Raw genomic sequence first — 116,897 nt, forward strand, 5'->3', positions numbered from 1 at the left:
AGTTTGTCAGGCCGCCATTAGAAGCAGCTGTGCAAAAACACAGAGCTATTGTGTCAGATTTGTTGCGATGTGATTACATAACCTGTCTGTTAAAACGATCACTCTGGCAGTTAATATTGTCACAGCTGGTTTAAATAGGCCATAATTCATAACTCCCAGCATACTGTAGCTGCGCCGACGACGAACGCTGAGCAGCGACGTCACTCCGCATGAATCTGTTCGTACATCATTCGTCACTGCGTGCGTGTGTTCAGGTGAGGGTGGAGCGGTTTCGGCGTGGGGTCGAGTGTTTCTCTCTCTGGGGTACAATATCACAGCGTGATGAAAGGAAAGAGAAAGGCAGTCACTCCTACTAAGTCAACATCCTGTCTAATTAGTCTGTGCAACTCTTGGCCGCTGCTAATCAGCCCTGAAATCATTTGAATGACAATTCAACCTTCGTTTTTCGTCTATAACTCACTGTGTTTCTTTGGTGGTGCAAGGAATTTAGGGAGTAGTTTTTGTAAGTGTTTTAAGGAATTGTTGAATGATTACTGAACAAGGCGTTTTTTTCATCAGTTCTTTCAACAATTTCAGTTGGACGATTTTAGAAGAAAACTCAGTGATTCAAACGTAAACAATGTAATTTGATCACAGCTAGGCAACATCACAATATAATGTTATTTCACTTGATTGAATCGAATCAGTTAATCTGTTTTGGATTTGGTTGGTGAATCAGACTTCGCAAGTTCATGTGACCGTGTTTCTTCCATTTTTTTTTCTTCTTTGGCTTCCTGTACAAGCTGTATTTTGCTATTATGTAAATGACTTCCTAAATGAAACGCTAAAGTTTTATATCATGTGTTAATATATAATAATGTCACACATAATGGCAGTACTTTATCGACCTGATTGCAATAGAACACAATCATTGCGCTTATTTAATTATCCAAACTGATTGCACTGTATTTTATGAAAATATCATTTTTGTTAACTGTTTTAATTTATTTTAAAACCTTTTTTTTTTAATCAAATATTTAAATTCCTTGTTTTTACTGTTGTGATTTATTTTTTTTATGATTATTTTAATTACTTTTATATATAAAGCACTTTGAATTACAGTACCTTTGAATTGTATGAAATGTACTATAGAAATTAACCTTGCGCCTTTGCCTTGCCTTAATTCTCACTACTTCTGTTAATTAGTGTCTGTGGCCAAAGGTAAAATAAACAAATAAATAAATAATAAATATGTAGTCTGAATAACTTTTAGTCAAATGTTTTCATTACTGAAACCTATATAAAATTAGATGCAATTTATCTGTTGCAATAAATGCACTAAATCTGGTGCACTTTGAAAGCAAAATTAAGAGTGACTTTTTCAGTGACCAAACTGAACATTGACTTGAACCTGGAATTTAGTCAACTTTAACTTTTTTTTATTGTCTCGGTCCACATCACATTCACACTTGTCAAAAATTCTGAATGCTTTTATTTTGAACTATTATTAATATTGTCCCTATTTCATAAAAAATATATTGTATATTTTTCTGTTCTTTTATACTTTTATAATTAACTGTTGCTTTGCCAAAGCAATGACACAAAGCACAACATAAGAGATTGTTTATAGAAAATAATAATAATAATAATAATAATAATAATAATAAGAGTTTTTCTTAATTCTGAGTATATATCTAGCAATTCTGAGTTCACATGGCAACATTCAAGGTATTTTCTTGCAAATGGATTTTGAATAATGGGGTAATTCCACAAAATCAGTGCCTTTTCCAGTTGGAAAAATTAAAAAATAAAATCAGTTTAATCAATATATGTTAAATATATCCATGAAGTCAATACACCTTAAAATCAAGAATGCCATCTTAGGCTATTTATTATTTTATGACTATTTTTCTACCTTTTTTCTACCATGTTTTGGTGTTTTTGTCAACCCTGTTACCGACACAGGCGTTGCTAGATACTATAGTTTAATAAGAGCTTAAATGACACTAAATGATACAGGCGTTAGCTCAATCATATACTGAGGGTGACCTTTAAAATAATTGAATTTTACGCAATCTTAAAAAAAAAGGGTCAAACCTAATCAAAGTCATCCCTGTCACCCACATGTCAAAACCTACAGAAAAGTAAAAAATAAATAAATAAATAAAAAAGTACACTTTGAAAGGATTTTACTTGTTGATTATATTAATGTATTATTATTATTATTATTATTATTATTATTATTAATGTATTCTATAATGTAACCTCTTAGAAGTGATGTCGCTGGACTGTACATTATTTTACTAGGGTTTTTTGATGAGGGTAACAGGGCTGATATGAAATCAGGGGACAGCAATTAAATGATTTTAATTTTTAGAAATAATTCATATTTATACCAAAATGAGACTGTATTTAGAACAATATGCAAATGTGATTTTAGATCATTTTGTCTTCATTTTCAAATTAAAAGTCCTGCTGAAAAAGAAAAATGATAGTGATGGACAGGCCAAAAACCTTACCCTTATTAGCATAAATTCTATTTAAATTATTTAAAATAATATTTGATTGACTTTTTCATGTAATATTGATGACAGCATACATAGCATTGTTATGTTTTTAAACTGCACATGTATGTTCACATGATATTAAATCACAATCAATGTTTTGATTGGACTATGTTTTGATTATTTCTTGGAGACACAAAAGGCACGAATTTGGTGGAATGACCCATATTTTGTTGCTTTATTTTCACAAAACTTATTAAAGCAGACACTTGCATTTAATATTCTTTCAAATGTATATTAAATCATTTTTGTAAATTTCATTTGATGCAGTCACCATTTATATATAGCCACTTCTGCTGAATGCGCTGCTCGCATTGGTGTCTATTTAGGGACACCCCTCCCTAAACGTGTTCGGTAACACACACACAGGAGCCCAGATGATAAATGTGGTCCGTGTGGCCAGCGGAGCTGAAACTACAGTCACACGACGTTGACGTCATGCGCTGTCCCTTTGCACTGGTTCTGTGAGCGTCTGCTGCCGGTCATGTGTTCACGGGTGCGAAGGGTCAGAGGTCAGGCGGAGGCCGGCCGGCTGCAGGATCGCGGTCAGTGGGCCAGTAAAGCGGAGTTTCTGCTGGCTGTTGCTGGACAGATTATCGGTCTGGGTAACGTGTGGCGATTCCCGTATCTGTGTTACAAGAACGGAGGAGGTGAGAGACGATCAGCGCTCTGGTCATGCCTTCTGTCACTAGCTTAGAATATTTATGCCATGCTTGATTATCATACAGAAAATGTACACTTTATATTTTGTATGGCGTAAGCTTTACTATACTTTTTAAGTACATTTTGTAGAGTAAAAGTCCCACAAAATGGTTTTAATTTAAATGTAACTCTTTTTTATCCATTCTCATCAAAATGAATAATGACACCATTGTCTTCTGTAGAGTTGCTTTACACTTAATGTCTTTGATAATTGATGAATTGTGCAACAGCTGTTATTTTCCTGTTATTTAATCTGTATTGCATAAAGTGCTATGGAAATGCACGATTCAGCTTGCTCCTGCGCGGTTGTGTGTTTTGTTCATGACATCCCATAATCCTCCTGTTTTTATCTCTGTGTGTTGGGACAGGTGTGTTCTTTGTGCCATACATGTTATTCCTGGTGGTGTGCGGCGTTCCTCTCTTCCTGCTGGAGACGGCTCTGGGTCAGTTCACCAGTCTGGGAGGAGTCGGCGCCTGGATGAAAATCTGCCCGCTGTTTGCAGGTATGAAGTGTTCAAAGTATTTGTGCATCCAGAAATGAGCATCCTCTCATCATCTCATCACCCTTAAGATGGTCTAAACCTGTTTGACTTCTGTTTATTCTTGGAAAATGTCAAGCTACAAACAGTAGTGATGAAGTCCATATACCTCGTTGCACTGCATTCCAAGACTTCTATGATATTTTAATTTTAGTTAGTTAAAATGTTTTTGTAATTTTGTTCTGTGTTTTTGTCTTTTTTTTTTTTTGAATATGTATAGTTCAGTATGTATTATTATTATTAATTGTTTTTTAGTTTTAGTTAATTTAATACTTCAAGTTAAACTACTTCAAAAGAGAAAAGTTGCTTTGGCAACTAGCTGAAATATAATAAACTTAAGGTTTTTTATTATTTCTTGGATTAATTTTTGTTTATATTTTAGTGTTATTTTAGATTTTTTACTGATATTTTGAATTAGTTTTATTTTTTTATTTACTTGTAATTGTAGTAAATGTTTTGTATTTTGTTGTGTGTTTTGGCAGCTAGCTGAATACATATATATATATATATATATATATATATCATTTATTTATTTTTAATTTTTTAGTTAAACTTTAGTTTATTTCAAGGAACAATTTTATAACCCTGTTGTGTATATATATATATATATATATATAATTTTTTTTAGTTAAAGTTTATTTTATTTCACGGAACCATTTTTTTTATGGTTTTAGTATTATAACCCTGTTGTTAAAAACAGTTTATTTATTTATTTTATAAATATACTGTTGTGTTATTTTTTACTTTTTATTGATATTTTGGATTTGTTTTATTTTTTATATTTTCTCTTTTCATTTTAATTGTACTTCATTTTTTGTATTTTGTTGTGTGTTTTGGCAAAAGTCTGAAATTAAAAAATATTTATTTTAGTTAATTTTAGTAAAAAATGTTTTAGTTTTAGAACCCTCTTGTTAGAAACAGACCCAAAATCTTTCAAAATCATTTTCAAACTTTATCACATGACACATTTCTGTGGTCACATCACTACATAAATCTGGGGCACATTCAAGCTCAAACCGGTGCACAACGTTTTGCTACGGATTCCGGGTTGAACGACATGTTTTCTGGAAACGGTGTGCAACGGGGTTTGAAATACGTTTTCTGTTGCTTGGTGGGTGTCTCAAAAATGTCAGCCCAATCAGCAGCAACATGTATATAAACCACGCGGTATTAAAGAGACAGCTTGCACAGTGGGTCCAAGTAAATATAATTAACATCAAAATAAATTCACAAGAGCAAGGATATTGTTTGCACATGTGTATTTATATTAAAGGCAAAATAACTGATATAATAAGAGCACAAATATAGATCTGGAACTTATTTAAGTCTGTCTAAATATCCTGTAGTAATTGCAATGTTTTCTGTTCCATATCCTTTTCTTAGGATGGTGTGCTAGACACTGATTAATGTAACATAAAAATACTGTACATATTTATATATTTTGTTATTGTATTGTGGACACTTTCATAAACTTTTCTATACTCCTCTGATTATATAATGGCAAATATTACAATATCATAGCACAACAGTGATCAGAAATAATGATAAGCCTAATACTCACAATAAAAATAATAAGGTCATATAGATCATAACACAGTCTCGGAGGGAAGAAGTGGATTATCCTTCACCTGAAATGTTTGTTTTTTCATCCTGAAATGCGAGGCAAATGTTGGATCACAATAATTAGGAACCACAGTTTCCACAAATCCCTTCACTCGATTGGGATGGACAGTGAGGGCAGTGACTGGAACATTGGCGTATTTTGCTGTATTAAACACAGATTTATACCGATTTCATCAGGCTCTGAACATTCTTCAAAAGAACACAAAGAATGGCCTTCTCAGCTGCCATAGTTGCAACGCTTGAGTCATCAGAACAGGGTGTTCAACGTTTTGCATCGTTATGTCGGGGATGAACGCAGCCCTGTTACACGGGCCCAAAATCTGTCTGCGTGTGTTAGTGTGTTTGTTTTGATTTTAATTGTGAATGCATCTTTCGATTTTAAATTTGTGCATTAAAGATTTAGATTTATCTTTTATTTGTTTATTTTTGATGTGCTCGTTCTGTTATTTCAGGCCTGGGTTTCGCCAGTCAGATGATGATCTTACACAGCTGTGTGTATTATATCGTTATTCTGGCCTGGGCTCTTTTCTACCTGTGCAGCAGCTTCCAGACGCGGCTTCCCTGGTCGCACTGCAACAACACCTGGAACACAGGTGAGAAACACACGTCCCGTACACACACACAGTACATCGCCGTCCCGCCGCGTCCCTGCAGATCGAGGCCGTTCCTCCAGTGTGTCAACGCGCTCACATCATCCATGTGCTCATGCGAGTGCAGCGGGCCAAGATTTAGGCCAAATTTTGGCCCAGTTCGTTTCCATTATCCAAACATCTTGACAGTCAGGACTGAACTCCAGAGATGTGCTCATTCCCCACCCATAGAGCTCATCACACAGCACAGAGCACGTCCGCACGCAAAAACTCTTCCAGCACTTTCTAGAGCGTGAAATGCGCCTTTTGCGGCTTTTAATCTACGTCTGTTCATTTTTTAAACAACCTATTAAGTATATTTTAAAAGTCATTTTTTAGAGTAAAGGATGGAATACAGATAAACACAAAACACTAAATATTTTATATTTAGGTTACGTACAGCTTATAAACATATAGAAACTTACAGAAACCCATAGTAGAGAAAAAAAACACATTTTACATAAAAATATAAACACATGACATCTAAATCACAATTACTAATATTAATAGAAATTTACAATAATGTATAATTTATTACTAAAATAATAATTATTAAATGCATTAAAAATAATAATAATAATAATGAATTGAAAAGGCACTCGTTCAGCCTTTTCTAGATCTCAAAATGTGAAATCTGTGGCTCGTAGTCCACATCTGTGAACTTTTTAAAGTACTTTTTGAGTATATTTTAAAAGTTACTGTGTATAGTAAAACATGGGATATATAAACATCACAAAACACAAAATATTTATATTTTTTATCATCTATTGGAATGCATCCATAACAGAGAAAAAGGTGGAAAAATAAAAACAAATCTAATCAGAATAATTCATAGTCTTGAAAATAAATAAATTAGTTAATAAAATAATAATTGTGAACTGAGTTTGTTTAACATATGCTTTTAAAGGTGCTTTAATATTTATTTATTTATTTGTTTGTTTGTTTGTTTGTTTATTTATTTATTTATTTACTCATGAATTGTCACTATTAACTGACATATTTAATTAAAATTTCACCTGTCTCTGTCACAGTGTTTTGTTTTGTTTTTGTTTTTGTTTTTTTGCCTGTCAGTCATTGAGTTTGTTGGCATCAGATTGGCTAAGATGTTTTTAAGGGCGGGGTTTTGTAAGGACTTATTCCACACATTTTTTTCCATATTACAATGCAAATTTAAGCCAAATTTGAGTCATTAACTTCTTTAAAATTGATAGCATGCATCTAGATTTACATGCATTCATTCAGCATTTTTTTTTCCAAAATGACTTCAAGAGCATCCAAGGTATGAACACTGAGAAAGATGAGTACAGATCCGGTCATGGGTAAAATATTGTAAATATGTTGTGTTGTGTCTCCTCTAGACTCCTGCGTGGGGTTTGATGGACACAACATGAGCGATCTCTCTGAAAACGCTACGTCCCCGGTCATTGAGTTTTGGGAGTGAGTGTCTGGTATGAACGCGCAGCAGTGATTTGAAGGGTCTGCTGGTGTGTTTGTGAGTGTTTGTCTCTCTCCAGGCGTGAGGTGTTGGATCTGTCTGCTAGTGTGGATCGTCTGGGCTCGGTGAACTGGCGTCTGGCCCTGTGTCTGCTGCTCGTGTGGATCGTCTGCTATTTCTGTGTCTGGAAAGGAGTCAAATCCACCGGCAAGGTAAACGGAGTGAGCGCTGCCAGTGTTTTTATACCATAACATAAGAGAAGATCCTCCTTTATACCCCTTATGACAGAGTGTAATAAATCTGAAGCTTTTTTTAATGGAATGAGGTGTTTCAACTCATCTGGGAGGGAATATAAACTTTAAAACTTTTGTAAACTTTGTAATTTTGTTTTCTTTTAAACAAAAGTATTTAACAAACTAAATTAAATAAATATATTTATAAATCACTAAATGTGTCAAGCAATGTTGCAAAAAAAATATTAAAATGTACTGAAATGTAAGCAAGCAAGCATAAATAAATAAATCATTAAATGCATCATGGAGAGTCACAATTGAAACATAAAGTGCATTAAAATTGAATGAATAAATAAATGCATCACAAAATGTTGCAATGAAAACAAAAGTGCACTGAAATTCAATCATGCAAAAGTTAAAAAAAAATACATCATGGAATGTTGCAATAAACACTGAAATATAATCATGCAAATATGCATAAATAAATACATAAATATACAAAAACACTCATTAAATACATCAAGAAATGTTGAAAAGGTGTGAAATACATTCACTTAGATTTGCATGTAAAATAAGTGTGACGATATTTGTTTCAAAGGCATATAATATGACATATTTCAGCTAAAGTAGCATTTTCATTTTTACTCACATTTCAGTTATGCTTATATTTACTGATTGCAACCTGTCATTATACACACACACACACACACACACACACATATATATATATATATATATTCATAAGATTTTATATTTCCAAATAATAAAGAAATGCATTCACACCTTATTTATGTTCATTTTATTTAGCACATTTCGTTGTTCATTTATTTATATCAGCATTCCAAGTATTTAGTAGTTTTAGTATATATATTTATTGATTTAATAAAGTTTGTTAAATCCCTCCATACTTGTTTTTAGTGAAAATAGCTGTGATTGCTGGCATGGCATTAATTTACAAGCAAACAATCACACTTCATTTTAATATGAATTTATTTATGAGTTAAATCTTATCAAACTGTGCATTTTCTGAAGTGTGCATCTAACTTTGTACATTTGTCAAATGTTCAGTTCATTGAGTTCTAGTGCTTCATGCTGTGTTGTGTTTTGTAGGTTGTGTATGTCACAGCCACCTTCCCGTACGTGATGCTGCTGGTGTTGTTGATTCGTGGCGTTTCTCTCCCCGGTGCTGTGGACGGGATCATTTATTACCTGAAACCCGACCACACGCGGCTGATGGACCCACAGGTACCGCAGCGTCACATGATCACCTGTAAACACACGTGACCGTTACTGTACATCTGAACAAACATGTGCAACATGCATTCATCTCCACTAACACTTCTGAGCTTAAAAATGCATGTTGCATTTGAATTGTCATTAAATCATTTGTGATGCTCTGCTTTGTTCAGTTTTTAGTCTGTAGAGGAAGAATTGGAGGGAAGTTCTTTAAACGGTGATTAAAGTTTATTTTTGAGGCTGCTTGTAAAAAGCCAGATATAAAGTTTATAGTGAAATCTGTACCAATATGCTCAGCATGAAGTCCAGGCTGTGTGTTTGTCTCTCCGTGTCTGTCAGGTATGGATGGACGCTGGGACTCAGATCTTCTTCTCATATGGCATTTGTCTGGGAAGTCTTACGGCTCTCGGCAGCTACAACAAATTCAACAACGACTGTTACAAGTGTGTATTTCCTCACACCAGCATGAAAATGATGACTCTATTCACTTATCGAATTCATGTTCCTGGACTTACTGAGAACGGTTAATTATGTACGATTATATTTTTAACTGTAAATTTCATTTCATGTGCTTTTGTCATTTTTGAATTTTTTATATATTCCAAATTGTTTTTGCTTAAAATGTTCGTTTTTCATCTAATATTTAGACTATATTCCATTCTATTGAAGCTATTTCATTTTTTAATAGGTTTAGATCTTGTGTATGTTATTTCCTTCACGTCAGCTGCGTGTGATCAGTAATCAACATGCATGGGTTTGTGTTTCAGGGATTGTTTCAGACTTTGTCTCCTCAACAGCAGCACCAGTTTCATCGCAGGTTTTGCCATTTTCTCTGTGCTCGGCTTCATGGCACAGGAGCAGGGTGTGGATATCGCAGACGTGGCGCAGTCTGGTAAGAAATGAGATTGTGTAGCTTCTGACAGAAATCAGAAATCCCTGTTCACAACCATCTACATCCCAGCTAACAAAAATATTAAAAAAAAAAAAACATTACATTTAAACATTTCTCTAAATGTCAAGTTTTCTAAAAATGTTTTTCTTGGTTATGTGAACATTAGAGGAACATTCCATTGTATAATTTTGTAAACATGTTACTTTTAAATGTTCTCTGAACATTCAGAAACAAGTTACATTTTTAAAAAAGTTTGATGACTGTTAAACTGAAATGTTTCCAAAAAGAGTTGCATAAAATAATAAATAACTTTGAATGAACACTTTTGAATTAATGTTACTGGAAGAACATTTGTTCATAGTGTTGAGAGAACCTTGACAGAACATTGAGAGAACATTCCCTGTTAGCTGGGATCCCACTTTTCCATTTAACTCTTTTTGTGAATATATCTGTATGTATATATATGTCCTGATTTCGCTGAGTTAGATGTGTTTCCTGGGTCAACATATTTTGTTGACCCTGGAATGACATTTCAATCCAAAAATTTAAACTTGACCACATCCCTACACCTAAAGCTAACCTTACCCATGAGTAATCCCTAAAATCAGAGGAAATGATAGATGAATGACACTGATGTACAAGCACCAAACACTGATTGTAAGCCTAAACTTCACAAAAACTATAAACTGTTTTTTCAAATCTGATTGGTTGATCACAATGTTGTTCCAGGGTCAACAAAGATGTTGGTCCAGGAACATGTTGTACTTGGTAAAATCAGGTTATGCCACTGTCCTGCTGCGTGTGTCATTCAGGTCCTGGTCTGGCATTCATAGCGTATCCGCGGGCCGTGTCCATGATGCCTCTGCCGCAGCTGTGGTCCGTGTGTTTCTTCCTCATGATCCTGATGTTGGGTTTGGACACTCAGGTGTGTCGTGACTTTCATCTGTGTTTGCTGTGAGTTCAGCGCTGCTGATCGCTCTTTTTGTGTGTTCAGTTCGTCAGTCTGGAGGCGCTGATGATGTCCGTGTCCGATCTGTATCCCGCACTCATCCGTAGACGTCACCGGCGTGAGATTCTGCTCCTGCTCGTCTGCTCCGTCTGCTTCCTGATCGGACTTGTGATGGTGACACCGGTGAGATTCAATCAATCATTCAAATCCCCTAATATAATTAGGACCCGTCCCCCCCCCCACCCCCTCTAATTTTTGTAAAGAAATTAATACTTTTATTCAGCAAGGACACGTTAAATTGATCAAAAGTGACAGTACAGACATTTACAATGTTACAAAATGTTTCTATTTTAAATAAATGCTGTTCTTTTAAAGTTTATATTCATCTGTGAGTCCTGAAAAATAAAATGTATGACAGTTTCCACAAAAATGATTTCTGAAGGATCATGTGACACTGAAGACTGGGGTAATGATGCTGAAAATTCAGATTTGATCACAGAAATAAATTACAGTTTAACATGGATTCACATATAAAACAGCTATTTGAAATTGTAAAAATATTTCACAATTTTTACTATATGTTTGATCAAATAAATGCAGCTCTGGTGAGCAGAAGAGAATTCTTTCAGAAACTTGACCTTTCAGCAGATAGAGGTCTTTTTATTCCTCAGTGAGATCAGTCTGTCAGCTGATGATGAAGATGTGTGTATCACTGTCTTCCTCTGTGTGTGTGTGTGTTGTGTGTTCAGGGAGGCCTGTACGTGTTTCAGATCTATGATCATTTCTCCTGCAGTGGAGCCAGTCTGCTGCTGCTGTCCGTCTGTCAGTCTGTGGCCATCGGATGGATCTATGGTACAAACAAACACACACACTGGAATTATCATTATGTGTTTATTCCTTAGGCATAATGTTTTTTCTACTTTCCAAACTGTATTTTCTGTCCCATACCCTAACCCTACACCTAAATCTAACCCTCACGAGAAACTACAGTTATTTTTAGATTCTCAAAACATTTCATTCTATATGATTCATGAGCTTGTTTCCTCATGAGGACCAAAAATGTCCCCACAAAGTCAGAATTTACTGGTATTACTATACTTGTGGGGACATTTGGTCCTCATAATGCAGTGAATACCAGTACACACACACACACTTATTAATATCATATCAGTATCAGTAGCTGCTTTAAATAGTTCTCTGACAATCTGATACATCACTGAACTGAAGGGGCAGCATGTACACATACAGTAAAAGTCCAGGTCACATTCACAGTAATGACAATAAGATTTTTTGCCTTGTTATAATGATAGTTTGCAGGGGGAAAAAGTTGTGTAAATATATATATATATATATATAATCCCCAAAATCATAAAATATATATGCTGCTCAAAAGTTTGGGATCAGTAAGACTTGTAATATTTTGTAAAGTCTTTTATGATCATCAAGGCTGCAGTAATAAAAACAGTAATATTGCAAAATGTTATTACAATATAATCTAATGGTTTTTATTTTAATATAGTTTTAAATATAATTTATTCCTGTGATGCAAAGCTGAATTTTCATCAGCTGTTACTCCAGTCTTAAGTGTCACGTGATCCTTCAGAAATCATTCTAATATACTGATTTATTGTCAATGTTGAAAACACTTGTGCTGCTTAATATTTTCTTGGAACCTGTGATTCTTTTTTTCAGGATTCTTTGACCAATAAAAGAATAAAGAACAGCATTTATTCAGAATAGAAAGGTTTTTTAATATACACTACTGTTCAAAAGTTTGGGGTCAGTTTTATTCTTTCTTTTTTTTTAAAGAAATTAATACTTTTATTCACCAAGGATGTGTTAAATTAATAAAAAGTGATAGCATAGATTTACATTGTTAAAAAAGATTCATATTTTGAATAAATGCTGGTTTTTTAACCTTTTATTGATCAAAGAATCCTGAAAAAAAGAATCGCAGGTTCCAAAAAAATATTTGTCAGCGCAACTGTTTCCAACATTGATAATTCTAATAATAAGTCAGCATATCAGAATGATTTCTGAAGGATCATGTGACACTTAAGACTGGAGTAACAGCTGATGAAAATTCAGCTTTGCATCACAGGAATAAATTATATTTTAAAATATTTTAAAATGCAACCCATTATTTTCTATTGTAATAACATTGTTTTTTTTTTCTTTAACAAATAAATGGAGTCTTGATGTGCATAAGATTTCTTTTGCAAAAAATTGTTTTTTGTATTGATTTTGGGGTGAAAGAGGACATGGACATGTTTTGATTCTCTTTGATTATCCTGATAGCTGACGATCTGTTGTTGTGCTGTTCCCAGGTGCGGATCGTTTCAGTAACGACATTAAGGCCATGATCGGTTACCAGCCGCTCTGCAGCTTCAGGCTGTGCTGGCGTTACCTGACGCCCGTCATGTGCATTGTGGGTCACTCGATCTGGACGCTGATAGCAGACGCTGATTGACCGTCAGCATCCTCTCATCCATCTCTGTGTGTGTTCAGGGCACGTTCGGCTTCTCGCTCATCTTCTGGTCTCCGCTGACCCTCGCCAACGGCGTGACGGCCCCCGGATGGGCCACGGCGATGGGCTGGACGCTGACGCTGTCCTCCGTGTCCCTCCTGCCGCTCTGGGCCATCTACAGCCTCGTGAACACGCCGGGAACCCTTCAACAGGTGAAGAACACCACTTTGCCAAGTTTAGTGATATAAACCTTTCCAGACAGATTTACCATCAGCTTTAAGGTTGTTCAGTGATGAAGGCATGTTAAATTGCCAAAATAATATATATATGGGTCACTGACATGTAAGGATTTTCAACGGGCCAATTTTAAAATACAAAAAATAATAATATCTCTTGTAACTGTTCAAACATTAAAAATGTTGTGTACACATAAATTCATATAAAAAATAAAAATGAAGAATTTTAGTGTTTTTAATCTCTATGAATTGGCTATAGCCTTAAAAAATATAATGCGACCATGATTTATATTAAAATTAATTCATTTCATTAACATGATTAAACATTTTTTAGATGTTCTCAGTAATTAAAGTGTTTAGAAACAAAGTATTGCATTTATTTTGAGTGTTTGTAAACAATTATCTCATATTTTTGTTTTATAATTTCAGAGTTGCCTTCTTAAATGTATTTAGCAGACTTATTTTTTCCTGTAAATTGCAGAAAACTGATGAAATGTTTTTAAAAAATACCATTCAGTTAAGTATGCTGTTGCAGTGATTCATATTTTAACCACAGAAATGAGATATATTGTTTTTATTTTAATACAGTTATTCTTATTGGTCGCACCACATGAGGAGTGGTCGCTCCAAATGACACAAAGGCCTTATATCATTAAAAATCTATTTAAAGATAGACATGTGAGAAGTGCAGCACATTGCATAACCTGTAGGCATTTCTTCAGCCCCAGTTATTTCTGAATTTTGCCCAATCTTGGCTGCTCAACTGACCCTTCGCCAGGAGTTTGATTAACAGGCGATCTGACCAATCATAATGCCAGATAACCTTCTGATGTTCATTCATGTTTATTTCATGCTATAACTAGATTTAGAGTAGCAGGAGGTTGCTGTTTGAGGTTCTGAGATCAAAGCATGAACATCTTTTTTACAGTAGATAATGGAGTTTGTGCTTGACTACAGGGTCAGAATTAACGTCTTGAATGTGGCGAGCATTTATTTTGCCTTGCTTGGCTGTGGAATCTGGTATAATAGATTAAAATAGTTATTAATAAATAAATAAACAATAAATTACTAATAAATGCATAATTACCTAACTAAAATTATATGCTCTAAATTAATTTTTTGTATTTTTTCTCGTATTGTACAAAGATTAAACAAACTGTCTGAAATGACCCAAATTGCATAAAAATCTATTCCAAATGATACTAAAATAAAGTTTTTCATTTATATAAACCATCAATTGAATATAAAAACACAAAAAAACTACCAATCTGGGTCATTTATCTATAATAGAAAACACTCTGCAGTGGTCGCACCACATGATATTTCAAATTCAGTCAAAATTTACAAACACAGAATTGGCCACCTAAACAAAATAAGCTAGCTTCCCACAAAAGGTCACTATGAAATTTATATTAAAAATAAATACTTGTAAAAATAACTTAATATTCATTGTGTTTTTTGAGGTCACACCACATGATATCCAAATGTGGAAACTACATACCAGCCGTTAAAAAGGTTATTTTTTTCCAAACATGAAAGTGAGTTCAATGGGTCATTGGCAAACTGCTATTTGATGCAAAGTCCGATCTTTGATTTCTTATGATTTCAACATAAAAGTCCCAAAATGGTAGTTTCTTGACGGTCGCACCACATGATATTTCATAAAATGAAAATCATTGGACAAGGTTTGTTTGTAAATTATGATGGAAATATAAATACAAATGCATTGCAATTTTATGCAGGGGAAATGCCAAATAGTACAGAAAATTAATCTGAATGAATTTAGGTTAATTTTAAAGACATTTCCAAAACAACAGTTATGGTCAGATGGTCGCACCACATGATATTTTGACAAAAAATGAGAGGTGCTTCATGTATTTGGCATCTTTTCAATGCATTTAAACCAATTTTTAACTGAATAAATGCAATCGGACAGAAAATTTAGGCGTCACATCGTTGACCTATATATCTATATCTATATATATATGTATATAACTTTATATTGTGCCTAATGCAACTGTAATTCATTTCCTCATAAAAGGGCTGATGTAGAACATTTAATCACAGATCCAAGCAGTTTTAACATCCTGAGTCAGAGTAGCTCTCTAGTGCTGTAAGCCGTGCTTCATTGTTAAGCGAGTGACTGTTGTTTATGTAAGTGGCAAATAAAATCCCTCACGCAGACAGAGAGTCTCGAGCGTCTGCCTAATAACCCTCCTAACGTCTCGCTCCTGAATAACAAGCCATTCATGTGTTCCCGTGTCCAGCGTCTCCGTCTGCTGTGCCGCCCCGTGCGGGACTCGCCGCCGACAGACGAGCACCTTTCTGCTGCTACGCGTTTGACCTTTGACCTCAGAACAAAGAAGCCCAAAGAGGCAATTAAGGACGTGGTGTAACTGAGTGAAACCGAACAGATCTGATCTAAGCGTCCTGCGTTCACTCAGATACGAGACTGTAGTGTAACGTTGAAGACTCGAAGGTAAAAGAAACTCTTTGTTTAATAACAGCAATTAAAGCTTCTCAGTACACTCAGTTATCAGTGCACTTAACTGTTCATTTTCAGTGCAAATGAACCAGATGAACACTTTTTCTTGACTCAAGAAAACATTTTTAAACAAACATGGATGTTTTTCGAATCAAAAAATGTAATTGTTTTGTTATGCACGTTAAGCAGTACGCTAGTTTTCCCTTCTGAACACGCTCAGGGTTAGGTAAGTTCTCCCGGAAACTTTGTTTGTTTATCCAGTGCAGTGCATTCTGCTGTGCGTTTGTTTGTTTTGTGTTTTGCATCACATATTACTGATGCTGGAAACTCGTCGCGCCTGGTCATGATGCGCTAGTCAGAGTTAGTCAGCTCAGGATGTAATTGTGAAACATCAGGTCTTTACTGGCACGATGAGTCTTCGGAATGTTTCTAATACTGTAATGGGATGTGTGAAAATAGAGCAATGTTTCTCAAAGAATCTGATTAATGTGATCAAATTAATCGTATTGTGTCATTATTTTTGTGCTAATTAAGCACATTTTCCTCCAAAAATAAGAATGCAAAACATTTTCTGTATACTTTTTACTGAAATCCATTCACTTTGTTTTTTGAAAATGCACTTTTTTATTTTATTTTATTTTATTTTATTTTATTTTTATTTATTGGTATTTCACATCATTTTTTGGTGACTTACTTTGTTGTTGTTTTTTTTTTGTTGTTGTTGTTTTCAATTAGCTTTGTTCTTCCCCTAATTCTAATAGTTTTTTACTAATTCTCATTGTTATAAATTGTGATTCTCATTAAATTCTCACGATAATGACAAAAAAATACAATTACATCAATATAAATCAACATGAATAAATACTACCATAATATGTAAATACATGACTATTTAAATTGAACACCATTATATTTTATTTTTATTTTTTAATGTTTATTTTTTATTCTTATTTTTTATTTATTTATTTATTTATTTTATATTTTATTTATTTATTTATTTGGTAATTAGCTTTCTTTTCCTAATTCTAATTGGGTTTTTTGTTTGTTTGTTTGTTTGTTTGTTTTTTCTTTTTTTTGTTATAAATTATGATTCTCATAAAATTCTCATGACAATAAATAAATATAAATCAATAAAACAAATACTATCATAATATGTAAATACATGACTATTTAAATTAAACACTCTTTTATTTTTTTTTTTCATTTCATTTTATTTCTTTTTTATTTTTTATCTTTATTTATTAATTAGTTTATATATGTATTTATTTATTTTTAATCTTGGTGGAAATGTTGAATTTTCATGAAATGCACCATGCAAAAAGTCTTAATGCTTCTAAAAACAGTCTTAATTTTCTTGAACCAAATAAACTTTTTTTTCTCCTGTGATTTTGTCTTAAAATATGACCCCGAAGTTTTCTTGACAGGCGTTGAAAAACTGGAGACTAAATTTTTTAATATAATTCACATGTTGCTGAAGTAGGTACAACATGTTAAAGTGTTTGTGTATTATTTATGTATTATTATCAGCATTGTGTGATGTTTATGCATTTTATGGATATGGAACCAATAAAGTAAATAATGTTTATTAGTTTATTATTTATTATTATTAGCATTTTTTAAGTTGATGTATTTTATGCCTATGGAGCTAATAAAGTAAATCATATTTTTCATAATCTGTCACAAAGTCATTAAAATACTGCAATAAAACTCTATAATATTTCCTGTATTTTTAGTTTTCCATGAGTCCTCCGTGTCTGCAGTGAACAGATGACAGAATCAGATGAACTGAAAACAGACGCCAGATATCAACAGATATTGGGTTTCAGTGAGCTTGATTATTGGTTCTTATTGGTACTGTCAATAATCATTTGTCTTTTAAACTGGTACAAAAGGACTCATTTGAAAATATATATGAAATATACCTTAAACCTCATCAGTATTCTATTATGAATGAGGCATGCTGGGACAGAACATAACAGATGGGCTGCACAATGATAACTAGAAGTGCCTCTTAGCACTCCTGTTTTATAAATGGATTCATTTAGTGCTGTTGGCTCTCTGTGTGTGTGTGTGTGTGTGTGTGTGTGTGTGTTCGCACAGACGCTCAATATGTGCGCCGTCTATGCACGTGTCCACGCACGCGTGTCCATATGCACGTTTCGATAGTGTGTGCTCTATATTTAGAGTGCATTGGATGGCCTGTGTGTGTGTGTGTGTGTGTGTATGTGGTTGTGTGAGTGTTACTGTGTTCAGTGCATGAAGATTATATCTGATGCTGTAATGTGTTTGATACAGTAGAGCAGCAGAGCATCTCCTGCACGTTGGACTGTCAGTGCCAAAGTGTGAAAGCATGTGTGTTTGTACAGGCCATTTATACAAATGGCATCATTTTTATATGATGACACATAGCACTTTAGGCCTATTAAGTGTTAAAAAATGAATGCAGAATTTTTACTGAAATGTTGAATGAAAATGTATTTAAAAAAAAAAAAAACTCAGTTTGGTGATGCTGGCCTTCATTCACAGTAGTTAGTAAAAGGATGCTATTGAACAAATATTTAAAATATAATGACTTTGTTGTTCTTATATTCATTTGGAGATTACATTTTTAATATTAGGTGCAATTAGTCGTGAATACAGAAAAATGTTAAGTTTGTAAAATAATTGACAGCATATATTTATATACCTTTATTTTTGAGTCTGAGGTCATTTATAAAAATGTGATACTTTTTATGTGATAATATTTCATAAAATAAAATTTTAAAAAAATTAATTAATAAATTAACTAAAAGCACAGAAAACGACCAAAAGCCCCAGCAGCAGTTTCAACATAACAATAAAACATGTTTCAAATGTTTTAAATTGTAATCATTTTATACAATATTACTGTTCTTACAGACTAAATAACATGTAGTAAATTAAATGTGGTATTATTTAAAAAAAAAAAAAAAAAAAAAGTAATAATATTTATGTTTTTATATATATTTCTGTTTCAAATAAATGCTGTTCTTTTAAACTTTCTATTCATATAAATAAATCAAATAAAAGCACGGTTTCCACCAAAATAGTAGGCAGTTTCAGCAAAAGAAGAAATGTTTCAAATATAGTATTTTAAACTGTAATAATCTTTTTACAATGTAACTGTTCTTACCAACCAAATAACTCGTAGGAAATTAAATGTAGTCATTTTTTTAAGTGATAATATTTCTGTTTCTATATATATTTCTTTTTCAAATAAATGCTGTTCCTTTGAACTTTCTATTCATAAAAATAAATAAATTAAATTAAATTAAAGCACAGTTTCCACCAAAAGCACCAGCAGCAGTTTCAACATAATAATAAAAAAAGTTTCAAATATTTTAAATTGTAATCATTTTTTTTTAATGTTACTGTTCTAACAATTATAAATACATTAAATTAAATGTAGTCAGTTTTTTTAAAAAGTGTTAAAATGCATTTGAAGATTTCAGTTTTACACACATGCATGTATACATTTAGGAAAAATGTTGTTAAATACACAGTGCACACACATTATGTAAACCAAAACGTTTATTTTGGATGCCATTAATTGAGAAGAATTGTTTGACAGCACTGTTAATAATACAATTTTAATTTCACAAACACAGTTATGACAAACTCTTGCAGCTAGTAACTTCAGTAAGATTCACTTTTATACCATTAGTCGCTATTTTAGAGAGCACTTCTGCTGTTTGGCTGATTTATTTTGTAGACGCACTAAAGAAAGATATCTGGACATGTCCTTAACCTTTGTAAACAACTCAGCCTGCTTTGACAGGAAAGCCTATGAGTAAATCATCCTGCTCCCTTTAGTCTCTCACATTTGTTGGCAGGTCAAAACTCGAGCTGAAGGTGAGCCGAGGGTTACAGCAATACCTCCAAAGAGCACAAAACACACACGCCGGCCCACGCCGCACTTTCTCACATCGCTCTGACCTGAGCAAACATCCGCCGACCCCACGGGACTCGGGATCACAACATTTCTCACAAACCGCTGACAGATAGGTGAGAGCCGAGAGGTGCCTCTTCACGGCCCGATCGTAGCCAAAGTGTTTCGACCGCAGGAAAAACAACGAGCCTGATTGCAAAGTGTCTGACATTAATTCCAGAGCAGCTTGGGAAATCAACATGAGTCTCTTTACTGGTGTTCCTGCACTTACTGTGGGTGATTCAGCAATGACATCAGAAAGAAAAACATGTTTGTTTTCAGGTTCTTTCAAGTCATTTCGGAGGTGAAAGTTAATACATTTGATGAAATATTATTTATGCATTTAGATGCTTTTATCCAGATTGAAAGTAACAAAAGCAGAACAAAAATCTGAAAAACAAACATGTTTTCTTTAAAATCATGACACTAATGAATAATTCACGCTAAGAGCAGAATCTTAAGAGATCAAACGGAGGTGATTTCTGATTGCTGATAATTATATACATAAAAATAAATAAATAAATAAATAGTACTTTAAATAGTACTTTGTTTTTATTTTGTTTGTTTGTTTTGCCAATCGTTATAAATTATGATGCTCATGAAATTCTGATGACAATAACAAAAAATACGATTAAATCAATATAAATCAATACTATCATAATATGTAAATACATGACTATTTAAATTAAACCCCAATTTATTTTATTTTATTTTTTGTTTTTATTTCATTTTTAATTTTATTTATTAATTTGTTTATTTATTTAGTTTTAATTTTGAAAAAAAGTCTTAATGCTTCAAAATAAAAAGTATTGATTTTCTTTAACCAAATAAATATTTTTTTTCCTTTGATTTTGTGTTGAAATATGACCCAGTATTTTTCTTTACAGGCATTAAGAAACGATTTATTATTTTATATAATTTATTTATTAGTTGCTGAAGTAGGTACAATGTGTTAAAGTGTTTGCATATTATTTATTTATTATTATCAGCTTATCAGCATTTTTAAGGACTGATTGCTGATAATTATATACATTAAAAAAAATTGTACTTTAAATAGTGCTTTGCTTTTTTTTATTTGTTTGTTTTTTGCTAATTCTCGTTATAAATGATTCTCATGAAATTCTCATGACAATGACAAAAATACAATTAAATCAATATAAATCAATATAAACAAATACTATCATAATATGTAAATACATGACTTTAAATTGAACACCAGTTTATTTTATTTTATTTTATTTATTTATTTTTTTTTTTTATTAATTCATTCATTTAGTTTTAATTTTGATGGAAATGTTTAATTGTCATGCAAAAAGTCTTAATGCTTCTAAAAAAATACAAATAAACATTTTTTTCTCCTTTATTTTTGTGTTGAAATATGAGCCAATATTTTTCTTGACAGGCATTGAGAAACTGAAGGCTAAATTATTTTATATAATTTATTTATTTGTTGCTGAAGTAGGTACAACAGGTTAGTTGCTGATAATTATATACATAAAAAATAAAATAAAATAAATCAAAATAAATATTAATTTAAATAAATAACTTTAAGTGTTAAATAATTTTCTAATTTTGTTGAAGTAGAAAAACAATAGTATAAGCAATAGTATTTTTTTTTGTAAAAACATACTCTAATAATATTTCATTAACGTTGAAAAATCATTACATTTATATTAACGTTATAATCATTCCAAAACTGTGGGGTTTTGAGCTCATAATGAGGAGGTGACCGTGAGGAGGTGGGCTTCACCGTCACTATATGAACGGACGTGTGATGGTACACAGTGTTCTCCTCTCAACTCCCACACACTCCTATAGAAATGCAGCAGAACGCTGTATGTAAAGGAACAGGGTGTCAAACACGTGCTCTTCTGCTCACCAAGTCTGCATTAATTTGATCAAAAATACAGTAAAAATTGTGAAATATTATTACATTTTTAAAAAAGCTGTTTTCAATGTGAATACACTACAAAATGTAATTTATTTCTGTGATCAAATCTGAATTTTCAGAATCGTTACGGCATAACATTTGCTGCTCAAGAAACATTTCTGATTATTATCAATGTTGAAATATTTTTGTATCAATGATACATTTTATTTTTCAGGATTGAAAAGAACAGCATTTATTTGAAATAAAAAATCTTTTGTAACATCTTAAATGCTTTTACTGATACTTTTGATCAATTTAATGCATCCTTGATGAATAAAAGTATTAACTTCATACATTGGCCAAAAATGTTACTATTTTTAATCACATAAATGCAGTCTTGGCAAGCAGAAGAGACTTCTCTGAGGAGACTTCTTTGGAATGGCATGATGGTGAGTAAATGACAGAATAGTAATTTCTGATTAATTTTGACTGAACTCTGTCTTCAGCTGCTAGTACTTTGTGTACTATTGCCTGCAGACAAGTAGTGTGTTTGAGCAGATCCACATACAGTATGTGAGGAGAGAAAGACTCTGTATATTCCCTGTAGACTGTGTGTCTGCTGGTTGTGACAGCTCCTCTGGGAAACACTAAGAAGTGACTCAGCCTCAGTAAACAAACACTGGGCAGGAGATCCATGAAGTGTCATTTCTTATATGAGAAGCAGAATGCAATTTGGCTCCGCGTGCGATATTTGAATAGCGATTCATATTACACAACACCCAAATCCAGCGACTGACAGCGCTGGCACAAAACCACCAGAGCGCCTCAAGATGTAATAAATATTCCCTTAATGCCACAAAATACTGAATATCTGTCAGACACGCGAGCGTGAGCGTACATGCCGACGCTTTTGTCCCAGTCGCTGACACTGGAGCTGCTATTCTGGATGCGGCATGAATTATCCATCACCTCAAAGCTCAGGTCATCATACGTGAGTTTGGAAAAGAAGAAAGTGCCTTATTTAATAATTAAAAAAATGTTACTTAACAACAGCAAGCTACAGCTTTGAAAGCTTCGATGTCTGTCATTTACTCGCCTTTATGTAAACAGATTTGCTTCTTAGACGTCAAATCAGTGTTATTTTAGTATCACTGAGATAACTTTATACATATGTGTGTGTATATATTTATTTTTTATTTTTTTTATCACTTATGATTTTAACTTTAGTTCATTTTTTAGTTTTTAGCAATTTTTAGTCATTATATTTATGATTATTTTTATATAAGTAATATGTATTTTTTATGTTTTTATTTTTGTATTTTCCTTTTCAGTAAAATGAATTTTTTTTGGTCTTTAATAATTTAGTTTTAGTTTCATGTGTGCTGTGTAATTATTATGTGTATGTAAATACAAACACGTTCATGTATATATTTAACAAATATTTACAAGTATATGTATTTATTAGAATTTTTATTTAATTTATATTATAATATACTATATATTTTTTCTCTTAAATATATATACATTAATATATATATACATATTACACACAGTACACAGACATATATTAGGCAAAGTCAAACTTTTATTTTGTACGCGATTAATCGTTTGACAGCCCTAGTTTTTTTATATTTTATTTAAAGTAACAAAATGTATTTAATGGTTTTAATTTTAGTGTTTTAGATACCTGCTTCAAATATTTACGTTTTCATTTTTACAGTCTTCATATTTCACATTCACCTACGTGATAAAGCGCAGCATGAACATTCTGCTAAACATCTATTTTTGTGTTCCACCAAAGAACAAATGTTCTGCAGGTTAGTAACGACACGCGGGAGAGTAAATGATGACAGAATGATCATTTCTGGCTGAACTGTCCCTTTAAGCCAGTGTTGTCTGAATTGCAGTTGTTGTTGTTGTTGTGCTGATGACATCATAACACAGTGCTGGAATGAGGCTGACAGCAGAATGAACCCTCACTAGTGTGCACAATGCTCGGTGTTCTGCGTCAGTGGTGTCATTGCCTGCGGCGGCTGATGCACTATTGAACAGGGTTTCCCAGTAGCGGATTCCCTGCATGATGTCACGTTTCTCTTCGCTCTCTATCTCTCATGTTCTGTCGAGAGTCACTCAGTGCTGTATATACAAATGATAACAAATTAACCCTTTGGATGTGTTTTTCTGATGTCATCAGACCCATTAGACAAACAATATTGAGGATTTTCCCATCATCTGTAATAAATAGCATCAGAAGTGCGTTATGCAATAGAGGATTCTGTTTGAGATCAATGGACAGAAGCATCAGAGACTAATGTTAATCTAATGTTATTTGATGTCACTGGCATCAAAACAGATGTGATTTAATGACTTGAAAACATCAAATCGATGACATCTCTTAATGTTGTCTGTGAAAAATGTCTAAGTATTACATACTGTATAATAAAAAAGTGAATGGAGATGGATCTGTTAAGCTCTGGAAAACACAACAAATATACAATTTAAGTAGGTAAAAGTAGTGCACTTCCACGTTTCATGCACAACATTTTATTATCAGTAAGATCAGTATGATGTTTCCGAGTCATTAAATCAGTTTCCTTGTGTAAGATTTGACAACAATGACATCAATTGCCTTTTTTTTAATTTTAGTAAATAATGACTTCAGTCTGTGTCTGTTTCCCACACAAAGCGTCATATAACTTCAGAAGAACTGAAATGTAATGCATGAGTCATATGCACTACTGTTATGTTTTAAACAGTTCCAAGTTTATAAGCTCTTGTAAGATTAAGAAAAGTCATCAATATTGCTTATGAGAGCAAACAGAACACGTGGATGGAGAAACACAGTCTTTCCTTGACTGTGCATTGATTCCGGCACATAAACGCACATTTATAACACATGCAGCTATGTATGCATGCAGTGTTGTTCATGCTACATGGTGCGTTTTCTATAAACTGTGTCTAAAACCTGTTGGCATTAGTAGATTTGAAGATGATTTATGAGCATTTCAAATGCACAGCACTTGTTTCACTGTGTTTGTGAGGACATTTTCAAGCATTTGGCCACTAACAAGTACAGATGAACCTGTACAGTGAACACAAACACAGAGAGAGAGAGAGAGAGAGAGAGAGAGAGAGAGAGAGTTGGGAAAGAATGAGAGGAGGAGGTCTGGAGTGGAGAGCGAGCGCAAAGGGGCAGGACTCTCTCTCTTTTCTCTTTCTCTCTCTCACTCTTTCTCTCTCTGGTGCTTTTAAGAGGAAACTTTGTGTTTTGTTCTTCAAGTTCACTTTAGTTCTCGTTGCTCTCTCATGCTGCCTTCATGTGTTTATTTCCGTGACGCGTGAGATGCGCACCGGGACTCATGCATCAGTCCGGCTCGAGTTCCTCACGCAAGTCGTTTTAAAGCTGTGTTTCGGATCGTAATGTTTCCAAAAGTTTCCTGCACCGGATTGAACTACATGGAATAATGTGGCGGATTGTTTTGTTGTGTTGCGCTCTGGAGGGTTCCGTTGCGTTCAGCGCGTTCCGGCCACCTGCGAACGCGTCTCTGCTCGCACCTGCCCGCGGCGTCGTGCGCACCGTGGATCGGATTTATCACGGGGGAGGAAAAGCCGGTTACCTTCTGTACATGGACGAGCAGCGCTTTCAGCTGGATATGGAGCGGGACGAGTCGATACTGTCTCATCACTTGGGTTTGAACGCGGACGCGTCGCCGCCGCGTCGGGAATGCGTTTACCGCGGCACCGTCAATTCAAACGCGGAGTCTCTTGCGGTTTTCAATCTGTGCGGCGGCGGACTTGACGGCTTTTTCGCGCTGGATCACGCACGGTACACCATCACGCCGCTCATCCGGGCGAAGGGGCACGAGAATGACGCGCACATCGTCGAGGACGCCGACGCGACGCGCGCTCTCCACTACTACACGCGCGACAGCTTCAGTTTCGAAGCGATGCAGGAGAGGCACAGCTGCGGCACGCGCGACCGCAAAACGCGCAGGGATAAAAAGCGGAAGCGCGACGAGGATGCTCGCAGATGGTGGACGAAGTTTGAGAAGCCCGACGCGCTGACGCGACGCAAGCGCTCCGTGTCTCGCGCTCGGCACGTGGAGCTGCTGCTGGTCGCCGATGCGTCCATGACGAAGAAGTACGGCAAGGACCTGCACCACTACCTGTTGACGCTCGCGTCCATCGCGTCCAAACTCTACGGCCACGCCAGCATCGAGAACCCCATCCGCCTGTCGGTGGTTAAAGTCGCGATTCTGTCCGAGAACGAGAAGGGGATCGAAGTGACCAAAAACGCCGCCGCGACGCTCAAGAGCTTCTGCAAGTGGCAGAATCAGCAGAACCCGCTGGATGACGATCATCAGCATCACCACGACGCGGCGATCCTCTTCACCAGGCAGGTAAAAACAAAAACATTCGCGTCGCGCGCAACAGCCTTGCTCAACTTTGTTTACATTGTGAGTGATGGAGGCGCGTTGCGCGCAGGTACATACGCGGCTCGTACGTTTTCATTACAGCGTTTGATTTCATTCCCAAAGCATCACCGTGTGTTTCCTTCACTGTGCCATTATGTTTTGAACTGAGTGACCTTACAAAAGTAGGCTACTGTGGTACACTGGTGGAACACCATGGTTTAACACGGTGCTTCAGTGGCATTGCTATGGTTGTTTTAGTTTCGACCAGCAGCTCTCAACCTTTTCGACCCTAAACCATCCATTGTCCAACACATTCAAAGACCAAGATATTCTTTTAGGATAAATATTAAAAATATATATATTAGCATTATATATTATTACTGTTGTTGTTGTTGTTGTTTTTGCCTTTGTTAATTTTATTATAATTAAATAATTAGCATTTTTAGATTTTAAGTTTGAATTATTTTTAATATAAAAACTTAGTATTTAGTATAAATTGCTTAATAAATTGTTTAATTATTATTTTTTTTATAAATAAACATATTTTGTTTAGCATCAGGAATATCATATCAAATATTTAAAAAAAATGAAAAGTATTTTAAGTTTTTAATATGCTATAATTATTTCATTAATGTATTTATTTTTTGTTTGTTTTTGTTTTAACCAGCAGTTCTCAACCTTTTTGACCCTAAACCATCCATTGTCCAACACATATTCAAAGACCAAGATATTTCTTTGGGAATATCTTGGGAATACCAGAAATATCATATCAGTATAAAAATTATTATTATTGTTGTTGTTGTTGTTGTTGTTGTTGTTTTTGCTATTTTTTAATATAATTAAATAATTAGCATTTTTTAGAATTTAAATTTGAATAGTTTTTTATATAAAAATGTAGAATTTAGTATAAATTGCATTTCTAGTATTATAATTTTTTTTTTTTTTTAAGTTTTAATTATTTTTAAAATACATTTATTTAATATATATATTATTTTTAATATTAAAATGATTTTTTATAATTTTCATTGGTTCCATTATTTTAATACCATTAAATATTTTTGTGTTTTGGGCATTTTAATTATGTTTAAATTATTTTAATATAATTAAATATTTTTGTATTTTTAGCATTTTAATTAAGTCTGACTACCTCTTTTGGCCCCGCCCACCTGATTTAGACATGATGATGCTACCATACAGTAGTACTACCATGGTATTTTGGGAAATGCCTTGTAGTACCATATAAATGCTGTGGTACATGAACTTGATTAGCGTGGTATGTTTCACTACCATAGCTTTACTATCAAACCTCAGTGTGTGTGTGTGTGTGTGTGACCAGGTCAGCTGGATCTGATCATGTGTCGACTACTGTGGGAACGTCAGTCTCTCCCCTTCCCGTTCCACAGTGAACTGTAAAATGATTTCCTTTGTTGCTGTTTTTCTAGGCAGGCGTCTTCGGTGTCCCCCTCCCAGTCCCCTGACTAGTGTGTGTCTTCATACAGTGTGTGTCTCTGCACATTCCTCACACGGGACGCTCTCGAGATCTGAGTGCCATGAACCGCAGCAGAGAGCTGTGAGGAAAATCCACACATGAAACCCGTCCCGGGCTGGAGACCACACTGGTTTCGCCCCTCGCAGATCCCACAGTAAAGCGTGGGCTCCGTGCCTCTCGCTCAACCGCCGCGCTTGTGGTTTGGAGCTTGTCGAGCTTCCAGACGAGGCTTGTGGTGCATGTAAGTCATGCGAGGTCTTGTTCACTGGAGCACTTAAAGTGCCAAAATCCTGCGCTTCCTCAGTAACTTTGCCTTGTTTTCTAGCTTAAAACTTAACATCCTTAAAACAAGATCAGTTTGCATGGGAAGGAAGATTTCAGATATCTTTAGTTAATGCATTCAATATCGTGAACCAGAGCTGTTGTTAACTATTAATTTAATTAAATTTAACGAACCTCATTCTAAAGTGTTACCGTGATGTCTACATGCATAGTTTTAAAGGAACAGCTGACACAAAAATAAGCCAAGATATGTGTCATTCCATCACTGTCTCACCAACAGGTCCTCTGCAGTGAATGGGTGCCGTCAGAATGAGAGTCCAAACAGCTGATAAAAACATCACAATAATCCACACCACTCCAGTCCATCAGTTCACATCTTGAGAAGACAAAAGCAAAAACAAATCAATCATTAAGACGTTTTTAGCTCAAATGCAGTGAGTCTGTAATCCATAATAACGCTTCCTCCAGTGAAAAAGTGATCTGGTCTGAATCAGGAGAGAAATGTGCACAGATCAAGCACCGTTTACAAGCCAAAACAGCTCTAAACGAATATGTAAGAGACAACAGGCGATGGACTTTTTCACTGGAGAAAGTGTTATTATGGATTATAAACTGCTTTTATCAGCTCATTCTGACGGCACCCGTTCGCTGCAGAGGATCCGTTGGTGAGACAGTGATGGAATGACACATTTTTCCACATCTTTTCCAATGAAGAAACACCATCATTTTTGGGTGAACTATTCCTCTAACTATGTAACTAATTCCTCTAGCAGACCGGCATTCGTTCCCTGGTGCCCTCGGCTGGCATCTGTAAGTGCCGCTGACGCCGTTTCCCTCTCATAAGAGCTGCCACACCAGATTCCACAGAGATGTAGCTTCTGTTGGCAGCGTCTGACGGACAATCGGTGCCAGCGGCGTCTTTCCTCTGGCAGTGTGGAGTCAGACACACCTGGTGGCGTACACTGTGTGTGTGAGTGTGTGTGTGTTTGTGTGTTTAAGAGTGTGTGGTTGTGAAGTACACCATGTCAACAAGCCATGATGGGCAGCAGAAGCCCACAGACACCCACTGAGAGCTCTGAACCGCCGCCAAAGCCAAACACAAAGAAATGAAATAAGCAAAGCATCATTTCCTCTCTGCTGCTGCTGCACAGTTTCCCAAAGCCTCCTCTGCCTCATGACTAACGCTCATTTGTTGTTTATATTTAATTTCCAAAATTGAGAATCTGTTATCATTTACTCATCCTCATTTGATGCGACTTTCATTCGTCTGTGGAATGCAAAAGAAGAAGTTTAGCAGAATGTTCATGCTGCTCTCTACTAAACAATGAAAATGTTGACTAGGACACTTACTGCATCAAAAAGGGAAAATGAGCATCACGAAGCAGTTCATGCTGCTTGTGCATTAGTGTTCTGGAGCCGTACGCTGCTCTTTAAGATGAAATGGACTGAAATTTAAGTCAACTTATTTTCAAACGCTGATAAATGGTGCATTCAAGACACATGACAGGTAACAAATTCAGGTTATAAAAACATTGTGGAAACTTGGCATGTGCACTTGGCAGATGCTTTTCTCCAAAACAACTTACATTTCATTCAAGTATGCATCGAATCAGTTCATGCATTTCCTGGGAAATGAACAGCCTCATTGGAAATACATGCATCTTGTACATTTTTGCAAAAAACATACCTAAACACAATTCACTGCAGTTTCCAGCTGAAATGAACACTTGAACACAGCTTTTATTCCTTTTCACACAAATTATGGTTACAGGTGCACATTACCATTAATGTAGATTTATTTTCACACGGTTCCTTGCTCAAATCCATGAGCTCACAACACTTTTACCATATGCATGATGTGTAAATGAATACATTTTAATGTGTGCATCAAAAAAACAGCTCCGTCTGTACAGCTTTCTGGCGTAAACGTGCTTGGTAGCGCACCCGGTGCAGCATTGCACTTGCAAACTAAAATTGCATGATTGCAAATGTGTTTTTATCTCACATTTGTTTTTGTTAACAATATCGATTAGTTTTACAGTTGTTGGTACATTATGTCCAACTTTTAGTGCTATTTCATTTCTGAGTTTCTGATCAAATTTTGTCAGATTCGTGTTTTTAAATTTCAGATCAAACTGAAAGTGCTTTTAGCACCATATGCTAGACATTTCACATTAAAAGCATCACGAAACATGCAAGAAGCAATATAATATTGTTTTACCCAGTTATTTTAGTATTGATGCACTATAGATTTTTACAATATTTTTTATTGTCATTTATGTTTAAGGTTGAGTAATTTTTGTTGTTTATTGTCATTTTTCATATATTTAATTTTTTTTTTAGTTTTTATTTTATGTATTTACTTTAGTATGTCAGCTTGAACTAAACAAAAAAGAGAAATGCTGCCTGGGCAACTAGCTGAAATAAAATCAGTATTGTTCTATTTTATTTTATTCAGTTAATTATTAAACATTCAGTTGGTGTGTGGGTGAGTAAATGTTGACAGAATGATCTTTTTTTCAAGACCGCACATGTTAATATGTGTCTTTTTCTGACTGAATATGAATCGATCTGACCTGTGCCGCTGTAATGTTGTGTTCTTCATCCGGCCCTGAAGCACAGTTATGCTAAAAGCCTTTTAGTCAAATACTGTATAGATTCATCAATACTGTCAGGACGTCCGAGGACATGAAAAATGACTCCAAAACACTGACAGAGCACTCAGTATTACTAGCAGTTGGAAGATCAGTTGTTATATTATGTGAATTGTTAATAATCATAAAGTCATGCAGCTTCAGTGTTTTTTAGATAACCATAATAATAGTGCAATTTACATAGTTAACTAAAACTAAAACTGCAAAAAAAAATCAATTACTTGAAATCAAGTAAATGTTAACTAAAATAGACTTATTTTATTTCAGCTTGTTAAAAGAGCAACATTTTTTCGTTTAGTTTAACTTAAAACTAAAATAAAATTAATAAAAACATTTAAACAATATATACGTTAAAACAACAAAAACTAGTACAAATGACAAACATGAAAACATTAGCATGAAAGCTTTTAATAACATTTTTATTATTTTGTTTTTACATTTAGTCATTTTTTAATTTAATTGTAAATGTCTATATAAATGTCTAGAAATAAATAAAACTCAACTACTTGAAATCAAATAAATGATAACTGATATAAAATAAAATATAAAAAATCTAGGCTTGTTTTATTTCAGCTAGTTAAAACGGCAACATTTCTCATTTTCATTTAGAACTTAAAACTAAAACTGAAATAAAATTAATAAAAACTATTAAAACATTAAAACTATATTCGTTAAAACAACAAAAACTAGTACAAATGGCAAAAACACAATAAAACTTTTACATATTAAATTAAAATGTACATGAAAGCTTTTAATAACATTTTTTTTTACATTTTGTCATTTTTATTTAATTGTAAATGTCTATAAATATCTAAAAATAAATAAATATAAAAACTAAAATGAAAGCTAAATAAAATATTTGTAAAAAAATCGAATAAAATGACAAAAGTACATTTTTTTATAATATCAAAATAAAATTTAATTCAAAATTAACAAAAACTTTAAAAATATTGCAATGATACTAAAATCACAGTAAATATAAATAACATTTTGCCACCCAAATAAGGGAAAATTAAGAGTTTAAAAAGCTTAAATGTCTTTATTATTATATTATATTATATTAAATAATGAATTATATAATTACTATTAGCAAATCATAAGGGGTTATTTTATTATGATTCCAAATAAAATAATGTATTAGGCTTACACTGCAAGTGACATGAACAAAACAGAATGCAATCAACGTTCACAATTATTTGTATGACAAAATTCATAATAATGACAAGCCTAGACACAAGTACTAGATACAAGTCATGTAATCCATAACTATTTGGTCACATGCATGACGTGTGCAACCTTTGTAAGGTCTGAGAAATGAAGAGGGTTTATAAACTCCGGCTGTAGAAGATTGTCGGTCGCTCACGCGTGTGGATGCAGATCACAGAACAAGAGGCACATTGAGCTCATGACTTTGGGTGAATGTGTGATTATGAGCATCAGATCAGAAGCGACGGACGCATGACTGCACTGATGCTGCAGGACACAATGACGCGTGTGTCTGAACACAGACCACATCAACACTTCAGCATGAGTGGATTGTCTGAGTTACGTCACAGATGTGTGTTTCTCATGTACAGTCTTCAGAAAAGTTTGGGGTCTGTAAAAGCCTCTTCCTCTCACCAAGGCTGCATTTATTTGTTTAAAAATACAGTAAAATTGTGAAATATTATTAGAATTTAAAATAGATGCTTTCTCTGTGAATATCTGTTTAAATGTAATTTATTTCTGTGATGCGCAGCTGAATTTTCAGCATCATTACTCCAGTCTTCAGTGTCACATGATCCTTCAGAAATCATTCTAATATGCTGATTTGTGTCACGGATCGAGCCATCCCATCAGCTTATAATCCTCCAATCAACTAACCGTCTGGTCTCATTTAGCACTTACGTGCAAGACTTACCCGACTCCCTGTAGCCTGCTAGCACATCGTGATTGTCATAATCACCGTCTTCCTCGTCAGCTGGTCTTTGCCTTCTGCCCCCATTCTTCCTAAAGTACAAGGACTGTTTACTACGAGATAAGTTTCCTTTATGATCAACCTTTTTTTTGTTATCTGTTTACCTGTGAATTTCGAGGGTGTTTCCCTGAATAAAGTCCTGTGAACATTCATCCTGTTTCCTGTGCTTCAGTGGTGTGTGACAGAAGACCAGACTATAATACAAATTGATGGATCCCGAATCTCCATCACCAGCTCCGTCACTCCTTCCTCCAGTCACCACTCCCTCACCTGATCCACCTGCCGGTCCCATGGCCTTACCAGCGCCTGTTCAGTGGCGCGGCGGAGAATTGCAGCGGCTTTCTCCTACAATGCACATTGTTGTTTGAGGTGCAGCCTCAGCGTTTCACCACTGATAGAGCCAAAATAGCGGTTATTATTTCACTGCTCTCCTATTCCCTGCCGTTTCCAGTTTTTTCTTTGTGGCCAAGAAAGACGGAGGCTTGAGGCCTTGTATTGATTACAGAACCCTGAACAAGCAGACAGTACTGTACAAATATCCCCTTCCTCTGGTACCAGCGGCACTTGAGATGTTGAGAGGTGCTTCTCATTTTCATCAAGTTGGACCTGCATAGTGCATACAACCTCATACGGATACGGAGGGGGGAAGAATCAAAGACCGCCTTCATCACACCATCAGGGCACTATGAATACCTGATCATGCCGTACGGGCTAGCCAACTCCCCCTTCGTATTTCAGGCCTTCATGAACGAGGTGTTCCGGGAGTACCTACATCGTTTCGTGATCATTTACGTTGACGACATCCTGATTTACTCCCGGAACGAGGCAGACCATCATCTCCACGTTACGCAGGTCCTCCAGAAACACTTGTACCTCAAACTGGAAAAGTGTGAATTTCACCGCTCCTCTATTCAATTCCTGGGCTACATCATTGAGACCAAGGGTATACAAATGGACCAGAATAAGGTGGATGCAGTCCGTCACTGGCTCATCCCTACCTCCATCAAGGAACTTCAACGATTCCTTGGCTTCGCCAATTTCTATCGCCGCTTTGTTGCAAAATTTAGCACCTTGGCAGCTCCCCACACCTCCCTTCAGCGAAAAACGCCCAAATCTCTGTCATGGTCTCCAGCAGCATCAGAGGCCTTCGACCAACTTAAACTGGCATTCACCACTGCTTCCACCTTGGTCCATCCCAACCCAGATTTACTTTTCATCATAGAGTTTGACGCCTCCACTGCGGGTGTGGGAGCAGTGTTATCGCAGCGGCAGGGGGTTCCACCAAAACTCCATCCATGTGTCTTCTTCTCCAAGCAGTTGTCCCCGGCGGAGCAGAACTACAATATTGGCAATCGAGAACTTCTAGCCATCAAACTAGCATTAGACGTATGGTGTCATTGGCTGGAGGGAGCCGACCACCCATTCAAAGTTACCACAAACCATCACAACCTAGAATACCTCAGAGAAGCCAAGCGCCTAAATCCATGCCAAGCCAGGTGGGCGTTATTCTTCACCCAATTTCACTTTACTGTAACTTATCGTCCAGGAACCAAGAATCAAAGGGCCGATGCACTTTCCCGTATCCATACCCCTGACAACGCCACCGATCTACCGGAACCCATTCTCCCTCCAGCCATCATCGTCAGTCCTATCCAGTGGGTTCTAGATGATCAAATCGCCCAGGCTATTTTAACTGAACCTGCTCCACCGGGGGTCCCTGAAGGACTAACCTATGTCCCATCGGGTCTACGTCTACCCCTCGTGGACTCTTCCCAAGGATCAGGACATCCAGGCAGCCAACAAACCCTCTCGCTCATCCGTAACCATTATTGGTGGCCTGGTATTAATTCCTGGCACCTGCCTCTGCCTAATTAAGAGATGCTTATAATACCACAATCACAAGCACCTATCCGTCTGGTCTCGTCTATCACTTACGTGCAAGACTTACTGTAGACTCCCTGTAGCCTGCTGGCGCATCGTGATCGTCATAATCACCGTCTTCCTCGTCAGCTGGTCTTTGCCTTCTGCCCCCATTCTTCCTAAAGTACAAGGACTGTTTACTATGAGATAAGTTTCCTTTATCATCAACCTTCATTTCGTTATCTGCTTACCTGTGAATTTCGAGGGTGTTTCCCTGAATAAAGTCCTGTGAACATTCATCCTGTTTTCTGTGCTTCAGTGGTATGTGACCATTTGCTGCTCAACAAACTTTTCTGATTATTATCAATGTTGAAAACAGTTGTGCTGCAGAATATTTTGGTCGAAACTGTCATGCATTTTATTTTTCAAGATTCACAGATTAAAAGAAAGTTCAAAAGAACAGCATTTATTTGAAATAGAAATCATTTAAGGTATCATTTCATTTAAAAATAATATTGTTTTAATATTTCAATATTCAAAACCTTATTTTTAGAACATTAAACTCATAGTATTATTTATGCAATTGTAACTGCAGTGTAATATTCCTAAATATTTTTTGTTTACATATTCTATTATCATTATAGGTGAAAACTGTTACATATTTACAGTAAAACAACAAAAACTAGTACAAATGACAAAAACACAACTAAATTTTTACAACTTAAATTAAAATTTACATGAACGCTTTTAATAACATTTTTATTATTTTGTTTTTACATTTTTATTTAATTTTAAATGTCTATATAAATATCTAAAAATAAAAATTGTTAAAAATAAAATAAAATTACGAAAATACATTTTTTTTACATATAAAAATAAAATCAAATTCAAAAGATTAACAAAAACGTTATGAATATTGCAATGATACTAAAATCACAGTAAATTTAAATCACATTTTGCCATCCAAATAAGGGAAATTTAGAGAAGCTTAAAGAACTTTTATATTATATTATATTATATTATATTATATTATATTATATTATATTATATTATATTATATTATATTATATTATATTATTTATGCAATTGTAACTGCAGTGTAAATATTCCTAAATATTCCTTGTTTACATATTCTATTATCATTATAGGTAAAAGTTTTTACATATTTTTACTACTTAAAATAGCTGTTTTCTATGTGAATATCTGATAAAATGTGATTTGTTTCTGTGATGCGCAGCTGAATTTTCAGCATCATTACTCCAGTCTTCAGTGTCATATGATCCTTCAGAAATCATTCTAATATGCTGATCTGCTGCTCAACAAACATTTTTGATTATTATCAGTGTTGAAAACAGTTGTGCTGCACAATATTTTTGTGGAAACTGTCATGCATTTTATTTTTCAGGATTCACAGATTAAAAGAAATTTCAAAAGAACAGTATTTATTTAAACTTTTTTTTTTTTTTTTCAAACTTAAGCAAGTAAGAAATGTTTATGTCTGGTGAATGTTCTCAGTTCACCTGCCCTTTTGAGTCTGTATGTTATGTACACACAGAGGGTTTCTGAATGCGTTCAGACAGAGTAAATACCGTAGTGTTTGTTCAGGAGTATGAGAGAGAGTTCAGCTGTGATTTTATAGGACAAACATTTGTGCATGTTGTGATCATGCGTGTGTCTCCTGCAGTGATTTCTAGCGTATGTGCTGGTGTGTTTTGTAGCGTTCTCTCGCCGCTCCGCCGCCGTCGGTCTGTCTGGGGCATTTCACACGTCCGGCGGTTCAGCCGCTATACGTTGACAGTTCGCTGAAAACTCTGAGATGTTCTGGACGCTCTGAATCCATCCGTCTGCGCTCCCGCTGTCCCAAATCCTTACCATCCGTGCCAACGTTGGGTAGCAACAGCCTGCGATCGGATCCGGCCTCTGCCGAGAAACTCAGTAGGACGAAAAATTTGTTTTTGACACATGAGGAACTGATATGTTGAATATATTGAATACTGTTTTGGTTGAAACTAAATATATTTTCAATTTTAAAAATGCATTTCAGTGAGCTTCACTGTTTACAGCAATAGGTTTAGCATGTATTTAAAGTATACTCTGGCCAGAAAAGTGTGTTTTTTTTCTTCTCATTCTAAGATGCCTGATTTTGTAGATCCAAACAGGCCAGACGTGACGTGACTGAAGGTCTTCACTCAGATCAGCGCTGATGTTCCTCTCCTCACTGATGGCCGTCTGAGAACAGACCTCAGATCAGCAGGCCGAGGCCGTACGTTTGGCCCTGAAACGCCCTGCAAATCAGAAGCAGGTGACAGAAACTCGCGGCGCTGTAGAATCAAATATCAGAGTGCTCTGCTCCTCCCGCTCGTCTTCCTGTCTGTCTGCGCCCACATGTTTGCTCAGAACGCTTGCCAAGCGCGAGAGGCGATGGGATATCGGCGTTCCCGTGTGTTTGTCTGCGTCTGCGTGTGAGGTGATGTTCTGGACTGACCCATCAGAGTCCAGCACCTTCATCTGTCTGGATTGATTATTAGTGCTGAAAGAACTTTATTTTCCTGTAAATGCGTCGAAACTGCCTTAAAACAACACATGTGTACCTGAAATGATAATCAAACAGTTTTGAAAAAGTTTAGGACTGAAACATGGTTCCAGTTATTTTGGTGTTATTAATATACTATTATAGTTTTAGTTAATATTTGGATTTTATTTTTATATTTTCTGTTTAACTTTAATTTTAGTAAAGTTTTAGTAATTTTATGTTTTTGTTTTTTTTTTTTTTTTTTTGGTGATTTATATATATATATATATATATATTTTTTTTTTTTTTTTTTTTTTTTTTCTAAAATGTCTATTTTAGCTATATCAAAACTGAAATAAATTAAATTAAACCTACATAAAAATAGTATATTCATAATGTTTTATTTAGTTGTCAGCAGAGAGTTTTTGGCATGTATTTACAAAACAAGAGTATTTTTCATGAGAATTTTCATGATTTTTATTTATTTTTTATTTTATTTTATTTTGGAGTGGAGTGGAGTGGAGTGCATGCATGCATCTCTCCGTTTGAGCTGTTGTTGTAATTTTCCCTCAGTATTTCCCTCATTTTCTGGCTCTTCCTTTGGCCGACGTTTTTCCCTGCTATCCTCAGGCAGGAATTCCTCATATTATCTGTCTGTATCAAGTTGCTCTGTTCACTTCTGTGAACACTCAGAACACAGCAGAAGAGTATCCTGCTTTTTAAAGGATCTGAAGAAAACCTGAATGGTGTTTTTTTGTGCAAAAATCTCCTAGCATGATGGCGGTGGGTTTTGCACATGCAAACACTCACATTTACTACAGCAGAGCATGTGTACAACAGGGCAGAAGCTGTAGGAGCGATCGGTCAGTGATTTGTGAAGTGAGGCTGTAGATGCGTGAGCTCAGTCGCTCCGCTGAGGTCATGAGCTAAACTGTTTACTGTGCTGCTTTTCTAAATGCGAGCGTGTGAAGAGCCGCTTTCAGTCCAGCCGTTTCCATCCCCTCGCACGGAACCGGCAAACATCAACCCGTCTGACTGCGTTTGTGTGTCTGTCTGTGAGGATCATTAGTCAATCACGTCTGAAAACAAATTCAGGACGTGCAGTGAAGGTCTGTGCTGCTGCTGATGCTGGTGATGCTGCTCTTGCATCAAACACTGCTAATTAGTCATGAAGTAGTTAAATTACAGTCAAACTACTCACTGAAAGAGTTTCAGACAGATTCACAGCTTATTGACAGCTTTACATTTTCACTGGTTTTATTGTTTTTAAATACAAGTTTGATAAAGTGAGCACCTGTGCTGGTTGTGCAAACTAAAATGTATTACAATTGAAATAAAGCTGAAATAAAAGAAAATATCATTATTAGATGGAAAACAATGTGTGCCTTTGCAACTAAAATAAGTTGAAGTAAAATGTGACCCTGGACCACAAAACCAGTCTTAAATAGCACGGGTATATTTGTAGCAGTAGCTAAAAATACGTTGTATATTATTTTATGCCAAAAATCATTAGGATATTTAGTAAAGATCATGTTCCATGAAGATATTTTGTAAATTCCCTACTGTAAATATATCAAAACTTCATTTTGATTAGTGATATGCATTGCTAAGAACTTCATTTGGACAACTTTAAAGGTGATTTTCTCAATATTTAGATTTTTTTGCACCCTCAGTTTCCAGATTTTCAAATAGTTTTAACTCAGTCAAATATTGTCCTATTCTAACAAACCATACAGCAATGGAAAGCTTATTTATTCAGCTTGATGTCGCTGATGTAAAATTTAAAATGATGCATTAATCTCAAATTTCAAAGTTGACCCTTCTGAATGGTTTTGTTGTCCAGGGTCACAAATAAGTTACTAAAATTACTAAAACCAAAATAAAAATAAAGTGAAAGCTAAATAAAAAATATTGTATTAAAAATAATAATAATAATAAAAATGCACACAAATTCTAAATCTTAAAAAATAAAATGTGCAAATATGTTAATTTAGTATTAAATTACATTTTTCCTATGTGAAGTTATAATTTTTAACTTCATCTTAAATTTATTTTATTTCTGTTAGCTGCCAGGGCAACATTTCTAGTTTTTATTTAAGGTTTTTTTGTATTATTATTATTATTTTTTGTTTATATTTCATTTTATTCAGCCTCATTTTAATTCCTGAAAATTATTTTTAGTAGCTTTAGTCAACAATTACTGTATCAACCTGATGATTAGCTGCATGAAATAAAATTAATAACTTCTGAATGTTATTATAAATATTAAATATTTAGTAAGTTTTCATCACGATTAGTCGCATCCAAAATAAAAGTTTTTGTTTACCTATTATATGTGTGCATACTGTATATATTTATTATGTATATATAAATGCACACATGCATGTATATATTTAAGAAAAATATGTTTATATATTAAATATATTTTATATAATATTAATTATATCAATAAATATATATACATGTAAATACAGGTGAATATTTTCAAAATATATATTTTATGTGTGTGTGTGTGTTTGTACATACATAATAAACATACAGAGTACACACACATATAATAGGTAAACTAAAATGTTTTATTTTGGATGCAACTAATCATTGCACAGCACTAAAAATATTATAAATATTAACTAGTAATATTTAAAAAATAAATCAATAAAAATTGCAAAAAAAAATATATATATATATATATATATATATATATATAAACTGATTTAAAATCTGAATGAAAAACTAAACAATACTAAGATAACAGTATTTGTTGTTGTTGTGTGCAGGATCTGTGCGGTCATCACTCGTGTGATACTCTCGGTATGGCTGACGTGGGAACTGTGTGTTCGCCGGAGCGGAGCTGTGCCATCATCGAAGACGACGGGCTGCACGCCGCCTTCACCGTAGCACATGAGATCGGTACATGCATGCACACACACACCCACAAACACATGTATGTGCTTTCACACGTCACCTGTATGTGACATTGCTTCCTGTGTGTGTCTCAGGGCATCTGTTGGGTCTGTCCCACGACGACTCCAAGTTCTGCGAGGAGAGATTCGGCTCCACCGAAGACAAGCGGCTGATGTCGTCCATCCTGACCTCCATCGACGCGTCCAAACCCTGGAGCCGCTGCACATCCGCCACCATCACTGACTTCTTCGATGACGGAAACGGTGAGAAACAATCATGTTTGGACATAAACTCAACCAGAGTTTCTTTTCAGGTCACTGCAGCTCAAATGACTGCATCTGATGTTGCATTCTCAGAAATTGTGCAACATTTCTATATGGTTATAGGGCAAATATTAATCTGATATGATCACATCTGAGATGGAAGCCCGTTTCCGCCACTGAATAAATTTTTTTTAAAAAGGTTATTGCGACTTATCTCACACTTCTGACTTTTTTTCTCAGAATTGTGAGATATAAACTCGCAACTGCAAGAAAAAAAGTCTTTATTTCTTGCAATTTTGAGTTCATATCCCGCAAATGTGACTTTACAACTCGCAAGTGTGCGTTTCTATCTCACAGTTCTGAGAAAAAAGTCAGAAGTGCGAGATAAAAAGTCGCAATTACCTTTTTTATTTTTTATTCAGTGGCGGAAACGGGCTTCCATACTTTTTGATGTTTATGCTGAAATTATGTGGAAATTATGGCACATTAAATTCGTAAAATGGGTCACAATTTAAATACTATTATAGTTTGTATTAATATTTTAAATGATTATTATTAATTAATATTAAAAAAAATTGTAATATTTTTAAAATGATTTTAAAAATCTAAATAGTTTTAATTTATTTTCATTTTAATTATAGTTGCATTAAGTTTTAGTTTCTATTACATATATTTATTATAGTTACATTAATATTTTGAATTTTTTTTATTTTATTTTTGTTTGCGTTTGTAATATTTTGTTAATATTTTATTTTATTTTTGTTATTTGCAATTCTTTAGGGCATAGCTTATGGGGATCCAAATTTTTAATTTTTTAATTTAATTTTTTAATAAGATTTTATTTTATTATATTTTACATTTTTGTCATTTTTATTTGTTTATTTGTTTTATTTATTTATGATAGCCCTTTTCAAGGGGCTCCCAATTAAAATGTGTTTTATTTTACTATCACAGGTAATGTGGTGTTTGGTTGATTATTGTCTCAGCTTATTCGTCTAATTAGGTAAACAAAAGCAAAACATAGGAGGTGTTTTGTCACAGCACATTACAACTTTTTGCAGTTGTAAGTCACGTGTTAGGAAAAACAGTTTATTGACTACACTGTAAAAAACAAAAAACAATTTATTGAGTCAGCTTAAAATAATTTGTTCCCCTGCTGCCTTAAAATTTTAAGTTCAGTCAACTTAAATGTTACGCTGTACTAAGTAACAACTTAGATATTTGTGTTTGTTAAACTTAACTTACAATTTTTGAACAGTTCCATACCTATATAACGAAATCCACATTTTGCACACATTTTCTCCCCGATCGTGCCGTCATATTGCTGTTGTGTGTGTAGCCGAGTGTCTGCTGGACGTTCCTCATCTGCCTCTCTTGGGACCGGAGGAGCTGCCGGGTCAGAAATACGACGCCGTCCAGCAGTGCCGTCTGGCCTTCGGGCCCGAGTACACCGTTTGTCCCGGGATGGACGTGTGCTCGCGTCTGTGGTGCGCCGTCATCAGGAAGGGACAGATGGTGTGTCTGACCAAGAAACTGCCGGCTGTGGAAGGAACTCCGTGCGGGAAGGGCCGGATCTGTCTGCAGGGGAAATGTGTGGACAAAACTCGAAAGAGACACTACTCGGTAAGAGCAGAGATTCAGCTGAACAAATGACGTGTTTGTCTTCATAATCTTTCATCGAAATGCCTCTTTTTGGCTGACATCTAGTCCCGCACTGCAGATTCTTCCAGTGAATAATCTGTTTCATTCTGAATCAGGTCACATTATGTTACTAAAACAGATTGCAAATTTCAGTTGTAGTTTTGTTTCGGTTCATAATTTAGCACTTGCAAATTTTATATAATCAATTTAATATTTTTATTTCAGTTTTGGTCATTTTGTTGTGTGCTTTTGTTGTTTATTTATTTATTTAATGTTTTTAAATAGTTTTAATTTATTTTTGTTTCAGTTTTAGTTTTGTTTCAGTTCATAATTTTGGCACTTGCAAACTGCATTTTGTGTTGACTAGTTTCTCCATGCAGGTTTATCTTGGTCAGTGTTTATATTGAGCTGGTCCAGTGTTCATTTAGCATTATTAATTGAGTATGTTAAAATAAAAGCCAGCTCAAAATGATTAATAAATTCAGTTTTTTATTTTATATTAATATTTTGAATTTATTAATATTTTTGCACAATTTTATAATCATTTTTTATTTTCATTTTAATTTATTTTTAGTCATTTTTTTTACATTTCTATTTTGCATTCAAGTTTTTCATCTAACATTCTAGTAGATGTGGTTTAATTATGTGTAGGTTTAGTTAACGATAGCAAACCTGGGCTGGCCATAGTCATCCTGCTAACCAGGTAAACTTCATTGCATGAGACTAGTCATCCAGCCTGATGTTTCTGAGGAAGCTGGTTAACCAAGAACATTTGTAAGGACATTCCTGTCGTGTCTTTAAAGAACTCTCATGTGTTTGTCCATCTGAGCCGCACCCATGTTCATCACGCATCTGGTTTGCAGTGTTTCTCTGGGCTTCATGTGATCGATCTCTCTCACCGCCGTACCCTTTACATAATAAACATCACATCTCTTCTTTCAGACGAGTTTCTCCAGCGCTTCACCTCCTGCTCTGAGGAGCGTGTCAACGGCTCTTTAACGTCTCTCGTCATCTTCTCCAACACTCCTGCGCTCCTTCAAACACATCCATCAATCTCTCTCTCCGCTGCTTTCTCTCTCACTTCATCATATTCATTGCTCTTCAGCATTTCAGCACAACCATCATCAGATGTTCAGAATAACATCTATATAGTGTTCACTAGTGCTTTGGGGTCAGTATGATTTTTAATATTTTAGAAAGAAGTCTCTTCTGCTCATCAAAGCTGCAGCTGCAGTAAAAATTGTGAAATATTTTTAGAATTTAAAACAGCTGTTTTCTATGTGAATATCTGTTAAACTCTGATTTATTTCTATGATGCGCAGCTGAATTTTCAGCATCATTGCTTCAGTCTGCAGTGTCACATGATCCTTCAGAAAACATTCTCATATGCTGATTTCTGATTATTAGCAATGTTAAAAACAGTTGTGCTGCACAATGTTTTTCTGGAAACTGTGACGCATTTTATTTTTCAGGATTTAGGATTTTAAATGGCAATCTTTTGTAACATTATAAATGTAATACATTTTTAATGGATTAAAGTAATAATTTCTTCAAAAAAATGCCAACATTCCTATTTAATTAAGAAAACATTATTACTGAAAGTTCTGTGAACAATGAAAAAGTCCAGTTTTTTAAATGTTTTAAAAATGTTAAATGAACGTTTCATTGTATCATTTTGCAAACATCACAAGAATGTTACTTTTGAATGTTCTCTGAAGGTTCTGAAACAAGTTGATACATTTAAAATTTAAAAATTGTTACATCAACATCCAGCTGACATTTTAAGAACAAACGTTCCATAAGCAATGTGTAAATTAAAGAACATTATTAAAGACCAGATCATTCTGAATGAACGTTCTATTAACGTTACTGTTCATAAGGTTCCTGTCAGCAGCTCAGAGCATCAGATGTGAATGTAAATGAGAGCGTCTCTCCTAACACTCTTATTCTTGTGTGTCTCGCTGTTCTGACTTAACTAGATTAGTATCAAACACATATAACCAGCAGGAATTTCCCATCCTCTCGTCTGGCCGGGTATTTTTGTCCACGTCTCAGAGGTCATTAAGTGTTTTAGAGACTATGAAGAATGTAGCTCTTGTCTGAGCGTCTCTTCGTACTTGTGTGTTTGTTTGTCACGGTTTGTGTTCCTCTCTCTCTTACACACACACCCTTCCTCTCGCTGAATGTCCAGCGTTCAGGCCCCGCACTCATTTTTGGCTCCGAGCTTGTTTATTGCGGGCCGGTGAATGGACGGGCACACGCCTTCACATAAAACGCTCGTTTCTTTCCACGGTTCGGGCCATTCATGTCAGTGAATTCTTCCGCCGTGAGTCAGTGTGTGTTTTTTGCTCTTCATTAATCGATGTCTGATCCGATCTCCGTTTACTCGCAGACGTCGAATCACGGCAGCTGGAGCTCCTGGGGTCCGTGGGGTTCGTGTTCTCGCACGTGTGGTGGCGGGGTCCAGTTTGCACATCGTCTCTGTAACAACCCTCCTCCCCGAAACAACGGCCGCTACTGCACCGGGAAGAGAGCCGTCTACCGCTCCTGCAACGTCACCCCGTGCCCTTCAGCCGGTGAGTGTGTCATGCATGCACACAGAAGAAAACACATGCAAATTCAACAAATTCTGAGGCAGCATCATATAGATCCCTCAAATATAGGTTTTTCCAGGAAAGTAATGAGAGTTACCAAATCAATGGGCGTAGCTAAAACAGTAGGGTGTTTTTGACCATCATCATTTTCATTGCGTGGTTTAGAAACACCCAGCAGTTTAAAAACACCCACAAAGTCAGAAACACCCTGTTTTGCTCTACAGAGACCTCAATCTCCCATCCCTTGCAGACAAAGCAATCCCAGAAAATCTATTCAGTTTACCCTCTCGATTATCGTGAGCTCATAAAAACACCATTTATAAAAATTCCCTCCTGAAACCAGCTCAGTTCATATTTTTAAGTAGCTACTGTGGTAATAACAGAAGTGAACATTAGCTCAGTTTGTGAGTTGAATACACTTATTCTCATTTGTCCTGTGTGTGTTAGGTAAGAGTTTCCGTCAGGAGCAGTGCGAGCTGCGTAACGGGCCTCAGACGGATCCTAAAGGAGTAAAGACCTTCGTGGAATGGGTGCCGAAGTTTGCCGGCGTGCTTCCCAAAGACATGTGCAAACTCACCTGCAGGGCCAAAGGGACGGGATACTATGTCGTGTTCTCACAGCGGGTGAGTGAGTGAGTCACGGGCAACACATGCTTCATATCTGATAACACTCACAAATGGACTGTGGTGGTGAACATACTGAATGACGTGCATCCTTTGGACATGAAATTATAGAAATGCCACACTACTGTTTGAAGTGGCATGTAAACATACATAGGTTTCACATGGTGCTTCAAACCCAGCTAACAGGAAACATTCGCAGAACGTTCTGGCAAGGTTCTCTAAAAGTTATGAACAAACATTTGAAAACACTTTAGAATAGGGAACGTCCAGCAACTTTTCCCTCATTAAATTCCTAATTTGCTGCTTATTAATAGTTAGTAAGGTAGTTGTTAAGTTTAGGTATTGGGTAGGATTAGGGATGTAGAATAATCTCATGTGGAATAAGACATTAATATGTGCTTAATTAGTACTAATAAATAGATAATATTCTAGTAATATGCATGCTCTTAAGCAGCTAGTTAAGAAATTGTAAAATAAAGTGGTACCAAACATTCTTCCATTGACATTAATAGAAGTTATCTGGTTTTTAATAATATTCTCAAAACATTAGCACAGTGGAATGCTTTTTTAAACATTTGTGTGATGTTTTTTAAATGTTACTTGTTTTAGAACATTCAGAGAACATTCAAAAGTAACAAATAATGTTTGCAAAATGTTACAATGGAACATTCCGTTAACTTTTGAATTAACTTTTCAAACATTTTTAAAACATTTTTAAAAAACTGGATGTTTTGAACATTCACAAACAACGTTTTCACAACTTAATGGGAATGTTAGCAAAAATCCTCAGAACATATTTTATTATGTTATGAACAAATGTTCATCCAGTAACATTAAGAAAAACTTCATTCAGCACAAAAAAACATTATTTATATATTGTTCCTAATGTTAGTTCGTAATTCCTTAAACACTCCTATAATCAAGAAAAAAAAACTTTTAAAACGTTTAAAAAACAGATGTTTAGAGAACATTCAGAAATGTGACCCTGGACCACAAAACCAGTCTTAAGCATCACGGGAATATTTGTTGCAATAGTCAAAAATACATTGTATGGGTCAAAATGATCAATTTTTCTTTTATGCCAAAAATCATTAGGATATTAAGTAAAGATCTTGTTCCATTAAGATATTTTGTAAATTTCCTACCATAAATATATCAAAACTTTATTTTTGATTAGTAATATGCATTGCTAAAAGCTTAATTTGGACAAATTGTCACAATATTGTCCTATATTGCCAAATATTGTCCTATCCTAACAAACCTGACAAAGCTTATGTATTCAGCTTTAAATGATGCATAAATCTCAATTTTAAAAAACTGACCCTTATTTATGTTTTTTTAGTCCAGGGTCACAACTATCATTTTGTTAACTTAATGGGAACGTTTGCAAAACATTTCATCAATATCATCTCCAAAATTACATTGTATTACCATGGCATTTTGGTGCTTTTTGTTAGTCATAAATGTATCAAACTTTGAGTATTTGTGGCATTTCTTTAGTAGCGATAGATGAGCACCACACAGCAGATGACGTTTGGTTTGTGTGCTGTTCCTGCAGGTGGTTGATGGGACGGAGTGCCGGCCGTACAGCAGTTCTGTGTGTGTGAAGGGGAAGTGCGTTCGAACCGGCTGCGACGGGATCATCGGCTCTAAACTTCAATATGACAAGTGCGGCATCTGCGGCGGCGACGGAAACAGCTGCATCAGAGTGGCTGGAAACTTCACCAAGAAGAGGTTAGAAAACACACACACAAATGGAGACATTCCACTTGAATTGTTTTAAACCAATCCCTAATGAACGAGGACGTCATCAGAAAGAGGTTTTGTAAGGTTTATATCACTTCTGGGCACAAATATCTCCTCAAAGTATGGTGAAGATGTACATAAACACACACGCTCTCTCAGACACGAAAAATCTGAGACATGCAAAATTGGATACTTAATGTGATTTACGGGAGCAGGAAATGTTCCTGGTATGACATCCTTTGTTTCCCCTGGGAGAACATTGAAGGAAAACATAAAAGAAAAGAAAAATCACTAATCAAATCTGTTGTACAGCTCGATTGTTTCTTAAACAAAGCAAGAAGATTCAATGGAGAGCAAATGGAAACTTTTGCTGAAGTCTCTCCTGCTTCTCACAAGTGTCTAGAGTTTCAGATCTCAGAAATGTCTCAAACTGTGCTCAGATTTGCACTCAAAAGTCAGAGATTTCAATATCCAGTGATCTGAGCTGCTTCACACTCGTTTTTATCACTCCAGACTCTTGCTGGAAGAACTAGTGTCTCATTTGTCTGTTTTTATTTATTTTGAGGAACTGTAGGAATTTTAGGTGAAACATCTGAGACAAATTTGAAACTGTATTGAAACACAACAAAGTTTTTTTGTTTGTTTGGGGCTTTTTTTTACAATTTATATTTATTAGGATTTTATTATTTGCAAACAAGCCATGAAATAAATGTACATTTTGTATTCTCAAACTATACAAATGAAACAAACAATATGGGCAAAGACACACAACACAAAGGCAAATTTGTTAAAAATAATATATATATTTTCTTTTTTTCTTCTTTTTTGCCTAGTAGAAATAGCTAAGCATTCTTAAATCAAAATGCAGAAAATGCAAAATGACTTAAGATGTTCAGTGGCACATATCATCCCTTGTTTTAATTATAAACTTAATTTTGATTATTTTTATTGGAAAACTTTTCTGAAAAATGTTGTGAAATGTTTTGTTCTATCAAAATTATGTGAAAAAAAATCCCATTGGCAAATATTTTTTTCTCAAGCATATACTCACTTGATTTTATTGAAAGTAAGACTAATATCTTGTCATTTTGCTTTTCTAGTAAATGCATCTTAATTTTAAGAATATCTAAATATTGTATTGAAAAAGACAAATTCAAAATAAGACAAAAATACTAATGTCATGTGATGTTGTCTTTGTGTTCTCCAGTAAGGGCTACACAGATGTGGTGAAGGTTCCCGAGGGCTCTACTAGTGATCGCAATCATGTCATATTGTGACAAGGAGCTTTAGCTTTAGCCTTGAATGTGGTGACATTCAGCCACGCCCCTTTGACAAAGCCACGCCCCTCGTCCAAATAAAACACACCCCTTAAGTTCACACTGACAATGATTTAAACCATTGCTGTAGTGTCTGAGGCTCTGGCCTTGAATGTGGCAGCATTTGGCCACACCTCTTTGACAAAGCCACGCCCATGGCCCAAATGACACACCCCTTGACTTCAAACTGGCAGTCATTTAAACCATTGCTGTTGTGTTTGACATTAAGATTACCATTGATAAAATGTAATGTTCCATTAACATTTACATGTCATGTGATGTTGTCTCTGTGTTCTCCAGTAAGGGCTACACAGATGTGGTGAAGGTTCCCGAGGGCTCGACGCACCTGAAAGTCCGACAGTACAAAGCCAAAGGCCAGTCGCGCTACACTGCGTATCTGGCGCTGCGGCGGCCCGGAGGAGAATACCTGCTCAACGGAAAGTTCATGATCTCCACGTCCGAGACTATTATCCCACTCAACGGCTCCGTTCTCAACTACACCGGCTGGAGTCAGCGGGACGAGGCCCTTCACAGCTTGGGCCCCGGGGCCATTCAGGAAAGCCTGGTGGTGCAAATTCTGGCCACGGACGCTAAGAAACCACTAGACATCCGCTACAGCTTCTTCATGCCGCGCAAATTGCCGCTTCCGCCGCGAACGATCGCCACGGCTTCGGGAACGGCCGCGGCACTGTCGTCGGCGGAGATTGTGACGTTTACGACCGAGGTTCCTGTGACGACGGATCCTCCGACGACGACGCCCGCGGGGCCACGTTGGGTGACGGGATCGTGGATGACGTGCTCCAGAACTTGCGATACGGGTTGGCAGAGTCGCACGGTGCAATGCAAGGACCTTCAAGGGAAGCTGTCCAAGAGCTGCGCGCTCAACACCCGGCCGTCTGCCTTCAAACACTGCCTGATTAAAAAATGTTGAGGACCCCTCGATCAGAAAAACTTTCTGACTGAGCTTCGTGGAGCACGTAGACTGAACCGTTGCAGTTGCATTCCGATCACTGTGGAATTCTGCTAGTGTTCGCATTCGTGTTGCGTTGTGACTCGGACAAGGAGCTTTGGCTTTAGCCTTGAATGTAGTGATGTTAAGCTACGCCCCTTTGGCAAAGCCACACCCTTTCATCCAAATGACATGCCTCTTGAGTTCACACTGGCAGTGATTTAAACCATTGATGTAGTGTTTGAGGCTCTGGCCTCGAATGAGCCAGCTTTCAGCCACGCCCTTTACCCAAACGACACGCCCCTTGACTTCACACTGGCAGTGACTTAAACCATTGCGATTGTGTTTGATATTAAGATTACCATTGATAAAATGGAATGTTCCATTAATGTTTACATAACCCAGAAAAAAAACATTTTAAAAACAGAAAACATTTAGAAATAATGTTTTCATAACTTAATAGAAACATTAGCATTTATCATGTCCAAAAACTAAAAAAGACAAACTTCCTAAATGAACTTTGTGGAGCATGTAGACTGAACCGTTGCAGTTGCATTTATGTAAATACCGTTCCAATCACTGTGGGATTCTACTAGTGATCGCAATCATGTCATATTGTGACAAGGAGCTTTAGCTCTAGCCTTGAATGTGGTGACGTTCAGCCACACCCCTTTGACAAAGCCACGCCCCTCTTCCAAATAAAACACGCCCCTTAAGTTCACACTGACAGTGATTTAAACTGTTGCTGTAGTGTCTGAGGCTCTGGCCTTGAATGTGGCAGCATTTGGCCACACCGTTTTGGCAAAGCCACGCCCATGGCCCAAACGACACGCCCCTTGACTTCACACTGGCAGTCATTTAAACTATTGCTGTTGTGTTTGACTTTAAGATTACCATTGAAAAATTGAATGTTCCATTAACGTTTACATAACCAAGAAAAAACATTTTAAAAACAGAGAGCATTCAGAAATAATGTTCTCATAACTTATTGGAAACGTTAGCATTCATCATGTCCAAAAACTAAAAAAAGTGTTGAGGACCCCTCAGTCAGACAGACTTTCTGACAACTTCGTGGAGCATGTGAAACGTTGCAGTTGCGTTTATATAAATGCCGTTCCAATCCGTGTGGAATTCTACTAGTGTTTGCAATCGTGTCGTGTTGTGGCAAGGAGCTTTAGCTTTAGCCTTGAATGTGGTGACATTCAGCCACGCCTATTTGACAAAGCCACACCCCTTAATCCAAATGACACGCCCCTTGAGTTCACACTGACAGTGATTTAAAGCATTGCTGTAGTGTTTGAAGCTCTAGCCTTGAATATGGCAACATTCAACCACGCCCCTTGAGTCTGCACTGGCAGTGGTTTAATCATCGCTGTAGCTTTTGATGTTAAAATGCGTTCACATTTACCACTTATAAAATGGAATGTTCCCAGAATCCTGCTAGTGTTCACAATTGTGTTGTGAATCAAGACAAGGAGCTTCGGCTCTGGCCTCAAATGCGGCAGCTTTCAGCCGTGCCCTTTTAACAAAGCCACACCCACTCATCTAAAGCCCCTTAAGTTCACACTGGCAGTGTTTTAAAACATTGCTGTTGTGTTTGATGACTGTTGCTCTGCAAAACCAAGATGTTCCAACAGGAATTAGTACAACTGTGTTAAAAACCTCCCCACGCTTTTTTTAAGAATTCGCTGCCTTTACCAATAGAAAACTGCTTGGTTCAAAAGTGACTTCTGGGTGAGCAGCACTTTATACATCTCTACTTAGTTGACAGTAGACAATGGACCTTTTTGGTTCACAAAATTAATGTGTTGCCGTTCCAACTTGACTGCAGGGCTGCACAATATATATCGTAATTTAAGTTAGTTTCAATGTGTGGTTGCGTAAAAGTGCAGTAATTCTGATGAAATATAAAAAGCAATATCTCAGATGAAAACATTTGTGATTTTGGAGCAAAATAATCATTATTATCAGATTATACAACTATATCAGTCTGCATTTCGTTGGTCGTCGCTGCATTATGTCCATTATAGTGTCATAGCTTATTTGAATAAAGCTGGACCAAGTTAAAGTCAAATGATCAACTAAGAAGTGACTTTGCAAATCGCTGCCAGTGTGAACGTACCATTAAGGGTCTGATACATTTCCAACATCATCCATAAGCTTCGACTGCATGAACAGAAAGGTCAGTGCAGAGTGAATCTCATAAGACTAAGACAAACTGGGAATATGACTGACCGCCGGTCCGTTCCTGAGCTCATTTTCAGGGTTTGAGCTGACGTTGACGTGTTTGTTCCTCTGCGCTCCATGTTTATGTCCGTTCGAGTCTGAAAGTCCCACAATGAACTGATCTTCCTTTCTTTGTTACAGAAAAACTAAACAGGGCTCTGATTTGTAAATTGTGTGTATGTCATTTTCTGTGTTCGAGGCTCGAACGACACTGTGTGCCCTCGATACTCGCAATAACGCCAGCCGATCGCTCACTTACTCACAGTCGCGCCGTTTACATGTTCATGGGAATGTTTCGGGTTCAAAACAAACACAAACCTTGTTTACAGTAAAACACTATAATGGACGTCTATGAGGCAATGATTACACAGGGTTAAAGCAGAAATGTGAAACATGTATGTTTATTAAAGCCTGTATACTAGTTGCTATGTACAGAAATGTGTGTTATTTGAACTGTAAGCCCAGCTGACACAAAACGTTCTTAGAACGTTCTGGAAAAGTTCTTTTATGAACAAATGTTCCTCCAGTAACGTTAATAGAACGTTTGTTTAAAGTTATATGGTCTTCTCAAAACATTAGCACAAAAAACATTATTTGCAAAGCATTCATGGAATTTTTAAAGAATGTTTTTCAGTTGGACATTCATCTAACCTTTTTGAAATGTTACGTTTAAAAGCATTCAAAAGTAACATTCCTATAATGTTTGCAAAATTTTAAAACGGAATGTTTTCTTAACATTCATATAACCGAGAAAAGGAAGAAAATATAGTTTTCTTAACCTTTACGGGAACATTAGCACAGCGTTCTTAGAACATATTTCTGTTCGCTGGGAGATTCTGTTCTTGACAGATGAACTTTTGGTTATGTGCTTCTGATGTAAGTGATTTTTACATGTTCATATAATGTTGCACAGACAAGGTGACACGTTTAACATGTTTTTTTGTTAAAGTCTTGCTCAAAACAATGTTTGTTTGTTTTTTGTTTTTTTGTTTGACATTTATTCTGATATGATTCTTGCCCCATGGACTTCCATTGTAAGTTACTGAAAACACAATCTTTGAAACTGGGGGAAGAGCTGAAATTATTTTCTGTGTTAACGAATGGCTTGACTTGTATTGAGACTGGAACATTCCTTTGAATCATTTTTCACCTCAGTTCAACCTCACAACTTCATTTTTCAGACCGTGAAACACTGAAGCTGAAGGAAATAATGACACGGAGTGTGTTTTCATGCTTCATAGCTGACATATGCAAATGCTCATGCAAATTAGCGCCACTTCTCAGATATGTGATGTGTGTTCAGATTGTTCAGTAACATACGTGTGATTCATGTACGTGTGATTTTATGAGCAGCAGAAATCAGTTTAAAGTCAACATGATTCAGCTCTATTTACTTTCATTCACATTCCTGCTCTTATTCTATAAAATATCATTTTTCATAATTATTTGACATCGTTTGACTCCATTGCAATTGACCGTCTCATCAATTTATAAATAAAATAACATTTAAAATTGATCAAATTAAATGCAAAAGTCTTGCACTATGTTTTTTCTCTCATTATATATCAAGTTTTATTTGGAAATGCATCACATTACAGAAGTGCAATGGGTTGCAAATGCATATCATGTTGACTTTAAACCTGCTGCAGTTGTTTAATTTGTGAAGGTTGATTTATTTCACACAGATCCAGTAACTGAATGAACTCATGTGATTCAGTGTTTGGTACCTGAATTTTTTCCAAGATTTCGTCTGTTTACTCCATGTATGCAGTACTGTTTTACCGTCTCAATGGGAAATGGCCGTTTCACTGAAAATACACAGCACTGATTTTTATAATTTATTGTTTGTACAACTGGTATGTGAAAAAAAGAAAACACAGGATGAATTTATTTATTGTTATGCTCATTTTATCTCATAAGTACTATTTAACTAGGAATATGAGTGAGCAGAATAGTTCCTTTTGAAGAAAATTGTTTTTTAGCCATCTTCATGAATATATGTGTATATAAAACAAAGTGCTATATTTAAAATTTTGTTTTATTGATTCATTTGTTGCTTCACTGCAGATGTTTATCTAGTTTTTAACTAGTTTCTCAAGTGGAACCAATAAATGGGCCATTTGACTTCATTAAAGTAAATGAGGGCAGAGGATGATATTTCTATCCTGACAGTCCCGAAAGCCACTTCTTCTACTGAACCTCTATTAAACACGACACTAACTAAAACACAGCACTTCAGTAAGCATTGCTTCATCTTAAATTAAATATGAATGAGCAGTCTTGCTGTAAGACTACAAGCTAAACTAGAAGACTGCTAGAACTGAGTTTAAATTTGTCACATCTTTTATTCCAGTTAAGATTTCTCAGTTATAATTTCAGCATGGACACCAACCACCAAAAATGAATGAACATTTCCACTATTATTCCCAGGAAATAAACATGCAGTTCATTTAACACACGCTGACCCATATGGGGTAAGTTGTCACACAGGAACATGTGGTTTATTGACACTGATTTGAGAAAAAAAAAGATCTAAACACGCAGACCATTATTACATCACATGATTTATGAAACAGCAAAAGAGCAGCTTTAAATCAGATTACAGGTCAATAAAACAGATGAAAATGAATGCAATCTGTTCATTAAGGTGAAATACCAAGTATTTATCAAACTGCACAGATGATTGTAAGTATAACTTGTTCAAGACTATAAACTTTCTTTAACATGCTGAGACTAGTGTTCAAAAGAGACCATAGGTCTTTAATTCAAAATCTGAAAGCTCAATATAAATTCAAACGTTCGTTGCTCCACATTCATTTTAAACCTCTAGGCCGGACGAACTAGTGGGTCTATGGGCTCATGTGGGTCTGTGTTTATTTCTCCTAATGATTTTTGTGAGAAGCATCTGACAAAAACATGATACTTGTCATGAAACATAACATTAAATCTTTTGAGCTATGAAAGAACAGCTTCTAAACAACAACATTTTCCTCTGAAAAATAGTGTCATTCCTGAGTATGTCCTGAAGAGTGTTTCTCAGCTAACCAGGGTTGCCAGGTGTTCACAACAAAACCCGGCCAATTGCTACTCAAAACTAGCCCAAAACTAGCCCGATCCCATTTCGAGAGAGACCCTCCGTTAAAAATAGCTTTTGTCGGGTAAAATACACGTTCTTTGGTGGGGTTCCCCTGGTAAAATTCTTCTACCCACGGTCATGAAAAACAACCTGCAGCAACAGCATTAAAGTAGCCCAATTCCGTGGAGAAATCATGGACTTGGCAACACTGCAGCTAACAAAGATCGTTCTCAGAACGTTCCGGAAAGGTTCTTTTTAACCGATGAACAAACGTTCTTCCAGAAACATTAACAGAACGTTCATTCAAAGTTATCTGATTTATTTATCCGTTTTATTTTAATGTTTTTAATGGTCATTTAGCAAATTCAATCATGCATTTGTGACTTAATGACCTTCCCATACGTCGCCTATATGCTGTTAATATACAGCAGACTTCCTGAAGTATTCTTTGTAGTGTTGAAACACTTGTTATAAGTGTACACTAGGTTTTGCTGCAGACAGACTCATTTGAACAGACCAGCTGAGATTATATATGATCCTGGAGCGCCACCTGCTGTCTGACCTGCTTCAACTAAATGAGGAAAAGTGCAAATAATATTAAATCCGCATAAAACTAAACATGAATTGATTGTACCATTTACATTCCAATACATATATATAATTTTTTTTAAATTGTAATAAAGTTATTATGGCCGATTGACGTAAACGTGTCATTATACTTTCTTCTTAAACTATTTATTGTACTCTTGTGTATACTTGTATAATTAGAGAATTTCATTATGTGATATAATTTAAGACACTGTAGAGAGAATTTGTACTTTTAAAATTAATTTTCAAAAAGTCCATGTCCATATTATGCGGTTTGATTTAAAAGGCAAACGTGAATGAATGAATTGTTGAGTTCTGCTTCCATCTAGTGGTTTTGTGTTGAACTTCTAAAAACGCTTTTAAACACCCAGCAGGTTCCTAAATGCAGTTAAGGTGGACTGTCAACTCTCTGAGTTTGGGGATTGACTGAAAACTATTCATCAGTTTATAACAAGTTGCATACGCTTGCAGAAATGAACGTATTGATTCATGTATGTCACTTTTGAACCAGTTGTTTTCTGTCAAAGGCAGAGATTTTGCATTGTTAAGCAAAAAGTCTGAAGCGTCTGCTCCAGAACAGTCAAATCTAACTTTCCATGATATAATCCTCATTTTTAATAAGTCCTCACGCCATATCCATTATTTCCCTGTAACTCAGAACACTTTGGGTCTGTTCTCGGACGGTATGCACGTTCTCTTTGAAGGTCACTGACCGACTAAATTAAATTTGGCTCATTAAACACGCGAGACAAACTATTTCCTCCGACACTAAGCGATAATCCGCTCATAATTAACTTTTGATGTAGTTTGAGGGCACACGTGAAGCGTTCGGGAGCCGGTTTTGAGGAGCGCTCCACCTTAACAGCACCGCGGCTCGGCTTTCCACTCAATCCGAACCGCCTGCGCTTCTTTCCCGCAGCCGAAGCTCCAGTCAGCTGCTTGCCATCTCTTGTGAGGAGACTCGTGTCTCCCGATGTCCTCAGTAACCTTGTGTTAAACTGGCACATTAGTGCACTTAATCTTAGTTTATGAATGTACTTCATATGCTACATAAATCACGTGAATGCAAAATGCACATATAGACTGATAATGAGAGTAAATGACTAATATGGGAGTCAGAAGAGAAGTTTTGGGCCGTAAGTGTTTCGCTCTGATGATTGATGATTGTGGCTCTGCTCCAGCGCTCTGTTGCGTACTAGATTTGGCTGCAGTAGATCAAAGGGGCTTCAGGAAAGGGGTGGTCCTGCATTGGAGCATATATAGAGAGCCGGGATTCTCGCTTCTAAGACAGAAGGAGAGCTGAAACTCGAGGAGACAGTGAGAGAAACTCTCCAAGACCACTTCTGATGGTTTTTGAGACTCTTCTTGTGATTTTCAACTTTTAAGTGTTGCTAGAGACGGCGAGCGTTCTATTTATTTCATCCCAAGACCATTTGAAGCTCTGGATTGGTACCTGTTGCGGTTTTTTGGTTTTGTTTCTGTGATATTTGGTTCGGCCAGCTTTTGGAGTCAATTCTCAAAGAACTGAAACTTTGTAAGGAATTGCATTGGGTCCGGCGTTATTTTGTCATTTTGCTCTTGAGAACCCAACAGGAATATAATGTCTCTTTTGCGCGTCATACTGGGTTTCACTGCAGCCCTGTGCGTAAACGCGGCGCAGAGCGCGTGGCAGGAGAGCACCGTGGGGCCGGTCCGGCTCGAGTCGTACGACACCGAACCGTCCCATACAGCAGAAGCACGGGAAAAGGAATCCGAGAAACGCATCTATCGCTTGGACGTCTTTGGAAGTCAGATGGTGTTGGTGCTGGAACCGGACCAGACCTTTTTAGCGCCTGGGTTTGTGTTCCAGATGGTCGGGAAACCCGAGTCCGAGGAGTTTGACAGCACGGGAGAGGCGCGGTGCTTCTTCTCGGGAACCGTGAACGGAGAAGAACTTTCCGCTGCGGCGATCAATCTGTGCAATGGACTGCGGGGCGGCTTCTATGTCGGCGGAGAAGAGTATTTCATTCAGCCCGCAAACGCCAGCGGAGTGGCTTCAGATGGAGACACCCATATCATTCGCAGACGCAAACGGGGGTTCTTGGATGAGGACAACGGTCCGAAGTGTGGGGTGAACGAGGAGGAGGAACGGGTCACCGAAAAAACATATGCAGCCAAATCTGACACAGAACCCTTCCCATCTGAGTCTAAAGGTAAATATTGTAGAATATAACTTTATAATTATCGATCTTGCACTTAGGAAAGTTTAGCTGTACTTCATTATTATTGGGAGTGTGTGAGTTTTTTTCCGGTAGGAATATTTCGCGCACGCCTCCGGTAACCCGAATAAACTCGGTGACTCCGCGTCATTCAGTGCGCGCTGGCGCATGAGGAGCTAATTAAGCAGGTTAGAGAGTTCTGCGTCTGCCTTAACGCATTAAACACCAAGTCGCGTAATTTATTTGGGAAATGCATCAAAGGCAAACAGCACATGTGTTCTGCCGGCCCGTTTAAACTCATCTTAAAAAATAAACCTCTTCTCTAGAGCGCAGATGAGCCGTCTCCAAAAGCGAGGCGAGGGTTAACTTAAAGAGGGCAGAAATCTCTCTACATACGCAAGAGGAGGGAAGGGGACGTAGAGTTGACGGTTGGGGGAGTGGGAGGCGGGAGAAAATGGGCTGGAGAGACGTGGAAGTTCTCCTCCTGGTACCGCATGTTGCGCAGATCAGCACCGGAGGACTGTAGATGGCTTGTATTTCCGCCAACGTTTCTCCTGAAAGTGCGCAGGTTTTGGAGAAGTTATTGGCAGGGCGGAGCAGAAGCTTAGTCGAATGGAAAAGTAAGCAAGCTCAGCACTAACTCTCAATAGCTTTCTGTCTTTTCATGCACAAATCTTTTTTCAGTTCTAAGACACCCTTACATCTTAATTTACAAGTTCCAACCAAAGTTGCATTTACATTTAATAGCTCTGAGGCATCTATGTAGACTTACAAAAGTTTAAAATACAGCCTTATACGAAAACCTAAATATTGATGACGTCATCTTGCACTCACAGGCATATACAAATATATGTCCAATGAAATGCTCTCTAGAATGACAAAGTCCCTCCCCCTAATATCACCTGACCATTAGCAAGTAGGAAATTATGGTTAAATAAAATGGTGATCAATGTGGAAAAGTCTGGTAAATATTGAATCTGATTTACATTTCAATCTTTTTCCGATATAACTAATTTCTTTAATTATCTTCTCATTCTCCAGCACACCACAGATCTCGGCGCTTCGTGTCCACTCCTCGCTATCTGGAGATCATGATTGTGGCGGACCAGTCGATGGTGGAGTTTCACGGTGCTGGGCTCAAACCTTATCTGCTGACTATCATGTCGGTGGCATCTCGTCTTTACCGACACCCTACCATTCGCAATTCAATCACCTTGGCAGTTGTGAAGCTACTTGTCGTGTACGACGAAGAACACGGCCCCCAGGTGTCCACCAATGCGGCACTTACGCTCAGGAACTTCTGCCAGTGGCAAAGACAGCACAACCCAGCAAATGACCGGCACGCAGAGCACTACGACACCGCAGTACTGTTCACCAGACAGGTAAGTTTATCACTCCTGGTTTCATCTGAGTTAATAATTATGTAGCACGACTCATATTTATGAACGCTGTTCCTTTCAGGATCTTTGTGGAGCTCATTCCTGTGACACTCTGGGGATGGCAGATGTTGGCACCGTGTGTGATCCTGATCGAAGTTGCTCCATTATTGAAGATGACGGTCTGCAGGCAGCCTTCACAGTCGCACATGAGCTCGGTAGGCTCATCCCCATGTTCCTATGTAAAAATTGAAAAGTAGGCAGGTGTAGGTCAAGTCATTAACTGTGCTTCTCATGTAGGTCACGTGTTCAACATGCCCCATGATGATGCCAAACAATGTGCCAGTCTTAATGGCGACCAGTGGAGCGCCCACATGATGGCCTCGACCTTGTCAAATCTAAACCAGCTACAGCCCTGGTCTTATTGCAGTGCTATAATGGTCACTACCTTCCTGGACAATGGCCATGGTCAGTGTTTGCTGGACAAGCCTCAGAAGCCTCAGCAGTTACCCCAGGCTCTGCCAGGTTCAGTGTACGATGCCGACAGACAGTGCCGTCTCACATTTGGAGAGGAGTCCCAGCACTGTCCTGACCAGACCACTACCTGTGCCGCCCTTTGGTGCATGGTCACATCTGCAAATGGCTTGCTCGTTTGCCAAACCAAGAACTTTCCATGGGCCGATGGAACGCCTTGCGGGTCTGACAGCTACTGTATGGCAGGCCAATGTTTGAGCAGATCCGAGGCTGCCAAATATCAGGTAAGCACCATTTGGTGTGCCTTTTGTTGTCAAACGGAATTGATGTCATTCTGATTTGTGATTGACCATGGTTCTGTCCTGTCGTCTTTAAGACTCCAGTCAATGGCGGATGGGGAACCTGGGGACCTTGGGGAGATTGCTCACGTACCTGCGGAGGAGGTGTGCAGTACTCGATCAGGGAGTGTGACAATCCCCTACCCAAAAATGGAGGCAAATACTGCGAGGGCAAGAGAATTCAGTATCGCTCCTGCAACATCGAGACCTGCCCAGATAGCAATGGTAAGGCACGGTCCTATTACTGTTTTTGCAACCACTGCAACAAGATGCAAACCGCTTGATTTACAACTGTATTTGTTTCCGCAGGTTTGACATTCCGTGAGGAGCAGTGTTTGGCCCACAATGATATCTCCTCTCAGATGTCATTTGGCTCAGGAGAAGGTGTCGAGTGGGTGCCGAAGTATGCTGGGGTGTCTCCCAAGGACCGCTGCAAGTTGGTGTGCCGAGCGAAGGGAACTGGCTACTTCTTCATTCTGAAGCCAAAGGTGAGTGTCCCAATTAGCCTGACCCACCAAGGGTTGTAAAATCTAACAGTGATTTAGTGGATGCGAATGTAAGTGTTTAATCTGAGGTTCCTTCCAATGCTTTCAGGTGGCTGATGGAACACCATGTACCCCAGATTCCACCTCAGTCTGCGTGCAGGGACAGTGTGTAAAAGCTGGTTGTGATAGGGTCATTGGCTCCAGTAAACGTTTTGACAAATGTGGCATCTGTGGAGGAGATGGATCGACTTGCAAGAAAGTTTCTGGATCAATGGAACGTGCTAGGTAAGTCCAAAATCAGCACCAAAGATTTCACCAACAAGTTAAGAGTTTCCTTCTCAGATTTCAGTTTATTCTGACCTTTGCTTGTTTCTGAACTTTAGAGCGGGCTACCAAGATGTGGTGACGATTCCAGCTGGTGCTACGCACCTAGACGTTAAGCAACGCTCTCTTGGAGGCCGCCGCCAAGACAACAGCTACCTAGCCGTCCGCCGGCAAGATGGCACGTACCTGCTGAACGGCGACTATAAGCTGACCACTTTAGAGACTGACATCTCTCTGAAAGGTGCACTGCTGCGATACAGCGGTTCCTCTGCCACACTAGAGCGCCTGCGAAGCTTTGCTCCCTTACCTGAGCCTCTCACCATCCAGGTGCTGTCAGTCGGTGATTCTCCCCGACCTCGCGTAAAATACAGCTACTTTGCGCCACGCCCCAGTGGGTCAAAACGGCTGTCCATTAACGTCATTAGGGAAGCGGGAGATGCCGAATGGGTCTTGCGTGAGTGGGGACCCTGTTCGAAGACATGCGGCGATGGTTTCCAGAATCGGGATGTCGTCTGTCTTAATGCTTATGGCCACCAATCACAAGACTGTCCTGAAGAGCTGCGCCCTGTGTCGTCACAACCCTGTGCTCTGCAGGCTTGCCCATCCTGGTTGCTCGAGGACTGGTCCGCTTGTTCCAAAACATGTGGCAGAGGCTTCCGCAAGCGCCAACTGCGCTGCATCGGACACGATGGCCGCATTTTGCCTAACGAGAGCTGTAACGCAAAAGATAGGCCACGACCTCTCCTAGATTTGTGCAACCTGACTCCCTGTTGAAACTGAACTCTGAGGCTCAGCCTCGAACAGCTGTAAACGTGCACATCTGGTGCTGACCAACGCAGGTTTTTGGATTCAAAGGGCCTCTTATGACCGAGACTGCAACCAAGCTTCCTTCAGTGTTTCAAATCCCACCCATCCCACACTGGGTACGGGGCACAAAGCTAGCACACTGTGCACCTGTCTTGACAGCTGTGATGGAGGATGAGAATACAGACACCTCTGCTGCTTCAGATAGTGATGTCATGCATGTTAGATTTTGAGTGTGCATGAGTGTGTATGATGATAGGATGATTCCTGAAAGAGTGCATGAAACAGCTATGCATTTGTGTCGTCTGTCTGAGCTGGACTAGACAGACAGGATTAGAGAGCATATAGGAACATATAGGAACTATTGCCAGGGTCAAGAGCAGTACTGAAAAAGAAGAGTTCATTAACAGTGGTGTTACATATAACGCCCTCTAGTGGTTCTCCATTTCAAAATTGCAAACTCTGGCTCAGAGCACATATTTAACATATGCATTTTTCTTGCCAAAATCAACGCCATATCTCACCTCAGCTAGGCACACATGCTGCTAACCAAACACCACAACAGGTATTATGCATTTCGTCATAACTAAGTTTAACAGTGCACATTAGCTTACAGTTTAGCTTTCTAGGTTGATGTTTTCACCATTTTTCAAAGCCATACCCGATCAAGAGGGATCACATTTTTAACGGGGAGGGAGACCAAAGAGCATACATTCTATACCTGAGGAGAGACTGTGTTTGTGCGTGTTTATGTATGTGTGGGTTGGTTCTGTGTGATTGTGTGGAGATTTGGTGAGGGACTTCTCTCCTACTACTACTTCATAAGTAATCCTCTCCTACCTTCTGAGAAGGTATCTTTGTAATGAGGTATTTCTTTTTGTACAGAATATCCAAACGTTATTTATTTTTGTACAGCCCATTTAATATAATCTTGTTGCTTTTTTATAATTATTGTATTTCTATTTGTTATTATTATTGAAATAACTGAAGGATGTAGATTATATTAGAGTATTTATACATTATCAATGATCTTAGGTTTATGAATAAAGTATCACATTGATTTGTGGACCAACATCGTTGAAATTGTGTCTTATTTTGGGTGTGGCTGCTGACATTGAAGCACTGTAGTCTAAATCCTAGTCCGAGGACGCCTAGGGGTTCATGGAGGTACTACATTATATTTTCTCTAAACATAAAATGGCATTTTAATGTGGTTAATCTGGAATGAAAGGAGCAACATCAACATCTAAAGTCTGAACACTAACGCACATTGTTTGTAAATAAATGTATACATGAAGTACGCAACCACATGCATACAAGAAACTCAAAAGAGCATCAACATGACTAGATTTAGTCATGACAATTATCAAGACAAAGCTGCTGAGTCTATCTGCTCATATTATGAATCAGACAAAGACAGCCCACCAGGCTAAATTAAATCAATTAAATTAAATGAATTCAATAATATTAATTAGCACTCTCAATAGCAGTTCAAAGAAAGCCTGTATGACCAGCATATTCAGCAGCACAGGTGATAATCACATCACTGGTTATAACCAGGAAGTCTTTTGTTATATAACAAGCTTTAATAATTTAAGAGGACAATGAGGTTTAGTCATTATGTTGCAAGGGTGGTTCAAGTGGAAAGGCATTCAACCCAGGCCAGTCCGTCTGCTAAATAATACATGCAACCAACCGCTCAGCAAAATAACAAGTGACTTTGCACACCATGATAGAAAGGCCTTTTTACAGAAAACCTATTTTGTTTACTTTCCCTTACACGTTCATATACAACTAACACAGAATCGAACAGAAAACCTTTTTTCAGAACGCTGGCTAACGTTAATTAATATTAATAGAGTGTTTGTTCTAAGCCTGGAACATTCATGGAACGTTTGCTCTAAAATGTTTTAGTTGGATGGTCATCTAACATTTTTAAATGTTACAACTTGTTTCAGAATGTTCAAAAAACTTTCAAAAGTAACATTCCCATAATGTTTGAAATGATCAAATGAAACCGTGCTGAAAAATCCAGCATAAACCAGCATGGATTTCAAGCTGATCCAAACTGGTTTATGACAGTTAGTGCTGGTATAGTGCTGATCCAGGCTGGTATAGTGCTGGTCTAGGCTGGTTTATGGTATAGTGCTGGTACAGTGCTGGTCTAGGCTGGTTTATGCTGGTATAGTGCTGGTCCAGACTGGTTTATGCTGGTATAGTGCTGGTAAAGTGCTGGTCTAGACTGGTTTATGCTGGTACAGTGCTGGTCTAGGCTGGTTTATGCTGGTATAGTGCTGGTCTAGGCTGGTTTATGGTATAGTGCTGGTCTAGGCTGGTTTATGGTATAGTGCTGGTACAGTGCTGGTCTAGGCTGGTTTATGCTGGTATAGTGCTGGTCCAGACTGGTTTATGCTGGTATAGTGCTGGTAAAGTGCTGGTCTAGACTGGTTTATGCTGGTACAGTGCTGGTCTAGGCTGGTTTATGATGGTATAGTGCTGGTCTAGGCTGGTTTATGCTGGTATAGTGCTGGTCCAGACTGGTTTATGCTGGTATAGTGCTGGTACAGTGTTGGTCTAGGCTGGTTTATACTGGTATAGTGCTGGTCCAGACTGGTTTATGCTGGTATAGTGCTGGTACAGTGTTGGTCTAGGCTGGTTTATGCAGGTATAGTGCTGGTCTAGTCTGGTTTATGCTGGTATATTGCTGGTACAGTGTTGGTGCTGGTCCAGGCTGGTTTATGCTGGTATAGTGCTGGTCTAGTCTGGTTTGTGCTGGTATATTGCTGGTCTACGCTGGTATAGTGCTGGTCCAGGCTGGTTTATGCTAGTAGTGCTGGTCTATCTGGTGTTGAGTGTCAGTAGGCCAGTTGTCTGTATGCAATTGGAACTGGATTACTTCCATTTCTGCTGTAGTTGCTGTATTTTTTAGCAGGGAATGTTCCAATAATGTACGCATAAGTAAGAAAAAAATTTTAAAGCTCAGAGAATATTCAGAAATGTTTTCTTGAGTTAGAAATGCATTCTTAGAATATTTTTGTTAGCTGGGTCCATATTATTTTTCAACTACTCAAATGCATTAGCTATGACTTATTAGGGGACACAGCTAGTAAACAAGATATAAAGGCGATCATTTAAGAAAAAAGTTTTTTTTTTTTATGGTGCCCCAATTCTAAATATGTGCTTGCATCCTACTGAGATGATGAAGTTAAAATGAACAGCTGGGCCCATAATCCTATGAATTACAGTCTGAAGCACGTGTTTTGAGATGCTCTTGTTTACTCTTCGTGTTGAGCTCAGGTCAGGGATGTTGCACACAGAGCAGATTCGTGAAAACACGATTGAAGAGAGATCTAAATATAGACTTCAGGGACACTAGCGAGAAGATGAGGCCGCAATTTGCAGCTATTGAAAAGGCCGAACCGTGTTCCCAGAATGATCGTGCAGCTCTTGTGTTGTTCCTGAGGTAACCGGACACATTCACGCTCGTGTGATGAGGAGTCGTGACGGCGGAGGCGGGCGGCGACGTTCGGCCGTTCGTTCAGTCTCCTCACAGTCGCATCCAGACCGACTCCCTGCGTGCGCGGCTGGGCGAAGTTCCTGGGGGAGGGGATCGAGGCGAAGAAAAGAAAATAGCGCAAGGAAGAAGTTAAAGACAAAGAGGAAGGAGTCAAAGGAGAAGTCCTGACTGAGAGACTCGTGGAACACGTGGAGCGTTATGGACAGAAAAGAGTTCGTTTATTTTAAAGCTTAAGACTCAGAAGGCTTGACAGTCAGAACAACACAGACAAGAGTTCGTGATTGGATTTAAGGCATGGCAGAATTAAGGATGAACCGTGGAAAGATTAAATAGCATGTAAACGTTGTTCAGACGCGCTTTTCCAAGGTTTTCGCCAAAAATGTACAGGAACATTATGAAAAATCCGACGACGGCGAGTTCACAGAAGAGTTGGAAGTTCGTGCGGGACTCGCTGCTGCTTTGCTTCTTTGCCGGTAATGTAGTTTTATATTTGAGAACTAGGAAGTAGATCAATGAAAACATTTGATTTATTGTTTATTTGAAGTGCAGACAAAGAAAAGTCACTTCGATGTTACCCAGTTACTCAGAAATGTGAGGTCGTAAATTAACTTTACATGCTACAGTTAAAAACCAGAGCCAGAAGCTTTGCCTCAACTTTTTGCGCTATGATGAGAAAACTTGTCTTTATAATGCTCATTTTACTGCTGTGTTTAAAGCTACCATGGTAATGCCTCAGGTTACAAATGTAAGTTACATAAACATGTTGAGGGAACATTATTTGGAAAATATTATAAAACGTAGTTGTCTAGTTTTCTTGTCATTAGACTGCTATTTAAAGGCTACAAAAAAGTACAAAACATCATAAGGATGTTTTGAGAATGTTGTTACGTTTTCTCTCAAAATTGAGAACACTGAAATAAACTTTGCTTTGTCATAAACATTGCTTTTTTTAAAAAAAAAAAAAATAAATAAATAAATAAATAAAAAAAAAAAGGTTGGTAACATTTATATAACATTAGTGAAAGTTGTGAAATTCCTTGTTAAATGGGAACTTACAAACAAAGAAAAGTTACTTATGAGTTACTTTGTAATGTACTTAACAGCCTACAGTTTAAGATTATTTTACTTACACGTTGACTAATAGTTTCTCTGTTGTCTGCGTATGAGATAGTCAACTAATTTTTCTTAACTTTTTGATTCAAGCAAAAGCTTGTCCTTAAAATGCTCATTTTCCTACCACATTCAGTGCTACCATGGTAATGCCATGGTGTTCTTTGAAATACATTGCAGTACTAAGTAAACATCATGGTGTATGAACACTGTATTCATTTAGTATCATAGTATGACCATCTGTTTCATCACACAGCACTGTTCTGGAGTTTTATGATTAAACTGTCCATACAAACACATTTGGGGAAGTGTGTGTGTGTGGTAACATTTAAAGCACCAGTGCTTCTAAAGCGTCTTTGTCCCAAAAGTGTTGACCGACAGGACCCAGAGGTAAAGTGAGGGCCTCTAGGGGACCACCCAGTCTGCAGGGCCCCACATTTGCTCTGGGAAGCCAGATGCAAACAGACGCCACTCAAATTGAAGCCAAATTTTGGTGCTTCAGAAGACATAATTACACCAATTATACTGTGATGACTGTGGGCAGGACAAGATAGCACTGTAATTGTGTACCAACCATTCTTCAGCATGAGCTGTTAGTGGCAGTTGTATTTAGAGCTCTTTTTCAAGTATGTTACGGCATCAAAACACAAGTTTAAAAGATAAGAAGGCATGGACCCAGAGCTAAACAGATGGACTTGTGTTGAGCAGTAGCTGTGCTGTATACACCCTCTACCAGTAATGCTAATCGTGAAATGTGTCATAAAGCACTCTTAATCACAGATCAATAGCGTTTGATGCCAGCGTGAATCCAGCAGGCGTGTTGGGTGCATTAAAGAGCTCTGAGCAAGAAGCAACACATGAGCGCTGATGATTCTTTCTGCAGGATCAGACTCGTCTGTCAGCGGCAGGAATGATGGGAACAGACGAGCTCAGCTCTCCAACACAACATTGCATACAGAGACAGGGAGATTTTCATCATTCCGATTGATCAGTTTCATCTTAATGCACAATAATGTTATGCAAGTGTCTTTTGTCTTCAAGCCTGAACAGCTGACACAGTCAGAAGATCAAATTCCTTATTTGTGTGTCTTGTTTTCTACTAAAATTTTTAAAATATTTTATACATTATTTTTAATTCAAAGTTAAGGCTTTGGAGCATGGTGGAAGAAATCTTGTTCGTATTTTCATTTTATGAAGGTATTTGAAAACATTGTGTGCATTTTTGTGATGTGGTGTGTTGAAATAATGCGATTCATCTGTCATAAGACAGATGTTGAATTTCTTTCAGTTTACTAGGCAAGGCAAGTTTATTCATTCACGATGGTTAAAGAGTTTTACATAAAAAGGATTTTAAATAATAACATATAATACAGAAATAAACTCAACAAAAAAAAATCTAAATATGTCATTACAAACAAATAAAAATAGAATTCCTATTACTGTCAATCTGTTTAAATTCACACTTGTGAATCAAATACAGACTTGTTCTTTAATTCTGAACAGTTATTATTTTTCACAAAAAGTAACACCATAAAACTGTGTTACTAGAAATAAAACAAATACATTAACTAATATAAAACAACTAGTTGCCAAAGCAACATTTCTCATTTTTGTTTATTTAAATCTGAAGCACTGAAATAGCTTAATTAAATTAAAAAAAGAAAACTTAAAAAATAACATAGATATGTTTAAAAATTAAAATAACAAAAACACAACATAACTACTAAAACTACTTTAACTAAACTTATATTGAAAATGGAAAATATAAAAATGAAGTATGAAATAATAAAAATTAAATTAAGAAAATATAAAAATTAATAACACAGATTGTAATTTTTCCATAACCCTAATGCACATCGCTAAATTGTGATAATGTGAATTATATCATGATGCCAGTGATCCTGTAAATCAGTTCACATTGAGCATTGAACTTTTTTTTTTTAATTGTGTACATTTTAATAATTACTAATTGTAATTAAAATTGTGTGCGTGTGTTTTGTAGGCCATGGAGAGGCTCAGTGCGACAGCTGTATTGAGTACTGCTGCGATGGGGTTCCTCCGTTTTGCTGCTCTTATTATGCATATGTGGGAGATGTGCTCTCGTAAGTACACACACATTGTGTTTCTATGTTTTATGGGCTCATTCCGTAGACCTGTTGGTTTTTCTACTGTCCAAGCTGTATTTTCTATACCCTAACCCTACACCTAAACCTAAACCTACCCCTCACACAAAACTACAGGCATTTGCTGAATTTCAAAAAACACTGTTTTGTAAGTTTTTGAGCCATTTGGTTTATGAGTACACAGGAAGTGTAAACCTCACAAACCATGTTCATGTTGTAATACCCATGTCATAATATAACCATGTACGCAGAACACACACACACACTCACACATACACAGCACATGTTTAACACCAGCATTGAGTTGACCTCTGACCTCCCCTCACACACAGCTGCTTTTCCGCTTCAATCTGAAATCCAACCCACATCCCGTAATCAGCCCTCGTATCCAATTACATCAAAGAATTCTGAAGCTATTCTGCATAAATCAAAACACATTTGTATTGATAACAGTAGAGTGTTCACATCCTCAAAGCAGATGATTTGACAAATAAAACCTCTTTAATATCTTTGTTGTTTCTTCTAGAAGCTCTCAGATAACAGGGAACGTTCTCAGAACGTTGCAGCAAGGTTCTCTCAAAGTTATGAACAGTAACGTTAACAGAACATTTGTGAGCCTGGACCACAAAACCAGATTTTTCTTAATTTGCTCTTCCACAAATTACGGACTTAAAAATCACAATGGAAAGACTTTAATAAAGTTAATTAAATCAATAAAGTACTGGCATAAATGCTGCATGCACTGCAAAACAGAAATATCTTTGTCTTATTCTCCATTTAACATCCTTAAATCATGATACATTTATGGAAAATGCAAAATGAACATGAAGTCTGTTTTTGTTCGTTTGTTTTTTGAGAAATGTATCAAAATGAAGTGTTTATGCTTAAAACAAGAACAAATATCTGTCAATGAGGAATGAAAATGTGTTTACCATTTGAATTATGTTGATATTTCCAACTCCGTTTGCTAATATTTGTTCTTGTTTTAATCAAACTCACTTCATTTTGATCAGTTTTCAGAAAACAAGACTTTGTATCTTCTGTCACTTTGTTTCTAAAGTAAATGCACCTTGATTTGAGAATCTTTAGCCATTTTGACAGGAAAACAACAAAGATACTAATAAAGAACAGTACTTTTTAACAGTATTTAACTGTTTTTGTTGTTGTCTTAAGTAGCATGAAAATATTTGTAGCAATAGCCAACAATATATTGTATGGGTCCAATGATCAATATTTCTTTTACAGCAAAAATTAGGATCATGTTCCATGAAGATATTTTGTACATTTCTGACTGTAAATATATTAAAACTTAATTTTTTTATAAGAACATACTTTTGGACAACTTAAAAGGTGATTTTCTCAATATTTAGGTATTTTTTTGCACCCTCAGATTCCAGATTTTCAAATAGTTGTATCTCAGTCAAATATTGTCCTATCCTAACAAACCATGCATCAATGAAAAGCTTATTTATTCAGCTTTCAGATGTTGTATAAATCCCAATTTCGAAATATTGACCCTTGTGACTGGTTTTGTGGTCCAGGGTCACATTTGTTCAAAATTGTCTCATCTTTAATGATGTTCTTGAAACATTAACACAGAAACTTTATTTACACATCATTCATGGAATGTTTGTTCTGAAATGTTTTCGTTAGACATCTGTGTGACATTTTTGAAATGTTACTTCTTGTTTCAGAATGTTTAGAGAAAGTATTCAAAAGTAACATTCCCATAATGTTTCCGAAATGATACGGCGGGGTGTTCCCCTAACATTGGAATAGCTTTTTTAAAACATTCCGAAATAACGTTCTTCAAACATATTTTTGTTAGCTGGGCTTTTTGCGGTTTCTTAGACATTTCTCCTCATGTGAGCATCTCAGATCCTTTGTTTGAATGTAAACAAACCTCAAGGCATCAATCTGAACTCGCGTCTCTCTCTCGCACATTCATCCAAACTTGAAATGACAATTGAAAAGCAACACATTTGGTCTTTTGTGCCACAACAAAGACGTGTTTAGTCAGGTGCCTGTTCGCATTAAGAGACGGATCACCGTTGACTCACAAATGGATGGGATTCATCCAGAGACAAATGAATATGAGCATGGGTGGTCCGACGCCACAAAAACACAACGAAAGCAAATATTGAGTTTACCCTGCCATGAAACAGGTAGTTAGTGTTTGCTAAACTGAGCATCGCTAATACAAGTGCAGCGTATGGTAGTGTCATTTTCGTGTCAGTTTTCGCTGACGGCCGGTTTTGTTTGTCCAGGGGCACGGCCATCTCAGGGATCGTGTTTGGCGTGGTGTTTCTGATGGGCGCGGTGGCTGCCATCTTTCTGTGCATCTGTATGTGTGTGAAGAACGGGCGCGGGGCGAGAGTGGGCGTCTTCCGCTCGTCATATATCAACACCGTGACTCAGGGTTACCCAGGTAACACAACAACACACAGAAGCCTTCACGCTGACTAACTATAACCAGTATGGAAGACTAGCACACAAGGGAACTTTTGAGTAGATTCAGTCATCTTAACTTTTTTTTTGCATTTTATTTTAACTGCACTGACACTATCAGGTGAGAATAAAAACTGATGACACTTACTTTGCACCACTGAAACTGTTATTGAACTGAATTAAATCAACATTGAACTGAATTTTACCATTTAATACTGTGAAGTGGCTTTGAATCCATGTTTATTTTATAAAGCACTTTTTAACTTTTCACTATTTGCTTTCAAAATTTGCTGCTTAAACAGTTTATTTTGTTCATTTTTAAATCAATTCTCCAGCATTTTATGAACTGTTTTTATTTAATTTAAATTATTGACATGCATTTCATTAAAACAAGGTTTCTGCAGGTCTTAATTTGCCCTTCCACAAATTAAGGCCTTAAAAATCACAATGGAACGACTTTAAGTTCATTAAATTAATAAAGTAATGGCATAAATGTTGCATGCACTGCAAAACAGGACTATCTTCATCAGTATTTTTGTCTTATTTTCCATTCTTAAATCATGATACATCTATGAAAAATGCAAAATGAACATACACGTCTGTTTTTGTTTGTCTTTTTGAGAAATGTATGAAAATGAAGTGTTTATGCTTAAAACAAGAACAAATATCTGTCATTGAGAAATGAGAATGTGTTTCCCATTTAAATTATGTTGATTTTTCCGACTCCATTTGCTAATATGTGTTCTTTTTTTAATCAAACTCACTTCATTTTGATCAGTTTTTCAGAAAACGAGGCTTTGTATCTTCTGTCATTTTGTTTCTAAAGTAAATGCATCTTGATTTGAGAATCTTTAGCCATTTTGACTGGAAAACACAACAAAGATACTAATAAAGAACAGTACTTTTTAACAGTATTTAACTTTTTGTTGTTGTTGTTGTTGTTGAAAAAGCAATGAAGTGTTGCTGATATAAGATATTTACATTTAGAGACTATATATTATTGTTTTCCCTTCAATTTATTCCTTAAATGCTCTTTACTTGGTCTTAAAAAGTCTAAAATCTAAAATCTTAGAAACCTTGAAACAACCACTTGACAGAATTGACAATTACAAACCAACATTAAAACTAAACTTAAAAGCTGTGACATTTTGCATCAAGTGTGTATCGCTTTTTATAGGAACTTGCATATATATTGATGCCAAATGTACATATTTTGAACATTTAAATGTGCAAAAAAATGCACCTACTCTTATATGCCTGATAATACTATAAATCAGGGTTGTAGTTATATCTAAGAAATTTTAGCATATGCTGAACTAAGGAAGAAAATAATAAAAATGAGATAATACGGGTTATGTGGTTACTAAACATCTTGTGTTCAGTTAAACAGACATAATGAACGTGTTAAGCAATGATTACAGCTTGTGAGTGTAATGATTATAATATAAGGTAATATTTGACAGTTGATCCAAATATAAATAAAGCCTATAAATCTCTCCTGCTTGTTGCTCCTGTAAATGCAGCATTCATTTACAGTTCTATCTCATTCTTCTCAGGTCCTCCACCTCCTTACAGCTATGATTATGAGATGTATCCTCCTGATCTGCGGCCGCCTCCATACACACCGACTCCACCCAGAGCGGCAAACTACTCTCCACCGCCGCCCTATCCAGGCTACAGCCGCAAATGAGCCTCGTCACGTGTGTTATCCTGAGAGGACGCACAAAATAATGCACACAATAATAAAACCCTGCACAACCAGCGCTCTGTCAACGAAGCAGGGATTTCCACTGGAGCAGCCGAAAAACAATTCCTACATGAGGATTTTTATTTATGACGGATATTTATGGTCTCACAAATCTAATGAACGCTAATAAACATTATTAGGCAACGTGAGACCGGGACAGGCCTAAAAACTCATGTGAGGTCAAAAATGTGTACATGTGGTTGTAATGCGGTTTGTTGAAAATCAGTGTTATTTCTTTAATTGTCAAATGAAAATACAGTGAAATTAACTGTTAATATGGGAGTAAACTTCCTATGTGTTGTACAGAGTAACATTATATTCTTATACCTACTGTGTGTCTGAGTGTCTTGATTAATTAATTTTTATCAACAGAGGAAATAATATGATAAATGTATTTATTCATAGAAGTTTGAAAGAGCAAGTTGTGTTTGTAGTTGGCTGCTGTTATGAAAACATACTAGGTGTAGTTAACTATTCTTCGAAAGCAAAACAATAGTGCATTTTATGTCTGTTTTTACCTTTCATAATAAAACTGAAGGCTGCATACTTGTTTTTTCCAGTGGTGCATAAATGCAAACACAGTTTGTTAGCAAAATCTTTTGTTTTTTGAGGTCAGATATCCAAGAAACTAAATTAAAATAGAAATGATTATACTTAGAAATGTGGAATATTGCTCTGTCAATTTAAATGCTACAGAACGTACTGAACTAGACTAATATTACACATTTATAATAATGTTTTTATGGTCGTCCACACGGTGGCAGCAAATAACAGAAATGGACATAATTAAATTCTCCAGCTTGAACATAATCTAGAATCCATGACATTTAATGATTTAATTTTTATGGATGTGAAACAAAATACATGCATTATAAGAACAATAAGTCATTTTATAGTAATATGGTAAAAATAAACTGATTATATTTTTAAAATTAAAATAATAAAACATTAAAATAAAGTTAAAAAAAACAGTAAAATATGTTTGCTATTACTTATAAAATGTTTGTTACCTGAAAAGTTGAAATAAATAATAATAACAACCTGGGATAAATATCAATCATTTTATGTAAGCCTAATAAAAACGAATAAATCTACAAATCCATATAAAGTAAATCATAAAATATATTTAAATGAAAAGAAAAATAACTAAAAATAAGGTAATCTTTGATTTTATTTTCATTTTAATTCCCAGTATTTTGAGTGTGAGGCAGCATTCCCTGCTCCCCCTCCCGTACATTCATTCGCTCGTTGTCCGGTCAGGTGACGCGCTGTTCTGACTCGCCATCGCAGGCGCATCGCATTCTTCACAGAGCCGACGAGATCCACACACCGACATTTTACACCGAACGGATATTTACCCGATACAGAACATCGCTGGTCACTGGAAGCACACAGAAGAGGCGCAGAATGGGGTGTCGAGAGCTTTTCATATTACTGATAGCCGCGACATCGACGCTCGCTGTTGAGGTAAGAAATCGACAAAAGCGACGCCGAACGCTAATCAAAGAGGATGAAGCAACTAGTCGATTCAATGTAATAATCATCGCGACGAATGATACATTAGAACGGCCGCACTGCTATTGAGCCGCGATGGAACGATACAGTGTATCTCTCCTGTACAGTGTTTCGATACAATGTATCTTTCTGTCATTCGCGTCGTTTCCAGAGCAGAACAAGCTTTAATATTTAATCACGGTGTATTTGTAGTTGTATAATGTTATGTAAGGTATGTTTGTGTAAATTCCTCGCGAACATTAGTGGGAATAATCGTTACATAGGCGTTCTGCGGAACGTTCCGCGCCGTCGGGCGCTTTATATGAGGATATTTTATATCCGACACACAGGATGAACAGACACAGTGTAACAAATCCACGAATTACTATTAATAAACAAACTGTCAGTCTAAAGGGGACATAGTGAACGTCACAGCGTTTAAACCCTCAGTGCGGCGCTCGAACATAATGTGACATTGGCTGATTCAGTGATTCACATCTTTAAATTCTGTTGTTTCATAGAGATTCTATTTTGAAGTAGGTCCAGCTAGTCAATGGAGGAATGTATTGAGTGGCCTGTTGGGTTGGGATCAAACAACAGGGTTCAAACACGATCCTCTAGGAATCAAACGAGATCCTACTGGATCATGTAAAACCGGAAAATAGGAGTTTTATTCTGCAGGATCCCATTGGGATTGATTCCAAATTATGATTCACTCTTCCCTGGGGTTTTCATCGAGTAAATCAGCCGTGTTGTAGTTACTGGGTGTGTGTGGAGAAGATGATTTTTCTGACGTGGGAATGCGTTTGATCTTTCCTCAGCCATTGTTAGGCCAAATATCTTTAATATGTGACTCATTCAAATGAATCATTGCGCTAATCTCACTAATTGCGTTCTGTTCCGTTCCATTGAGAGGAACGCGTTGTGTGTGAACGCCCCCCAAGATGGCGGCTGGACTCAACTGGAGCTACACTGTGTTTCGAGGAACACGCTATTTTTAAACGCTAACAATCTGTTTAAGTTTATTCTTTACTGTAATTGTCTGTGGGTTGGTCTAAGCCTGTAATTTTCCACACCGCAGTCAGTGTGTGTCTCCACTGTATTCTCGCCGTTCCCAGACTTTTAAAGGATTGGGTGCTGTATTTTTGGGTAGGGGTTGCATATACTATGGTATTTTTGGATGAGCGTTGGTGTACCAATTCGATACCATGCACTGATGTATCAAATACCATGGTATTACCCTCAGATTCCATCACTGACAGCGTAATGAGAGAATGAAGCTCTCAGTCTGATGTAAACAACATTGGCCTGAAGCACATGCAGAGTCATTCTTGAGGCCGTAATGGGATGTTGCTCTTTACTGTGTTACAGACTGAAGATATTGATTGGCTGTTAGTAACCGTGTTTAATTGCTTTCACATTTGGTGGATTGTGGTTTTTTGGTCTTGCCACCAAAAGGTCTGTAGAAATGGACGTTTGACGTTCATGGACAAATGTTAAAGCAGAAAGACTCGAGGCTGTTTCAGCTGTTTTCTGGAAAAGCACTGGAACCAGGACTGGGTGATAGAGCTAAAAATGGCGTGTTATGTGTTCTTCTGCCTTTTGAAGATTTAATCTGCTTCCTAATGTTTATGTATTTTTCTGAAATGGCTGAAAGCTGAATTTTAACCAGAGGCAGCATCATTTCAACCAGTAATTCCAGAGATTAATTGCAAGAGGTAAAATAAACTATCATGGCCTGCTTTCACTTTTTCAATAAATGAATCTAAAGAATTTTTATAATACTTTTTAAAAAAAATACTTTTCATTTCTATCATTTCATTTTTATTCACATGCACCAATAAACAGCACTAGATTTCACTAACCCACCAGAGTGTTGTTATACATCATCCGCAACTGAAAAATGTGAGCTCATTTGATTATAAAAGCAATAAAACTTCTTAAAATGAACTCATGACTTGAGAAAGCACTGATTTCACAGATACATAATAAATCAGATGCAAAAAAATTAAAATTCAGAATCAAAATATTGAGAAAATCGCGTTTAAAGTTCTCAGCAATGCATATTACTAATCAAAAATTAAGTTTTGATATATTTATGGAAGGAAATTTACAAAATGTCTTCATGGAACATGATCTTTACTTAATATCCTGATGATTTTTGGCATTAAAATAAAATTGGTAATTTTGACCCATACAATGTATTGTTGGCTATTGTTACAAATATACTCGTGCTACTTAAGTCTGGTTTTTGAGCTCCAGGGTCACATATTAACTTGGAGATTTATATGAACATTTTTGAGTAATGGGTTATATGTTGTTTTTGGCAAATCTAATGGCCAAATAAAAAGTGCTTTGTGATATTGACATTGTTTTTTGACGGTGTATTGTTAGCAGTGAATATTTAGATATGGCTTTATGTAATATCAGCTGCTGCTGAGTTGTGTTTGTTTTCATCTGTACCTTGCATAAACGTCATATTGCGCGTTGACTGTTGTTTGTGCTCCAATTAGCCATTGTCGTCGGCTTGTATTGAGAACTCTAGGTCTGTAAAGGTCACATTAGCCGCACTGGTATGGCAGGCATTGAGAGGCGCGCTTTGAGACGAGCCGCGGGTTTGAGCTCTGAATGAGAGGCTTTGTTGGCTGTAACATGCGTGTCAGCAGGTGAGCGATGCTCGCGGCCAACACAACAGCTTTCTGTATAATCAGGATGAGTTTGTGCAAAACCTCCCTGTAGAGCTGGCCCATAAATAGCCAATGTTCTAGAGCAAATTTCAGGAATTGTTCAAAATTAAGCTGGAGGAATTTCATGTGTTTTATTCATCTGACCAGTGAAGATGCGGTTAGGCTAACAGTCGTTCACAGTCTTGTGTGCGTTGAGTATGTGTCCTTAAAGTTGAGATTTCAGGGAATCAGTTCTGTTCTTAAACTCTGATTTAAATTATTCAAAATTTTCATTTGTATTATCAATCAAAAATGTTTACGAAATCTCTCCATGACTTTCCTTTTATATATTAAGACAAAATATAAGTACATAAACATTTCTGTTTATGGGTGAATATAATTAAAAACAAATAAATATGATTTATCATCAACAATTAATTTGTGTCATCATTCAGAAATGGCTACTAGCATTATTATCGTTAACTAAAACTAGAACTAAAATTAAAAAAAAAAATTATAAATGAGCTAAATAATAAAAAACCATTGTCTTTATTTGAAATAAAATAAAATGTAGAATATAAATATATTCAGGTATTTGCCAAGACAGCATTTCGAATTTAATTTATCTTAACCTGATGTACTAAAATAACTACAACTAAAGCGGATATAAAAACTATATGGACATATATATAAAAAAAACTACTAAAATGACAAAAACACAATAAAATTACCAAATCTTTAAGTAATATTAAATTGAAAACAGAATATTTCAAAGAATAACACATATTTTAAAATGTGTTAGTAAAATTTATGTTGTTAAATATTGCTTTTTATTGGTGCATATAAATAAAAATGAATATATGGTTCATCATCAGCAATTCATTTCATTATGATTCAGAAATGCTCATAAAAGTCTTAATTAAAATCTTTTAATAAAAACGTTTGGGTAAATATTGCTATTGGTGCTTATAAATGTATAAAGTACAAAGAAGTATAAATGTTATTCGTTGTTTAGTGAAAACTTTTTATTGTTATTTTCATGTATTAAATGCTTTTTTAAGAGCAAATATGTAAACAATATGTCATGTATTTACTTTGACCCGTTTCATTTTAATGCATAAACCGCAATAATAGTCGTTTCAGTGACAGGATTTTTACTGTATTTTAATGCATTAAATGCCATGTCATATTTTTTGCAGTAATGACGAATCGGTTGATTTGTTGAATCTGTGATTATTAGTGCAGCCCTTACAGAACCTCCACTGTTAGTCGTACGGGGCCGATGGCAAAATCCACAGGAAGTGCACGTGTCGCCATGGTAACGGAGAGTCTTTGTAATGAGAGCGCTGTGAATTACGCATCCATATTACATGACAGATGTTTGTAGTTATTAGATTTGACCTCTGACCTTCGCAGTCCCGCATGAACACCGCAGCCTCGTCCCAGAGGAAGAGTAACGACGCCGTAACCTTCACACCTGTGTGCTGTGAGCGGACAGGTCGTTTCCTGCACCCACTGCCTCATGGGAAACCAGACTGTGATATTTGAAACAGGCGTTTACTGTGAAGCACCTTTAGAATGATTTGTGTTATGAAAAGCGCTACAGAATTCCTTATACTGATTTATTACGTATCTGGGAAATCAGTGCTTTCCCAAGTCATGAGTTCATGTTAAGGTGTTTTATTGCATTTATAATCAAATGAGCTCACATTTTTTTCACTTGTGGATAATATTTAACAATACTCTGGTGTGTTAGTGAAATCTAGTGCTGCTGCTTATTGGTGCATGTGAATAAAAATGAATGAATTTGATGTGTTATCCCTAAAAACGCTTACAAAAATCTCATGTAGGGTTATTATAGTTCACTAAGACTAAAATGAAACCATTAAAAAATCACTTTTTACTTTAAATAAATAAAATCAAAAACACTTTCTTTACTTGAAATAAAATCCTTTTTTAAGAAAATGCAATATTTCTCATTTTAATTTAGTTTAACTGGATGCACTAAAATAAATAAATTAAATAAAAATTAATAAAATTATATAAACATATTTAAAAACAAACTACTAAAATTGACAAAAAAAACAACAACAGAATTATCAAAACTTTAAATAACTTTAAATGAAAACACAAAATATAAAAGTAATTTTAAAATGGTTCAAAATATTAACATTAACTAATAATAGCATAATCTCCCTATAGCATTTTTCTTACTTTAAAACATGTAAAATATACGTAAATAAATATTGTTTATTAGTGCATATAAATAGAAATGATAAAATTTGATTCATGATTCATTGTGTTATTACTCAGAAATATTAATGCTAGTCCTGATGTGCAATATAAAATCTTTTAAAAACATTTGCTGGTAAATATTGCTATTGGTGCTTATAAATGTTTAAATTGCAAAAATTAATCATTTCTAAATGAATTAATTTTTTTCAACTATATAGCTGTGTTTTCATGCAATAATGTTTTAATTTGCAGTACTTTAAACAGGCATTTTGTAGAAAGCAGCTTTGAAATGATTTGTTTTGTGAAAAGTGCTACAAATAAACGTGGAACAGCTGTGGGTACTGTCATCCTAAAATTGCTTATGCTGATTTATTATACTATCTGTCAAATGAATGCTTCTCGTTCAGCTTTTACAAGCAAATGAACTCACAGTTTTTGCCTGGTTTATGATATATACAGTAACAACGCACCGGTGGGCTTTTCGCTGTTAAATGGAGATTTATCCTTCAAACAGTGCTGTTGAGTTGTAATGCATCAGATGCAGTAATTGTAGCTGGAGGACTGCAGATGTGTCGTGGTCTCGTGGGTTTCTCCTCTCGGCCGTTCTATATTTAGCGTTTCTCTGGAGAGAGAGAAAGAGCGAGAGCGAGCGAGCCGCGCCCCGTCTCTGCTCTCCTTCCTCAGCGTTTCCAGCCTTCCTCTCATTCTGCTGTGAGGATTCATCACACAGTCCATCTGCAGCTGATTTGGAAATAGAGATGATGTTGATACAGTAGCGTGAGAATCACAAAGTAGACGTCATCAGGTTTAGTAGGTCAGGACGCGTGTGAAACAACCTGCGTTCGGGTTTTGTGTCTGAATCTATTCAGCTTAAAAACACAAATGCATTTCAAGCACTGAGAAAAACGGGTGTAGGATTTAGTACGTTTGTACTGTCTGAAACTGTATTCCCAGCACTTCTCATATTTTTGTGTCATATGATAAATCGCTTGTTCTAATCTTCATATGGATGAAGGCGTCTGCTAAATTAATAAATGTAATAAAAATGTGCAGTCAGAAATTGCTTTTAAATTTCACAACAAAAAATTACAAAGAAATGCTGTGCAACACTGAATTAAATGTAACATTTTAAAATTAAAAACTGAAATAGTATTTTGTTTAATTTACTTCAGCAGTCTTTCCAAAAGTTCCTTGTAATTTTTTTTCGCATTTTTACCTGGAAACAATGTTCACTCAGAAATTGCAAGTACATTTTACAGATAAAAATTATTTTTAAACAAATCTTCATATGGATGAATAAATTAATGTAATGAAAATGTGCTTTGGAGCAATTTCAGTCAGAAATTGCTTTTACATTTCACAAAAAATGACAAAGAAATGCTGTGTAACACTGAATTAAATGTAACATTTTGAATTAAAATTAAAAACTACAAATTATTTAAAATTAAAAACTGAAATATTAATTTCTAGTTAAATTTACTCTAACAATCTTTCCAAAAATTCCTTGTAATTTTTTTTTATTTTTTACTTGGAAACAGTTTTCACTCAAAAAATTGCTGGTAAATTTTACATATTTATAAAATTACAAAGGAATGGCAAGTAGCACTGTATTAAATGTTGAATTTTGAAGTAGAAAAACTGAAATTAGTATTATCTTGTAAACATACTTTTAAATAATCTTGAAAAAATTGCTTTTGTTTTTTTAGTCTTTTTTACTTGTAAGCGATTTAAACCTTTTTTTACTAGTAATTTTAGTAGTAAATTTTAAAAAATATTTAGAAAGAAACAGTAACTGAACTGAACATGAGATTAAACAAGAATAGTATTTTCTTCAATAATATTTTGACAAAGTTCCTGTTTTTTTTGTTTTGTTTTGTTTTGTTTTCAAACTTGGGAGCAATTTTCACTCAGAAATATTAAATTTAGTAAATGCTAAAATGCTAGTAAATTTACAGATTAACATTAAAGTTTGATGAAGAAAGACTGATAGTATTTTCTTCAATAATTGCATTCAATACTTGTTTTTTCACATTGTGAACAAAATGTAAAATTGATTTAATAACAACCTTTTATAAAACAGTAGTCATTTTGTACTAAAACATGTGAGGAATACAGTCTTTCTTCAGTAATGTGGCACATGGGCGGCTCTTTCTGTTTCCTGCGCCTGTTTACTCCCAAAGCGGACGTCCACTGTTTGTGCTACATTACAGGCACAAGGTTGTGTGTTTCCGTATGTGTGTGTGTGTGTGTGTGTGTGTGTGTGTGTGCTCTCTCAGATTCATCTGGCTGGTGTTTGTAGTAATACGTCTGTCTGCCGCTGACCTACATTTGCAGCGAGAGCCGGAGCAATTGAAGGATTGTGGTATTGTCTCTCAGCGTTATTAAAATTGTGTTTTACTGCGGTATAAAACCACCAGCCATCATTTTACAGTATATATTTGGCCAGAAGATCGTCTCATTTGATGAAAGCATGTAAAAAACACAAGTGGGTCACTGATGTTGATGGTTTATGTGAATGTGGAGTCAGACGTGGATATGATCTCTGAGTTTTACTGTCGCCGCTTCATCCATCAGTCTCGGATCTCATCTACTGTATTATCCATGGATATGTGATATATCAGAGACAGGATCACGACTGAATAATGTAATCATGCACTCAATGATTTGTGTTGATCGGATTAGGCAGTTATTGGATAGCAGAAACCAGATTACTGAAATAACAAACAGTTATTCATCATTTTTACTGCACACTATCATATTTTGATGTCTGATTTCACTTAGGAGTATAAAATATAGCTTATATCACATCAAATTTAAGGTGCATGCAATTTTGGATTATTATTTAAATATGAGAAAACAGAATATATATATATAATTATATGAATGCTATATGTTTTTGAGTGAATATTGGGTATTAGTTCAATCTAAATAAGGTCTCAGTTGTGTCAGTGTTATATGAGCGTGGATGTGATGTGAGAGACTTAATGAAAGACTTTCTCCCAGAGGACACTGGGGTTAATGGGCGTGAGGCTGACCGTCGCCATGGCAGCAGAGCGAGGCAGGGGGGTGTCGTGGCAACAGTCTCTGTGGGAACAGACGTCTTCATCACAGCGCTCTCTCTCTGTGTGTGTGTGTGTGTGTGTGTGTGTGTGTGTGTGTGTGCACGCACAATAGTAACATTACACAATTTAATTTAAATGATACAAACAACACACTTGCACTGGAAGTGTCTGAAACCAGATGCGGTGCATATTTGTAACTGCGTGTGTTTCATGAACGAGCCACATTATATCTTACTTTGTTTTAGTAAAACAGCACATATGTGACCCTGGAGCACAAAACCAGTCTTAAGTGTCACGGGTATATTTGCAGCAATAGCCAAAAATACATTGTACTGGTCAAAATTTTAGATTTTTCTTTTATGCCAAAAATCATTAGGATATTAAGATTATGTTCCATTAAGATATTTTGTAATTTTTCCCACCGTAAATGTATCAAAACGTAATTTTTGATTAGTACTATGCATTGCTAAGAACTTCATTTGGACAACTTTAAAGGTGTTTTTGTCAATATTTTGATTATTTTGCAGATGCCAGATTTTCGAATAGTTGTATCTCGGCCAAATATGGTCCTATCATAGCAAACCATACATCAGTGGAAAGCTTATTTATTTTAAAAAAATGACCCTTATGACTAGTTTTGTGGTCCAGGGTCACATATGAGTTTTTACACCAGTGTAAACAATGTAATTCACTGCTGTCGTGCAGTTTTATATAGACGAAGCATTGATAGATTGATAATTTACACACGTGTTTCTCTGTCTGTAACTCTTCCACACCTGGATGAACATGAAATGCACCCGTCAGAAACACATCTGCCTCATAATTCACAAGAAGAGCAGAAGAATTTATATGTTGAGAAAACTACACTCTTAAAAATAAGGGTGCGTTAAAAGGTTCTTCACAGCAATGCCATAGAGGAACCATTTTTCAGTCAAAGGTTGTTTAAAGAACCATCTCTTTCTTACCTTTTTATAATCTGAAGAACCTTCTTTCACCACAAAGAACATTCTGTGAAACAGAAAGGTTCTTCAGATGTTAAAGGTTCTTTATGGAACCATTTAGACAAAAAAGGTTCTTTCTATGGCATTGTGAAACACCTTTATTTTTAAGAGTAGGATCATTTGTAGGATCATTATTTGCTTTTCAGATGTTGTTTTCATTCATATTAAACACATTTTCTCATTATTAATTTGTAAAAAAGAATTTTTTTTATATTTATATTTTGTGGTAGTGATAGTTGTAATTTAAATGATGCTTTAAGCTATGCTGATTTTCATGAATCATTGATTGAGATTTACAGGCTGCAGGGCTGCTGTAATATTAAATACTACACAAAAATACTCTTAATGATGTACAGACGTGCTGCATTTCAAAATTGACAATTACAGCAAAAAACAATGTTAAAATATATTACAGTATTATAATTAGGGCCCTATGAAATCTGTTTTATTTTTTCCCAAATTCCATTTTTTCTGTTTTAATTTTTCTCAACTCCTTTTTAATGGTAAATTAAATTTTATATTAAAATCATGAAACTTATTTCACATCAATTTAATAAATGTTTTATTTTTTCTCACCGATTTATTATTGTCGAATTCTGTGTTTTAGCATGTCTAATTATTACTTAATACTTAATTTATTTAAATTTATTCTTAAAATAGCCTTATGAAAGTTGTTTTACCCTCAGAAATTCTGTGTTGTGTATTTAAAATGTTCTGGTTATCAAATGAAGGCATAAAACATTAATTTCATTTATCTTTTAATTATTGAAAATTAAGCAAACTTTTTTTTTTGGCAAACAAAGGGCAATTTACTATTAAAATTAAAACATGGAAGAAATGTTGTGTGATTATACCCTAAAAAATAATGTTTGTTTCATTTGAGTAATAGTAGTAGTATATATCTGACACAATGTCTTCAAGTTAAACCAGACTTTTATTTTGACGGGTTGCCGTGTTTACCTTTACATTTCTGTGTGTATATGATATAACGCTAGTTTTTCTAAAATGGAACGGTCAAATGCTGAAATCACCGTGAGCGTCACGCGCTTCAGTGTGTGTGGTAAACAAAAAAACAGACGCTGGTCTGCTCCATTCATTAAAACAGAGACACGCAGAACATGCAGGATTCACATTTAAATGGTATTTTTGCTGCATAATATTTACAGATACTAGTCCATATTGCAGTTTGATTTAAGTGTAATGACCTCCTGACATTCCGTGTTATTCAGTAAATTCCATTTTTATGACTGAATTCCGTGACTCTGTCCATGTTTTCCGCATCGCGGAAATCATAGGGCCCTAGTACTGTAATATTACATATATTACCATATTAAAAAAAGTCACAATGTGAAAAAAAATTAAATAGATGCCATTATCTTTGTGCAAAATATGATTTATTCATTTCTCTTTCTTGATGTTGGTGCTAATGTGACATGTTTTGGTGAGATTGAGCGTCTCATCTTGACACCTTGTTAGCTGGCGATACGCGGTGATCTCCATATCCCCGTCCTCAGGCGTGTGTGTGAGTGTGTGTCTGTCCCTGGGGTGTCGTTCTGGGCTGATCAAGGGCTCACACACACACACACACACACACACGGGCCCTGGGCTGCTCTGATAACACTCTCCCAATCACAGCGCTGTATTCGCATGTAAATGTGATGAGAGCTCAGCAGATGGACACACATTCATCTGACCGTCACACACGGGTCACACGGGACAGAACCGAGCCTGACTGACCAATCGCACGGCTCCACTGAGGGTCAATATGATGTCACAGTGCTGTATAAGTGGACAGTGAGTGACAGTTTAGCTGATTTGGTCATTTATACACTAGTTTCGAGTCTGAATGATTAGGATAATTATATTAGATTGAGTGTGTATTCTGGACTCATCGTTGCATATTGTATATAATGTTACTGTGATCTTAGATTTTCAGTTCAGTGTGTGATTGAGTGTGGAAGTGCATTGGTCTGGTTTGGTTATTTATACTAGATTTCTAGTGACTTAGTAGTTAATGTTCAGTCTCATAATTCAACACAGTTACTCACATTTTAAAGTCATTGAATCAGATATTTGTTCAGTGGTTGATTTTTAACAAGTTGCACTTGAGAAAATGGTTTTCTTCAGATGTTGCTTATTCTTGGATCAAAAGGCATGTTGACATTTTTACGTCAGCTATTGTAAATTATGTTTATTATGCGTCAGTGCTCACAGCTCCGTGGAGAAATCAAGACGAACCCAAACCAGGGTTATTATACTTCACTAAATATAAAACCATGAGCAATTTTTCATTACTTCAAGAAAAAATAAATGTTAGCTGAAATAAAATAAAATATTTAAAAACTTTAATAAATAAAATAACAAATATAGCCTTTAAAAAGATTTTAAAAATTGATACAAACAACAAAATTACTAAAACTTTAACTAAAATTAAAATGACAAAAATTATAAAATAAAAACTGAAAATATACAAATAAAAACAAATTCAAAAATATGAATAAAAAATATAATAGCATTGCAATGATATTAAAATAATAGTCTGTAGCTGTAAGAAGAATGTGGATGCCCCACATTCACTCAGATCATTTGAGTTCATCTTGAGATCTCTGACTTTGATATCTTGGCAAATTTAAACGCCATTTGAGACGCTGTTGGGATTTGAAACTCGATTAAAGATTTTAAGGTTTAGCTGTTCTCATTTACCAGGGTAGACTCTGTTCTCTACGGTAAATGATCAAAGCACACATTAACCTTTAATGAGAAGCTCAGACGGTGTATTATTAACTAAAACAAATGACCTATTTCTAACACGCATTCCAGTTCTAAAGCTCTGAGTTCAGAACGGTTATTTATAGATAACGCAATGATTTTGAAAACTTTTTTTTATTTTGAAAGCTTTGTTTTTCGAGGTCAGATGTCAGAGGTCATGCTGATGGGTATCTGATGGTTTATGGTCAGCAGGTGTGATCAGACAGCAGGAGGTCATGTGACTCAAATCCTTTGATCTCTCACTAAGCCCCGCCCACCTTAGTTACTCTTGTCCAAACTGATTGAAACATGTCAGAAATGATTCATTAATCCAGTATTCAGCAGACAGTGATTTTCGTGTTTGCGGCTTGTGGATGAGTGATTGTGCTCTGGTAAAAACCTGACCGATTAAATATGAGTGAATCTCCTCCACCCATCTGCAGCACACCTGCTTCAGGAATGTCTGATGCTGATGTTGTCTCTGGTGGGCGTGGCCTCAGCAGGATGATTGACGCTCGACTGCAGGCGGCACCGAGATCGCGTTAACTCCGACCAGCGGCTTTATGGGAGTTTATCCCGTATCCCCGGCTGACCCTGTGAGCCCACACATGTCCGCATGTCAGGACGACATGTGCTGGCGTGTGAAGAAACGCCTGCAGTCGGAAGGATTTGACTGTGTGTGTGAGTGTGTGTGGGTGTGGGGACAAATTTATACCCAGAAGTGAGATAAACCTAACAAAACCTTCTTTAACCCCCTTTTTGTGATGCCACCATAAATATGAAGTAAATATATGTTTTTAATTCTAAAAATGCGGAATGTTTTCTGTTATGGTTGTGTGAATTAGGGTTAGGTTGTAGTATTTAGTTGTGTATAAATGTAATTGAAGTATATGGATTGTCTTCATGTCGATACCCAGCTAACAGGGAATGTTCTCACGTATTTCACTAATATTTTTTAAAAGTTGTATAAATGTTAGGACAAAACATTTCAAAGTAATGTTTATGGAACATTCTTATAATATTTATTTTTTATCAAATATATATTGAGAGAAAACATTATTGGATCAACATTTTCAATATTTGTTTGTGATAAACATTCTAATAAAGGTTTTTGTAACCTTTAAATGACATTCTAATCACAACAAGAAAACTGGACATTTTGATGTTCTTGGAATATTAAAAATGAATGTTCAAATAACATTTGATCTGGGGTGAAATTAACAGTAGAATGTTGTAAGAAACATTTTGTAACATTTAACATTCTAATCTTGACATTGCAACATTTTAGAAACATTTCAAAACAATGTTTATGTTTTTATAACCTACATTTGTTACCTTTGCATAGTAAACATGCATTAATTATCCTGTAATTAACTCATTTTATTTTGTTGTGAATTTCGGGGTAAATATTTTGTCAAATAAGTGTTGATTTAACAGAAGCAAACACATTTCTTTCATTAACAGTAATTATGCACCAATGACATAGAAATGTCAGTAATCTATAAATGACAGACTTCTGTTTAATTGGTTAATTAATCACTGTTGTCAGCCAATTTAATTCTCTGTAAATGACCAGTTTAATTAATTTAATTCATCCGCCTGACTGATGTAATATTTCATGTTTTGTAATAGCTACAGACCCCTCATTTTTATTTCACTTATTTGATTTTTGTATTTTTAAATGTAAGTGATTTCAGTGGTTCTCAACCTTTTTGACTCCTTAATTATTGAAAACAACATTCAAAGGCCTCCGCGTAGGTTGAGATGTTTCTGGCTTTTTTTGGACTTTTTTATTTATAGAAACTAGCGATTGTCAATATATTAAATTAATAAAATAAAATATATAATAAAATATATATTTTTTTAATTTATTGCAATTAAAATAATCCTGTTATTTCAGAAAATGTATAGACTGATTGTTTTTATAGTTCAAAAATCTCACAAGTGGCAATTTTTACAAGAAAAACACGTATTAATTTTAGACATTTCCATGACTTTTTAAGAGTTTATTCATATTCGTGACATTTCCAGGTCACGCTTCCTGATTTCCTCATATATCCCGGTTTTCCAAGACTGTAGGAACCTTGCTTCTTAAATAAAATAGCAGATATGTTTGTCCTTGACATTTTTTGGGTTATCTTATCTTAAAAAGGAAGGCTTAAACAGAGCATATTTTGTTCAACATTCAGCTCTGATATTTCTCAGATGAGCTGTTGATGAGTGTTTCATATGTGTGATTCTCATCCAGGCCTGTTTGTGCTTGGACAGATTTTGATTTCACTCCGTTAAACCTATAAAACATAAATTGTGAATTATTTGCTTTTGTGTATTTATAAATAAATACACTGTTAAGTATTTCTCAAGTACATTTATTTATGATTGCTGGAGAAGTTCCTTAGTGAGTCTTTCGATCATTTTCAGTTTTTAAAAGAGAATCATTGTAATAAAGTCCACTTTATTACCATTAATGATAATTCACAGTCCTCATGATGTTAAGAGCAAATGTTTTATTTGATGTTGATGCAGTAATTGAGTGTTTTTGTGGGGAATGCATGTGCAAGTAAGACAAAAGAGTTGGAAAATTATGCACGCTTATAATGTGATGATATGCAGTTTGCTTTTTTTTTTTTTAAATGTTTATTTTTGTGCAGGAACGTTGATTAAAGTAAAGGGTGTTTTGACTGCTTGGTTTCCCGTATGTTTCTCTGTTCACATCACAGTCTGATCACAAACAGGACATTGTGTTTTTTGCCAACACGTTGAGTCTGCTAATAAGATTAGCGAACACAAACCCTTAGCAGGTCTTCCTCTTTCTGGCTGTCTCTCCGTCTCTCTCCCCTCCCGCACGTCTTTGTCCTTCTCAACACAATGCGCTCATTCAGCGGCGTTTCTCAGCCTCACGCCGAGCTCAAAACAGACTCAAACTCCCTCAGACGGGCGTCACAAATTACCCAGCGCTTGTGTGTCTGAAAAGCTTCGCAAACAAGAGCCATTATTACGATCGGTGGGCGTCGGGCTGGAGATGGAGACGGGGAACTTCACCGTTCCTACTCAGTATTTCTGTCTGGTTTTCCAGGATAAATATCTAAATATTCTTAAACAAAGATACGTTTATTTTAGAAGCAAAACGACTTTAGATATTAAAGTAAAAATGATCAAAACTAAGTTTATACTTAAAACGAGAAAAGTATCCGACTGTGGGATTGGGGACTATTCTAAAGTCAGAATTGCGAGATATAAACTCGTAATTACGAGAAATAAGTGGAACATAAACTCTCAATTGTAAGAAAATAGTCAGAATTGGACTTCAGAACTCACAGTTGCAGTTCTGAGATAAAAAGTCGCAATCACTTTGTTTTATTTTTAATTCCGTGTCAGAAACGGGCTTTCATAACACATTTTGGGACATTTTCATTACATTTCCCCATTTTTTTTGTCCAATCATGTGTCATTCAGGCAAATCTGTGTGAAAGTTGAACAGTACTAGTGTAATCAGTGTTAGTTAGATGGATTTCCCCACTTATGAGTAATCAGTTGGTGAAGTGTTTATTTACTCGGTTGTGAAGCAGCGTTTGCTTAGTGAAGTCCTGAGAGCTGACGAAGGGTGAACACGCAGTGCTATAAACACTGATAAAGGACAGTTTAGTTGAGGTGGTCAGGGTTTAACCTGTTTAGTCTTGTGTTCTGGCACTATATCAGGCCACTCCTGGTGTTTTGGCTTCATCCTAATCCGACATCTAAACTAAATGTGTCCTTCACCGCTGATGGGAGCAAACTTTCCATCACTTGTTCTTTCCACCCACACACACACTGTCAGAAAAAAAGGTACAGTTCTGTTGCTGGGCGGTGAAAAGGTACAAATATGTACTTTCAAAGTACTAAAATGTACCTTCATGGTACAAATAGTTATATTTAGGGGTAGGTAAAGTACAAAAATCTACCTTTTCACTTTTGTACCTTGGAGTACCACCCCAGCGACAGAAATGTAACTTTTTTTCCTGAGAGTGCAAATTACATTTTTTTTCCCCCCCAATTTTTATCTCAATGGGACCTTCCTTGTAAAATAATATGTAAAAATATATAATATAAAATAAATTGCATTATTACATTAAAATTCTAGGCAATTTTATTAAAATTAAAAATATGTATTTTTTTTATTTCAAAAGATTTAATAACTGCATATTTTTAATGGTTCAATAATGAATTTATTAGATTTTTTCCAATTGTTTGTAATTATAGGATACATTTACATTTAGGGTTCAAAATTATTGTTAACTCACAAATGGCAATTTCTGTTTACGAAAAATAAATTAATTTAGAGCTTTTAGATTGAGAGATTTTAGACATTTTCGTTACTTTTTTAAAGACTTTATTCATTTTCATGATTTTTCCAGGTCTACAAATCACATGAAATTGTCCTCATACATTTAGGATTTTAAAACCCTGATTTTTAAATAAAAATTTTCGTATTTTTCACCTTCAGTTTCAGCTCTATATTCAGGTTGCAGTCATATTCTGAATATGATGTTTACATGCACACAAGCATGGGAATATTCCTGTTTACAGTCTGCCAGCGCTCATTTTCTTTTTCGCTACTATTTACAGGGAGATTCTTCTTAGTTTTATTACTACAGTATCACTAAACACCAGCACAAAATGCAAAGGTTCATGCAATCCTTAATAACAATAACAATTGTTCATTTCAGTTTCTTTTAATAATTCCATTCCCTCCTGAGTTTCGTGCACATTTGTCCTTTCAGTGGATTTTCTGAATGCGGCTACTTTCGATTAAACCAGGTATATTCTAGGTTAGGTTGTAAATATGATTACTGAAGTATGTTTTATAAGAAAATACTATTTTAGTCTTTCTACTTCACAATCTCATATTTAATTCAATGTGTTAAACTGACTAGTTTTTCTGTGTGAGAAAATAGCAGCAATTTTTTTTTTTTATTGTACTAACATTGAAATTTTGATGTGCATGTAAACACTCGCTGCATTTTTGAAGACTATTCATTCAGTAGCATGTGAATTCAACATAAAAGCATTTAAATGTAATGACGTATTTTAGAGTAAAGCAAGGATTCAAATAGGACAAAAATGAAGAGCTCATGCTGACATCTGTGGTTTTTGTTCTGTCGCAGGTGCCGTCGGACTCCGGTACCGGACTGCTGGCCGAGCCGCAGGTCGCCATGTTCTGCGGGAAACTCAACATGCACATCAACGTTCAGACAGGAAAATGGGAATCCGATCCGTCCGGAACCAAGAGCTGCATCGGGACGAAAGAGGGAATCCTGCAGTACTGCCAGGAGGTAAAGACAGCATTCCTGTTCCATTCCTTTATTGATGACTGCAGTACAAGGCCAAAGACAATGTGTAAAAGATCATATATGAGCCGCCCATCATAAGAGACACTTTGACCCAGAGTTTATGAACTGAAGCGCTATAGAGACGCTCTTTGCTCTTCAGTGATATAGTTATTCAGAAATCACTGAGAAAATGGGTTACAGAGATTAGATTATTTAGTCAATCTTGGAGGAAAAAACAAACTGAGCAAACAAACTCAGTCAGACCGAGCAAAAATATATTTATAAATAAAAATATGTTTTTATATGATGAAATTCTGCTGCAGTAAAAATGATGAAATATTATTACAATTTCAAACAGCTGTTTTCTATGTAAATATCTGTTCAAATAAAATTTATTTCTGAGATCAAAGCTGAATTTTCAGCATCATTCCTCCAGTCTTCAGCATCACATGATCCTTCAGAAATCATTCTAATATGCTGATTTGCTGCTCAACAAACATTTATGATTATTAGTAATGTTGAAAACAGTTGTGCTGCGCAATGTTTTTGAGGAAACCATCATGCATTTTATTTTTCAGGATTCACAGATGAATAGAAAAATATTAATTGAAATAAAAATCTTTTGTAACGAACTTATCAAAAATACGCAATTTTTATATGACAAAATTCTGCTGCTTGTAATGTAAATCTTTATAACAGCAGAGCAGATGCTGACATTAAATGATGTAAATATCAGTGGTCGCTCTATATCTCCGATAATATGTCTTAGTAGATGAGATTGAGTTGATCCAGGCATATAATGCAATCCAATGATGATTGAGAGATGAACAAATAAACGTTCCTCCAAAGATGCTTTGCAGGCTTTGCGGAGTGTGATGATGTTGTGTGTGTTTTGTCCAGGTGTATCCAGAGCTTCAGATTACAAACGTGGTTGAGGCCAATCAGCCCGTCAGTATCTGGGACTGGTGTAAGAAGGGCCGTAAGCAGTGCCGCAGTCACATGCACATTGTGGTGCCGTATCGCTGCCTGGGTGCGTGAGTCTCTGAATTTGCTCTGTTTCGTTTCTTCACCTCCTGTTCTCACCTCTGTGCTCATCATGTGCCGCTTGTCTCTGTATCAGTCGGTGAGTTTGTGAGCGACGCTCTGCTGGTTCCTGATAAGTGTAAGTTCCTGCACCAGGAGCGCATGGACATGTGTGAGAGTCACCTGCACTGGCACACCGTCGCCAAAGAGGTCAGAAACCACACAAGAAAAATACAGTAAAAAATATGATATTATTCTAATTTAAAACAGCTGTTTTCCCTGTGAATATCTGTTAAACTGTAATTTATTTCTGTGATGCGCAGCTGAATTTTCAGCATCATTACTCCAGTCTTCAGTGTCACATGATCCTTCAGAAATCATTCTAATATGCTGATTTGCTGCTCAACAGATATTTCTGATTATTAGCAATGTTGAAAACAGATGTGCTGCACAATATTTTTGTGGAAACTGTCACTCATTTTATTTTTCAGGATTCACAGATGAATAGAAAGTTAAAACAAACAGCATTTATTTGAAATAGAAATATTTTTTAACATTATAAATGTCTTTACTGTCACTTTTGGTCAGTTGAATGCATCCTTGATTAATAAAAGTATTCATTTATTTTAAACAATAAAATTACCCCTAACATTTGATCAGCCAACAGTTGGATGTTGTTGCATGAGAATTTGCTTAATAAAAATTGGGTCAAATCTGTTCATTGGCATGAAAATAATGCTTGAATACTCCTAAAATTGCCATTCATTCATTTTATTTCATTATTAATTTAGTTTGAATGAATATAGTTGATTTAATATGCACTAGTCATGTTTCAAGTTTAAGTTTAGTTACAGCTAAAACTCAAACCATAAAAATACTTTAGAATATTTGAAAAATGTAAACTTATTTTATTTCAGCTAGCTGAAAAGGCAACATTTCTCATTTTTATTATAATTAATTAAAATTAATAAAATATAAAGACATTTAGAAGCAACAAATTGTAATAAAATGACAAAAAAAATTACTAAATAGTAATAAATAAAAATGTATAAATATATAGACATATTTAAAAGCAACAAATTCTAACAAAAAACAAAACACTTTAATGAACATGAAAGCAGAAAAAATCTAAATAAAATCTGCATCAAAATATTTGCAAAAACTGAAATACATCTCACTGATACTAAAATAACATGAATATGTTTTCAGGAAATCTGTAAATATTCCATTTTATATTTACAAACTTGTACATACTCATACGTGCATTTCCGTGCATACACAAATGAATATAAAAGCTCACAATCTGAACATTTTGTTTAGAGTGTAAGACTCTGCTGGGGTTTTGAATCATTATATTGATTTATTTCGAGTGGTTCGTGTTGTCGTTCTGGTGTTTGGTATTGAAGTTCTCCAGTCAGTAAACGTTTCCGTCCAATCACACGCTCTCGTCTCTCCACAGTCCTGCGGCGACCGCAGCATGAATCTCCATGACTACGGGATGCTGTTGCCGTGCGGTATCGACCGTTTCCGCGGCGTCGAGTTCGTTTGCTGCCCTGCGGAAGCGGAGAAGGAGTCGGACAGCGCTGCCGCGGACGAGGACGATTCAGACGTGTGGTGGGGAGGAGCCGAGAACGACTACAGCGAGAACAGGTGCGCTTTTGTGTGTCGTGACCCTTGGACTTTGACCTCTGGATGATTCCGTTGGCTGAAAGATCTTTTTTTGGTGCCTGATTAGAAATCCTAAAATATAGTGATCATATGTAAGTGTATCATCTGTGTAGATCATAGAGGGGTCATCACTGAACCCAGCACTCATCACAGCCGTGATTATAGGCAGAAAATAAGACATTCTGGCAAACTGAGATCACAAAGCCATGTTAATGTATGTGATATTGTTGATGAGTACAAAGCAGGGATATTATAGTTAAACTAAAATTAAAACAAAAACACATTTTTGTTACATGAAATTAAATAAGTAAAATAATATAAAAATCATTTTAATTTAGTTTAGGTTGGTGTGCTAAAATTACTAAAACTAAACCTGAAATGAAAATTAATAAAAATGATGTTATATATGAATAAATAACAAAAGTACAAAAGTGATTTTATGTCCATAGAAAAGCACATTAAATGTAAGTAAAATGTCTACTTTTATGTTTTTATAGAATAAAATGTCAAAATTTGGTTGAAATAATGTTTAACAATGCAACACAATATTTATTTACTATTTGACTTGTACATATTAAAATATATTAAAGAATGTGGCAATTTAAAAAAACAAAAAAAGAAGTAAAATTACAATTAATTAGTATTTATGGTGGAAGTAATTTGTCTTTTAATATGTCATAAATTGTTTTGGGTTTTTTTGTAAATATGCCTGACAAGATTGTTACACTGAATGACATTTTAGTGGGTGTCTTCTGTAAATTATGGAAAAATGTATGATATTTATTTTTTGCTCAGAAAAACAAAAACAAAAATGCTATTAAATTAAAAAACAATTTAACAATTTAAAGCAGTATTACACTTATTGTTATTATGCTTAAACCCTTTTTTTGTCTTTGACCCATGAATAAAAATGTCAAAAACTCAAAAATTAAATTGGAAACAGAAAATATAAAAAACAAATTAAATTAAATTAAATTAAATTAAAAATAATAAAATAACACTGGTAAAAAGTACTATATTTCAAAATAAATAAATATAAATAAATAAATAAAAACACTAATTGATTTTAAAGTATACATCACATATATCACATGATATAGACAACTCTACAGAATAATTATTAAAAAAAACAGATGTAATCAGAATCACATCAGACCTTCATAGAATTAATACTGTACTAAAAAGAGTATTAATCCTTGAATGATGCTCAGTTGTTTTATTATTGTTTGTTTTTAATTTGGTACATTTTTTATAATTTATTTTTTATATTATTAATAATTCAGTGATAATAAAAAAATAATAAATGTGTATAATAATAATTGCATTAATAGTACTAATAATAATTGAATAATACTTGTATTATTGTTATACTTTTATTTTCAATATCTAGATAAACTAGAATGAAACTAAGCTTCTTTTTTTTTTTGGCACTTATGGTTGGACACTGTGAACAATGACCAATCTGTGTTTGATTTGAATTGGATTTAGGTCTAGATTAGGTTTTTGTTACTTTAAAAGGGTCATTGCAAGTGATGTTATGTTGAAGGCTTATGAAGACGCTTTGTGTGATTGTGATTTCCTGGTTCTTGTTTTCCTCCAGCATGACGCGAGACGCAGGATCCGAACCGGCCGTGGTGGAGGATGACGAGGATCCGGACGAGGAAGAGGAGGTTCTGGACAACGACCAGGACGGAGACGGAGACGGAGACGAGGATGAGAAGGAAGAGGAGGACGACGAGACGGCGGACGAGCGCCAGAGCACCAGCGTCGCCATGACGACCACCACAACAACCACGACGGAGTCAGTGGAGGAGGTGGTGCGAGGTGAGCGACAGCCAATCACGTCGAGCGTTCGCTCATCATCAGACGCGGCTCTTCATGCGCGCGTGTGTGTGTGTGTGTGTGTTCTGTCAGAGGTGTGTTTTGCGAGCGCAGAGACGGGCCCCTGCAGGGCCATGTTGTCCCGCTGGTATTTTGTGCGTGAGGAGGGCCGCTGCGCTCCCTTCATCTACGGCGGCTGCGGAGGAAACCGCAATAACTTTGAGTCGGAGGAGTACTGTCTGTCTGTCTGCAGCAGCGTCTGTAAGTCACCGACCGAACGACCGACCGACCGCGTGAGACACTAACACTGATCAACCTTCACTCGCCCTCACGACCGACAGAAAATGACTCTCCTCAGTGAAACACAAACAGCAGCATTTAGCAGGATTTAATGTTCATATAATCACAGCAGACCATGATTAGGGTCGTCAGGATACAAAACACAGCATCACAGCTTCAGAACAGTCATCCATATGACTCACATCCTCTGATCTTATGATACTTCTCTTGCGAAAAAAAGTGTGATTAATCTTATTAAATGTACACTTGTAGTGTACTTCAAATCCTAAAAGTATTATGATAATACTAATGAATTAAAAACACTTAAGTGTGCTTACAGAGAGACGCTTTCATGACTTATTTCCGCCACAAAATAAAAGACGTCAATTAATTTCTCATTTTTGAGAAAAAAAGTCATAATTGTGAGAAATACACTTAATAAAATCTGAATTACGAGATTTTAATTTTCAGTTGTGAGGAAAAAAGTCAAGCTTTTTTTTCTGCCACAGAATAATAAAAATAATTTTAAAATGTAATTTTTATTATTATTATTATTATTATTTATTTTATTTCACATTTCAGTTTTTTTTTTTTTAGAATTGCAAGTTTATATATTGCAATTTGTGTTTTTTTTATCAGAATTGTGAGAGGTAAAAAAAATTAAATGTCACAATGACCTATTATTTTTTTAATTCCATGGCAGAAATTACTTTAAAGTGCATTTTAAATGAATATGTTTTAACAAAACTGAGATTCATACATCATATGAAAGCATTTCCATTAATGTATGGTTTGTTCAGATAGGACAATATTTGGCCGAGATACATTTATTTGAATATCTAAATCTTAAGGTAAAAAAAAAATTGCCTTTAAAGTTGTCCAAATAAAGTTCTTAGCAAAATGAAGTTCTAAGTTCTAACCAAAAATGAAGTTTTCATGTTCTTACTATAGGAAATTTACAAAATATCTTCATGGGACATGATCTTTACTTAATATCCTAATGATTTTTGGCATAAAAGAAAAATAATTTTGACCCATATAATGCATTTTTGGCCATTGCTGCAAATATATATTCATCTTTTGTAATGCATTTATTTTGATGTGTTGGCTGACATACTAAAGCACAAACTACTTGATTATAATTTGAACTATAGTGATGCTACAATTAAAATGACTGGATTTTAAATGAACTAAATTGCAACTTCATCATTAGAAATGTGTAATTACCAATATATTTTAACACATGACATAAAATGTCAATAGAAATGGCATTAAGTTTATTTTAGTTTACCATAAATGCTTGTCAGTACATTCAGGAGTACTTTAACCAATAGAAGTAATTATGAAATTACATATGTGACCCTGGATCACAAAACCAGTCATAAGAGTTGGTTTTTTGAAATTGAGATTTATACATCATCTGAAAGCTTAATAAATAAGCTTTGATGTATGGTTTGTTAAGATAGGACCATATTTGTTACAACTGATGCCGAATGTGTTACAATGACTGTTAAAAGAAAATGTTACAACTATTTGAAAATATGGAATGTGAGGGTGCAAGAAAACCCAAATGTTGAGAAAATCGCATTTGAAGTTGTCCAAATGCATATTACTAATAAAAATTAAGTTTTGATATACTTACGATAGGAAATTTACAAAATATCTTCATGGAACATGATCTGTACTTAATATCCTAATGATTTTTGTCATAATAGAAAAATGTATCATTTTGACCCATACAATGTATTGTTGGCTATTGTTATAAATATACCTGTGCTACTTAAGACTGGTTTTGTCCTCCAGGGTCACATATGAAGATGTACTTACGTGGGTCAGTATAAATTTAAAAGTATAAAATCTAAATGTAAATAACATGCAGTGAAGTGCCCAAAAAACATTACATTCAGTTCACACTTAGGTAAATTCTTTTAAAATATTCTTTTATTTTGTTAGAAAATAGTCCTATAAGAGCACTGAGCTGTGCATCTTTCTCACAATGGTTTTGATACATTTATGCTCATGTTTTTGTCAATTTTGCAGCTCAGTAGCCACTGATCAAAGAAAGAGCAGCGTGAACATCCTGCTAAACGTCTGCTTTTGTGTTCCACTGATAAAAGAAAGTCAAGTTTGAAGGTCATGAGGAAGAGTAAAATTGGGTGGATTTTTCTCTTTCAGTCTGATCTGCTCTGATCTGACGTGTGTCGGTTTCACTCTTTCTCACACGCGTGTGGCTGCTGATTAACTCGCATCTTTCTCCTCAATCACTGTCCTGTAACTCTGAGTCTTCAGCTAATTTTTTGGTAGTTTTGTGAGCCTGAAATAATGAGTGTGTGTGTGTGTGTGTGTGTGTGTGTGTGTGTGTGTATGAGTGTGTGCATAAAATCATGAATGCAGTGCTGCTGCTGATCTTTATATTAATGATCTTCCTCGCTTCTCTCTTCATGACTTTATCTGTCAAATATTCCTCCAGCTGCTGTTTAAACTTTAATTAATGTTAAGTCAGTCCAGTCGTGGTTTCAGTCAGGTCCTTTAATAGCATCCTGGGACATAAAACTGTGCTTGTTAAGCATTTCAGGGTTTGATTGCTGTTTTAAGATAATATCGTTTACATTTTATGATGATGAATCATTTGTATTCCTCATTTGTAAGTCAGATTGGATAAAAGCGCTTGATAAATAAATGTAAATGTAAGTGTGCAGTAGCATTTTGCTTTATAGTGTAGGATCCAGAGTTGTTATAGTTATTCTTTTTTTTTTTTTTAAGTTATTAATTGTTTAAAAAGTTATTATAGTTAAAACGAAATGTTAAAAAAAAACTTAAACTTATTTTATTTTTTTAAATAACTATATTTTTTATTTACTTATTTTTGGGGGGAAAAAAATCATTAAATTAAATAAAAAATTTTAATGAATAATTTTCATTTAATTAAACTTGTATTAAAATAACTAGAATCTACATGTTAAAAAAACAACAAAATAAACAAACTATACAAAATACAAAAATATTAATGGTAAAAATTTTATTAACATTAATATTATTTAATTTAATTAATATTATTTTATAAAATATTAGTAAAAGCTCTAATAATAGTATCTCGGTGCTGTTAAAATATCACTGTTTTCATATATATCGAGGATCATGTATGTCCTCTTGCTGCTGGAACTCAAACACAATGTTTTGGTACAAAACATCCGGAATGTTCCTGGCAGTGAGAAGGTAATGTAGTCATCAGTGTGTTTTATTGTCTCGTTTGTGTCTCATTGCTTCATTACAGATTAAACAGGAATAAACTGGTCTGCTGGAAGCTTTGGGCCTCTTCTAACCGCTTTATAACAGTCTCTTCTAACTCTGTTAAGTGGTCTGCTCTTCTCATGCGCTGTAATAAAAGCTTCTCTCCGTTCCGCAGTGCCGACCCCCTCCTCCAGCCCTCCGGACGCCGTGGACCGATACCTGGAGACGCCGGCCGACGAAAACGAGCATGCGCACTTCCTGAAGGCCAAAGAGAGTCTGGAGGCCAAACACCGTGAGCGCATGTCTCAGGTGCAGGATTATTATAAATGCGTTAAACCGATCAAAAGTGACAGTAAAGACATTTACGTCATTGTTATGTGATTGTCATGTTCTGTAGGTGATGAGGGAATGGGAAGAGGCCGAGAGACAGGCGAAGAGTTTACCACGCAACGACAAGAAGGCCGTGATCCAGGTCAGTTTCCCACGAGGCCCAAGAGGACGTCTCTCCTCGCTCTTGCTGGAATATTCTCTTATTTTCCACAATGCTTTGGTTGATTTCTCCTCTGTTTCTCCTGCAGCACTTCCAGGAGAAGGTGGAGGCTCTGGAGCAGGAGGCGGCCAGCGAGCGCCAGCAGCTGGTGGAGACGCACATGGCCCGCGTGGAGGCGCTGCTGAACGACCGCCGACGCCTCGCTCTGGAGAGCTACCTGTCCGCCCTACAGGCCGATCCGCCCCGGGTACGCACACGTTCTTCAACACACATGAACATAAACACAGTCCCACCTTCATCTCCACATTATAACTACAGTCTAGATGCTGAAAACAATGAGAGTCTTACTATAAACACAAACATACACCAGCACTCCAAAGTTTTGGGTTGGTAGAATTTATTAAAGAAGTCTCTTCAGGTCTTCAAGGCTGAATTTATTTGATCAAAAATAAGTAAAAATTGTGAATTATTATTCTAATTTAAAACAGCTGTTTTCTATGTGAATATCTATTGAAATGTAATTTATTTCTGTGATCAAAGCTGCATTTTCAGCACCATTACTTGAGTCTTCAGTGTCACATGATTCATATGAGAAATATATGTGACCCCAGAGCACAAAACCAGTCACAAGCGGTGTTAGGGGTAACGCATTACAAGTAACTTGAGTTACGTAATCAGATTACTTTTGTCAAGTAACTAGTAAAGTAATGCATTACTTCTGAATTTACTTTTTTCCCATTTATTGATTGAAAGCTCTCCTGCCCCCATGTTGAGAGAAATCAGGAGTAAGATGTTGCTTTAGTTCTTGAATAAATGTGAACATGCATTGATTCATCTCACTCACAAAAAAAACAACAAAAAAAACTGATTCAGTACTTCTCAAAATTAATAAAAACAGTGAAATGCAACTCAACTCGATGCAAACCTGCAATAATTAAATGACACAAATATTCCCATTTTATTAAGCAGTGTCTGTGCTGCTGACCTTCGATGATCCAATTCAACCATACTCATAAGCAAAGATGACTCTAGATAAACATTTGTGCTTCTTCTGTGCTTTTTTTGTCGCTGAAGTGTGTTGAACTTTCTTCTTCTGTGTTCTAATGTACAGATGTGAATTTACTTTTCCTTCAGCCTGAGGTGTATTCATTCCACTTTTGGTGCGAAAAGGCTTTTCTGTTTGCCAAAATACAACTTTTTATATTAAAAACAAACAAGCAAGTCCTGCCCAGATTTAAAAAGTAGCACAAAAGTAACATAATGCATTACTTTCCATAAAAAATAACTAAGTAATGTAATTTTTTTAACTTTTACTTTTTTTAGGGAGTAACGCAATATTGTAATGCATTACTTTTTATGGTAACTTTCCCCAACACTGGTCATAAGGGTCAATTTTTTGAAATTGAGATTTGTGCATCATCTGAAATATGAATAAATAAGCTTTCCACTGATGTACGGTTTGTTAGGACAGTATTTGGCCGAGATACGACTATTTGAAAATCTGAGGGTGCAAAAAAAAAAATCTAAATTTTGATAAAAATCACCTTTAAAGTTGCTCAAATAAAGTTCTTAGCAATGCATATTACTAATTAAAAATTAGGTTTTGATATATTTACGGTAGGAAATTTACAAAATATCTTCATGGAACATGAATATCCTAATGATTTTGGCATAAAGGAAAATCGATCATTTTTACCCATACGGTGTATTTTTGGCTATTGCTACAAATATACCTTTGCTACTTAAGACTGGTTTTGTGCTCCAGGATCACGTATGTGATTATTTTAAGTCAGTAACTCTAAATCCTTCAGTTTGCCCTACTGATTATTTCTAAAAGAATCACATTTCACCTGTCGTAAAAGCTAAATGTGATTTTATATTATAATAGTAATAACCATAGATAAAGTGTAATGAAAAGAGAAGCATCTTTTGGTATGAAAGCTCAGACTCCAAACAGAAACGGCTCATTAAATCGAGTATGAAAGCACAGGTCTGTGATGGAGGCGTGTGTTGATCTCAGATCTCTGATCTTCATGTCGTCTCTCTTCAGCCGCGGCACGTGTTCAGCCTGCTGAAGAAGTACGTTCGCGCCGAGCAGAAGGACCGGCAGCACACGCTCAAACACTTCGAACACGTGCGCATGGTCGACCCCAAGAAAGCCGCGCAGATCCGGCCTCAGGTACGAGTCTGAGTCGCTGATCGTCACGTCATTCACATCATCATTCAGAGTCAGTGCTCCTCTGCTCTTGCCAGCTGCAGTAGGGTTCCTGTCGATGGTTCATCACTTTGTTCCCATTACAGTGATGAATTTTTGCACTTGCCAAGGCCAATATTAATCAAAATATAAGTCAGAAATGTTAGATTTTTTTTTATTTTATTATATTGAGGTCTTTTCAGTAAGATTAAAATAACGGAGAGAGACTAATAGTAAACTAGTTAACTGAGGCACTGTCACTGAGATACTGTTATAGTTTTTTTTTTATTTAATAAAAAATATTTATTTATTTATTCATTCTGTTTTCGATTTTAATTTTAGTTAACGTTTTAGTAAGTTTGATGTTTTTGTCATTTCATAATTTATTTGAATGTGTTTTTTGTATTTTTTATTTTGTTTTATCTATTTTAGTACATCAAGTTAAACTAAGCAGACATGAAATATTGCATGAAATATTTTATTTTATTCTTTTATTTGTGGGTTTTAGTTTTAGTTCACTGTAATAACCCTGGTCTGAGGTTTGAATACAATATTTGATGTAAATGTTTAATATGGTCTCTCATATATATTTCATTTGTACATCAGGATCCCTGCTGTTTCTAGATGCTTTTCTCTTATTTTAGGCCTGCATTTGTGATTATTTATTTATTGAGTTGAGATTATTTTAAGAATACAAGAGTGTGATTATATACACTCACACCCAAATAGGTGGACACCTTTAATTTAATTACATTTATTATTAATATTTTATTTTATTTTATTAACCTACTGTATAACAAACTATTCAGCTATTCCTCACACTCTACTGGAATGGATTGTGATTTGACTTCAATCTTAAATCACTCATATGTTCCATTTCATGATGATGTTGCCTTAGTAGGCAGCTCCCTTTGTAGGCTGTAGACAGCAAGCTAGTTCACTGGGTTTTATATGAAGCCCATGCAGATGAGCAAACCATGTGTTATCAGGATTTTTTTGGATTGAAGCAGATTAAAGGTTTAGTGACCCTCCTGACCTTTGACCTCTGACCTCAGGTGCTGACCCATCTGCGTGTGATCGAGGAGCGAATGAATCAGTCTCTCGGGCTGCTGTACAAGGTGCCGGGAGTCGCTGAAGACATTCAGGACCAAGTCGGTGAGTTTGTGATGATAAATAAAGAAACGTGACCTTTGACACCTGCTGAACCAGGATTATTTACTAAAACTAAAGATAAAACAAGTTTTTTTTTCTGTTCCCATATGTCTGAAACTAAACAAAATCCAAAAATTATTAAACTTATTTGTTTTTTAGCTATAATAAAACATATTGGACAGTTAAAATAAATAAATGTTTACTGAAATACAGTAAAATAACTAAAACTGAAGTATTAATAAAAAATTAATAAAAATTACTGAAATACATAGACATATTTACAAAAAAAAAAGAATAAAAATGACAGAAACTGTAACTAAAATGAAGCATGCTGAATTATTTTGGTCAAAGTTATTTTTTTTATTCTGAATTATTTTTATTCAGCTAATTGACAAGGCAACAATTTAGGTTTATTTGAATGTCCAGAATAACAAAAGCTAAAACTGAAATAAAAAATAACAGACATATTTATAAAAAAAAAAAAAAAAAAAAAAGAAAAAGAAGAAGATGACAAAAGCTTTTTTATATTGCTAAAATGTTACAATTAAAATGAATAAAAAATATGTACAAATAAATACTGATTCAGAATATTGTTAAAATTATAAATAATGTATAAACACTGTACAGGAACACAAGTTTTTCTGTTTAATGCTTATTTAGGAAAGAGCTGCATCAGTGTAAATGACAAACTTCAGCTGAAGTGATTCCTCATGACTGTCATCAGTGTGTAGTGATGGAGTGCTGTCGGTCAGATGTCGTATGCGGGCTGATCTCTCGCGCTCCTCTTCACCTCCTGCCGGTTTATTTGTGTCCCGTGCGTCACTGCACCATCTGTACTCTCTCTCTCTCTCTCTCTCGCTCTCTGGCTTCATTCCTGCGTTCAGCAGCAGCTCGTCTGTCATTAAGCGTGTGTGTAATTAAAGCTCTGATCAGCAGGTCGTTTCCTCTGTAATCCGGACGTATCATCATCTCTCTCTTCTGCCGTTTCTGCTCTTTCATTTGCTCACCGCAGCGTTTTCTGTCCACGCTCACGTGATTCCTGATCATCTCTAGAAATGATTGTCTAAACTCCAGTTCATATGAAAATAAAAATTGAAATAGAAGTTAGTCTTCATTGTCTGTGTTAACACAGTAGACACTTTTCTGATGTGTCGTTGTCTGTCTGTGTGTGTCAGAGCTGTTGCAGCGCGAGCAGCAGGAAATGTCCGCTCAGTTAGCAAACCTGCAGAGCGACGTGCGCGTGAGTTACGGCAACGACGCCCTGATGCCCGACAGCACCGCCAGCCTCGACCTGCTGCCCGCCGAAGACACGCAGGGATTCGGATTCATCCACCCCGAGAGCTTCAACCAGCCCAACACACAGAACCAGGGTATAAACACACACCTTTTATCCCCTTACCCTACACCTAAACCGCCCCTACACAAAACTACAGGCCATTTTTGAACTTCAAAAAAAACACACATTTAATGCATTTTCAAGCCATTTTGGTTTATGTGGACACAGAAAGTGTAAACCTCATAAACCATGTAATACCCATGTCATTGCACACACACACACGATTCCCAGCAGCCTCATGAGTGTGTGAGCCAGGTCAGCGCAGTGAGCGCCATATGGAAGCAGATCTGACATCCGGCGTCAGGAACACAGACCTGCTGCAATTCATCGACATGATGCACACTACAGCTGTCATACCTAACATAACATACAGTATTTATTCATATATATATATATACGTATATTAGGGCTGTCATTTTAATGTGTTAACTTTAGTAATTAGTTATGAAAAAATAACCCCAGACCTGTATTTCATATAGTTGACTGTTGACAAATATGATGCAAAGCAACAACTCCACAAATGCAGTTGTAATTAAAGAGAGCCATTTACTTCTTTCCTGAATGAATCAGCCCTTTGAAGGAACTGAAGACATTTAAAAAAAAAAAGAAGTGAAAGTGATCTGCCACCTGCTGGCAGATTTAGTTTCTTATTTAGTATTACATTTCATAAAAAAGAAAAAAAAAAGGATTGTTCACCCGTCTTCAAAATTCCTTTTTTTTTATGTTCCACAAAAGAAAGGTTTGAAATGATGAGGGTGAGTAAATGATGGGGTTTTTTTTGTTTTTTTTTTTTGGTGGACTATACCTTTAATGTTTTTATTTTTAGTATTATTACTGTTTTTTTAAATAGTTATACTCTAAATAAGAAACTAAATCTGCCAGCAGGTGGCAGTAAATGTCTTTATGAGTCACTCATTCATTCGATTCATTCAGGAATGAAGCTCTCTTTGTGGGGTTTGGTTGACCATATCCCATATAAAATGAATGCAAAATGTTTCAGTACAAGCAATTTATGTGATATTTCAAACCTTTCACTTTATTTCAACCCACTGAAAGAGTTAAAAATCAGCCCAATTCTGTAGAAAAAAAATGCAGATTTGGCAACCCTACATCCAACTCCAGCTGCATCCAAAGAGATTTAAATAATCCGCATATTGATAGCGACTCCCTGATGTGCGAAAATTATATTTAATATTAGAATGTTTGCATGAGTGGGATTAAGAAAACAGTCCTGCACAAGGCTTTAATACAAAAACGCACACAATGAGTGGCAACTGTAAAAGGCAAAAGCTGAATCCCTGACATTTTGCGCGATTTAGAAATCACATTTTGAGATCCAAAAACAGGACATGTCCAGGGAAAAGAGAACTTATGGACACACTAGATATGTGATATATATATCAATGAGACAAAACACTTACAGGGGCATTTTTTACACCAGTATCTTGAATTTTAGGGCAGAACTGTATTTGTGGAGTTGTTGTACTGCATCATATTTGTCAGCAGTCAACTAGATGAAATATAAGATGATGTACAGGTCTGGGGGCGGGGCCAGTGTGTTAACTGTGTTATTTTAATCGTGTTATTTTTTCATAACTAATTAATTAATGCGTTAAACTGACAGCCCTAATACATATATATATATATATATATATATATATATATTGTTGTTGTTAGTTTTTATTGTATAGTTGTTTTTTAATTGTTTTTTTAAGTGTTATTTTTTTTAAGTTTTTTTTTTTTTTGATTAACAAAAAAATTGTAACAATAATGTAACTGTTTCATGTTTGTTTGTGACTGGCGATACAATGTTGCTGTGACCTGAGATATGCCAATCAAACTGATGTTGTGTGTTTTATTAGCCAGTCAGAAGCCTTTCTGCTTGTTAGTCAGACCAACTGACATTTTTCTTCAGTGTAAAATCTAGTTTGATCTGAGTTTTGATGTGAATATGAAGTGAATCTGTAGTTAACGTCTGGTGTCTCTGCAGTTGAGCCGGTAGACGCACGTCCCATCCCAGACCGAGGCCTGCCGACCCGACCAGGTACTTGTACAAAAAAACTTTTTTTTAGTTTAAGACAATATTCTGATTCCCATTCCTATTTTATAGGAACTAACAGTAAATTGGTTGCATGTAAAGACATTATTCAGACAGTCCACTGAAAAATGTGAATTATGTGCATGCTCAGACCGCACAGAAACTCTTTTGGAGTCTACGTTGTCATGCATTTTTCATGGTCACTTTAAAAGAAGAGTCCCAGTTAAAAGTTTGTGTAAATTAGTAATAAATCTAATAATCTCCTCAGCAAAAACATGCATGTGTAGGTGCTCAGAATATTGAGCCGAAACCAAAAGTAGTGTGCATGTAAACAATTCCAGCTGCTCGATTTAATCATCACGTTCCATCATGTGTCAGAACTGAAACACTATATTTGCAGTATTTAATATGGTCTCTGTGGTTGTTGTTCAGTGTCTGGACTGAAACCTGAAGACATTCCTGAGCTGCGGATGGAGGCTGAAGAGAGACACAGTGAAGTTTACCACCAGAAACTGGTACCTACATACATATAAACGTGCATATTAGGGCTGAAAATGTTTCATCTAAAAAATTACATAAAATTAAATACAATGAATTAATTGAATTAATTGCAAATGATGTGCACATAAATTTGGGCTGAGAGATGACCCCCCAAAAGATCATCTAAAGTCATTGAGTTAAATGAGAAAAGTAGGTTTTTGTAAGTTTTAAGGTTACAAAAAAGTTGAAATGTTGAAATATAAATTAAAAAATATATATTTTTTTTTTAAATAAAATGATGCTCTCTAATGAATGAGTCGTTGAATCATGCATTCAACTGATTCATTTAAACAGCTGATTTGTTCAAAGAACAAAGCAAGCGAGTGTCTTTATGAACAAGTCATTGACTCACTCGATTCATTCAAAACGGGGATTCGTTTAGTAACAAATCAGCGCTGTGTGTTAATCAGAGACTTAACAGTTCTGCTGTGGCTTTGATTAGAACTGTTTTCGTTTGAGAAATAGAGCCAAACATTGAGAATATTTTGTTTAAAATGTAACATAATATTAACTTCTTGTCTGTTGAACTGTTGTATAAATCAATATCACATTAGCAATCTCATTTTTTTTGCCCCGTATCTTGACTTTTAAGCTCATGTAACTGCTACTTCTAATTCAGCAGCAACTGTATGCATACATTTCCCAGCCGTACTCATGTTTTACTGTGATTACACTGATTACACGACGCAGTCGTCATGGCAGCGCGTCTCTGATGGGAGTTCAGCCGGAGTGACTGTAATCTCATGTTTGTCTTTTGTTTCTGGCGCTCAGGTTTTCTTCGCGGAGGACGTGAGCTCCAATAAGGGAGCTATTATTGGCCTGATGGTCGGAGGTGTTGTCATAGCAACCATCATCGTCATCACCCTGGTGATGCTGAGGAAGAAGCAGTACACGTCCATCCACCACGGCATCATCGAGGTCAGTCGGTGCACACGCGTGCTTTCGTTAATTCATCCCGTGATGTGATGAATACGAATCAAATGAGATGAAATACTGATTCTTTTGAAATCTGAATCATTTCAGGTGGACGCTGCCGTGACCCCGGAGGAACGCCACCTGTCCAAGATGCAACAGAACGGCTATGAAAACCCCACCTACAAGTTCTTCGAGCAGATGCACAACTGATGGTGTGACGCTCCTCTTCCTTCCCGCTCCTCCTCTTTCTCCTCTGCAGACGGTGCAGGAGACACAAACCCAACTTCACTGCTCATTAACATCTCGCTTCCTGTTGGCCACTTCACATGACTGCCAATCAAACCGACCTTCCATTGGCTGTACAAATATGAACTCGGTCAGTTTCAAGTTGTCGAAGATGCGGTTTCAAACTGAATGCACAATTCAGAATCAATTCAGATTGAACGCATATTCAGATTTAGTTGTGAACTCACTGCAGATGAACGTGAGTTTAATGCTGGTAGAGTCAGTTTCGAGTTCAGGTCAGTTTGAATTGAACATATGAAGTTGATTCACATTAAATTCAGAGCACTGATCTGAATTCACTCCAGATTTTCAACTATAAACTTCTGTTGGCTGGACAGACATCAACTTTATTAGATAAGTGCTATTGGGATCAGTTTCAAATAGTTGAAATACAGTTTCAAATTCAGTTCGTAATTCAAATTTGTGTAATTCACATTGGCTAGACGAATGTGAATATGATTAGATTGAGTCAGTTTTAAGATGCATTTTCAAATTGAATACACAATTCAAATTCAAATCACACATAAAACTGAATGCATAATTTACCGCCATTAGGGTGCATTTCAAGTTCAGTTCTGTTTAAAATTTGATTCACATCAAATTCAGTCCACATTTGTAAATTCATTCCAGATTTTTCAACTATGACTTCCCATTGGCTGGACAAACATGATGAAATTAATGCTTTTTTGGGTCAGTGTCAAATTCAGAGGAGTTTAAATTGAACACATAATTCACATTCACTTTGAAACTTCAGCTTTAAATGTGATTTCAAATCAAATTCAATGCACAGTTCTATATTCACTCCAGATGTCCACTGGACAAACGTGAAGATGATCAGACGGTGTCAGGGTCTGTTTCAAGTAGAAGTTTTAGTTTCAAATTGAATGCATAATCCAGATTTCATAAATGTGAAGAGGTTAATGCTGTTAGGGTCATTTTAAAGTTCAGTTTAAAATTTGAAAATTCTGCGATCCACATCAAATTCAGTGCACAGTTCTGAATTCACTCCGGATTTTATAACTAATGCAATCAATTTGACTTCATCATTCCCTAAACTGGCTGAATCTGATTTGTCAGCTGACCGTATTCCTCCGTTACGAACCGACAGTCCAGGTTCCGGTCGTGTCGCTGCACCGTCTGCTCTCGCACTACTAACCGAGTGAAACACTGGGGGTATCTGAGGGTGAACGTCCGAGACTTCATCCCGTCAGACACGCGCGTCTCCTCCCTTCCTCTTCCTCCTCTTCGTCGCACACTGACTGCAGCTGTGCTGTGTTTGGTGACGCATTCAACCCGTCAGAGATTATTCTAGTGATCGATGTCCTTCTGAATGAGATCTTCAAAATGTTTGATTGTTTCTGGTTTGTTTTTCCAAAAAAAATAAGATTAATAATTGTAAAAAAGAAATTTGCCAAAAAAAATTTTTTAGTTGTCAATATTGAAGTAATGCAAAAAAAAGGCTAGTTGTAACTATGTAGTGCATGATAGAAAAAAAAATGACGGGAAAACTCTGCTATTTGGATCTTGGTCTTTTCTCACGTAGAGACATTTCAGCAGGATTACTCAGTAACTTGTGAAAATGTGATTTGAGTTGCACAAAAAATGACTCAATTGGCTTCTGCTTCTGATAGAACCTAAACTCAATTAAAAGCTTTGGTTTCAATACCTGGTTGTTTTTTTCTTTTATTTTTATCAGGCTGAGATCCAGCGGTGGCTGTCGATGTACATTTACTGTCTTTAATGTTTTCGTCCTATGCATTTCAGAGATTTATTTACTCCTTCTTTGTATTTAATTTGATTCTCCATTGGACTCGTTGGTGTATGTGTTTTTTAAGCGGGTGTTTGGGGTGGGCGGGTGGGTTTTTTGGGTCATTCTGTCTGTTTCTCTCCAGTCAGTTTTGTGTTTTTAGATCACTCTTTGTCTGCAGATGTAGAAAGTGTTTCCTCCTCTTCATCTCTTGTTACGCAGCAGCGCTGACGCTCGTCTCGTCTCGGTTTTCACTGCAGAAACCGACGCAGCGATGCTGCGCTGGAGCCTCTGAGAGAAAAACACCTTCATCTCACTGCAAAATCAAAAGAAAAAGATTGTTTGCATTGCGTTATTGCATTATTTTTTGTCATTACTGTAATGCAAGAAAATGTATTTAAATTGTGCAATTGTAAGTATTTATCATGATTGTATTTGTAATTAATTTAATGCTGATTTATAATTTTTTTCAAATAATTTCCATTCATTGCTGCATTACAGTAATGCAAATTTGTGGTTAAATGTGCTTCATTTACATGCAAATAATGCAAATAAAAATGAATGCTAATTTTTTCTTTTGATTTTGAGGTGAAATATGAGTTGGAGGAGATTATCATGTGTTTTGATGCCTTGAGCATCACGTCTGTCTCCTGTAGTGTTTCTGTCTGTCACTCACACACGTGTTTTTGTTGTAGTCAGTTTTAGAAAGTGTCCGATGACTGATTATAAGCTGGTGGTTATTATCGCGTGACATCCAGGATCTGAAATGACTTCGATTTACAGCCGATCACTGTAAACGGTTCATAATCACTAATCAACCCGTCTGATGAATGTCGATCAATCGTTTACAGAATCTCCCTCATGAGCGTCATTCGTGGCTGTTTTCAGATCAGTGATGAGTCCTGGGTAATTCTCAGCGTGTGTTGCTGTGGTTTGATCAGATCTGAGGTGGTTGGATGGTGGTGATGAGGTTCTTTCAGTGGCATTTTTCTGTGTATCATTTGCTTTGACTGGAATTCAACTGCGCTTTCTACACTGTGTTCCATAAATAAAGTTTTGAATGTACATACAGACTTGTTTTGTTGTGGCTCTTTTGTAACACAAGTGGTTTGGGGCTGTGCTGTAGATTTCATTTTTTTTAAGGCATATTGAGTTCTATATTTGTCATATTGATATGTTAATTGCATGTTATCATCACAATAGATACCAGACCATTTTACTTTCCATAAAAAGTAAAGAAATTAGTTACTTTTTAGCAAGCAATGCAATATTATAATACATTGATGGTTCATTAAACACAGATTCCCACTGACGGACTCCCTCTGCTGTCCAAACCATGATAATGCCTCAGCAGCTTCATATATTTCAATTTCAATAATTGAAACAATTTAAAAATATTTTCAGATCTTGAATATTATACTGCCCGCCTTTATTTTCAGTAAGGAACTGATAAGGTTTTTATTCTATCAGCAGCAGAGAATGACATTTTTTTTGGACATTTTCAATTTGCCATTATGGAATGCGTATTTGAGGTTTATCATCTGAGCTGTAGAATAAATTGTTTCTCTTGAAACACAGCACTTTTTTATTATTGAAGTTTTTAGAACAAAGAACATACAAACATGTAAATTACATTAAAACAAATACAGTAATAGACAAAAAACTATTTAAAAAAATAAATAAAATAGGGAAAGCAATAAGAAAATCACCTCTGTAAACAAGTACAAATAATTACAAATTATTCAAAGAATAGATTTAGGGCTTTAAAGTAATTTACATTTTATTTTCGCTTTGTTATTTTTTGTTTCTTATAACGTATGAAGGTAGTGGCCTATTTCTATTTTAGAGTAAAAAAAATATTATTTATTTATTTTATTTTATTTATTTTTTTATTTATTTTTATTTTTTGTTCACTGCCCATTTACATTTGTAAATAAAGAGTTTTCCATATATAATGAGTAAATTCACAATATAGGCCTACCAAGTTTTAAAGTGAACAGTACAGTCATAAAAAAATAAAATATCCTTTTCTTTGAGTTGCAATTCAAAAAACAAACAGTGCATTCGTACATGAAGTCGCAGCTTAGTGTTAACTGTTTTTTTCCCCACTTCTTTGCAATTTTTTTTTTGCTTTTTTTAATTTTTAGAATAAACAACATACAAGGGCATTAACATAAATTACAGTAAATACAGTAATAAACAAAAAAAAATAATTACAATATAATAATAATTACAAAATAAATAATTACAAATTATTCAAAAAATAAATTGAAGGCTTTAAGGTAATTTACAGTTTCTTTTAACAGCGTTAATTATTTTCCCGGTTGTAAGACACAAACAGCTCCATTTTATTTTAGTTGTAAAATCAAACATAGTTTTAGATCTTTTTTTTTTTTTTTTTCCAAAATTTTCGCAGAACTGAATGCAGGAAAAAATATTATATTATATTATATTATATTATATTATATATTATATTATATTATACTAGATGAGTAAAGTTTGAGAACAAACCTAGCCTAGCCTGAAAGTTTGAAGCAGTTGTAATAGTATGAAAGCAGCTAGCATCATTTAACACATTGCTTACATGATTTAACATGTTGTTAACGTGTTTTAGCACGATTAGCTTGTTGCTTGTATTTTTATAGGCTGATTACAATGTTGTTAGCATGATTAGCATGTTGTTAGCATAATTGGCAATTTACTAGAATGTTGTTAGCATGATTAGCAAGTTACTAGCATGTTTCTAGCCTGATTAGCATGTTGATAGCATGTTTCTAACATGTCTAACATGTTACTAGCTTGTTGTTAACATGTTGCTAACATGTTTCTAACATGGTTAGCATAATTAGCATGTTACTAGCATGATTGCATTATACTACATGTTTCTAACATGATTAACATGTTACATTGCTAGCATGATTAGCATGTTACTAGCATGTTGGTAGCATGCTTCACGAACTAGCATGTATACTAATTACATGTTTGTTAGCATGTTTCTAGTATGATTAACATGTTAACATGATTAGCATGTTGTTAACACGATTAGCATGTAACTAGCACATTGCTAGCATGATTACCAAGTTACTAGCATGTTGTTAGCATGATTAACATGTTACTAACACATTGCTAAGATTTTTTTCTATCATGATTAGCATGTTACTAGCAATTTGCTAGCATGATTAGCAAGTTACTAGCATGTTGGTAGCATGCTTCCAGTTCAATTAGCATGTAACTAGCATGTTGCTAGCCTTGTTACCAAATTACTAGCATGTTGTTAGCATGATTAGCATGTTGCTAGCATGTTGCTAACATGATTAACATGTTTACATGATTAGCATGTTGTTAACACGATTAGCATGTAACTAGCACGTTGCTAGCATGATTACCAAGTTACTAGCATGTTGTTAGCATGATTAACATGTTACTAACACATTGCTAGCATTTTTCTATCATGATTAGCATGTTACTAGCATTTTGCTAGCATGATTAGCAAGTTACTAGCATGTTGGTAGCATGCTTCCAGTTCGATTAGCATGTAACTAGCATGTTGCTAGCCTTGTTACCAAGTTACTAGCATGTTGTTAGCATTATTAGCATGTTGTTAACACGATTAGCATGTTGCTAGCATGATTTAGCTAGATTAGAAATATTAGAAATATTAGAGTGAAGCTTAAATGAGAGTAAATGGATTAGAAATAGCACATAGAAGGGAAGCTTGATTGAGGCTCAAGGGATTCTGGGAGTTTGAAGAGTGTTGCTCATTTGAACATTCCGTCAATGTAAGTCTATGGGATTTTTGGTGGTTTTGATAGTCTGGTTTACGAAAACCGTAAGCCGGATCAGTCTGAAAAGATATAGCACACCGAGTCAGACCAGTCTGAAGGTTTGGTGGTTCTAGCTTGAAAGCTCTAGGAGGACACAGATACTGAAATTTGGCTCAGAAGAAGAAGAAGAATAATATTCTTAAATAGTAGATCAGTAAGTTGGCTTTCTCAAGACAACTTAATTATATTATATTATATTATATTATATTGTATTTATGTATGTATTTATTTATTCTTGCAGAAGAGAGGAACATACAAAACAATTGGAACATTCCAAAAATAACAAAACAAATTTTAAACAAAAATGGAGGGAGAAAAAAGCATAGCACACATATAATTTTAACAAATAATGATATTACAAAGTACTGGGGGGGAGAGATTGTATCATAGTAGAAATATAAAAGAAACTACACTCATTATAGAATTCATTTTTCTATATATTCTATAGTCTATATTTTGTATTTTGTATTGATTTCTATGTTCTTGTTCTCAGCAATAATAATAAAAAAAGAAAAATAAAAAAAAGAAATATAAAAGAAATATAAAAGTCCAAATCAGAACGAAACAAATTTAAAATAGGAGATGAATTAAGATATCTTTGTTTATGTATGTGAAATGTTGTTATTGAAATGAAAAGGTTAACCGAATGCGGAAAATAAACCGGCAGATGACGCTGGTGACGTCATCAAGCGAGCGCGCGTCATATAGTATGGAACGCCATTGGGGACAATACCTATTATATGAAACGCTTGAAATCTGGACGTATTAACACGCAAAGTTTGTACGCGTAAATACGAAGTGTATGTTCGGGTGTCGCGTCAGACTGCACAACAGCAAATAGCGTTGCTCTATTTAGGATTTAATTTGCATTTGTGATGGGATGGCACGTTGCTGTATACGTATATAAACATCAGACGACATTTCTTTTCGTGAGGGATGACGTGCTGTTAGGTAAGCAAATACCTATGCAAACGTCACACGTAACATTTGTTCGTGAATGAGATCATAATTTTACGTTGACATGTACATAGGCAGGCGTTAAACTTTAGAGTCAATGATGCATTTATACGTTGGTTGTGATGTCAGTGCTGTGTCATCTCATCCCGTTTGTACTCATGCAGGTTTTTTGTCTCCGGTAACGTGGAAAAGTGGATTGCTCTCTATGATGGCTCTTAGAAATTTTTTATTAAACTGTCAAAGAACTTTTACAGACTGCGTTCAGTTGACTTATATAAGACATAAGTGATGTAATAGGCTATATACACATATGTATAACATATATTAACATACATAGAACATACAACACTGGATACGGCCATAGCCAGGGTTTAATTATTAGTGAGGTCCACGGTGAGGTGTCAATAATTATACATAATAGCGCCAATAAATGCCATAAATCATTCAACTTTAATAAATACAATGAATAATAAAATTAGCAAAGGCTAAATACTAAATACTGTGGCTATTGTTTTTTTTAAAATGACTGGAGTAATCTCCGAGTGGGCCAGCATCAATCTGGTATGAGAGACATGCTCCTTGAAGTTGGGGTGTCAGTTTGACTGGAAATAATACAAATATCTTGAATGTATACTGTATATGTCAGATAAAAATAATGTAATAACAACAATATATTGTAACAATCACAAATTTAACAATTATATTATAACAATCAGGCAAATCCAAAAGCAGAAAACAAAGCACCAGTAGCCTATGACAATTCACAAATCTTTATTCAACCTTTAAACCCAGACACAATCATACGACACATAAACATTACAGAATCACTACAACAGGCGGACCATACAACGTAAACTGTGGGGCAGCCAGTACAAGTCCAAGTGTAAATAGCAACAGTTGTGGATTCAGTAGACATTTAGATGCTATTTACTTATAAATAGTGAGAGATAACGTCACTATTTGCTCCTCAGTATTGTTGTGCATTAAACATCCTGCAATATAACCACTGATCTATAATAGAGAACTGGATTGCTCATGACGTCATAGAAGTGAAGCCACCGCGCCGCCATATTGCTATTCCCTAGTATTCGCAAACATTCTATTGAATGAATGGGAACTAATACGACTTTAATGAGAAAACATCACCTAACAAGTCAGCGTTTTCATATCTGACGTCTCACTGTACATTCTCACAGCGCAAACGTCCTAAGCATGTAAACGGTTATTGTTTAATGTCGGGAATTCCCTCTGCTTATTAAAAATATACATTACAGTAGCGAACATCATGAACATGATAAACATCGGACGTTCACCATGTTTACAAATGACAAAATGCTCATTCTGAAATCTGAAAGATTTACGCTTTGTATACATATAATTTGCCTTGCACAGTTAATAATTGTTTGTGCTGTTTTGTTATAGTATTTTTATTCGTAACGTTACAGACTAAATGAATGTTTCAACAATGATTTCGTTAACATCATTCTGAAGCAGGTAATGATTTAAACGTTTACTTCAGCCTACATAACATTCGTGTTGAGATAAATGTTAATAATAAACGTTAATAATGCAAAAATGTTAAATATAACATTTTAAAATGATTTAAATAACTAAAAAGATAAAATGAAAATTAAACTTTAAAATTTAACTAAATGAAAGTAAAACTGTCAGCAGATGGTGTTAAGTCACTGATTTTATCACTGAATCATTTTTTCAGGAATGAAGCGACTCTCTTTATGAATGGGTAATTGAATCAGATTCGTTTAAAAACGCCCGTTCATTCATAAACAAACACAGCTGTGTTTGAATAGAGATGCCGCTTAGTTGTGACTTGTTTCAGACTATTTCCATTGACGAAATTGAGCAAAATCAGGTAGTGTTATAGTCAGATAGATGTAATTTAGGTCACTTAATATAATAGAATTTGCGCGATCTTTAAGAGTTTAAAATAGATGTTGCTCACTTAGGGACATTAAAATATGCACATCATAACTTGGAGGAATAACGCTGACTAATTACATTTGGTATGGATTTAAAGACATCAAGCTTTATTTCCAAGATTTGAATTTCAATACAGCACAGAGCAATACAACAGGCTAGTATTGTATTTTTTATTATATATTCGAATCAATTTTAGATACTAATTCCAGATATATGTTCATGTTTACTATTTCCTGCATAATTTCTTACGTTAAGAAATATATTTTGTGTTAGATCAAAACTGTGTCGGCAAATGCGCAGCTGACACACCCACCTGAACGATTTCAAAACATCGCTTATCCTGCCTGAAAAGACGATAAATACTGTAGATAAGATTTTAAGAAAAAAATAATTTACATACACATATCATAAAAACTAGTCCTGTGTGACTGATACGCTTAAAATCGGGTGATTTTAGGTCAGCGGGTTAGCTGTGAGTCAATGGTGCTCTCTGTCGGTAGGGAATGGTAAGATGGCGGATCGAACACTTCCGGTGGCTTCACTGCCTAACGGCAGTTTAGAACGCAATGAGCGATCCAGTCAGTATATATAGATCAGTGAATATAACTGACAGTAAATCATTATATTTATAAAACAATATTAAAATCATGGCAACTTATTGAGATATTAAAGAGCGCTACCCCTAACCTTACCCTAAATGTAACTTTTATGAATTAAAATGAATTTTAAGTCAAATCATTTTTATTGAAAACAAATGCGTTTATTAACTGTAAAGTAATAAAAAAGCGCTGTCAGTGGGAATAGAACCCCGGTCTCCCTTTACACGTTACGCCACAGAAACTGCTGACTAAAGAGGTGACTTCTTCCACATATAGGGTAACGTTAGACTGGCCTAGTGTATTTAGTTCTGCCAACAAGTAGGCTATTTGCAGTGGACACCTCGAATGTATTAATCAGAGGGGAAATGTGGTCGTTGGATCACCGAGACCACTTATTTTACCTACAGGACAAATTCCTTTAACGTTACAAAAGAATATAATGTTAATTCATGCAGTCATTGAGTGTATTTAATCAATGACCCTAAATTATCACCAGTTCAACTAAACAGAAAAATTAG

At 35.8% G+C, this 116,897-nt stretch overlaps 5 protein-coding genes across 6 annotated transcripts; all 5 read left to right on the forward strand.

Annotated features, from left to right (window-relative positions):
• Positions 1 to 2,949: 2,949 nt before the first annotated feature.
• Positions 2,950 to 16,575, forward strand: LOC127177047 (sodium- and chloride-dependent GABA transporter 2). Its single transcript, XM_051129062.1, has 14 exons — positions 2,950 to 3,193; positions 3,614 to 3,748; positions 5,860 to 6,000; positions 7,395 to 7,473; positions 7,551 to 7,683; positions 8,815 to 8,949; positions 9,280 to 9,383; positions 9,708 to 9,832; positions 10,645 to 10,757; positions 10,827 to 10,964; positions 11,531 to 11,633; positions 13,109 to 13,209; positions 13,290 to 13,460; positions 15,752 to 16,575. The coding sequence occupies exons 1-14, from the start codon at positions 3,028 to 3,030 to the stop codon at positions 15,878 to 15,880; spliced, it is 1,773 nt and encodes a 590-aa protein (XP_050985019.1). The 5' UTR covers positions 2,950 to 3,027; the 3' UTR covers positions 15,881 to 16,575.
• Positions 16,576 to 25,028: 8,453 nt separating this feature from the next.
• On the forward strand, positions 25,029 to 52,808 carry LOC127169227 (A disintegrin and metalloproteinase with thrombospondin motifs 5). The gene is made up of 8 exons (XM_051116450.1): positions 25,029 to 26,185; positions 39,732 to 39,864; positions 39,954 to 40,121; positions 41,461 to 41,744; positions 44,155 to 44,338; positions 44,804 to 44,979; positions 46,538 to 46,713; positions 48,342 to 52,808. The coding sequence occupies exons 1-8, from the start codon at positions 25,250 to 25,252 to the stop codon at positions 48,970 to 48,972; spliced, it is 2,688 nt and encodes an 895-aa protein (XP_050972407.1). The 5' UTR covers positions 25,029 to 25,249; the 3' UTR covers positions 48,973 to 52,808.
• Positions 52,809 to 56,146: 3,338 nt separating this feature from the next.
• On the forward strand, positions 56,147 to 61,951 carry adamts1 (ADAM metallopeptidase with thrombospondin type 1 motif, 1). Its single transcript, XM_051112178.1, has 8 exons — positions 56,147 to 57,072; positions 58,120 to 58,460; positions 58,540 to 58,672; positions 58,755 to 59,212; positions 59,305 to 59,491; positions 59,576 to 59,754; positions 59,861 to 60,036; positions 60,135 to 61,951. Exons 1-8 carry the CDS (start codon positions 56,481 to 56,483, stop codon positions 60,847 to 60,849), a joined length of 2,781 nt encoding a protein of 926 aa, XP_050968135.1. The 5' UTR covers positions 56,147 to 56,480; the 3' UTR covers positions 60,850 to 61,951.
• Positions 61,952 to 64,325: 2,374 nt separating this feature from the next.
• On the forward strand, positions 64,326 to 72,395 carry cyyr1 (cysteine/tyrosine-rich 1). The gene is made up of 4 exons (XM_051120938.1): positions 64,326 to 64,869; positions 67,509 to 67,608; positions 69,897 to 70,057; positions 71,634 to 72,395. Exons 1-4 carry the CDS (start codon positions 64,776 to 64,778, stop codon positions 71,765 to 71,767), a joined length of 489 nt encoding a protein of 162 aa, XP_050976895.1. The 5' UTR covers positions 64,326 to 64,775; the 3' UTR covers positions 71,768 to 72,395.
• A 693-nt stretch (positions 72,396 to 73,088) lies between these two features.
• On the forward strand, positions 73,089 to 110,131 carry appa (amyloid beta (A4) precursor protein a). Of its 2 annotated transcripts, XM_051105906.1 has the most exons (17): positions 73,089 to 73,291; positions 90,175 to 90,342; positions 91,240 to 91,369; positions 91,460 to 91,572; positions 92,822 to 93,012; positions 94,631 to 94,854; positions 94,945 to 95,112; positions 98,537 to 98,670; positions 98,759 to 98,833; positions 98,940 to 99,098; positions 100,902 to 101,025; positions 102,096 to 102,200; positions 103,373 to 103,567; positions 105,524 to 105,577; positions 106,004 to 106,086; positions 106,883 to 107,029; positions 107,135 to 110,131. In XM_051105906.1, the coding sequence occupies exons 1-17, from the start codon at positions 73,232 to 73,234 to the stop codon at positions 107,234 to 107,236; spliced, it is 2,232 nt and encodes a 743-aa protein (XP_050961863.1). In that variant the 5' UTR covers positions 73,089 to 73,231; the 3' UTR covers positions 107,237 to 110,131. The 2 variants fall into 2 exon arrangements, with proteins under 2 accessions (XP_050961863.1, XP_050961871.1); XM_051105914.1 differs by lacking the exon at positions 94,945 to 95,112.
• The last annotated feature ends 6,766 nt before the right edge of the window (positions 110,132 to 116,897 follow it).

The sequence above is a fragment of the Labeo rohita genome, chromosome 1 (genome assembly GCF_022985175.1).
Source record: "Labeo rohita strain BAU-BD-2019 chromosome 1, IGBB_LRoh.1.0, whole genome shotgun sequence".
NCBI classification, from domain to species: Eukaryota; Metazoa; Chordata; class Actinopteri; order Cypriniformes; family Cyprinidae; genus Labeo; species Labeo rohita.

What these genes read in the sequence shown, in the direction of transcription:
- appa (XM_051105906.1), top strand. Translation starts at nt 73,232, where the DNA reads ATGGGGTGTCGAGAGCTTTTCATATTACTGATAGCCGCGACATCGACG. An exon ending in AACGACTACAGCGAGAACAG is followed by an intron (nt 93,013 to 94,630) that starts GTGCGCTTTTGT and finishes GTTTTCCTCCAG; the next exon opens with CATGACGCGAGACGCAGGAT. An exon ending in TACAGGCCGATCCGCCCCGG is followed by an intron (nt 99,099 to 100,901) that starts GTACGCACACGT and finishes GTCTCTCTTCAG; the next exon opens with CCGCGGCACGTGTTCAGCCT.
- LOC127177047 (XM_051129062.1), top strand. Translation starts at nt 3,028, where the DNA reads ATGTGTTCACGGGTGCGAAGGGTCAGAGGTCAGGCGGAGGCCGGCCGG. An exon ending in CAACAACACCTGGAACACAG is followed by an intron (nt 6,001 to 7,394) that starts GTGAGAAACACA and finishes TGTCTCCTCTAG; the next exon opens with ACTCCTGCGTGGGGTTTGAT. An exon ending in GGCCATCGGATGGATCTATG is followed by an intron (nt 11,634 to 13,108) that starts GTACAAACAAAC and finishes TGCTGTTCCCAG; the next exon opens with GTGCGGATCGTTTCAGTAAC.
- cyyr1 (XM_051120938.1), top strand. Translation starts at nt 64,776, where the DNA reads ATGTACAGGAACATTATGAAAAATCCGACGACGGCGAGTTCACAGAAG. An exon ending in TATGTGGGAGATGTGCTCTC is followed by an intron (nt 67,609 to 69,896) that starts GTAAGTACACAC and finishes TTGTTTGTCCAG; the next exon opens with GGGCACGGCCATCTCAGGGA. An exon ending in CGTGACTCAGGGTTACCCAG is followed by an intron (nt 70,058 to 71,633) that starts GTAACACAACAA and finishes CATTCTTCTCAG; the next exon opens with GTCCTCCACCTCCTTACAGC.
- adamts1 (XM_051112178.1), top strand. Translation starts at nt 56,481, where the DNA reads ATGTCTCTTTTGCGCGTCATACTGGGTTTCACTGCAGCCCTGTGCGTA. An exon ending in CTTCCCATCTGAGTCTAAAG is followed by an intron (nt 57,073 to 58,119) that starts GTAAATATTGTA and finishes CTCATTCTCCAG; the next exon opens with CACACCACAGATCTCGGCGC. An exon ending in CACAGTCGCACATGAGCTCG is followed by an intron (nt 58,673 to 58,754) that starts GTAGGCTCATCC and finishes CTTCTCATGTAG; the next exon opens with GTCACGTGTTCAACATGCCC.
- LOC127169227 (XM_051116450.1), top strand. Translation starts at nt 25,250, where the DNA reads ATGTGGCGGATTGTTTTGTTGTGTTGCGCTCTGGAGGGTTCCGTTGCG. An exon ending in CTTCTTCGATGACGGAAACG is followed by an intron (nt 40,122 to 41,460) that starts GTGAGAAACAAT and finishes TTGTGTGTGTAG; the next exon opens with CCGAGTGTCTGCTGGACGTT. An exon ending in CACCCCGTGCCCTTCAGCCG is followed by an intron (nt 44,339 to 44,803) that starts GTGAGTGTGTCA and finishes TGTGTGTGTTAG; the next exon opens with GTAAGAGTTTCCGTCAGGAG.